The 107,266-nt window shown below is 40.9% G+C and overlaps 4 protein-coding genes, 1 long non-coding RNA gene and 2 pseudogenes across 7 annotated transcripts; 3 read left to right on the top strand and 4 right to left on the bottom strand.

Moving 5' to 3' along the window:
• Window positions 1-3,938: 3,938 nt before the first annotated feature.
• LOC120111498 lies at window positions 3,939-6,208 on the bottom strand (annotated as a pseudogene).
• A 6,613-nt stretch (window positions 6,209-12,821) lies between these two features.
• On the bottom strand, window positions 12,822-26,175 carry LOC120104004 (annotated as a pseudogene).
• Window positions 26,176-34,130: 7,955 nt separating this feature from the next.
• On the top strand, window positions 34,131-39,584 carry LOC120110499 (zinc finger BED domain-containing protein RICESLEEPER 1-like). Its single transcript, XM_039125623.1, has 3 exons — window positions 34,131-34,312; window positions 37,838-37,967; window positions 38,733-39,584. Exons 1-3 carry the CDS (start codon window positions 34,131-34,133, stop codon window positions 39,582-39,584), a joined length of 1,164 nt encoding a protein of 387 aa, XP_038981551.1.
• Window positions 39,585-42,681: 3,097 nt separating this feature from the next.
• On the bottom strand, window positions 42,682-54,870 carry LOC120111497 (V-type proton ATPase catalytic subunit A-like). The gene is made up of 20 exons (XM_039128571.1): window positions 54,568-54,870; window positions 50,935-51,061; window positions 50,735-50,790; window positions 50,591-50,647; window positions 50,171-50,282; window positions 50,021-50,058; window positions 49,786-49,887; window positions 49,609-49,665; window positions 49,450-49,521; window positions 49,244-49,345; window positions 49,088-49,150; window positions 48,876-49,008; window positions 46,760-46,866; window positions 45,829-46,023; window positions 45,651-45,737; window positions 45,195-45,299; window positions 44,411-44,508; window positions 44,212-44,290; window positions 43,726-43,814; window positions 42,682-43,175 (listed from the first exon to the last, which is right to left on the bottom strand). Exons 1-20 carry the CDS (start codon window positions 54,637-54,639, stop codon window positions 43,061-43,063), a joined length of 1,866 nt encoding a protein of 621 aa, XP_038984499.1. The 5' UTR covers window positions 54,640-54,870; the 3' UTR covers window positions 42,682-43,060.
• Window positions 54,871-68,295: 13,425 nt separating this feature from the next.
• LOC103701578 (protein CUP-SHAPED COTYLEDON 2-like) lies at window positions 68,296-71,276 on the top strand. The gene is made up of 3 exons (XM_039128568.1): window positions 68,296-68,908; window positions 69,649-69,926; window positions 70,587-71,276. The coding sequence occupies exons 1-3, from the start codon at window positions 68,740-68,742 to the stop codon at window positions 71,010-71,012; spliced, it is 873 nt and encodes a 290-aa protein (XP_038984496.1). The 5' UTR covers window positions 68,296-68,739; the 3' UTR covers window positions 71,013-71,276.
• Window positions 71,277-72,811: 1,535 nt separating this feature from the next.
• On the bottom strand, window positions 72,812-81,813 carry LOC103701468. Of its 2 annotated transcripts, none has more exons than XM_039128565.1 (15): window positions 81,524-81,813; window positions 80,843-80,970; window positions 80,692-80,763; window positions 80,486-80,599; window positions 79,130-79,198; window positions 78,974-79,030; window positions 77,638-77,691; window positions 77,456-77,518; window positions 77,209-77,271; window positions 76,714-76,878; window positions 76,426-76,581; window positions 75,240-75,320; window positions 75,066-75,127; window positions 74,835-74,961; window positions 72,812-73,266 (listed from the first exon to the last, which is right to left on the bottom strand). In XM_039128565.1, exons 1-14 carry the CDS (start codon window positions 81,681-81,683, stop codon window positions 74,883-74,885), a joined length of 1,323 nt encoding a protein of 440 aa, XP_038984493.1. In that variant the 5' UTR covers window positions 81,684-81,813; the 3' UTR covers window positions 72,812-73,266; window positions 74,835-74,882. The 2 variants fall into 2 exon arrangements, with proteins under 2 accessions (XP_038984493.1, XP_038984488.1); XM_039128560.1 differs by having other exon boundaries at window positions 74,865-74,961.
• A 4,048-nt stretch (window positions 81,814-85,861) lies between these two features.
• Window positions 85,862-95,109, top strand: LOC120111495. Of its 2 annotated transcripts, XR_005512633.1 has the most exons (3): window positions 85,862-86,049; window positions 89,505-89,709; window positions 90,143-95,109. It is a non-coding gene; the product is annotated as an uncharacterized LOC120111495 (long non-coding RNA). The 2 variants fall into 2 exon arrangements; XR_005512632.1 differs by lacking the exon at window positions 85,862-86,049 and having other exon boundaries at window positions 89,112-89,709.
• Window positions 95,110-107,266: the final 12,157 nt, after the last annotated feature.

Here is a 107,266-nt window from a genome sequence, read left to right as displayed (position 1 = left end):
GAAGCATCCTGCCGACCAGGAACTTGCGCTAAAGGCGCTGGGCACGGGGGCGCCCCTGAGGCTCCCCTGGAGACCGAGCCCCCGGAATCCGCGCCGTCTCCCCGACCAGCATCGGGGCGCGGGGCGAGAAGGGCCCGCCTCGGGATGCGCGGGGCGGGAAGGACCCGCCTCGGCTACTGCCGCCGCCGAGGGAGTCGAGGTTGCCGAGACCTTTTGCTTCTTCCTCGGCTCGGTGGGCTCACCCGAGAGCTCGGCTGCCCTCTTCTGGTAGCGGGCGTAGAGGACCTCGCTCTTGGTCACCATCTTGGCGATGTCTGCAAAGACGAACAAAATTAGAATATTAGAACAATTAAGGAAATGAAAGAGGCATTGCTATTATCCTTACCCTGAGGACGTGCCGAGCTCAGCACCACGTTCACCAGAGCGTCCTCACTAATGAGGCCGTTCAGCAAGATCCCGTCCCCAAGGCCGCAGATGGTGTCGAGGGTCTCCTGCTCACGCGGAGAAAGCTGGGGGGGCTTGTTGATGGACTTAAGATGGGTAGGCCCCCACCTGGGGTCAAACCCCCAGGACCGTTCAGAGCCAAGGAAGAAGAACTTCTCCTTCCAGCCATGAATGGACGAAGGGGCACCATGGAAGAGTGGCCGACCCGCCCGAAGGGCGATGTAAAGCCACTCCCCGTCTCCCGGATTCGACTTGAAGACAAAAAGTCGCCGGAAAAGTTAACAGAGGTCGGAATCCCCTGCAGTAAACACAGTGACAGGAAACCCATCACTGTCCTCCAAGCATTCGGAGTGAGTTGCGCCGGGACCAACCGGCATACTGTCAGCAACTCATTCACGAAGCTGTGAAGAGGAAATCGGAGGCCGGCCCAGAGTGACTCCTGGTGCACTCCGATCCGGCCTACCGGAGGATCAGTTATCCGATCCCTTCGCCTGGCGGGTTCCAAACGGAACCCCTGAAGAGGGAAAAACCACTCTTCGGTCATTTCGACCTCCAGGACGCTCATGGTGGATACGACTTCACTGGGGAGAGAACCCATTGTAGGGGAAGAAAAGGATTAAAAAAGCAAAAAGGACAACCTGGGAAGATGCCGGAGAAAAGGGACTTCGGTCTGAGGGAGACTGGAAGAATAGAAAGCTGGAAGCAGAAAACAATAGGAAGAGGACAGAGGGCCAGGGGAGAGTTTAAATAGACCTCCCCAACGGCCCAGATCAGCGAGAAAAATGCTGTATCCTGTTTAGATGACGACGCGTGTCGGTCCAAAAGACAGAACGGCGCATTTAATTAGGGCTAGCGCTTCGGACGCCGAAGCGCCCCATCGGATCGTGCGGCCCCATCATGAGCCCACGACGCGAGGACGCTTCGCAAAAAGCGTCCCAATAATGAGACTTTTCGGGAAGGAAGAGACGCCGCCTATTAAAGACACCTCGAAGCGCTTGATAATTCAAAATGCGCAATGAATTAGGATTTTCGGAATCCGTAATAACCCAACTGGAGCTACTTCCCACGTTCCAGCTGGTAGCCAACTGGAACTCGGAAGTCGGGGGTAGTGTTGGGGGAAAAACCCCAAGTCATACCGTCATGGAGGCGCTCGGCCAACGGGCGCCGGCCAGAAAGGCGCTCGGCCAAAGAGTGCCAACCGAAAAGGCGCTCGACCGAAGAGTGCCGACCAGCAGGGTGCTCGGCTAGAGAGCACCGACCAGAGAGAACGCCAAGAGAGGCGCCCAACCAAAAGGACCAAGTAGGGATGCTCGGCCAGAAAGGCGCTCGACCGAAGAGTGCCGATCAGCAGGGTGCCCGGCTAGAGAACGCCGACCAGAGAAAGCGCTTGCCTAAAGAGCGCCGACCAGGAAACCAACCAAAGAGCGCAAGACGCTCACCCAAAGGGCGCCGAGCAGAAGTACTATGAAGCAACCCCGCCACAGGGCGCCCCATTGGGCGACCAGCTCGGCTCGGCACCCCTGCCGAGCCGATTGCCTTGGACCAAATGTTCAACTTCCGCCTAACCCTCTAAGCCTGAGGGACCTGACAACTCCACTACAACCTGCCGCTATCTCCAAGCCATCAAGGCAAAAGATCTCCGCAGGTATTCGGCACGACCCGCCATTAATGCATGAGACCCCCTCGAGTCTCCGATGCACTCAGTCATTTAATGAACACGGCTCAAGGCGATCTCCGGATCACTGAACCATCAAAGCGTATGGCTCTCCCTGACCGCCGGTTCACTCGGTAATAAATGCACTTACCATCCACGGACCCCAGGCCTACCATGGCCGGCGGTTCAACCACCCCAACAGGTCCGATCGACCGTGACAACGTCCTGGTTCCGGTCTGATTCGGCCTTATTTTCCACCACGCCATTAATGGGCCAAATCGTGCCCAATTATTACAAAACAGGACAAACCTCCTGTCACCTCCCAGGTAACAAAAATTCTCCTATAAAAGGAAACCTGGAGGGGAAAAGGGAGGGAGGACCAAAAAACGGGACCAAAAAGAGGAGGAAAAACCGAAGCTGGAGAGAACCCTCCTAGACCGGGTGGAGAGAAGTAAATAACACAGACAATTGAGCAAACTGATCCTCTGGATCTTATCCAAATATTCTCTCTGTCTTCTCCACATACTCTCTTCCCTGCTCTCTCCACATATTTGCCCCCTCTGACTTAAGCATCGGAGGGCCGGCGCCGGGGAGCCCGGCCACCGGTTTTCTTGCAGGACTTGCACCCCTCCAGGAGGACGCCACCCGCCGGCACGCCATCGACCACCGCTCCTACGGCGGACTTGCGCCCCTGCAGGAGGACGCCACCCGCCGGCACGCCATCGACCACCGCTCCTACGGCGGACTTGCACCCCTCCAGGAGGACGCCACCAGCCGGCGCACGGTCATCCACTGTCCCTGCGGCAGAGCCCCTCCTTCCCTGGCTTCGTGGCGGCCCCCGGGTCCAATTTCCAGCAACAGTGACTTTTCATTTTATTTATCTGCATAAAATTTGTTAAACAACCACGAGTTGTCAAAAGCTTGTCTCCATCTGCTAAATCCAAATTATAGTTGCATTGCCTTTAGATTATTTTTTTGACGTAAATTTATATATACAGGCATAAGTCCATGCAAGCATGCATCCATATCTGACACATACCTGGCTCGGGGCGACGCAAGATGGGTGGAGATAAATCGAGAGGGTTGGGATGGGTTGAGATGGTCAAAGTTGTAAAATATTACTTGCCACCCTTATATGGCTATGTATTTGGCTATATAAATATAAATATTGTGTGTGTGTGTATGTGTGTGTGTGTGTGTGTGATGGACTTTGTTCCTCTTAAAAGTAGATGGTATCTACCCCTTTCAAGTCCAAAGTCAACAATAGGCTAACCAATTAAAAATCTGTACCATTGATCATTATTTATACCATATGAAACATTTATAAACCAGAAATTATATATTTTGGTAATTTTTGATTTATACATCAAATTGCTGCAAAAATGAATGGTTAAAATGATGCGAGAACATATTTTGTTTTGATTTAAATATCAAAATCTATTGATTTTCAATCAATGTTTATATTTTAACAAGTGTGGATTATAGTCTATAAAATGGATTCCCAATTTAAATGCTTTAATGTATATTTTACCACATCAGCATAATGATCTAATTTTATATCCACATGATGCATAGGCTAGAAACAACTAAAATCTATCATTTTATTGCTATGTATTTTTAGAGGTATAGGTCACAATCAATAATATGGGTTTTAATTTGAATACTCCATTATTGATTTTGGACTTGAGATAAATACAAAAGAGCATGATCCATCCATCCATCCTTGTATATATAGAACAAGTGATCAAGCTAGGATGCACATGAGTGCATTTGATCTGAAATACTTCCTAACTAAAATCAATGTTAATCATTCAAAACAAAAATTGGCAACCATTAAACATATTAGTATGATGCATTTGATTCCTCGCAATCACCAGCTGTTAGCTCATGTGGCCTACTTGTCCTGAGGGTTATGCTACATGACATAAGCCATAGGTTAATACGTCTGAAAATATTTGCTGCTTTACATCATCCATGGCATCATAGGACATTTGGATACTTCAGTGGGGAAGGAACGAAAAAATTACAACATAAAGAATGGAAAATATACAACAGGGCAAATGTTCTCTCACTCGAAGAGGACATGCAAATATGGCTTCAGTATCCTTGCCTTAGGAAGACAAAAAGAGAACCTTTGGAACCCTTCCCTAGCCTGATTTTCTCATCCAATGTAGGTTATTTGCAGCTTTACCTCACTCTCACCACCATATTGAAACCCCAGTGAGCCGATCTTTAATTCAGGAGGTTCAAATATGACTTGAATCCACTTATCATCCAATACATTGAGTTTACCTGGAAAACCATCAAGAAGACTGAAAATTAACTAATAACACAATCAAATATACCATTGTCAATAGCAGAAGGCAAGGCATTTTATTTTATTTTTTATCATGGACTTAAGTATAGAACTTGCATTTAATAGAGATCGATTCTTCAACCTTGCGGTGCTTTTGTAGAGTAGAATATACATAAAATATGATCAATCCTATGCATAAGCCAATGCGCATGCAAATCATGATTATGCATCTCAATTTTTTATTGATAGTGTAGAAACAGGGCAAACAATCAAATGATAGTTCAACAATGCGAAGAAAATAAATTTGCATCAACTATGTATGTAACTATTGTTACCTTTCAAGGATACTTCTCCATCAACGAAACGAAGATGGAGAATGACACCTTGTTTCTCACAATATCTGGAGCTTCCACAGCCTGCACCATTTCATTCGTTTTGAAGACAAGGCGTCCGAAAGCACTCCGGTAACCTCCTCCAGGTGATGTTGGCCTTGAGCAGTATGCAACATCCCACTCTGGGCGACAACATAATTACTCAGACAATGACTGAGGAGAGGAGTGAAACATAATGCCATTATCTTTCTATATATACAATAATTGGGTAAACTTCACTTGCAGTCCTCTAAAAGCTGGTTTAGTTGGTCCAGTAATTTCATGAGCACATCTATAAAGTGGAAAAATGAGAGTGTTTTAGTATGAACATATTCTGAAGTTGTCGCAGCATCTGAAATTCACCTAGTTATGATGGAAGAAAGGTGGAGGGTTCAAAAAAATTTCAAGACTATTTAGATCATAATTTAGGGTTATCTCATGAGTCATTCATTTTTTTTTTTATCTGCAATCTGATGCATAAACACTTGCATGCAAGAATAATCTGAAGGCATTTAGTTAACCTTTTACCTCCAAATATAAGAGGGCACTTAACAGGCTCATCTACACAATATTTTTCCAGCTGGAGTGCCACATCTGCTACCTCTTGGTGCCCATCCTTGGTGAGCAAAACTCCTCCATCAGTTCCTTTCACCTGCAGGCGGTAAAGTCATGTCTCCACTCTCCAAATTCAGGTTGAGAAAAAACATAAAGATGAAACTGATGGCAAAAGAGGAATGGAGTAAATAATTCAAGGAGCAATTGGAAGTCAACTCCCAATTCAGATGACCAGGCCTTAGATGTGAAAGAATTGGAAAGATGTGAACAAGCGCTGAAGTAAGAAAATAAATCACTCTTTCCAAGTCAATTTCAAAACCACTTCTTGTCAAATAACTGAGAAGACGGCATCCTTATTCTCCAAAAACAATCAATTCTTTTCATTTCAATCCTCCAATAAATTTGCTGAATAATTTTCTTTGCTCGAGGGATTACACAAAAAATTTTCTTTTAAAAAAAATTCGGATAAGCATATGATTCCTAGCATTTTTTTTCAAAAAAAAAAACATATTCCACTTTGATATCCAATTACTAAAGGAAAAAAATTAATCGATGTCTATATACATTCAAATACTACAATAATTTTTGTTTGTTCCCTTGACTTCATTAAGATAAGAGAGAGCTCGAGAATCCGAACCTTGGAGAGAATCGAAGCCACAAGATCATCGGGTGCCCCAACGACAGGCCGCGAGGCGATCGACGCGCGGATGGTGGAGATCTCGCACCGTCGGGGCCGGAGAGAGATCGACGGCGGATGCGAGGGCTTGACGTGGGAGAGGAAGGCTCGGGGTTTAGCGGAGGAGAAGAGAGGAACCGTCGAAGCCATCGAGTGGTGCGGGAGCGCCTTCTCTTATCTTTTACTTTAAATTTCTCTTTTGTTCGAGTCGTCGTCAAGTTTTGGATTTCAGATTTTGGTCGGACCCGCCGTGCTGCTGTCGGGGATAAGGGAATGGGATTGAGGGTTTCGATTCGTGGGTTCCGATCTGACCTACGTTTTGGAACTCGTACAGAGCCTATTAGATCGATGGATAAGATTCGTTGGAGGTTGGACCGGGCCTGCAGCGAAAAATGGTATCTGTGTATTGAATGCTTTCTAAGTTCCATGGCTTCTTTCGCTCTCTAAGTCTTGGGCTATTGTTTAGGTTGATTGGCTCGTCATGTCCACCGCCATGGACGAAGATCACATGTAATGGCCTAGTGGATCTTGACCTCGACGGCTCAAGATTCACCTGGTGCAATAACAGGCAGGGGTAGGCTAGGGTTTGGGAGCGGATTAATGGAGTTTTCGCTACGGGGGGCTGGCTGCAGAGTTTTCCAGATTATCGGGTGAGCCACCTGCCTCGGATCGCCTCGGACCATTGCCTGATTCTAGTTAGTACCCTTCTATCACCCCTAATTGTTGTCCATTTAGATTTGAAAAGCTTTGGTTGTCATACGCCCAATCTTGGAGGTGGTTCGTGAGGCATGGCGGGTACCAGTTAGGGGGAATGCCATGTACAGAGTATCCCGTAGGTTGGAGATCACCAGGCGTCGCCTATGGCGATGGAACATGGAGGAGGTGGGTAATATTTTCAGGAGGGTGGAGGAGGCTGAGGAGGCTATTTTCAGACTACAGACCTAGGAGGTGCAGAGGGGAGGACTGACTTCAGGGGAGTTGGAGGAGCTTAGAGCTCATCTGTCTACCTTTGATTCTCTTCTTCGCCAGCAAGAAATATTTTGAAGGTAGAAGTCCCGAGTTCAGTGGATCAGGGAGGGAGACAGGAACACCAGGTTTTTCATCAGTCTACTATTATGAGGAGGCAGAGGAATAGAATCAGAGGCATCAAAGGTTCAGACGGCCAGATTACTGAGGATTCGGCAGTTACCAGGAGGTTGCTGGAGTCATTTTTCAGGTCCAGATGGACAGACCAGTTAGATAGGGAGGAGTCGACTATGTTGCCACAGCCTTTTGCTAGAGTCACTGAGGAGGACAATATTGCTCTGATTAGAGTTGTCACTGTGGAGGAGATTAGGGAGGCTTGTGCTCCTTGGGGGAGGATAGGGCACCGGGTCCGGACGGGTTTCCCCCATATTCTTTAAGAGGTATTGGTCAATCATTGGTCTGGATGTGGTGGAGGCGATACAGCAGTTCTTCAGCTCGGCAGTTTTGCAAGCAGATTGGAAAAGGACATTTCTTACACTGATTCCGAAAAGGATAGATGCCACGGAGCCATCCCATCATCAGCCGATTAGCTTGTGTACCACCCTATACAAAGCTACGGCAAAGGTTCTTGTTACTAGGCTGCGTGGCGTTCTACCTAGGCTTATCAGTTCGGAGCATGAGGCTTTTGTGAGAGGGCGAAGCATCACAGATAATATTCTCATTGCCCATGAGTTTATGTATGACCTTCACAGAGCCCTGTGTCGGAGAAGCTTGATGAGTATCAAGCTAGACATGGAGAGGGCCTATGACCGGATGAGGTGGGACTTTCTACATAGTTCATTGTTGAGTTTTGGGTTCCATGAGCAGTGGATTGAGTGGGTCATGGGTGTGTGAGTTCTCCTCTTTTGCCATTTTGGAGAATGGTTCACCCACACAGTTCTTTATGTCGACGATGGGTCTTCGGCAGGGGTGCCCGTTGTCCCTACTGCTCTTTATATTGTGTTGATACACTATCCAGGGCACTACGGTAGGTGGCGGAGCGTTAGGCCTAGAGGTGTATAGTCCGGGGCAGGGTCGTGCCAGATCTCGCACCTATTATTTGCTGATAGTTGTCTACTGCTGGTTCGAGCGATACGGCGAGCGGCAAGAGTGATTCGAGACATTCTGGATGATTATTATTCCGCTTCTGGCCAGTTGGTGAACAGAGACAAGTCTATTGTTTGTTTTAGTCCTAGGATCCAGCTGCGGATCAAGACTTCCATTAAATAGATCCTGGGTGTGGGTGAGCAGTAGGGTACTATAAGATATCTTAGAGTTCCCATCACTGGGAGACAGCTTCGGCGTAGTAGGTTGAGTTGAGCATCAGACGCTGGCTGGAGGGATGGCAGATGGATGCTCTCTCCATGATAGGGCATATCATACTGCTATGGTCGATTCTGAGTTCGATTCCGATGTACTTGTTGACGAATGCTTAGGTGCCGGTATCTCTTCTGAGGGCTCTGGAGCAACAGTTCAGGACTTTTTGTGGGGTAGGCGAGAGGGCAGGCGAGGCATTCATCTGGTGGCTTGGGAGGTTATATGTCAACCGCTCAGGCGGGGGGCTTGGGGTCGTGTCACTGGTGGCGAGGCGGGAGGTTCTAGCGGCGAGGCGCGCTGCCAGGTTTTTGCTGGTGCCCACTCGACCAGGGTGGAGCTCCGAGATGGGCGCCACTGTACCTTCATTTGGCGGGAGATCTGTTCCTCCGCTCACTCAGTGCTTCCAGTGATCAGGTAGATGATTGGTGATGGGCGATCTATTGACATTCTGGAGGATAGGTGGTTGACGGAGCTACCGCTCAGTAGGATACTGACGATGGTTGATTCCACGCGACTGGTCGGGCTCAGGGTGAGTGATCTGATGGCCCACGGTGGGGGCCGATGGGATGAGGCCTTAATTAGAGAGGCTTTTGGGGCACAGTTAGCGGAGAGGATACTTGCCACTCCGATACCCAAGTCAGACTAGACAAACAGGTGTGGGCGGCTACTGGTCGGCCAGGGTGAGGTCCGCTGACATACAGGCAGTGGTGGGGGGGCGAGATGGTCAGGCGATGTGATGGTGGTTGGATCTGGAGGATGCGGATTCACCCTCGACTGGCACTGTTCATTTGGAAGGTGGTCTGGGACTGCCTGCCGACCAGGAGCATGTTGGCCAGGAGGAGTGTCAGGATTTCTCCATTGTGTGTGGATTGTCTGGACTCGGTGGAGACTGTCAGCCATGTGTTATTTGAGTGCCCGCGAGGAGCCTAGGTCTGGAGGATGGCATCATTTCCCCTGTCGGGGATTGGTTTTATAGTGGGGGACTTTCTACGATATGTGAGGTCCGCTATACGATCGCCGAGCTCTATAGGGTGGGGTATAGCAGCAGTATACTTAGCTTATCACATCTGGCTGGACAGGAATGCTAGAGTTTTTGAGAGGCGGAGGGCCCCCTGAGGTCTGTTGTAGAGCTCTCCATCAGGTAGTGGAGGTTATTGAGTCTGGTGAGGTTGATTCATCTGCGATGGCTAGGGACACCTAGGACTTCTGTCTCGCTACTATAGCGCTCAGGTTTGTTCTTGTTTCTTGGGAGCCTCCACTCCATGGCCATCTAAAGGTGAATTTTGATGGGAGCGTGCCCGCCGTCGGTGATTAGGCGGGAGCGGCTTTTGTGATCAGAGACCATGGTGCTAGGCTGGTTGTGGCGAGGGGATGTCGTTCCTCCGACGACTTAGCTTTTGGGGCGGAGCTTAGGGCAACATGGGAGGGCTTTCCTATGCGAGACATGTGTTGCAGGTTGGCTGCATCATTTTGGAGGGCGACTCTGCCCCGTTGATCGCGCATCTTCGGGAGGGGCAGGAGGAGGTGGAGCACCCACTTTTGTGAGATATGTGACGGATGTTACGGAAGTGCCGGGCTATCCAAGTCAGGTATGTCCTTTGAGAGGCGAACCAAGCTGCTGACTAGGTCGCCTCGTTTGCTGCTCACCACTCGGAAGAGTTTCTTTGGACTCAGCAGTTATTTTCTTTTGCTTTGTGTAGACTTTTTGCTTCTGATGTAGCAGATTGTGCTCATGTTAGAGCAGCATGAGCTATCGATGCACCAAAAAAAAAAAAGCATTTCGTATGAATCGTGCCTTTTTTTTTTTTACACATGCGCATCTACACAAGGTCAATATATTTGCCTCTCCCGAGGTTGCTTGTTGAGTCGTATGTGGATCCTCGGCAAGATATGCAAGGAGGTATGATGGCTATTGATACGCCTCCAAATTGGCTATAGCACACCAAAAAGTCTAATTAATTGAAATACGCCATGACGCCAATACGTAATGGATCGGGAGCAGCAACTGGGCAAGCCTAGCACCATACCGCCGAGCTTGTATATCAAGAGCTCCCCACAATTGGTTGCATCCTACCCGGAAAACCCAAGTCATCATTTGTTTGCGAGGCATTCACACACGATGTTCAAGTCATACTCAAGCCAGTCACTTCTGGTTGACCCACATGCTCTAATTATCTGGTGGTAGGTAAGCTCCTCCACCGAACATACACAAAAAGAGGGGACAAAGGAGGTAAGCAAGAAGAACTCCCTCACTGATTTAGGCATTGAAGGGTCCCCACCGGATACGTTCCAATCAGAGGACTTCTTTGCTCTATGATGTTTCAGATCGAAGTGCGGCATTCGACGAGGATTTTGACTGTAGTGATCGAGCATCGCTCGCCTTCTCCAATTCCAACCAGAGCAGCCGACCATCGAGTTCTCTAGCATCATCTCACTTCCCGTCACGGTGCCAAGGGCCAATCAGTTCTCAGCGGCAACAGTTATAAACTATTTTCTACTAAGACTTAAACTCCTTTTAGAGTAAATTACAAAGAAAAATCTCTAAGATCATAGGTAAATGACACCTACATTTTAATAATTTGGAAAACCTATACTTACCGCCCAAAGTTTATTTTTATCCAATACTTTAGCACATAATTTAACAGACGTTAGTCAAACTTTAATCATTTGTTTAGTCAAATGTTAATCATAAAAAAGATCCAAATACCACATTAGAAAAAAAATAAAAATGATGAAAAAACCTTAAATGAACATAACAACCATCTAAAAATATAAGAAAGCATATACATCCTCCTCCCCATCTAAGGATAATTTTGACTTTTCATATGAAATAAGTAGTTTTACTATACCATTAATTTAATGGAGTATAACAGTAGATTTTATAAACTATTAGTGGTAATGTAATTAAACATGAACCTCAAAAAAGATTTAATATTAATTTTTTTTAATTATTACTTAATTTAATAGTTGTACTCTGATATTTTAGATGTTGAAGAGCTATTGCTTGAACTAACAAATACAATTCATCACATTTCGTACCATAAAAATACACCATTTTGAATCTAAAATTGATTATTTGGTTATCTTTTCCTCTTTAATTCATCTCCATCCTCTACCTGAGATTATAGAACATTGTATCCATCTTCCTTTTCTTATTATCCTATCCAACGAAATTTAACTTACAAAATAACCCCATTTTATTTTGATTTTGCAAAAATCAGATGGTTTTGTTTTTATTTTTTATAGGAATTGTCTAGTTTTTAAAAAATTGACACTTCTAAATTTGACTAGTGAGTACATACACCAATATATTTAAGTTAGGTTTAGGGCTAAAGTGACATCTGACGGGTAAAGTATACTCATGAGTTTGGAGCTAAAATCATCTTAAAAAAAAAATGATCTATTTTTCAAAATAACTTTTTTTTTGCAGTAAAACGATCCACAAGGTGCAAGATACCTATAATTTAATTTTAAGTCCTGACTTTCCAAAGATTAGAACGTGAATTCTCGACCATTCTCACCAATCATAACCATCTTCTCCTCTCATTCTTCTTTTAGGACTCTGTTTGGTTCATGAAAAAGCGAAGGGGAAAAAATGTGATCAAAGAAGAAAAATGAAGAAATACCAACAAAATAAAAATAGTTTTTCATAAAAATAAAATTTTTATATTTCTTAAAAAAAATTATATGGGATACAAAAAGTCATTTTCCCCACCGATTAAAAATAGATTTTTTTCAAAAATAGCCTTAACTTTTTTAAATCAAAAGATAAAAAATTTTTCTTTATTAAAGACATAACATATAATTATATAACTTTTTCAGAATAATAAATGCTCAATTAAACATAAGCCACTATGCAATGGTCACTTTCTCATGATCAACCAAACATGCTAAAATTATTTTTTCAGACTTCATATCTCCAAGCATCGGCTTTTCAAAAAAAAAATATTTCAATGAAGAATTTTTTTTTTGCAAGCCAAACAAGTCTTTTTATCTACGTGCGATTTCAGCACATCCACAATCCAGCATCCTTACGCCCTGACGTAGGGCCTATTTAATATTTTTCTGCATTTGATAAATTTGGACCATTCCACAACTTTTCAGATGTTTTATCACAAAAAAAAATGTTGTTGGAAAGGATGCTTGCAAGAAGAAAATGTGGTTTATAAATTTTCTTCGTCTCTACAAAAAAATGGATCATCTTAAAACCATTAAATAGACTAACAAAATGTGCTGTTCAAATGGCAGAATCATTAAGAAATAAGTGAATCAAAAGGAGAGAACTAAACTAAGCAAAGCTAGAAAATATACAAACAGACTACCTGAGAGAGGGCATAGTTGTACCAATTAATAGACAGCCACTTCAGCCCTACACTGAGACAAGGAACTAAATTAACCCCAATTGCACCAACAACCTTCGTCCCATATATCGCAAATCAGAACCAGAATGCATTGGACAGCATGTCGTGGTTTATCAATTACAGGATGCTTATAAATATGGATGACAGGTGAGCAACAAAGGTCAGAAGCAGATCCATTACCAAAGAATGGCTGATAACCATGTGGATGACTCATATGGCCGTATAATTGGAGAATAAATGGATCAGATTATCCAGAGCTTCAGGATAAAATTTCCTGGCAAATAAATAAACATGGTCTTTTCGCCCATTCCACAAACAAGGTCTCCATGTTGCGACTTTCTGCAGGAAAAGAAAAACAGGAAATAAAAGATTATCCACTTGGCATAAAAAGGACACACAAATTGCACCTTATTAATCTTCACACGTTTTTACATGCATATTTTGATCTAGAATCCATTTTGTCCTTTAGTTCCTCTGATGTACCAATAACTGATAGCTCCACTTGGTTGGCAACTCTTTGAGGTAACACAAAAAGAATTGCAGGTTCAAACATGTGGTGAGGAAATTGCGGTAAGATTGATTCAGAAGCTATATTGCGCCAGTGACAGATTTTTCCACTGCATTCAATGGTGAGGTTGCTTGGGTTACTGACCCTCTTCTAAGAGTTTGCAAGAAATGGTATAATATCCATACGCTGGAAATAGTAGGGACACCAAATGCAGTGTCAAATATGAATATGCTTATGTGTAGCAATCCTTCTCAATACAAATATGTTTACTCAAATGTGTGTATAATCGATGTATTTGTGTTTATATATCATCCTCAAATTTATGAGTTCCAACCCTCTTCCCCATCTAGTGGTTTTGGTGCCTGGGTGCAGCTTTTGTTAGCTGGGGTTTTTGCTACCTGTTTTGAAAATTCTTTTGCAGGGTAGGGTGCTGTTTGTTGTTTTAACTTGGGAACCATTTTTTATTCTCTTTCCTAGACTGTTTCTCACATACTGTCAATATTTTTTGGGTTGTAGTCTGAGCTTCCATCCTGCTTCCTTACCTTGCAAATAAGGTGGCTTCACAGCCTTTCACTGAAAATGGAAGACTATATAATGAGCAAGCACTTACAACCAGTTAAAAGATTTAGCATGGACTAAGTCAAAGGGAACAGAGCGAACCCATGGAACAAGATGTCCTAATATAAACTAGATTCATCAATGTACCAAGTCAAGATCATTTATATGTATCACAATTATATTTGATGTGTTTCGGAATATTACCCAGTGTTTCTTATCTATGTTCTAGCATAATCCAACTGTTGAAGGAAGTAATGAATAAAAGATAAATTCAGATTCTCCAGGAGTTGTTTTGTAGTATTTATATTTTGATTTCTAATAAAATCAAAATTCTTTATTGGGAACAATAAAAAAACTTCTCACTAACATCCAGTAAAAATCAAAATACATTATAGCTTGTAATCTCGTCAATAAGAAAGAATTGAATAGGCTTCAAAACATTTTATGGTTTCCCAAAAATTGGGTGATGAGGGGTTTCAAGCAAACAAGAATGACCAACGGAAGAAATCAAGAATTATGAGATAGATGCATGGAAAAAGTATCAAGAATAGAATGTGGAAAGATTAGCTTATAGAAGCTGTAGGAATTGCAACGATTTGAGGACAAAGTGATTGAAAATTGATTCAAGGTGCACAACATGTGCAACAAGGAGGCCCCAGGGGGGAGAGGCCTATGAATCTTTGTCAAAGAGTCTAGAATGCTTAGCAGGAGACTAAAGATTTACTAGATGAAAATTGTGAGAATTTGGGAAAGCATGGAACAAAACAAGAGGTATCCCCTAATAAGAATGATCAGCAAAAAAGGGATTTAGAAGGTCGACAACAATTTATTGGACAAAGGCTTGATGGTCATGATTTAAATCACATCAATACAAGACGATCCACATGTACCTTAAATATGGATGCTGTAAACTAAATTTCAGTTTATCAAAAATCTATCTGTTTTCAATCATGAAAAAGGTGATGATACATTCCTATCCATCTGGGTATGAGGACATAGTTTACCATTCAAGAATGACAAAAGTAAAAAAAAAAAAAGAATGCCCATGTAAAGTTTTGAATGGTAGTGTACACGTGAATGTCCCATCACACATACACATTTTTTGTAAGGGGCTGCCTACTAGGTCAGATGACATGGGCAATTTGCGTGAACCTCACACAAAAAAAAACACAACACTGTTTGGGCTGTACAGTCCATCTATATGGTTTAAGCAACACAGCCCTGTGGATCGAGCATTTTCGCCTGCTATGACCCAACCATTTGGCTGCAGCTTGCCCTGAGAATCCATGTCCAGAATTTTGAAGACAGAATTGGTTGCCTGATGCCAGTCTATAAGCACATACACATGCAGAGGCAACTCTGGACAATAAAACCATTTAAAAACATGAATGTCATCTTCCAAATATTATGCAACTACTTACCTAACTGAACATCTTTCGCAATATCAGTTTCGATACCCATACTAGTACCATGTCGATACAGTGCCAGTACAGGTCGGTTTTGTTATACCAACACTCGGTACAACCCCCGTACTAAGTATGGTTCACCACCGGTACAATATTGTATGCCAATACTGGGTGGTATGGTCTGGTGTGGCGAACTATGATCTACAATTCTTATGCACACCATAAATTATAGAGACCCTTCAGAGCAAGAAAAGAATGACCTTTTGCTGGTTAAAATAAAACTGTAAGAAAAACATATAGGAAACAAAATTTGCTAGCATTACCTTTGCATCACTTGTAACATGATAACTCGCATCAATAGACCTGCAATTGAATCCAAAATTAGAAGAATTAAATTAAAATCCGTGAACCTCAGATTCAAGTTGAACCTGTGATGAAAAAGGGCAACATTTTTCTGGGGAAAAAACACACTGTTATATTCTTCAGAGTTCGTAGTAACATCTCGAGCTCGATACGCTTTTGGGTGCCACTTTCCTTCAGACCAATCTACATGTGTTGCTGACCAATTGGCAATTCCAGAAGGATCAACCATCTAAGAATGCATAATAAGTTCATGTAGTTAGCAGCAATATTAAACTGCTTTCTCCAAAAGGAACTTAGCAAAGCCCACACTGTAAATGGTCTTATGTGCTAACATGGAAAAGGGTTGGCAAGTAATGCTCATCAGCATAGCAATTGCGTCATCCATATTTGGCTGTGAAAAACAAAATAGATGGAATATCAGTATATGTTTCATTAAACTATGATCCACCAAAAAAATTTCTACAGGCAAAGATTTATCTTATATTTAGAAGGGTGAAGAACTACAATCGCATGGTTGTAGATGTCCCGATGGGACCCAAAAGGAACATGACACAAACTTAACAGATTACATAAAAGTATATGCATGCTCCTACAAACAAGTGGTTGCATTACATACAGTCACCCATGTTTTCTGAACCATTTTGCTTTTCACAAGTGGCAGAAATTTAACAAAAGAATGAGAAGAATGGGAAATTACAGCCGAGCTCCAACCAATAATGCTAATCAAGGCAACATGGTGGCTACAAAAGGCACATATCTACTGACATTATCTCTTGGAGGAGAATCTGCAAAAAGACTGGCCTCTCAGAAAAAATCCCAACTAATCCTTGATTTGTGAAGCAATATCTGGTAGGAAGTCATGATTTGCTGCTACTACCATCCTATAAGGTGGCTAAGAAATTGGTAAATTCGGACTAGCTGTTTATTGGGAATGTCATGGGTAACTTGTATCATATAAACATACAGAATAGTTTCAAAACCATGATGAAAGTTTGTCAATAGATCTTGTGTTGCAAAAATAGTACTTGCTTCGAATTAATAAGGCGGCTCTCTAAAGTTTTATTGATAGCAAAAGCCTTCCATATAGATCAAGAGTGCATAAAATAAATTAAAATAAAATTTGTCTCAGATGCTCTTAGAGGAGCTAGACACCTAAGCAGTAGGTTGCATATACTGGAATGAACTTAAAGATCCTAGTCAGAAACTGATCTAAGTGGACCTTTATTATATCTCTAATCTGATAAGCCCAGCTGTCATGTAGTAATACCAGTGCAAACTCAATTTTCTGTTGCTATTGGATGATCTTCTTCTCCTAGGTCCTACCGCATTGGCACTTGGCTAGATATTTGACACAGAGAAAATTGAAGAAGAAAATATTTACCTTGCAATAACGCTTGAATTTCATGTAGTAAAGGCTGTCTGCTAAAATTAACAAAGCATGTTGCCGCTTGACTGAGAACCACTGCAATATGCATAAGACATAATTTTGTCACACCAATAATATAGATAAAAGCTCCTCCATAATTAAAGTGTGATTTCATCAACACAAAAAGCAAGAACGATTCTATCTTCAAAGTTATTGATAGAATAACATAAGCATAAGAAAGATAATATATCATTTTGTATCAAAAGAAATTAATATGAGCATTTTCAGCCGAACAGAGACTCATTCAGTAGGATATGCAAATTGTTAATAGCTACAACGGCATCTTGAGGGCGCATAACTTAATTATAAATGCATTCTCTTTCTCGGTGCATCGTTAGTTTCTGGACAGTATTGTCCCATGTTTTTCTTTCTTCTACTCATTATTTTTCTTGTGCTCTGAGTACACAACTAACTTAAGCATCCAACAATGAAAGTGTTTAATTTTTGGGGCAGCAACCAAGAAAAGTTGATTGTGAAGTAAACAATCAATCACTTGGTCTGCAAACTATCGAGCTGCAATGGTGGGTTTGTAGTCTGGACTGATTCTTTTGCTAAAAATGTCTTATATTGTGTTTATGTTTGATGCTTTAGGTTGTATTATAAGAAACAAGTAGAGGATCCTAGCTACATTTGGCTAAAAAAGAAACACCTCAATCACAGTGTATCAACTAAGAAACAACTGCTCCAGAGCAAATTAACTTTTAGCATATAGAATATGTGTAGAAAACTTCAGCAAGCTTGAATACAACCTCCATCTGCTAGGGAATGAAAAAACTTCTTCTACAACTAAAGACTACAAAATTCCCAAAGATGTCTAAATAGGACAATGTCCATTGATTAAGACAGTAAAGCACAACTGGTAAAAATTTTGTTATATAGAAGTTTTGGCATGCCAAAGCAAAGTGGATCTCAAACTCCCATAACTGATAATATCCTACATACTTGAAGAGAGGAGGCAGAAAGTTGAAAACACAAAGTAGAGATAAAAAACAATGATGTATTGATAACACTAGGGTCGCTAACAGAAACCATGATTAGCAAGCAAACAATGCATTGTTTGACTATTTGTGGCCACCTTATGAATCTTGCTTAGCTAATCATCATGACAACAAATAGCATAAGTCCAATACAAACTTTATTCTGTATGCCAAACATCAATACTGCTGGAGAAACAAAAATAAACTAATTTACCAAAAGTGCCCCTTAGCAAGTAAATTTTAAACATCTAATAAGATGCTCAAGCATCTTGTCCTTATATCACATGAAGGAGGGATCCTTGGTCAAATAGATTTAGCCCATGATTATGCTCATTCCAATGTCTACTTCAATCATTTATGATCGCAGAAAGCACCACTTCTTTAAAATAGAAGGCAGCACTATGTGGCCACCTTTCACTCCTAAATGAAGAAATATGATGCTCCACATGATACACAATCAGCTAATAAGGATTGGATTAGCTTCAGTGAAAGCAGATATGAGATACTCTGAGACATTCCACTTCCCACTTCTACCAATACCAATAACCAAGGCTGCAGTCAGTTACTTCAGATATTACCAATCATCTTGCCCAAGGAAGAATGCTAAGTGCCAAGTGTAAAGGTTTACATCTTCCAATAATAGCAAATTGCCTCTTTATTTATTTATTTATGAGAACACCCAAAATCCAGAACTAAAAACACCACTACCAAAATTGTCCAAAGTCCGAACTTTTGTCTTCTATATGGCCCATGAGGCCAGATTATTCATGTGCTTCGCAAGGGCTAACATAAATGCTAAGTTAGGACTACACAAAAAATGGAACTCAAAGAAAGGATCAGGTGCTAGGTTCCCCTTTTTTTTTGAACATGCTGTCTTAATTACCTCTGGACAAAATTAGACTCATAAGATCTTATCATGCAAGAGTCCACTAACAGAAAGAAGTTCGCTAGTAACTTAACTGAGCAAAAAGCAGAGAGAGAGAGAGAGAGAGAGAGAGAGAGAAGAGTGAAGCATTTTCAAACTGAGAATAGATGTTAGAGCAAGCTCATATATTTGCAAATGTGTCATTATTGTTAAAGGTAGTTGCAAATATTTACATTTCTTTCAAGAAATTCTCTTTTGACAAAAATCTAGCAGTTTGGCTGACTTGGTAGATACAATATTTGAAAAAAGTAGGATACAATATAGCCCAACTTGATGTATTTATACTTATATACATTCACATATAATATATAAACTATATATAAACTTAAGCATGTGTATAGCACATATATGCTAATAAACAGTTGACAAATAATAAAGTTAAGTGGAAAAGGAATGCTCCGCAACACAATTTAGAATGCAGCCTGCCATAAGTCCAACATTATGCTTGAGTTAAGGAGGCAATGGAAACTGATGTAACACAAGGTGCGGCTAGCAAGTACTATGACCAGTTCGACCATGCCAAGCTTCTCAAGAGCCATTGGATTCATAGGCAAAGACTTTGACAAGAAAATATTTGATTTTATTTCTTATAAATTTTCCATTGGAGATAGTGTCAAATTTTGGCAAGGTTTCCATATTTGCAGTGAATAATTGTAGCATGTTTCCTTATTACAAAGTCCTGTTTTGAGTATAATGTTGTATTGGTTTTAATGCCCGGAATAAGGTTAGGGGTCAGGTCCTATATACACTTCTAATACATTGTACGAAGGCAGCCTTTTGACATAAAAATAAAAAATTTCTTGGAAATAACTTCATCAAACGAAGGGTTCTTCAATCCAGTTTGTTTCAATTATGTGTTGAACTTCGAAGTGTAATCACAGTGATCAGATCCTTCTTCACCCTTCTTGCCATGTCAGAAACCACATGCAAAGAGTGGATGGCTTAAGCCGTGGCGAAATTGTCCATGTTAGTTATAATTTCTTTAAGGAAGCAATTGCCAGCATCATTACAATATATTTGGAGAAACATTTTTTATTTCAGGAGTTACTTTTCTAGTCTCACATCATTGCGATTTGCATAATCTTGGTCAACTCAGTAATTGGTATCTCATTCTCCCTTGATATATTCTTAGATACTGCAACATTTATGGCAGATCGTATAAGATGCATAAAAAGGAGCATTTTCATTGATTAAACATAAAAACCTAAACAAAGTTACACTCATTACTGTCAAAAATGGATTGATTAACAGAACTTATGGCCTCATTAATAGGCTTCAACAGGTATAACAGTTGCTGAATTGGAAATACTTGCATAAAATATCGGTGGTTTCTTTTTTTGTTTACATTCCTCTTTTTGGTTAGTTGATTAGGTTCATCACTTTGTTGCATCTTTAAGCCATTTGGGCACACTGATCTTTCATTTTCAATGAATAAAATCTTTATGACCAAATATAAATTAAGTTTACCTGTGCACCCTTTCTAAAGTCCCTTTCTTCAACCTCAGGCAACATATGCTTAGAGTACCTTCCATTTCCATGTGGGCCAGGATCCTGAAAGCTGACAATAGAGACAATTTCGAACAAGAATTGGAGATCGCCATCCTCAATAACCACGTTAAGATTATGCAGCAACAAGAAAAGATTATTTATTGAAGTGGTAAAAACACAGAAGTGCTTGGTAGAGTGGTCATCATGAATTTGTAAGAGAAATCGTCCGAATTTCAGTAAACAAAATTCAAAACATCCCACTGAATGAAATTAAAACAGGTTAAAATGCAAAAGTTTTAATGCTCTTACCAGTCAATAAAGCTGACGTTTGTTCCCATCAGATAATTATACACATAATCAAAATCACGTAGTGGAACACAACTGTCATATAAGAAAAATTAGCATTCAATGTACTGATAAATGCATGAAAAAAAAGAACCACAGCAATGAAAGATTTATTCAATCACCTGTCAGAAAGCAATACAAAACGCTGATTATCAGTGTCCTGGAGTGCATTTGCCAATAGTCTCTTCTCTGCATCAACCATAGAAATCGTCCCCCACACCACCTATATGTACAAGTGCTTATTCCAACACTAGTTTTAAATGAGAATATAAAGCAAAGTTCACAAATTAATTATTAAATAGTTCAATCAATTAATTGATGAAACAACCATTCTAGTTAATATGACAGCTACAACTAGTAGTTGCATTGCATCAATTTATATGACTTCAACATTTAAGTCCCAAATGTTTATGTAGTTCAAGATCTCAAAAAAAGGAAATTAAGGTCCTTCCAGTCTAGCTGTATCGTTGCTCAAAAATATCCAAGTCATGATCTACAATTATTTTCACTGTTAAAAATAGAAGAAAGCAGATTTTTAAAGTTAGAGAAACCTGCTAACAAGACCTGATTAGACCCAAACTTATCCCTCTTTAAGGAAGCCCATAACCAAAGGATCTATCATATTGTTTTACTCTGTTGCAACCATAGACTCTTCTACCTTTGCACTGAAGTGTACTATTGCTAACTTATTTCATAGACTTCTCAGAACCCCGCTGTCTGCTCCTTAATTATTCTCAATTCTGCTGATTGTTGTCCTCTAGGATATTGAACAGTTGGGTTGCTACTTCTTAAATATTTAGGTGGCTTTCCGACCATAAAAGGGTAATCATTGTTAAGGAGAAATCCTAATTCCTAATTTACTCATCATTTCTGTTTTACTGCTAGACAAACTAATGACGCCCACTGGAATTTCACCTAAAGCCTTGCTCCGCTGAAATCAAACCCTCCCTAATTACACTGAATATCCTTAATTAGTTATATGGCCTAATCCACGGTATCATATCTCTTCCAGACAAACAGATATGCTGCTCATTTGCTCATTTGGCAAGCCAACTCTCTGTATCCATCATGCGGCTTCCACAATATATAATATCTCAGGAGGCTCTACCTACACCCTCCTCTTCTTTAATGCCTCCCTGTTAAAGGTTTGGCCTTCACTAATTCTATTGGTGATCCTATTGATTAACATCATATCGCTACATATGCGTCTTCCTAAAAGACTATCATCTACTCAACAAGAAAAAGGTGAAAAATTATCTCTGACTCTTTCTAGTGTCAATGCTCGGTAACATGCAATGGCCCATGCAATCATAACAATCATCTAATTAGGGCACTGTACTCATAACATAACATTTAATTGTGATAATTGAAGTTTTATTCAGATTGCTTGTAGAATATAATGTTTTGCATAGCATACCTATTCTCTTAACGAGTATATTATGATCTATGATAGTTTTTCTGTAACTATTATCCTAGCACTTCATCATTTCCTTCCATCTTGTTTGTCGAACAGCTAGCAGATTTCTTCATGAGGGCCTACCAAGATGAGGCCACCCATATAATATACCAATGCCTCAGCCACAAGCAAATATCGTTAACACCAGCTAATTACTTGAGATCTGTTAGCCAATACAATAGGTAATTTGTTAACATAACCTACCTTATTATATTGACATACATCTTCATAAATTGTTCTAAGATGGATCAACAGTAAAACTAAAAGAGAGTGGGAAAGCAAAGTAGACAGGAAGAGTGAAAATGAAAAGAAGAAACTATGACATTCAGAGGGAACAGATGGCTTTTTATAAGAAGTGAATAAAAGGGTCCTTTTAGAGGAGAAATAATAAGAGAAGCACATAAATAATATTCAATGTTTAGAGAGAACTTGGTATGTATCAAATTGATGCGTCAAGAAGGAATACAAGTACACAAGTGAAATGCCTTCTTAACTTCATGCTTAAAGTTGCACAATGTCATGATATTTATACCTATCAGCTTGGATACCATGATAAAGCACAAAATCTTGGATAACACCAGTAAGTGAAATGTGCAACCTGGAACAGTGCAATTGTATTGCTTGTTTTTTCAATTTTACGGTTTAGGCTGCAAAAAGCATCATAAAATATATGATTACAACACCTATATATAAATAAAGCTTTTTATCTACAGTCTACTAACATGACATACTTGCCCTGACACCTAAAGTTTGCACGCCACACTGCAAAAAGAGTTTTTAGCCATTAATGTAACTTGCTAACTTCTTAGTCAAATGCATTCATACACTGACATAAATAACTGAGCAAGATAGGTCATCTCGGTACTGGGTTCCGTACTGGTGCCACGCTATCATAGTGTCAGTACGGTACGGTACGAGGCCGTTCGACATACCGAGCGTCCATGCGCCTCCGTACTATGTACCGGTGCCAAACCAGTATGGTACGATATGCTCCATACCGTCCAGTTTGGTAAGGTATGGCATACCATGCAACTGATTAACTTTCCATGGTTCATATATGATACAAGCAACAAATGGTATCCATGCTGATCTTTTTTTTTCCTTTCTCATTGGGATACCAATTCCTAGAGACAGAAAGATAATTCTTCCTTCCCCTCACATTCTTTTCCTCATGTTTGCATGTGTACAATGCATGTGTTTAGTTGAAAGAAGCAAGCAGAACATGTGGTGAAAAACTTATACAAGAATATCAGAAAATAGAGGGGTTGGAGTACCTTTTCACTTCGAATGTCTCGACCAATAAATAAGGGACTCGCATGTTCTGGCTTTTCCCTTGATGCATGTATGTAGATGGAGAATCTTCCCTCATTGCCCTGGAAAACAGATAACTTAAATATATAAAAAGCACATATATCCCGTTACAAATTGTATTATTGGAGGATATTCTTTCAGTTCATTTTATTCTGACTACTATAACTGCAATTAGCCACCTACAGAGAAATGACCTGGTCTGGATCAAGACATTGTCTCATGCAGATACTTCCTGTAGTAGGTAGTTTTGGGCATAGAAAACTATTGATCCTGATATATTTTATATATTACTCTCCATATTACCATTTTATGTATCAGATGACAAGATTTTTAGATGAATAACTCCATACCCTTTTCTTCCTTTTGCTAAAAGATCTACCGTGCACGGAGGAGTGAAGCTTTGCTTTGAAATTTTCACCAGTGCATGATCAGATTTTTGTAGGCGATGAGGTACAAGAGAGAGCACTTGAGGCTTTTCCCAAGTTTCCAGAGATAAATGAAAGCTCTAAGATCTTCACTTGAAGAATGGGTTTTGTGTTCAGTCCTACAATGTGCAAATTGGATAAGATCCTAATTCCTTCTACTAGGTTAACCAATTCCAAGCATGAACAAGTCCTTCAAGGCACCTCCTTCAGGGTTCAGACGAAGCACCAAATCTCCAGCATTTGGACATGAGGCTTCATTCATATATGAAGGAAAGAGGTCAACTAACAAAGAGTTCTGGCAATTTTCTTTTCAGAGTTGTGATTCATGATGGTGACATCAGGCCATTTTTTTTAATTAATATCCTTATACAGAAGGTAATCTTCTTAATGTACAGACAACCACTGCATCAACGGACTGTTATATGTTTTTTATGTCTGTTTTGTATGTTTCATACATTCGAACAAGTAGAAGCCATTTCCACTTTATGACAAAATTCTAAGCAACCTGAGGAAATGCCTGTAATAGTTCTGTCCATCCCTCTGAATTGAATATGAAAACACACAAACAAATAATAAATGCAAGCATTATAGCATGGGGAAAAGGGCCTAAACATAAATATAGTCAAATTTAGAGCCTTACCAGGAAGAATTTCTCCCACAGCCTTTCAAAGGGCAAGGATCCTGGTGTCAAGAACATGAAAGCAATTTTGGGATTCTTTGATGGAACCAATGGCATTGAAAGGATGTCTTTAATGACAACACGAGAAACCATCTCATCATCAGTAAGTATCCGAGCAGGCATAGCAGGATACCAGTCCTTAAAAGGAGCGCAAACACTAGAAGCAAAGAAATAGCACTCTGGATAATGCCGAGCTGGATAGATATAGGCCCCTATCAATAAGACGCAAACAAGAGATATTAAAACAATTATCCAGAGAGGCCTTCTTGAGGTGGGTCTGTGGCGCGGGGCCGGCATTTTATATTGATCCCCAATGCATAGCTGCCACGCCTGAGGTATCTTCATTTGTTCTCCTCATGACAACAACCTGAACATCATCATTCCTTCTAATCTCATCAGCTTTAACCATCAGACACCAAAATACAGAACATTATGCAGAATCTACAGAGTAGCACCAATGCAGCGTGTGTTATTGATTAATTATAAATTTACTGCAAAAATGAAAAGAGAACATGTCTCACTGATCAGAGCTCTGGAAAACTGCATTTTTCTATTATGAGGAAGCTAGTAAAAAAGTGAGAAAAAGATAGCAAAACATGAGGGAGAAAAAGCTATCCCATCAAACAAATAGTTAGTGTCCATATAATTCCTCCTCCTACAGGAGGTTGCAACTCCTTATGAAACATAGGTAGCAAGTCTGTTATCTTTAGTCCACTGGAAAAGAGAAAATAACCCCATAAGAAATCATACTAGTCCGTTACAATTCTTTTTCGGAGTTCTTCTCCTCTCTAGATGAATCTTTTTCTATAAGAGGTTCTTGAGAGTCTGCAAAACCCTTGAGAAGTCAACTCCAACCCAAACCGTCGGACCAAAACTCCGAGCCAAGAAATTCCTTTCTATTTCTTTCTAAAGAGTAAAATCCCTTCTGATAAACATTTCCAGCTGCCAAACCTAAAATTTCAAATGCAATGCAAGAAAGGCACCAAGAGATCAAACCAACATTCCACGAACACCCACCCAGCGTAACGTGAAAGAAACCTCTCAAAACCCCCCAAAGCTCCCTCCTTTCCAGCTCCCAACAACCAGATACCAACCCCCAAACAACAAGCCGAGCAAGAACCCCACAAATCCAATCCAAGTTAACTTTCCCGCAAAAAGAACCACAAGAACTGATCTTTACGCTCTCCGGATCGACTTGAAGCGCCAATCACATCAGAATCCAGACTGAATCCGCAGGAAAAAACAAACACAGGAATAAAGAACCAAAAAGAAAAAGCAATGGGCAAGGGCAAAGAGAAGGAGATCGATTACCTTGGAAGCTGCCACAGCGGTGGAGATCATCGGACAAGAAGATCTGGAGTGGAATCGAGAGAAGCTAGCGGGGAGAGCGATCCGTCAACTCTCGAGGCATCCGTTAGGGTAGTAGGAGAGACGAGATCAAATACAGAGAGCGGATTTGAGGGCGGAGATTTCAAAAAATCGGGAAGCCTTTTTTTCTTTTCTTCTCTCTTGTTCTTATGGTTCTCTATGTCGCGGTCTCTCTCCTCCGCTTTTTTCGCACGGCGGAAGCAGTCGTTCGGCTGGCTCGCTCGCTCTCCCTCCAATAAGAAAAATTTTACCCGGAGGAGGCGGCTTAACGTATATATATAATTACCATGCTACGATCCTTATAGCCGTAGGTGGATATATAACGGAAACAAAGGGAATGTGGACCAAGAATCGACGAATAAATTGTACTCCTAGTGGTGCGAGAAAGCGGAAACACAACGTAGCCAACCAAAAAAAAAAGAAGAAAAATATCTTATATTTGGTTAATTTTTTAAAAAAATTAAAATAATATTTTTATATTTTATAAAAAAATATTTATTAAGATAATGGAAAAATTAAATTCTTACCGGCTAAGAAATAGGGTTTTTTTTAAGAAAAATATACTTCTATTTTTAGATAAAATAAATAAAATATTTTTTTAATTAAGAGTATAGTAAGTATTTTATATAAATTTAAAAAAAAAAAAGTAGATGTTTGATAAAATATAAATTATTCTGGAATATGTTATTTTTCATTGTCAATCAAATATGTAAAAATACTTTTTCAGATATCATATGTTCATGCATCAGCTTTTCAAAAAAATATATTTGAGTGATGAAATTTTTCATAAGAACCCAATTTTGGTTTGAGCTTCTTAAAGGACAGTAAATTTGGGTTTTTTTTTCTAGACCGCATTCATCCTCGAATAAAACAAGTGATCTACCTGTCGAGCAACCATCAAAAAATGAGCATAAGAAAAGAAATTTGCATGCGTTAGAGATAAGGAACTACCTACTTGCAATTTTTTTAATAGACAAAAATGTAGTCCATTATGCGCGAAATGAAAAAAGTATTACCTTCTGGAATAATTCCAGATGTCTGAAGAATGTTCATTTTTTAATTCCTAAAACCGAATGCAGCCTTGCATATGATTCTTGGAAAAATTCTTATTTGGAACTTTGTTCGGACTTTATGGAGGGCTTGTAGTTAGGGCTGAAATCGGATCAGATACTAGTATCCATATTGATATTTGTTTTGTTTGGCGAATACAAATATGGATATAGATATTAGTCGGATGTAAAGATTCATATCTATATTTATTTTAAGCGCATGTGGATACAAATCGGATATTGAGAGTATGGATATAAATACAAATATAAATCAGATAATTAAACTTTATGGCCATAAAATCAAAGATATTACTAAATGGATTATAAATCATGTTAATATCATGGTCAATTATTTTTTAAAAAACTTTTTAATTGTTATATAAAATTAAATAGGATTACAAATAAAATTAGATATTCAGATAGCTGTCTGTCCATATTCATATATATTTTTGTTTGACGGATAGGGATACGAATAAGGATATTAGTCGGATACTCAAATTTCCATCTATATCCAGATAGATTCGGATACAAAAGTAGATCCAGACGGATATTATCTGATCCACTTTTATCTCTACTTATGATATAACAGTTACATGAGTTATGCGGGAGGAACTAGGGATCCACATTCCATCATGTGTTTCCATCTTGGCCAATCCAAACCATGGGTCTCCGCATGAGAAATGCTGAAGTTACCCTCTTATTATTTTGGTGGGTAGATGTGGTTAAGGTTGTGGTGTTTATAGTTGTCTCTTTTTATTTCTCGCAGGCACCTGTGTCCTCTTTTGCAAGTCACACGCAGGGATCTTGGCAATGTTCGTCAAGTGTCGAAACTGGAAATAATATTGCTTTTCAAGTTCAAAAGTAGTAGATTAATTTTATCTATAAAATAAATAAAGAAAAAAAATAGAAAAGTGTTATTATTTGCTGCCGAAGAGGCAAGCATAACTGCAGCCTTTAGCTTCAAAAGCAGCTTCTGTCTTCCACCGCATCTCTGGTCCAAAAAATATTTTACACTGCATTGTAGTCAAGATCTGGATTTATTTATCATTTATCGAGATCTAGTAATCATACATTAACAATTACACATATCTTAACATGATTTAATCCAAGTGGATATGGAAGGATGCGAGAGTGCACTTGATTATATAATTTTTAATCATAAATTCAGTCCAAATGGATATCAAGGCATCATCATCTGAGATTGTATTCAAGGTTCCCTGAGTCAATCACCTTGCCTATGTTATCATCCATATTTCTGGCTGCTATTAAATTCATCACCTTGAAATTCTAGAGAGAGATTCAAATCTTCGACTTTGAAATAATGATAGAAGATGGAGCAGAGGAGGGGTGACGGATCTGCCTTTGTAACCATTCTTCTTCATCACAAAGACTGTATTTGATGTGATGCTTCTATTTTTTTATTTCTTGCTAATGTCGGAGGGGTCCCCTAGCTGCAGCTATAGAAATAAGATTGTGTTTGGCCTACAACCAGAATCGAAAATTCGAAATCCAGTTCATAATCTATACAGATTGAAATAGAAATCAGAATGATTACATTCTTCAACGTGTTTGGAATCGAAATCAAAATAGATTTAAATAATAGGTGAGACTCTGGATTGAATTTTGAGAGATCGAGAAATTCTCATTCTTTCTGAAATCGGAATAGAAATAAGACTCTCCAACTAAACTGTTAGAATAGGAGTCACTCAGTTTCATTTCTATTTTAGAGCCTAACTCTCCCAACCAAACATGCCCTAGGTTCCGATAACACCATTATTTGCAAGTTGGAGCAAGTTACAAGATTATCAGGTAGACAGTGAATTGAGGGAGACTGCCAAATTGGCAAGATGGCCAGCCAGCTCGTTCCCTTCTCTGCAAACGTGAGAGGTATGGAAGGACGGGAGGCTAGAAATAATATGACGGAGATCATGCATGCAGGTATGGATGTTCATCAGAACTTCCATGTCATCTCCCAAAACCCACGCAACGACCGTTGTTAAATAACCCTCTTGCAAAATTCGGGGGCTTAAGAAACGGTGGTGGCTGCCGTCATTCCCTCTCGAGCTGCAGTGACATCTACCAAAAAGCCCTCAAATGCTTTTTTTTATTTTTTATTTTAATGTTACGGACAGACTAACTAAGAAGAACAAGAAGAAGAAGAATGACGTGCCCTTTAAATCTTATTGTGTACGTGGTTGCTAAAGATGAGAACGAGTGGTGACCCAAGGAAGCTATCCAAATGGTTAGAGGCTGCTTCTTTTTTCTTTTTCTTTCTCTTTTTCTTTTTGACTCGAGCATATAGCGTTTCAAATTCGATTGTTACAAAAAGGAATTGGCCGGCAGAAAGATGAAAATATTATGAAAAATTTATAAGTTGCACATATAAACCATTCATTCAAAATATTGCTAAAGAAAAGGAAAACTAGAAAAAGAAGCATAAATGCTCCATATACTTTGTCATGTTTGACACAGACAAACTGTTAAGACTTTTCAAAAGCAAAAAAAATGAATAATATATTATGATATGATCCAAGCTGCTATAGCTTAGTCCATTTGTGCACCATTGATCTTGTTTTCATGAACCATACTCAGATGCATAAATGATACCCAAAAACTCAGTAACCCGGTTTGATTATTTTGAAATAATTAAGTATGGATCCAAAATTCCAAATTAAGCTTTTGATAGCTTTCTTGGATCGAATTCGGATTCTATACAGGATCTAATTTCTCAGCACATATTCAAATTCAAAATCCTGATATCCCATACTAAAAATCAAAGGATACATGTGTAATATATGTAAAAATAGAAGTATAAAGAAAATTAGCTACATGATTTGTGTTAATCCATTTTCTCCATATTTGGATTTACAGTTTTTATTTCTTGTGCAACCTTTCTTTAACTCTCACTCATTGATATTTTAGTTCCAAAATCCCAACCAACATTTAGATTTTGATATATTTCAATCAAACTAAACATTAAAAAAATCAATTTTATTCTAAAAGTGATCGAATTTTTTTTTAAAACTAATAATTGACTTTCAATATCATGCTCCTTTCATGCATATTGTAATGTATCCCAAACTATTATGATAAAGAGTCCTTTTGGTTTTGGAAATTATTAGTCCCCCGCTAATTGGTCCATTAAAATCATGTACTAAATTTAACATCTTAAATACTCGAAACTGATTATTAATTGAGTTTGAATGTTAGTTTGGAGCTTGCTTATTTTGATGGATTTGAACTCGATTTCTTTTATCAAGTTTGGATGTAGATACAGCACGGATCTGACCCAAATCTAATTTGTTTACGGTCATATTTATAGCACCTAAATCAAAATCGGAAAGGGAAATAAAAAGACAAAGCACTCAGAAACCAGGAGATCATGGGTTGTTTTATCACGCTTTTTCAAAAAAAAACAACCATGGGGGACCACCAATCATCCCAATTTTCAAATAAAAAATATTAGAATTTTTCTATCCCGACATGGAACCTCTTGTGCATGCTGGATTGTTGGGCAATAGCCACTTTAACAAACGGAAATCTATCCAAGTTTAAGTATAATAAATTGAAAATGAACGAAAATTTTAGGCATTATCTTAGATTATTTTTAAGGTTTTATATTGTAATTCCATTTCAGCAAAAACATATATATTTCAATTGCATGCATGCACTTTCAATTTATCTGGAATTGGGCAGCTAGAAGCCTATAGAAGAACACATATAGTTCGCTCATTTAACTATCTCTACCATGCCAACATCATGCCATATACTGGAACATGACCACTGACTATAAGGTGTTAGTGTTGGCCAAACTGCAAAGAACAGTGATGTTGCGGGGTTTCGCCTAGCCCCCACCACCTGGACAGAGAAAGCGACTGCGTCCCTCCCGAGGTATTGCCCGCTCTGGGAGGTTCGTGGATCGTAGCCTGCGGGGGTCCGCGTAGGTACTGCCCCTTTTTTGACAGGAGCCACCAGCCCTCCCCTCACGATTTTGCCCCAAAGGGCGCCTCGAGAGGAAAGGTTTTAGCCTCCTCATTATAAGGCACAGACCTTTCCGCTATCCGGCGATGTGGGACTAAATTCGAGAACCCATCCCACAACAAGTGAAGTCGCTACAAATAGCTTGGCATGCATAGTGGTCAAGTACACAATAGAACCAGCAGCCCCACACGTATTTTACTTGGGATTCTGGTGAGGACGGCTTCGTACTGCACTTTGATCTGCAAGCCATGCTCCTACCAAGCTTCTCTTGTGCTCTTCTATTGTATGGCCAAATGCTATTGTCTTAGATCTGCACAAAGCCTCACTATCTCTGAGTAGAAGGCTTTGATGAAATTCCACTAGAGTCACATAATCAGACTGTGCCGGACAACTTGAACATGGTGAACATAATCATTAAAACAAGAAATGCCATGGAGGACCTGCTCCTGTTTGGTGCTCTACAAGAAGCTAATCATCCAGCTGATTGGTTAACTATGAGAAGTTTTTTTTCTAAAAGCTGGGAAATTTAATTTTTCAATCCTGAGCCCGATTAAGCACGGCAAGTAACATCTCTTCAATGGTTTTAATGGATTTCTGAACTCAGGTATATACTCCATCTCTTTTCTCTTCTGTTGGAACTGGCAATGTCCAAATCACTGGACTCGCATGTCCAAGCGCAAGCAAGATGCTGGTATCATGCAATAATAAAGTGGCCCACCAGTTTTGGAAAGACTTGGCTGCTGGCAGAATTCTACCGTTTGTTCCAGCTGAAAATTTGTAAAAGCTTGACCAAGTCACAGGTGACAGCACACTTGAAAGAGACGGATATGCGATCCTTTTCTTGCTACTAGTTGGATACCGTAAATATTGAGCTATGGACTAAGGTGATAAAATGCCACCATTACACAATGATTAAAGCTACAAGTCAGCTAACCAGTATTAATAACACCATCACACAATTATTAAAACTACAAATATGTTCTGACACTGCAAAGAAGGCTAAACTCTGGCCTAGATTAAATGAGGACGATGATAGAGATGCCTCGTTCTGGTGGATCCCAAGATAGAGGTGCCACCACTGGACAGGGCTGATAACCTGTGAGATCAAAGCCTGCTAGACTCGGATTCCAAACATCATTAGGCATTTTATTACAAAGCATGTATACTTGGTGTAGAGTAACATGTTAGCATCCAGCTGGTTCTAAAAATTAAAGAGGATGCTGCAACCCAAGCGTTCAACCAAATGGTCATTTCTTCATCGTTGTAAAAGGCCGTTTTTACTTGTTACATAAGCACTAGATACCTAGGGCATGGAATAGAAGAGAGTAAAAGTAGCTTTATCCATTAGTTATTCTACCCTTTTTCCAGAAGGGCAAAATTCTAATATATTAGTACACAACCTTTTACCTTCTAAACCTACTTACTCCACTTAACTCATGAATGAATTACTCTACCGTACAGAGTGAAGTAATTTATCATAGAGTAAAAAAAGCAAATTACCATATTTATTATAAATTAACTTATTCACTTCCAAATAGAGCCAAAAAGTAGAATAAATATTCTAAATATTTACAAGAAGAAAATCCTACTACACGAAGCTCCCACTGTTGTGAGTGTTGTGGTTCAGTTTCTGCCCGAGGGTGATCATGCCGGAGGAGTCGGGGGAGCTACCGGTCGGGATGGAGTGGGGATGCCGCTTCCTGCACACCGGCGGACCTACACAAAGTCTCACCGGTGGAATTCCGGTAAGAGCCCTCCAACGATTAAATTAGAGTGGATCTTAGGTGGTCCAGCTAAAAGTCCTTAGGCGTTACCTGATGAGACTATTTATAGTCCCTGCGGAGGTGCCCAGGTAGCGTGTGGCCACGGCTTGCTTTGGGCACAAGTTTCGAGCTGTTCCTGCGCACGGTATGGCGCTGCAGGCATTAACAGGGTATGGCCCTTGGCAGCAGGGTATGGCCCCTGGTCGTCATGTCGTAGAGTGGCCAGCAAGCAAAGCATGACGCGGTGAGGTTGTAATGTACGGCCACATATGCGGACGTAGGGGCGTGCATGTATACGCGGCCGTAGGCGAGATCAAGCTCGCTTAGAGACCACAGCCTTTACTTGGTGAAGTTAGCTTGATGAGCACTGAGGTCAGGACGATTTGGAGGGCCGCGGCATACGTTCGGTGAGGTCGGCTCGGTGGACTCTGAGGTTGGCCCAGCCTCCGTGGCTTTGAAGTCAGCTCGGTAGGGGGCCCCGAGCTCGGACTGGGGCGTCATTGTGGATACCTACGGTCGATGGGGCCTCTTTGGCTCTTGGTCGATCTTGCAGAGCGCCCCGAACCCGGCTCAAGAGGCGTCATTGTAGATATCTGCGGTCGACGGAGCCTCTTCGGCTCTTGGTCGATCCTGCAGGGCGCCCCAAGCGGAGAGGTCTGGCCGAGGTCGACTCGGCCTTTTGTAAGGTCCGGGGTCGGACTGATGCTCAGCGAGACCGAGGTCTGGCCTGCTCCGTGCTAATATCTATTTGGCTGAAATTAGGTGGTCCCATGTTGTGAGAAGGACGATCCATTTTGCCCTCCATCATTTGCTCCCCAACTTCCAAGGTAGAGTCGCTCTTTGGCTCAGGCGAGGGAAGTAGCTGGACAGTTGGTCGTCCTGTCATAACCAAGTGCTTATGAAGATGTGGGCACTGAGCTGGGTATACTTTGCATAATTGAGGGCTGGTTACTTCAGGCCGACTCCTGCAAGCCGAGCTTGAGTGGATCAGGTTGCCACGTCAATTGAAGCGGGAGCGGCCACAGGAGCTCTTTGAAGTGTTGCGTGCATACTCCTTCTCAAGACGTCGCTGAGTGAAACGCGAGGAGTCAATCATTAATGCTCCATTCTCCAAAGCGGCTCTCATGACCATTTTGGTCTTCAATGCTATGATCCAGAAAGATCCGCTGAGGGAGCTTCTAAATGAGGGTACTCCGGCCGAGGATGGAGCACGCTGTGTACCGGAGGCGGAAGGCCGAGGCTCGAGCAACGGCCGCCGAGCAATAGCGGCCAGAAGGCCGAAGAGCGGGCGACGACTGCCGAACAGCGGCAGCATGTGGCCAAGGAAAGGGCGGCGACTGCCGAGCAGCGGCAGCAGGAGGCCGAGAAGAAGGCAAGGGCAGCCGAAGTTCTGATCAAAGCCGGGCTCGTCCAAATCCGTGACATGGAGGTCGAGCATGCCCGAGCTTATTCGGCTGCTAAGGGCCGTATTTCTGAGCTTGAAGCTGCACTGGGCGGCCAGAGGCACGAAGCCGAGGTTATAAGGCTAAAAGCCGAGCGGCTTGAAAGGCGCATGGAGGAGCAAGTCCGGGAGGCCGTCCAGAACTTTGCCAGTCCGAGGAATATGTGAACGAGCTGGCGGAGGGGGCAATTGACGCTCTGATCCAGGGCTTTAAAAACTATTGGGATCAGGGAGTTGACCTCAGCGGCCTTCGTCCAAATCTGTGGGGTCGCCGAGGAAGCAATTTTGGCGGAGGTGAGTGAGCCAACCGAGGCATGCGAGCTCATCACCGATGCTGCGGATGAAGACGTCGCAAGAGCTACTTCCGAGGTCGGGACTGGAGCCGATCCTGAAGTTGCCGCTGGGACCGAGGCCGCTACTGAAGTCGAGCCCGAGGCTGCCCAAGAACCTAAGCTTTGTCCTTTGTACCCATTTTTCTTCTTTTTTGTGTATTCAATCCGGCCTCAAGGTCGATTTCTTTTGTATTCGGCCTTCAGCCTTTAATCATCAATAGAACATACATCTTTAGCATTCCGTGTTTTTGAAATTTAGCCAAATACTTGGGCTTGCCTTGCTTTGCGCCTTGTGTCGAATCACTGTGCTCGACTAACAGAATCCGAACTTCATAACAGGGGCGCCGACTTAGTTTTTACGCTGTTAGATAACTTTGGCCAAGTTACTATGCCCGACCCTTACCTCCGACTTAGTCATAACCTTGGAAAGTTGGTAAAGAGCTAGCTGCTCCCAAGCTTACCCACTGGGGCACTCTGGGCACCCAAGTCGAGCATCAGGTTTGCTTTGGACCCTCCTATAAAAATCGAGATCAGGGTCTTTTCACTTCTGTACCACAGTGTGCCAGAGGACCTTTTAGACAGGGGGTCATCATAAGCTTTTTTGCCTTGTAGATTTCCATAGGCTTTAACCGGGGCGCTCGATCTATGGTCGGGTCGCCCTCGAATATTTTTCTTGAAGTCGAAGGAGTCTTGTTGACTTGCGGCCGTTATAGCAGGGCGCCCGAGTTTGGGCTTGGGATGTCCTTCCATGCGATCAATGGGGCCTCTTCGGCTCTTAGTACCTACGATCGCGGGAGCTCTTCGGCTCGCGATCAACACAACGCAGGGCACCCCGAACTCAGGTCGGAGGGCATTGTCGAAAAATACTTGGTGCCCTGAGCTCGGGTCGGGGCGCATTGTCGAAGAATACTTGGTGCCCCGAGCTCGGGTCGGGGCGCATTGTCGAAGAATACTTGGTGCCCCGACCCGAGCTCGGGGCATATTGTCGGAGAATAATTGGTGCCCCGAGCTCGGGTCGAGGCGCGTCGTCGTAGATGGGCGCCCAGAACTCGGCCGAGGCGCGTCGCGTAGATGGGCGCCCCGAACTCGATCGGGGCGCATCGTCGTAGATGAGCACCCCAAACTCGGCCGGGGCATGTCGTCGTAGATAGGCACCTCGAACTTGACCTCTTCGGCTCTTAGTTGATTGTGCAGGATGCCCCCACTCAAATCAGGGCGCCTGTGTTGATGGGCCTCTTCGGCTCTTAGTTGATTTTGTAAGACGCCCCCACTCAGATCAGAATGCCTATGTTGATGGGCCTCTTCGACTCTTAATTAAGATCATTGTATGTCGTTGAATGTCGTCGAGATAGCGTCGAATGTCCTCGAAATACTCCTGTGATCGTAGAAGCTCCTTGGCTCGCGATCGACACAACGCAGGGCGCCCCGAACTCAGGTCGGTGTGCGTCGTCATGATATTTGGCGCCTCGAGCTCGGGTCGGGGTGCGTTTGTCGATAATATTTGGTGTCGTTATGTCGTAGTTATGAGCTCGTGCCGTGGAAACAACCAAGTCGTGTCGAATCCATTAAGGCATTTCAGAGACACATTCTTTAAGGCCTAAAGGACAATTTTCATTGATAATATACTTTTAAGATCAGAGTTCTAACCTAAAGGAGCTAAAATCTCATCTAGGAGTGACAGCCTGTGGGCCCTAGGCCGCTAGACCCAAGCTAGTGGGGATGAGGCCTTCGCCACTGCCCCCCGAGGTCAAGAAGTTGCCAGCACGTGGGATACATGGCTATGTTGTTGATGGTGCCCGCGATGGGGCGATTGTTGTTCTGCCCCTCGCGCAGCTCTGGGCTCTGTTCCTCAAGCTCTCACAAGTTGGCATGGGCACGGACAAACTGACCTAACATACCTCGACGGATAAATGCTTCGATCTCATCTCGGAGCTGGTAGCAGTCCTCCGTATCATAGCTAGGGCTGGAAGTGGGCCTCGGGTCGGGCCGCCCGCGGGGCGGGCTATGGGCTAGGCCCAATGCATTTCGGGCTGGGCTCGGGCTGAATGATTAAGCCCATTTCTATTTCGGGCCGGGCTCGGATATTTCATTGGCCCGGCCCAGGCCCGGCCCAGCCCGAATGTGTCTGGCTGTCTGCTAGGGCTGGAAGTGGGCTCGGGCCGCCCGCGGGCCGAGCTATGGGCTAGGCCCAATGCATTTCGGGCCAAGCTCGAGCTGAATGATTAAGCCCATTTCTATTTCGAGTTGGGCTCGGTATTTCATTGGCCCGGCCCGGGCCCGTCCCAGCCCGAATGTGTCTGGCTGTCTGCCGATTGCCGAATGGCCCGAATCACGGCTAAACCCAGTTGCCCGAGGGATTTGCAGAGGCGCAGAGGCAGAGCGGTGGAGGCGACAAGGCGTGGAGCTAGGGTTTCTCCGCTTGTCGGCTAGTCGCCGGTCGCCACTCGCCAGTCGTCGTCCTCGACCGTCCAAGCTCGGCGAAGTGGTGAAGAGGAGTCCCGACCACCCTATCGTCGGCGAAGCTAAGTTTTGAGGTACGATTACGAATGAACTTCTTCCTTTTGGTTGGGATTTGCAGAGGCGCAGAGCGGACGAGCGGTGGAGGCGTGGAGCTAGGATTTCTCCGCTTCTCCTTGTCGGCTCGTCGTCGGTCGCCAATCGTCGTCGTCGACCGTCCAAGCTCCGCGAAGTGGTGAAACCCTAGATCCGAGGGCTCGTCGACCGTCCAAGCTCGTCGACCGTACTCGACCGTCCTCACCCCCATCGCGATTTGAGGGCTTTCACCCCCATCGCAATCTGAGGGCTTCGATCCCTGAAATGCATTTGGTTCTGAACTCTGATCTCTCTGATCTCTGTCTAGAATTTTGGTTCTGGAGTCTGATGGTGGTGTTGTGTACTTGTGTTAGTCTAGCAATTCTTCTCATTATCTTAACAATGATTCTTTGCTATGGTGTTAGAGAATCATCAGTAGTGAACTCTGTTATGACAGTAACAAAGGTAATCCTTTATGAACTAGTATGATTCTCTTCCACCAGTTTGTTAAATGGGTAATATTTTGTCTATCGTGCAGCTTGGCTTCTTGCAATGGTCAAAAGAAGTTCTTCGGTAAATTTTTGTGTGGATTGATGTTCTGTAATAGTCATCTATGTGTAGGCAAAGTAATAGAAAATTGTGTGCAACATAATTAAACTATACAAGCCCTTTTCATAAAGATATTTGAACTTATCCACCAAATGGGTCCCTTTTTCATGAAGAGAGCTTTTCCTCTTTCCTCTCTCACATGAGCAGGCACATAAACACATATTATTTATTTTGTTATAGGTTAAATTTGTGATATTTATTTTGTTATTTGGGCAGGTTATTTTTACTAATGTCTCATTCTAAAATGGGTGAAAATGAGATTATTGAAGATTTAAGGGATGAGGATGATAGAAATGAAGTTACTGCTGAAAATGATTGTGACAATTCTTCTAGAAAAAAATCTTGGGTATGGAATCACTTTATCGAGGAAAAAAATTCTGAAGGGTCAATAGCTAAGTGCAAATATTGTAAAAAAATTTTAAGTGGGAGCACTAAAGGAGGAACGAGTCATCTAAAACGCCATCTTGAAAATGTTTGCAAGAAGTATAAAAAGAATCCGACTAATCAGTTGCTCTTACTACCAAGTTCAAAAAATCCGATAAAGTTTTTCAAATTCAATCAAGAAGAGAGTAGAAAAATTCTTGCAAAATTTATTATATGTGCTGAGCTTCCACTTCGTATTGTTGAGCACACTGTTTTTCTAGATTTTATGAGATCTCTTCAGCCATTATTCAAAATTATAGGTCGTAAGACCGTAAAACATGATTGTATGGCTTTATATCAAGAAGAGAGGAAAAAATTGCATGATGTATTCAAGAACCTAAGTTCTCAGGTTAGTTTCACTACTGATATTTGGACATCAAATCAAAAAATTGGTTACATTTCTTTCACAGCACATTATATTAATTCTGATTTTATTTTACATAAAAAGATTATTAATTTCAAGAAACTCTCATACCCTCACACCAGCTTTGCAATTGAAGATGCTATAAGAAAATGTCTTGTTGAATGGAAATTGGATTGTAAAATATGTTGTATTACTTTGGATAATTGCAGCACAAATGATACTGTAATGAGAAGGCTCTGAGATCACTTTTGTTATGCAACGTTGTTTGGTAGGGAGTATAGTCATATTAGATGTTGTACACATATGTTAAATACTATGGTTCAGGATGGAATGAAAATCATTCATGAAGCTATTGAATGTATAAGAGAAATTGTTAGATATGTCTCTGCATCCCCATCTCGAATGCAAGCATTTAATGAAATTGTACAACATATGAGACTTCCTGCTAGAAAAGGACTCACTTTGGATGTTCTTACAAGGTGGAATTCTACTTATGAAATATTGCATGATGCATTTGGTTATAAAGATGCTCTTATTAGATATGCAACTGAGCATTCATGTGTATGCCCCACCAATGATGAATGGAAAAAGAATTCTATAATTCTTAAATTGTTAGAAGCCTTTCTTGATGCCACTAAAGTATTTTCTGGTTGTAAGTATCCCACATCCAATTTATACCTAAAAGAAGTTTGGGAAAATAGAGCTTTATTGATGGATGAAAGTATCGATACTGATGAAACAGTGAAGCAATTAACAAATGAGATGCTAAAGAAGTTTAACAAATATTGGTCTCGGTGCAATAATTTGTTGGTAATTGCTTCTATTTTGGATTCCAGATCAAAGTTGATATTTGTAGAGTTTTGTTATCAAAAGGCATTTGAGTTGGAGTGCAAGAAAAAGATTGATGATATTCGTGCTTGTCTTTTTAAATTGTATAATGAGTATGTAGATGCAACAAGGGTGCAGCCTTCTATGAGTTCAAGTGAGCGAACATCTAATTTTGGTGGACAAGGTGATATAAGTTCTATTTCTTCCAAAAAGAAATTTGGTATGGATTTTGCTCAATTTAGAAGTCAGAGTTCTTCAAAACGCCCAAAGAGATCCGAGCTAGATAGTTATTTGGATGATGATGTGCTTCCTGATTTGGAGAATAAGGAGTTTGACATCTCAGCTTAGTGGAAGAGCAATGCAGCAGTCTATCCTATACTATCAAGAATGGCTCGAGATGTTCTAGCTATTCCAGTCTCCACTGTTTCATCTGAGTCGGCATTCAGCACTGATGGTAGAGTTGTGGATCAGTATCGAAGCTCTTTGAGCCCATCTACCGTAGAAGACTTAGTTTGTACCCAAAATTGGCTTCGTGAACAATATGATGAAGGTATATAAATCTTTTAAATTTATCTAATATTTTTTATTTGCTTATTGTACTTATAATTTAAACATTTATGATTGATTTGTGTGTTAACAGTTGCAAATTGCTCGAGTTCTATAACGTTGAATGTAGATGACGACACCCTGGAGTGGGCAATGTAGATGAACTTTTCAATTTTTCTCTATCTGATTGTAAGAGATGCTGCCAACTTATCGCCTTTAAAATTTATGTTTGCCATCTTGTACATGATATATTTTTCTAGACATCACTAATTGTTGTTTAGTGTTCCAATCATTATTATCTGCACTTTTATTCCTGAAAACTGTTATCACGATCAGGCTGTGTAGGCCTCTCTCCTCTAGCTGCAAATTACAGGTCAAGCATCACAGGTTAATATTTCTAGCGTGTTTGCATTGATTTTTTTTTTGTTGATATTGACTTTTTTTTAGGCATCTAGCCTGCTATTGTGGTTAACCCTGACTCGTGAATTCATCTAATGGCTTGCTTGAACTTAATGTGCATGTTAGAGAGCACTATTTTTTTAGCAACATTCAAGCTGTGAAAGCTTGGAAATGGTAGCCAATAAAAATTGGTGCGTTGAATCAAACGGGTGTGTGATTTTCCTGTGTGCGAACATGATAAATTTGTTAGCAAGCTTTATTCTGCACCCAAGGTTAAGGCAGTTGCAGTCAGAGAACATAGAGGAATTGAAGTGCTCGGGTCGGGCTCGTGATCGGGCCAGGCCCAATCGGGTTGGCCCAATCGGGCTCGGGCCGAGTTTCTGTAAAACTGTTCGGGCCTAGGCTCGGCCCGAAGCCCGAAAAATAATTCCGGGCCTAGCTTGGGTAGGGATGTGGCCCGGCCCGGCCCGGCTGGAAGCCGTGATCTTTGTGGAAGTGGCAATATTTGGCCGAGCGCTTCCACAACTCGGACGGTTGCATCTCGGTGATGGTCAGAGGTAAGCTTGACCCTCGATTTCCATGAGGATCTCGGCTCGGGTAAAGATAAGGGAAGTGTATTTTCCAAACTTATGGAGAGACCTTGGACGAGCCGAGCTCTTAGGCCGAGGAAAATTTCTCTCAAGCCGGGGAGATCTACTCCTTGATCGGTCGTATTCCCTTTCAGTGAACCATCATGTGCCGCGTGGCAGGGGAGTAATGTTGCGAGTGTTGTCCTGAGGGCTCGCGCCCGCGAAGAGGAAGTGTAGACTAGGCTACCGTCTGCTGCAGGCCTTGAATGGCCGCAACAAGCGTTTGGACTTGTTGGATGAGCAGATTAAACTGCTCTGATTGGACCTGAGGAGTTTGGTCGCCGGTGCAGGTGCTACAAGAGGTGGACTTTGCAACGAGTTGCCGAAAGTTGGTGCCCAGCTCCTCGATGTGTTTGAAGCTCCGTGGCTCCTCAGTCTCATGATCACAACTTAGGCCCTTCCTTTAGCGTCAAATGTTGTGGTTCAAATTCGGCCCGAGGGTGACCACGCCGGAGGAGTCGGAGGAGCCACCGATTGGGATGGAGTGGGGACACTGCTTCCTGTGCGCCGGCAGACCTGCACAAAATCTCACTGGTGGAATTTCGGTGAGAGCCCTCCAATGATTAAGTTAGAGTGAATTTTAGGTGGTCCGGCCAAAAGTCCTTAGGCATTACCTGATGGGGCTATTTATAGTCCCCACGGAGGTGCCCAGGTGGCGTGTGACCACGGCTTGCTTGGGGCACAGGTTTCGAGCTGTTCCTGAGCACGGTATGGCGTTGCTGGCGTTAGCAAGGTATGGCCCTTGGCAGCAAGGTATGGCCCCTGGTCGTCATGTTGTAGAGTGGCCAACAAGCAAAGCATGACGCGGTGAGACTGTAATGTACGACCACGCATGTAAGCGTAAGGGCGCGCATGTGTATGCGGCCGTAGGCAAGATCGGGCTCGCTTGGAGGTCACAGCCTTTACTTGGTGAAGTCAGCTTGATGAGCACTGAGGTCGGACCGATTTGGGGGGCCGCGACATACATTCAATAAGGTCGGCTCGGCAAAATCTGAAGTCGGCATAGCCTCCTCAGCTCTGAAGTTAGCTCGGTAGGGAGCCCCGAGCTCGGGCTGGGGCGTCATTGTGAATACCTGGGGTCGACCGGACCTCTTCGACTTTTGGTCGATCCTGCAAGACGCCCCGAGCCCGGCTCGAGGGACGTCATTGTAGATACCTGCGGTCGACGGGGCCTCTTCGGCTCTTGGTCGATCCTGCAGGACGTTCCGAGCCCGGCTCGAGGGGCGTCATTGTAGATACCTGCGGTCCACAGGACCTCTTCGGCTCTTGGTCGATCCTGCAGAGCGCCCCGAGTGGAGAGATATGGCGGAAGTCGGCTCGGCCTTTTGTAAGGTCCGGAGTCGGACTGGTGCTCAACGGGACCGAGGTCTGGCCTGCTCGGTACTAATATCTATTTCGCTGAAATTGGGTAGTCCGATGTTGTGAGCAGGACGATCCATTTTGCCCCCCATCAGTAAGGTATGGCGAGAAACTATTATACATAGTCTTATCCACATGTGCATAGACTATTTTCATGTTTCGAATCCGTAACATGTAGATCATAATGGAGCAACCTTGCACTTGTGCCAAGGTCATTCCAGATATTCACATGTGCTTATCAAAATTTAGAAAGATCTGAATGCAAGCCTTTTTTTTAAAGATGAAGAAAATAGCATAAAATTTGATAATCTACATGCACTTGCGTACTTGTATATGCGACAAAAATGGGATGGCAACAGATAATCAGTGAATAAGTAGGATATAATAATTCATAATTAGGAACAATATTTGAAATTTAGACATTGTTGTGACTGTTCAGAAACAAGAAATAAGACTGCAAAGATAAGAAATTTAATGGCATTGTATACAGACAGAAGCAGGAGATAATGAGTAAAAACACACTAGCATCACCAGAACCAGGGCTGGTTGGAAGTCTGAGAAATAAGAATCAGTAGCAACCCATCAAAATGGTTGCAATCCAAATAGATGGACTAATTCAGCTATAAAATTATCAATACATCCACCTTTTATTACAAGAGAGCATATAAATGGTGATCTTCTTCATCCATTACTAGCTTGAAGAACAAAAAAGGCAGGTCTATGAAAATATAAAATGTCAAAAGATATGCAAAACTTCGAGGCACAGACTAGCAGCATGGTGTGTATACACATGCTACAAAGAAGGAACCAAACTGCTGCTGAAAATCTTAACAGGTAATGTAGAGACAGACCACCTCATCACTTTCATCTCAGACTCTACATAATAATACATCACCGTGTTTCATCTTCTAGATTACGGAACCCAGCAGTGAGGTCATCATATAATTTCTTGAACTTTGCAACAAGGGCTTCCTCGCCTTCTGCGGGATCTTCAAATTTCTGGGACCTGGTGTAATAAATGAATACATTCATATTAATGTCATTTCTAACATCAAGAAGTATAGCTTTTTGACTAGCCTTAACCAAGATACAACTTTCTGTCACAAACGGCCAACTCAATTTATAATGAACTTCACTGATCTGATATGCATTGCAATTCGTGGATTTGCTTAAGTTTAATGGAAAGCAAACACTGTCCTCCAGGAAGAATAGCAACATTACCCACAGAAAATTTAATATTTTTCTTTTACCAACCAAAAAACCATATAGGATTGCTTTTGTACTGACATGTTTGAAGCAAAGCTTTCCAAGCTTAATGAAGTTGACAATATCTCTCATGAGAGTTGTTACTATTTAAAAATACGATAGTAACGCAGAAATTGGTGTCTGTTGTCCTGCACTACTTTTTCAAGCTACACCAACTTTTTTCACATGTCTATTTACACATGCCCAAAGACCAAAACAAAAGACATTTGACATGGTACTAAGCAAGGGCTAAAAATGTTAGGAGTTAGGATGTGCCATTTTGATAAAAATGCATTGAGCCAGTTACTCACACTAGACGATAGAAAAGATCACCCAAACGATGCTTGACGACACTGTATGTTATCTTCTGGCCTTCAGAACCTGCTCCTCGCTCAACTGCCTGCAAATAAACAGCATAAAGTACGTATGGAGAATCAGAGAATCCATCATGTAAATAAACAGAACAAATAAATTTATGGAGCAATAAAATACATTAGAAGATAAAACACATAGAAGTCAACAAAAGTATAATTCAAAGAACCCCTTAAAGCTGTTTCGTAGATAAATCTTTTCATCAGCATCAGCCAGAATTCGTTTGTTAAAATGAGGTATTATATCAAATTCTTCAACAACACATCAAACATTTGAGAAAGATATTTTGAACAGCTTTATGCAACAATTTGGCAAGCCAAATCCAAGCAAAAGATATCAAGAACCGAAGTTAAAACACTGGTACCAACCAATGAATCATCATTGGATTTTTGTAAGGTAAAATAGTGAATAATTTCAGGATTTACCTGATTTGCCAGACTATTAAAATGAATAATGTTGCGCATCATCCAAACTGATTTATAGAATGGGCAGAATTTATCATACCTGTCACAATTGCCATAAGTGTCTTTTATGAAGAGATTGCACAAAACTACTAATATCGAGGGACAGAAGCAACTGATAAAACAGCAGAGGTAGCTTATTATGATGAATTAGTATACTTACGGTGTAAACGCATTCTGTGCGAGGTAATCCTCCCTCAGAAGCTTTGCTGTCTCTAGGATGATTTTGTCAGTTTCCGCTAATGCATCTTTGCCAACAAGCTGCAGTATTGCCAGTTAATCAGACAAAAGGCAAAACTTGATAGCAATAAAACAAGCGATTGGAGATCTAATCTTCTCATCACTAGCTAGCATAAGACATCCAAAGCATGCCTCTACAGGTCTAGAAGTTTTCATCAAAAGCAATAGCAGATGCTGCATGACAAATAGAACAGATAAAGATAAAGAATCACTGAACAAATGTGATAATAATAATATTCTGCTGCAAATTATAGTCTCAATAGAACTCATGACCATGAGAGACATGTTTTAGAATTGTACGCATAGAGATAACAATTACCATTATCGTCATTTTGGGCTTGTTTCCATGGATAAGTCTTTTACAACTCCTGACAGACTTGACACTTTATATCTCAAATGTGTTAGAGAAACATCAAATATAGGAGTTACAAGGTCATCAATATTGTGGAGAAACTGATTGTGGACAAGTAGATATATTGCCTACAGTGAATGTTAACATTTGCAATACATATCCTTCACAAAAAAAACATATTGCCTACGAAACTACAGTAATAATATATTCCACACACTGAAACCATGAAAGACTGTGTCTTCCTCTTTCAGGTTTCTGCATTATGATTTGCCAGAGAGAACCCAAAATAGGTGATGAGATCAATGTAGTTAAAAATGGCAAGCCATATTAAGATTTGTCAAGCTGGAAAGAATACCTGGACAATTTCATTTAGATCATCCTCTCTCTGCAACACCTCACGGGCTTTTGTTCTGATGTCAATAAAATCTGGATCGAACTTCTCATAGAAAGATTCTAAGGCCTGCAGTACATAACATAATGAAAGAACTGAAATTAAACTTAGCTTAAACAGTATATCACTTGAATGTGTTTGTGAGTGCACTCTGAGAAACTGTGATTAGATCATAACATATAAAACTTGTATGAAGTAAGTGTTGCAGATAAGAGCAATGGAGGGGAAAACAGGAAACTACTGTTGCTTTCTGTGCATTAGTGCCATATTCGTGGAAATCCTTGATATGGTTTGCATTTCTTTCTTTTTCTTTCTTTCTTTTTTTCCATTCTTTTTTGAGGCTCTCTAACAAACAAGAGTGTCATGCTTCCTCGTAATAAATTATGTCTTAGGCATAAGAAATATGGTACAATAGCAAACCTTTGAGTACTTTGAATATGATATAAGCCAATTCACTGATGGAAAATGCTTCCTCTGAGCAAGCTTCTTATCCAGGCCCCAAAAGACCTGTAGAACAAGGTATCAAGGCAATGGACAAATAAAACAGGATCAACAAATAAAGATTATCGTATCTTAAGCTAGTAGTATTTCCTTTCACCTGAACAATACCAAGAGTTGCAGAAGTCACTGGGTCTGAAAAATCACCACCAGGAGGGGAAACAGCACCAACAATTGTGACACTGCCAGTTCGATCTGGACCGCCAAGGCACTTCACTTTACCAGCACGTTCATAGAAGGATGCTAGACGTGCTGCAAGATATGCAGGATAACCACTATCGGCTGGCATTTCAGCCTGTCACAAAACATGGTTACCATTAGTTGCAAAGTTAATAATGCACTATTTTTTTCCTTTAAAGTAGATAAACTCGAAAGACAATACATAGAAGACTTGAGATGGGATATATATTAATTAAACAACTTCCTAAAATAAAATTTCTGATAGTTCAACCTATGGGAAAGTGAATTGCCACATTCCACATTAAACAGCATTGTCCTGTTTAAGTTGGCTACTTAATTATTTCTTCACAATCCTTTTAAAAACCAGATAAGATGGTTTATACATATATGATTAGTTCTCCTGTATATAACAATAGCTATATACATATATATAACTTCAACCATCCACATTTTTCTTGTAATCCAAAATGCTTTTCATAAAGTTGGACAGCTAATATCTGCTTCGTTCCACAAAGATGTGCTCCAGCAGTGTCTTCCAACTTGAAGTACCAAACATGCATTAAGCGCAGGTAGAACTTAAGCAGTAGAGGAACAAGGACATTAAGAAAAGAATCTATATTCTCTATATTCCAGAATTGCTTGCCTTTAGTTCCTCACTACTGTATAATAGCACACATCAAATGAGTGAGAGAGTGTGGAGTCAGCATGCATGCGTGCACAGAGAGAGAACTGTCACAGGATAGGGAAAATCTACACAGAAAGAGAGAGAACACGGAAAGAGAGAGAGAGAGAGAGAGAGAGAGAGAGAGAGAGAAATCTGTCACGAGATAAGAAAATCTAAGGTTAATTACCAGTCGGCCGGATATTTCACGCAATGCTTCTGCCCAACGAGAGGTGGAATCAGCCATCATGCTAACATTGTAGCCCATATCTCTAAAGTATTCAGCAATAGTAATTCCTGAAGACAACCAAGATCATTAAAAATCATTTTTCAGAAAATATAAAACCAAGGAATTAATATATAATATTACAGAATAAATGTTTAACATAAGCTTCTGAATAAAGATAACAAGCAAAACAAATTCATCATGACACAGTGATGTCCTTGTTATCTGAGGAATGAATCTAAGATTTACACATTCATTGATATCGAACAAGGGAATATAGCAAAAGCGCTCCATATATTAAGAAACATCATAAAATATAACATTCTCATGCACACCAAATTCCACTCAAGTTGATCTTTGATCTTTAAAGCCCCTTTTGGCTTCTGGCTAAGAAAAAAATGAAAGTGAGAAGATTAGGGTTGAATGATTGATTATGTTCGCATTGATAAAAATTATGTGCATCCTATGAAGGCTTTATCAATGCTATGAAAGAAACTAAAAAGAGAAAATGGGTGTGTGCCCAGACTGGGAGAATATTGTGTATTCTTCCCTGAGTAAAACCTCTAGTTTGATCTTTTTTCCTGTGCACATTTGCAATATTCAAAGAGATACTAAGACAACAGGTATCCATAAAACTTAAGAGGTGCCAAACAGAAAGCATGCACTCTATAGCATACTTGGTCTGGTATATCAGGATTTACAGTATGGTTCTGTAAATGTTCAACTTTTTAGGTGCATCGTTGCTTTAGCATGAGCCATTGCAAAATGTCCACCACTCTGCATAACCCGTGTTTGCATATAAAAATCAACTATTCAGTAGCATTCATTCCCATGTATGTGAGAATGAGCGAGAGTGAATCGGTGGAGCAGTGACAGAATTACATAATTGGTCTCGCATATCAGGATTTACAGTATGGCTCTGTAAAATGTTCAACTTTTTAGGTGCATCGTTGCTTTAGCATGAGCCATTGCAAAATGACCACCACACTGCATAACCCGTGTTGCACATAAGATTCAACTATTCAGTAGCATTCATTGCCATGTATGTGGGAATGAGCGAGAGTGGATTGGTGGAGCAGAGACAGAATTACATAATTACAGAAAATGAAATGCCAGAGACATCTCAAATCCTTAATTTGGTCAACTAGTGATCATTAAGAATAGCAAAGCAACCAAAATTCAATAGGATATAATCAAGTTAGGAGACATTATATTTTCTAATAATCCTTAGAAAATTTAACTATCAAAAATAGTAATATTCTGTAAGCAGAACATTCGTGCAATAAAATCACCTATGCAAATATCATTGAACATGACTAGAAAGACAAAAAAAACTCATATGTTTATAAAAGTCTAATATTATGCGTAGGGCTGTCAGTTAATTGGGTTCTGACTAGAACCTGATCAGGTTAAGCTGGATAAAGTCAATATTTATCACTCAAATGACCCACTAACAACCCCATTAAGGATGAATGGATAATCTCAATATTTATCAGACTGAACTCAGGATGGTGGTCAAGCAATCTGGTAATGACCTGACCCACCTATCTTACTATATGATATTGATATATCTTAGATAATATAACTATATCAAATATATGAAAATCAAAACCCAATCAATGCTATTTCCATGTCCACTTCTCTCACAACCGACACTATCCTCATCTCCTCCACCCTACTCCTTCCATCAAGGCCAACCACCTTGCTCCCAATCCCAAATCCTAAACATTAATGAGAGTTGGACGGGTTAAGGTAGCTTTCTCTCCAATCCAACAGGCTGTCACATCAGCTCATTTTTGGATCAGACTTGGATCAACCTCAATCCATTAGCAGTCTTTTTTGTTTGGATCAGCCTCAATCTGAACTAAATTCAATCATTAGCAGTCCTAGTTAAGAGCCCACTCCACATAGTTGTTTGTTTCTCCCTAACTGGACAAATAGAAGCGATCTGACTAGAGTATTCAGCTCCAATTTGTTTATGGTTGCCTCGTGCTTTTAATTCCACCAAGCAGATGTTTTATCCTCTCTTGATTGAACATATGAATCATTTGCATTGGGGTGCAGGGATTGGAACTGATACCTGTATAAATAGAAGCCTCTCGAGCAGCCACAGGCATATTGGAAGTATTAGCCACAAGTGTAGTCCGTTTCATGACAGATTCTTCACGTCCATCGGGCAATGTCATTGTCAATTGGGGAAAATCCATAAGCACCTGCATAGCAGTAAACATTAGATATCCAGAAAAACTGAAATGAACAGGACAAGGTAAACTGGAGAGGGGGGATGCAAACCTCAGCCATTTCATTTCCTCTTTCTCCACAACCCACATAAACTACCGTGTCAGAATTGGAGTACTGGACAAGTGGGATGAGGTCACAAAAATAAGTGAAAGGTCATGTTGAGACAGAAAACATAAAACAAGAAATAATCATTCAATCAATGGTTACCTTTGACAGTGCCTGACTGATGACTGTTTTTCCACAACCAAATGCTCCAGGTATAGCACAAGTGCCCCCAAGAACAGAAGGGAAAAGGGCATCAAGTACACGCTGAACACCATTTACACAATTTGGTAAATTTAGAGAAATGATATGCAAGGACAAATGAGGTCACTAATAATAGAAATAATATTAAAACTATAATTCATTTTTACCTGCCCTGTTAACAGAGGTGTATCAGCAGCAAGCTTTGCTGCTACAGGCCTTGGTGTACGCACTGGCCATGTCTGCATAAAAGGACATTAAGTAAAACTGGCAGAAATTCAGCATACCGCTAACAAAAACCAAACTCTGAAAATAAACAAGTGATTAACCTGAAGCATTGTGAATTGCTTTTTGACACCTTGAAACTCAAGCTCAAGAACTGTATCCTGAATAAATCACACAATAATAAAGAAAAAGGAAGCAAAAGATGATGAAAAGTCATATAAGCTTGTTTAACAAAGATTAAAAGCCTTAAAATTCAAAAGCAGGGAAAACTGATTACAGACCTTCAGGCTGTAATGACCAGCAGGGGCAACATAAGTGACCTTGCCCATGGAACCTGGAGGAAGTGCAACATTGTGTTGCATTAAAGTGTTCTCAAAAACAGTCTGCATAGTAAATAATCAATGTTATGCTCTCTATAGAACTGAAATAGAGCTAAGAATTTTTCTGCCATCAATTAAAAGAGTATGCATTACAAACTCAAAAAAAAAAAAAATCATCCAATATTGCACAACTTACAGCATATAGATCTCCACCAGTAAGAAGATCTCCGACACCTGCAACAAGTGCAATAAAATATCAAGATTCTAAACTATACAAATAGCTGCCAAAAGTCTAACAACTGAAACAAGTGTGCTGGAAAACAAAGGCATGACTCAGTCAACTCACCTAATTTCTTAGGCTCAAAATCCCACAATATATCTTTGTCAAGGGCAGGGACAGAAACACCACGAGGAATGTAGACATCACCAGACTTTAAAGCAATAGTTTTTAGAGGGCGCTGTATTAAAGGAGAACAAAGAAATGCACTGTTAGGTAATCATTTACTAACTGCATCACTGCATGATGGTTAAACCATATTAGGCATCTAAAGCATGATGCTTGGAATAGCTGAATCATCCGAAGAACAACAACCTACAAGACAACAAATAGCCAAATAGCTTTTGAGACACAAAAGAAAATGAGTTACATGGCCAAACAGCAGCTGCACCATATGCTTATTAACAAGTAGCAAGCATCACGAATATAAGCTGCTAATTAAATTGAAACATGCCAAATGTACTTAAGTTCTTAAATTCATAGGCTAACCTGAATCCCATCAAAAATATTGCCCAAAATACCAGGCCCAAGCTCCACGGAAAGAGGCTGCAGGAAAAAACATCAAACACATAAAAGGGAGCACACTACAATCAATCAATATTGATTGCACACAAGACACCCCCGCATATATACCTTATGGGTTCGCAAAACAGGGTCATTTACCGTCAAACCAGCAGTTTCTTCATAAACTGAAATACAAGCAACAATGTTTATGTTATAGCAACTCCGAATTTCTCATGCACTATCATGTACTAAATCAAAATAATTCCACAAAAGAGAAACAGAAACACACAGAAATAAGAATATGATTAAAAGTCTATCAAGCTTTGTACCCTGAATGGTAGCTGAATCTCCCTCCAACCGAATAATCTCACCAATAAGGTTATCATGACCAACACGAACCAATTCATACATGGCAGCACCTCCCATTCCATCTGCCACGACAACTGGCCCAGAGACCTGCAAATTTTCATGGAAGAGTCAACCAAATAACACATCAAGGCTCAGTTCCACAATGTCGTCCCATTACAGTCAAGGAAATGCAAATGAGCTTGTGCATCTGTCTGGAAGTCCCACTTCCAAATGTCAAAATAGAAGTATATTCAATAATGGAGATAGGCATGATTGAAAAAAAAAAAGCATTTTGGAACATAAGTAATTGGGATTGTTCGCATGCAATGGAAAAAGAGAAGTAATTCAAAATAGGTCTAAGAGTAAGTTGTTTAGAAACGTTTGCAGCAACCAAAGAGTATAAAGCCTTTTCACCCATAACTGAAAACAAATTCAATTGCTCTGTAAAAATATGTAGGTTGCTACATTTCACAAGCCCATAATGTAGCAACACTTCTAATGTTTTTTTTTCTGGACTTACTGGTGACAGGCAACAGAATAAAGCTTAAAACACTGCTTAGAATTAGGAGAATTGGAAATAAAACTTTCTGTTCATCTCAGAGTCTATTATGAATTTGAAACCACAGATGGGCCATATTGCATGGAATCTTTTACCTACAGTTTTGGAAAACACATGGTCATTGAATAAACAGATTTATCATAGTTTAGTTGAGCACAACGTTTCCTACAACAATTCACAAATTGATGAGGCCAAAAAAATGTGATAAAACTCAGCTAGAAAGAAAATGGTACTTCATAAGAAGCTGACAAAGTACAATCAACCAACAGAAAACATTTGAAAACGTTTGAAGATCAATCCAGCAAGTTGATGCTGACAAAATGTTGAAGTCATTCTGTTTATTTTTTTCCCCTAAACTTGAACATATAGGATGGTACATTTCTTTTATCTATGGCATTCAGAAAAGCAGTCAAGTACACGAATGTAAAAGCATATGATGGAAACATTTCAATAAGCAGAAAGTCTCAACCAAAGTAATATTGAAACAAGACCAATAAAAGACCTGCTAGCAAACATGATATAAAAGTAGTATTCCTGGCTAAACAGAGATAACCAAGAATGCTTTTGCATCTGATATAACCAGGTTCAAATTCAAAACTGAGCTGGTCTCAAGACATTTGTCTGGGAATATGGTTCAAAACTAATATTCCTAAGCACAGTATTAAAGGATCAGCTTTATCTGTACCTCCAATGGATCATTTTGTACTAGTAATGATATTATGAAATACCATTTCTCACAGTCCAGCACACACCAATTCAGATGAAAGAGATATTCCAACCATAAGAAAGAAGATTTTAATTTTCGAAAATCTAGATGAGCAAAGACCAAGTTTTCAATTGAAAATTGACACCTGAGATGTAAAGAACCTGAGCACCTAACCATAACTAGATCGTAGCCCTTGCCCTCACTATGTGAGATCCACTTTGTAGATGCCTCTTTGTCATTCATTCTTTCAAAGGCACTTCATAGTTCATACCCTAGCAAAACTCTTCCCGTTTAGAAAATTTATAACCCAATAACCTTAAGTCACCTTCTCTGTTTCCAGAATTTTAGATAGACACCGTACAGCTCCTCTCAAAGAAATCTCCTAAAAACTTTGATGCACATGCCAAAACAATCTTAGTGAGTTCTTAACTCTTTCATCCCGAAAGGCATGCTCTTATGAAAAGGAAAACTTTGATAAGGTGTACAAACTAGATGGAAGACAAGCATTCAAATAGTCATGGTGGATCATTTGAAACTTGAAAGAAACTATCATGACCACAAATAAAAGACCTCATATCCTTGCTTATCAGGGTGCTTCTTAAAAGATATACTTTCCATAGTCTAAGCCTTACCATCATTCATGAAAACTTCTGTGAAGCTACACGCCAACAAACCAAATTTTTTATTCATTAATTAAACTTTTAAAAAGAAGAAATTCAGTTTTTATTTCATCAAAATATAATGAGAATTGACCTTCATGGTTGAATCTCATGAGGGGGTGAGACCTGGCTTTTCGAAAACCAGATACAAGAATGTGGTGGACAGGTCTCAGACTGGGCAAATAGAAAAATGTTTGAGATGTATTTAATTGTTACTATCAATCATACTAGGTCTTGGGGCATAGCAAAGTGTTCTAGTTCCCAGGGTGCATCATAGTTCATAGAAGTTAATGTTCACAACCATAAGAATGTGCTGGAAGGGTCACAAATCAGGGAAAGAGCAACATGTTTGAAAATGCATTTAAATGTTACAACCAGTCATACTAGGTTTCGGGATGTAGCAAAATGGTTTGATTCATGATACATAGTCCTTGGTCATAGAAGTTAATGTTTGCAATAAGGCCACCAACTGCAGTGGTTAGATACATGTTAATTACAGGCAACTCAAAAGAAAGGAGGGGGTGCAAGTTTAGCTTCTGAAGGAATGATTCAGTAGAAAACAATGGAAGTGCAATAGTCAAACGGTTTGCACTTAGCAGATCTCTTTATCTTGTTATCACACTAAGCATTTGAGCAAGAAATTTCCTTTTCTTTTAACATAATTGAAGGCATATAATTTTTGAAGAAAACCATAATAGCAACAGTCCATATACAATGTCCCTCTTCATACAGAGTATCTTTCAAAAATATATTCGGGCCATTTTTTTTCATCTAATAATTAAAATCAGAGGGACAAAGGGAGAATGTTGCCAGTTAAGGGGAAAACAAAAGTTATATTTATTATGGTGGGATGAAATTTAAACTGCTCCAGGTACATAAATGCAATAACTTATTTGTAAGTTGGTTTGGACATTCAGGGTTAAATATCTAGAAGGCATGTCTTCCTCATACAGACCAGAAATTTTACAATGATTAATTGTCGACTGAGAGAATTATGCCGACAACTGTATGTCTTTTCTCTCAAGAAACATAAAGTGGCTCTATACTTCACAAACAAACCATATGACGAAAAATCTCTCTTGACATGAAGGCTAAGTGGAAAACATAAAAAAATGCCGCAAAAACAAAAATAGAATATTTAGCGAAAAAATTCCACATCTTGCTCTCAGGTAAATAGTCAAATTAACACAGCATTTGCATGAGTCAGATGACGTCGGAGGAAGGAAGGGAGGGAAAAAACTGCAAAAATCCAACATAAATCATGATACAAATGCGTCACTACCGGGAACTTGGCAGACATTCCGACACTTCTAACAGCTTGATTACCAGATAATTTTGATCCGTCGAAATCAAGTCCAGAAAATGATCTTGAAAAGTCCATTACATTCAAAACCCACTTAGAGATGAAACGATGCGAAACGTCCAACAAATCTATTACCTCTTTACAAATTTTTTCTTTTAAAAAAAAAAGAATGAGAGAAAGAAAGAAATCTCACAAAAAAAAAAAAAAATCGCCCATAAAAAGCTGATCCACATAAAATCTGGACATCTTTGTAATTTCTAATCGCATATTAAAAAGAAAAGCCCTGAATACATCTCAAGATTTGAAAGCTCAAATCAATGAAATCATATACTCCATCAAATCTGATCCTCGTAAACAGAAGAATAAATAAGAGTCCAGAAACGATACCTTGCGGACATATCCATACTCGGTTTCCTTCTCCGAATCCTCGAAGGTCGTCATCCGATCGCCGTAGGCCATCTCGGCGGGTCGAGATCAAGAATCAAGAAAGAAGAACCGATCGGAAATCCAAATTCCACGATCCGAGGGAAGACTTCCTCGGAGATCAAGGGCGATCGCAGCGAAAAGAGAGCAAAATTTAGGGTTTTTTTTGAGAGAAGGCGAGATCTGGAAGCCCAGGGCCAGAGAGGATGAGAACGAGCACCCCGTGGGGATATACCAGGAATTGAGGCCTCAGAGAGCGATCTCCTGCACGCTAAAAAATAATGCGAGGTCGATCTCATTTCTTTAATTAAATTTACCATGTTGCCATGATTGATTGACTGTTAGATCGGCTGTCTCTCCTCGAACAGCATTACAGCAATCTGCCGCCGTTCGATGAGATAGCAGGTCAGAGATTTGGCGGGACCTCGGACGAAGATGTGGGCCCACAGAACCGACTTTGGGATGTCGCTTGAGTTCCTGCCACGTCGAGAAAAAGAGAGCGCTGTCCGCTGACTTGCTGTGAGCCAATGTCCTTCGCCCACGTTTAAATCGTGTCTCATCGAAAGGGACTCGAGGAAGAATTAGAGGGAAATGGTGCAGCTCACGGGCTGCGGAGAGATACACCTTGGGCTTGGCTTGTGGAGAGATGCGCCTTGGGCTTGGCTTGGGAACCGGTTGGGCCTGGAACATTCGTTCTCTACAAAATTGGGTATGTTAAGGATCGCCGGAGTTGGCCCTGAAACATTCGTTCTCTAGAAAATTGAGCGTATCAAGAATCGCTAGATCCAAGACAGCTTAGTCTTATCGCTTTAAAAAGTTGTATTGTCAAAATACTGATTTTTTTTCATAAATCCGATTTATTACATAAATTTAGTGTAAGTATATCCATAAAAATTTAAAAATAAAATATTTAAAGATTAAAAAAAAAAAATCTAGTATATATTGGGATACGGTGATCTAGTATATATTGGGACATCCAGTTTGAAGCACTATTAGCTTATCTATAGGTATGTATCATCTCATAAGAAAATAAAAGTTCATGTGACTAACGAGAGAACAACTTGTTCTTCTTTCTATCTGCTTTCGACATCGTCTATCCTCCTTTTTTTAGCATAGCTCCACTCTAATAATGTTAAAGAGCTCCTTTGGCCCGTCACAACTCGCAACTCTAACTTTCCTTCGACGTCCTATCTTTCTTCTCTTCTCATCAAATCCCGATGACCTAAATTTTCATAAATTGGATGTTCTTTGCCTCACAAACTTGGCTCATTGCTGTAGTCTTCGAAGAGGTGCCTAAAATTAGATTGTCATTAGTAAGACAAGTGCGTGCTAGCAATACAATAAATGTGTATCAACGAATAGTTAGGTATGCATTAGAGGAGACTTAAGTGTGTATTATGTTGACAAATATTATGTATTAGCTAAATAACAATTTAGACTTATATTGCCGTTTCATTCTGATCTCTTTTCGCATCCATTATTGCCTTTGCCCAGCCCCTAGGGCCTCTTTCCCCTCCTTGCCTACTTCCCCCAGCTCCTTCCCTCTTTCTATCTCTCTCTATGTGGGCCCCCTTCCTCGATTAGGTCTCTCCTCCTCTCTCATTCTCTCTCTCTCTGTAAGTGCACCTCCTCGATTAGTTCTTCTCCCTCTCTGCTAGCTCTCCAGGACCATGCCCTCCTCTCCTTTCTCTTTCTCTCTCTTCAGTGCAGATATCTCCCTCTAGTTACGTTGAAGGAAAAAACTGAGAAGTGGTAGCAAAGGTAAGGTGATGGTGGCAGGGAATGGTGGTGGAGATAATAATGAGTGTTGGGGAGATGGAACAACTGAAGGATGGTATGAAAAATAATGTAAAGTTGGTGCAGCTAGCAAAGAATACTGCAAAGAGGGTAGATGGGTAGAATACAACTAGATTCATTTGAGTTTTGAATTTTGAACTAATATGTGGCTCGTTGGATAAGATCATTGTGTTGTTTAGGTTTGTTCAGCATTGTTGGACTTTTCCCTTTCCTCCTCCTTTGTTTTGTTTTTCTTTTGCTTCTTGAGTAAAACAATTGAAGGATGCCTAGAAGGATCACTAGAATTAACTGAAACAAAAAAAAGAAAGTACACACACACACACACACACACACACACACAAAAACAAAAAAAATGACTACCTTAGTTTGTGATATTCATCAATACACCATAAGGCGTGTCTTAACAAAATAATAGATGCATCAACAGACGGTTGGGCATATATCAGCATACGGAGAGTTTGTATTGTAGATGGTAGTATTTTGGTGCTCCAGTCGAGTTCTAGAGAGAAGATGGGAGAAAGATGTGAGAGAAGAACAGACGAGACGAGGGGAGGAGACTGGTGTCTTTGCATGCACGACGATCTTGATAGGGTTCCTTCCCATAGGCTTTTTATTCACTAAGAGGCCTATTACAAGAGTACATTATGTACGGTCTATGATACTGTATAGGAATTCTCATGCAGAAGTACGTGTTTTCGGTTATATTTGTGGTTGTTTCTCTGTTGATACAATGGGGCTTAACTAGCACTCACGGAATGGGTGGCCCTGGTTCACAAGCGTCACATGCCCGACTAAATGATGATGACCATTTTCTCTCCTTAGTAACGGAATCGTTTGATGGATGCCAATCATTGATCAACTTTGCCGTGTCCATATTCATCATTTCATATCCGAGGTTTTAGGGTAATCAGCTCTTTCTAGGTCAAGCCTGAGATTGAATCTAGGCTTGCACTCCGAGCGCAAGCTCTAGACTGTAGACCAAGCCTCGACAGAGTTAGGATTGACCATCCGGCCTCGAAAATTAGGGTTTTTGTTCAATGACGGGGGCTTGTGCTAAGGAATGCATGATGATCATCGATGCGAAATGGCTGGATTATGGTGCTCGAGATTGAGTGGTTTTGGATTTAGTATTTGTTTCGCGAACATAGTTTAGTTACGTTCGCATTGGAAGCAAATCAATTAAATCCCAAACAGTCTTTTGTTTGATATTGGTCTCAAGAGAGATTCCTTCATGCAATCATGGCTATTTATGTATTGATTGTATGATGAAAAACACATGCCTGCATGCTCTCTCTCCCTCTCCCTGTTTTTACCTCTCTCTTTTTCTGGGTAAATCAGTTAAATTATTAGAAACACAATCAGAGGCCCATGTCAATTGCAGGCTAAAATCTTTTCGGCCATAGCAATGGCTGGAAAGAAAGTGCCTTTTCTATCAATCAAGTACCCTACTTTTTCTCAAATTCAAAAAAGAGGAGGGGGATAGTCTCAGTTCTCGGCATTGAGAACCATTCACTGAGAATAGAGAAACTCTGGGGAAGTTAACGGCTAGTTACGCCATACCTCAGAGGTGCTTAACGGCTAGTTACGCCGGCGTTTTCCTCCGGCGGTCGTCACCGGTCCAGTCTGACAACCCGGAGGGGGGGGGGGGAGGCTATCGTCCTCATTCATCCTTGCAGGCGGGTCCAGCGGGCCTTCGCCCTCGGCCCTCCTCGCAGGCGGATCCCGGCTCTCGCCTCTGTGCTTCTTTTCCAGATAACTCCCTTTCTTTCTCGCAGGTGGATTTCGGACGCCCGTCATGGATCGGAAGGGGAAGGGGAAGGCGCCGGCGGGGACGGAAGCGGGAGGCATGGCGAGAGGCTCAGGTAAGCCCAAAACATTCGGTGGAGTATCCGATGGCGGTCGTGGGGAGCACTCCGGTGCCTGGTCGAGGCCGGGGCCGTGGGTGACTCAGTGGCCCATGGCCGCGGAGATTGAGCGGCTGAGCCGCCGCTTCCCGGAGGTCGTGACGCTCCGGGAGGAACCCATTGCGGCGGCTCGCGTGGAGTGGGATGGGAGGGCTGTCGTGGTACGCAGCCTGGGACGCCGAGTTCCGGCCGAGTGGGTAGCCAAGGATGTGGCTACCCGAGCCAAGCTCCAGGATGTGGTGGCCGTCCCTCTTGCGGACGGCTACCTGGCTCTACGATTCCGATCATCGGCGGACCGAGAGCGTGCCCTTAATCTGGGACCCTGGGTAGTGGGGGGGCAGCTCCTTGCTATGACTCCCTGGGTCCCTGATTTTGAGCCAGGGGAGGAGACGGTGTCGCCGGTGGAGGTGTGGCTTCGTCTTCCCCGCTTGCCACCGGAATATTGGACACCGGCGACCATCCTAGATATAGCAAGTAGGGCTGACCGACCGATCGCCGTGGACGCTGTCACCGAGCAGCGACGGGCGATGGCGTTCGCCCGGGTGAAGGTTGCAGTCGATGCATCCGAGCCCCTCAAACCTGGAATCCGGATCCAGGGGAAGACGAAGGTGCGGTGGCAGCCCTTCGTCTTCGAAAATATACCTCTCCTCTGCCCCCGGTGCGGGCGAATGGGCCATCTGGAGGCGGCCTGCCGGTTCCCGATGGCTCCTGGGTGGGTGGAGGATCCGCCACCAGTGGCGGTGGACCCTGGTGGCGGGTCGGTTTCGGCGCCCCCCGGTGTAGGGGAGGAGAACCCAGGGCTGGTGTTTGGCCCCTGGATGGTGGCGACGCGGCGGAGGCCTCCGCCGCGGGAGTCACGACCACCACGGCCGAAGGAGACTCCGCCAGTGCCTGGATCGGGCCCGTCCCGGCCGCCCTCTCCGGTAGCTAGACCGGAGATGTCTGTGCCTGACCCGCAGCCTGAGTCGCCCGCCGCTCGACCACCATCGCCAGTTGTCCTACCGGTGTCCCCTGTGGACACCGAAGGCTGGCAAAAGCCGACGAAAGTCGCCAGGCGACGATCGCCGGCGGGTGGAGGGGAGAGCTCGCACCGGGATCCCTCGATCCCGCTTTGGGTCGACTCGGTCGATGACCTCGACGAGGTCGACCGAGTGGCTGACTCGGCCCTGATCGTCTCTCGGCCCAGCGAGCCGAGTCGGGGCTGCGCCAAGCGGGCCAGGGCCCCGGCGGGCCCTGGTCCGCCAAGGGGCCCAGGCAAGCAGGCCCAGTCGATTAGGCTGGGCCGCCGAGCCCGGGCCTTCAGAGCCCGGCGCGGGGCCCACGGCGCGTCCCGCGCCGATGGCGCGCCCCGCGCCGATGGCGCGCCCCGCGCCGTTGGCGGGTCGCGCGCGGGTAGCAGGCCGCGTCCGCGGGCTTCGCGACGGGCGGGGGTTGTGCGGGCCCAGCTAGGTGCACGGACGGCGACTGGCCATACCACTCTCTCGCGGGCTCTCCGTGGGCTACGCGGGATTGGCCGGCCTGGGCAACGGCCCTTGCTGCAGGGACGGGGCCCGCTAGCTCAATTAGGGGGGGATCCTAGTGGACCATCAGCGGGGGGCCTACAAGCCCAGTCAGCTGAGTATTTGGGGATTGGGGCTGCGCAGGACTCTCAGGATTTGCAGGTCCAGGATGATCCGGCCTTAGATCTCGGGGAGCCAGCTGGCCCTTTCCAGTATAGGTCTCCAGGTCGAGGACCTGTCCCAGTGCAGGGGACCCACCTGCTTGTTGGTCAGACCCCTCCTGGGCGGGACCCTTGGGATTCACTTGAGGGCTCTGGGAGAGGGCCTGATGGTGTCTACCGGTTTGGTACTCTGACCCAAGCTTTGGGCGAGCAGCACGTGGCTAGCCCAGGGATGCCACTGGAGGCAGGTCTGGTAGAGCCCCTAATGCCACGTGATGAGGCGACAGGGGTGCCGCTCGGAGAGGCGCCACATGAGGGTCTCCCGGATGCAGATGCCAGTGGTGACTGCTCCACGGGTTTAGCTACGGCAGAGGGGGACCACCCAGCTGTCGTGCGACTCATCAGGGCGGCAGTCATGTGCGAGGTATCTGGTGAGGTCGAGCAGCTGGGGGATTTAGGCCGCCAGCCTGAGCTAGCTCCCGAGGCCCAGGGGGGATGTACTTGAGGCCGACCGAGCAGTTGTTGATCCATGAGGATTCTAGCCTGGAATTGTAGGGGGCGGCCAAGCCGGCCTTCATGTCCTCCTTTAAACGGCTAGTACAGCTCCACTGTCCTGAGATTTGTTTTCTCTACGAGACACGTTTGTCTGGTGATGGGCTTGGTTGACTGAGGCGACGCCTGGGGAGGGACTGGGAGACCTATGCAGTCGAGTCCCAGGGGCTGTCTGGTGGCCTTTTGATCCTGTGGAGGCGGGGGGTGGCGAGGATTGATGTCTTCCACAACTGTTCTCAACAGGTAGTGATGGTAGTATCGGAACCTGAGGCGGACCCTTGGGTGCTGTGCGGTGTGTATGCGAGCACGGATTACAGGGTCAGGAGAACCCTTTGGCATGAGATTACCAACTTGCTTGCCCAAGGTATCCCAACGGTGGCAGTTGGTGATTTTAATTGTATCCAAAGTGCGGATGAAAAGAGGGGAGGTGCGTCTTTCACTGATAGGATTGATAGAAGGGAGTTTCGCGACTTTGTACAGCTAAATGGCTTGGTGGACTTAGGCTTTTCGGGGCCACGGTTCACCTGGTGCAACAATCAACCTGGCGGTGCTAGGGTGTGGGAGCGGCTAGATAGGGCCTTTGCTTCCCCAGACTGGATCCTTCGCTTCCCCACCTGCCGAGTTAGCCACTTACCCCGGATTGCATCAGATCATTGCCCCTTGTTGATTTCGACCTCATCGGTATCGGGTCACCATAGTCCTTTTCGCTTCGAGAAGATTTGGCTTTCGTACCCCCAGTCCTGGGACATCGTTCGCGATGCGTGGCGTGTTCCGGTGCAGGGGGACGCGATGCGGCGAGTCTCACGCAAACTCGAGTTGACCAAACGGCGGCTCCGCCGTTGGAATCGCGAGGTAGTGGGCGATATTTTTCGGAGATTGGAGGGGGTGGAGGAGGAGATTACGACACTACAGAAGAGAGAAGACCTACGGGGTGCACTCCCGGAGGAGGACATGTCTCATCTTTGGGGGCTTCTTGCGACGCACCACTCACTGCTACGGCAGCATGAGATTTTCTGGCGACAGAAATCTCGGGTCCAATGAGTTAACGAGGGTGATCGCAACACCAGGTTCTTTCATCGGACGACTGTTATTCGGCGTCAGCGGAGTATGATCCACTCACTGCGTGATGGGTCTGGCCGCCGAGTGGAGGGTGAGCCTGCCGTTGGACAGGTTCTACTCGACTTTTTCCGCGCCAGATGGACTGAGGATGAAGGCCCTGGTGCTGATGACCACTTTCCGCGGGTTGATGTAGGTATTGCTGATGATGAGAATACGACCCTGGTTCGGCCGGTGTTGGCGGAGGAGGTGCAGGAGGCAGTCTGGGCGCTGGCAGCGGACAAAGCTCCAGGACCAGATGGTTTCCCCCCTTTCTTCTTCCGTAGATATTGGGGTATCATTCGGAGAGCTGTGATCGAGGCTGTTCAGTGTTTCTTCACTCAGGCAGCCATGCCTGAGGATTGGAAGGCTACTTTCATTACGCTCATCCCGAAGCGCCAAGAGGCAGTAGAGCCGGGTCACTTTAGACCCATCAGTCTGTGCACAACCTTGTACAAGGTTGTGGCGAGGATCATGGTGGGCAGGATAAAGCCCCTACTGCCGGACATCATCAGCCAAGAGCAGGGGGCATTCATTGCGGGAAGGAACATTTCCCACAATGTCATGCTAGCTCAGGAGATGATGTGGGATCTCCAGCGAGCATCAAAGCGTGGCAGTTTGATGGCTGTCAAGCTGGATATGGAGAGGGCTTATGACAGGATCAGATGGAGCTTTCTCCGGAGGGCACTGGAGGCTTATGGCTTCCACAGGCGATGGATTGGATGGATCCTAGGGTGTGTCCAGGGGCCAAAGTTTTCTATTTTGGTCAACGGCACACCTTCGGTGTTTTTTGAGTTTACTATGGGGCTGCGGCAGGGATGTCCCTTATCCCCTTACTTATTCATCATTTGTTCTGATATATTGTCCCGTGCCCTCCAGAGGGCGTGTGCAAGCCGGGAGCTGGAGTCCTATGTTCCAGCACCGGGGGCAAGACCTGTCTCTCACCTACTTTTTGCTGACGATTGTCTTCTCTTGTCTAGGGCGCGGGTTTCGGAGGCACGTGTACTTCGCAGAGTGTTGGCAGATTACTGTGCGGCATCCGGACAGAGAATCAACTTCACGAAGTCTGCCATCCAGTTCAGCCCTAGCACAGAGAGCAGAGTCAAACAGGAGATCAGGAGTATCTTGCAGATGCCCGAGCAGGAGGGGACTCTGGTTTACCTGGGAGTTTCCATCACAGGCCGGAGGCTACGAGTGGCGGAGTGCTCGGAGTTGGTGCAGCGGGTCGAGAGTAGGCTGGAGGGATGGAGGGCATCATCTCTATCCATGATGGGGAGGCTGACACTTGTCAGATCGGTGCTTGGGTCCATGCCGGTATATCTCATGGCCAACACTGTGGTCCCTAAGACGACTCTGTTGAAGATTGAACGTCTTCTCCGGAGCTTCCTCTGGGGGTCCCGTGGTGGGGGTCGTGGGGTACATTTGGTGGCCTGGGAGCGGGTATGCCGGCCCACCAGTGAGGGTGGTCTGGGAGTTCAGTCCCTTCTGGAGCGGCGTGAGACACTCATTGCACGGCATGCAGCTCGTTTTTTGTTGGAGCCATATGGGCTTTGGAGTCGGGTGATGGCAGCCAGATATGGCCGAGGGAGCTCCGAGGTGGCACGGCGTGGTCGCCGCATCTCTTTCATGTGGCGTGAGATTGGGAGGTACCTGCCGACCGTGTTAGCTCATACCAGGTGGCTGATGGGCGATGGCCGGACCATTGTTGTGACTGATGACCCGTGGGTAGATACCATTCCCTTGAGATATTGGCCGACGACGGTGGATTTCGAGGCAGCAGTGGGGCTCCGGGTGTGCGACCTCTTAGCACCAGGGAGGGCAGAGTGGGACGTGGACAGACTCCATCAGTTGTTCGGGGCACATCTAGCCGAGAGGATCCTTTCTCTGCCAGTACCAGGTTGCAAGGGCCCAGATGTCAGGGTTTGGAGCACTTCATGCAGGGCCAGTGTGAGGCTGGGTGATCTGGCCCGGGTGATCCAGTGCGAGCATGAGAGTGGATGGGACGGTGCCTGGATTTGGAGGTCTAGGCTCCATCCGAGAGCAGCACTTTTTCTATGGAAGGTGATGTGGGACCGCCTTCCGACGAGAGCTGTGCTGAGCCGACGTGGTCTGGGGATCCCTGCGGAGTGTGGGGCCTGCGGTGCGGATGAGTCAGTTGATCATGTACTATTTAGATGCTTTTGGGCGAGGCAGACATGGCAGTGGACGGGTATCCCAGAGGAGGTTTGGCGGGAGAGGAGACTGTTTCTACAGATGATACGTCAGTGGCTGGCTAGTCCCCGGACATGTCAGGAGGCTATCCGAGCGACTTGCACCGCCCACCAGATCTGGCTGGCAAGGAACGCTCGCACTTTTGGCGAGCGTAGGATGTCGCCGAGGTTTGTTGCGGAGTCCGCTCGAGTACTGGCGATAGAGTCCAGACCTACCAGCCCTTCAGATACGACCTTGATAGCTCGGGACACCTGGGGTTCCTTCTCTACTCAGGCAGCTCCTCGGACGGTGTTCTTCACCTGGGAGCCCCCACCCCCGAGTTTCCTCAAGGTCAATTTTGATGGTTCAGTACTAGACAGTGGTACACGAGGCGGTGCCGGCTTCGTCATACAAGACCCTCACTCTAGGGTAGTGGCAGCGGGCGGTTGCCGGCTATTCGACACATCAGTGCCAGCGGCGGAGTTGCGAGCTGCCTGGGCCGGCCTTTGCCATGCGCGGCGGGTACTACGGGCTAGCTCGATCATCTTGGAGGGCGACTCATCCACTGTCATTGGGTGGATTCGGCGGGAGAGCACTGACCATCCTCTGATCCGGGATATTAGGATGATGGTGAGGGATGTTGTGGCCTTTGAGGCCAAGCATGTATTCAGGGAGGCCAACGGGGCGGCTGACTGGGTAGCTGCATATGCAGCACACCATTCGGGATACGCCCTGTGGGCAGGAGAGCGGGAGTTGCCATTGGCACTACGCGAGATTTTGTATTTTGATGTTCTTGGGTGTATTCGGACACGCGTTGTCTGAAGAACCCGTTTTAAGCAAAAAAAAAAAATAAAAAAAATAAAAAAAGAGGAGGGGGGGGGGGGTCGGTCAATCAAGTAATGGAAAAAAAAATACCCTACTTTTTCATATGCGTGCGTTGGGTGGGTTGGGTTGGGGTGGGGTGGGGTCTTGAAATTTTTGGAGTCACATTGCCTTGCTATTGGGACGTAAAGTGGCCAAGCTGCAGACCACATTGAAAATTATTTAGGTTGGATCTCAATACTTAACCTATTAAGGGCTCATGATTTGATTATTATAATTATTTTTAATTTGTAGAGCTACAAATTGCATCTAATTGCACCATACATGATATGCTCAATTATAATAGCATACCCAACTCCTAAATTACATTCTGATCACATTATAAACTATGCATATCGTTTTGCTTGCTTATAGAAATATTTAAAACAGCCCAAGGCACAATTTCACAAAAGAACCAAACATCACTTCTTTATTTAGGAGGCTAGCTAGTTTAGATAAAGCTTTAACTTGCCGTTAGATTGTAGATTGTTAGATCAAGATATCTTTTCAAATCATTTTTATGGCCAACATTTAAGCATACATGCGCAAATATTAGTCCCAAGTATCCTCTTCCTTCTATGCCTTTTACCTGTATAGCTGTTACTTTTTCCAGTCACATGTCCTTCATTTTTATCCAAAAGATATTGCTTGTTCTCTCATTTTGTCACTCAATGATCAATAGGTCTTTAATTACTACATGCGCAATCAATAATTTAGGAATCTAGAGCATATGGATATTCTCAAGCATTATTTATACATTAAAATTTAAAGCCACATTTATATGTGCTAATTGAGACTTTCTTCAGCAATTCTGAGTTACTATTCCAATATTTTATATGTGCTAGTAACATATAAAACATATGCCTTGAACTTGAAGAATAGTTATAGTAATAATAATAAACCTTACTATTCCAATATTTTATATGTGCTAGTAACATATAAAACATATGCCTTGAACTTGAAGAATAGTTATAGTAATAATAATAACCACCCCCCCCCCCCCCCCCCCCCCCCCCTCCTCTTTCTTTTCCATTATTTGCTCTTATACTAGGACAAACAAAGCAACACTAAAAATGAATATCTTTACTTACGTCAATCGATTTTCGCTAAACAATACCCAGAATAATGTACTCCTATTTTCCATGCTTTTTCCATGGTGTTTCTTTTCTCTTTTTTTTTTTTTTTTGAGAAAACATGTTTTAGAAGCCGAGCAAAGTTATAATTAAAGTAATTATGGATGCAAAATTTATCAAGTATGTTGATGATCACAAATAACTTATTGTTATGTGATTTCTAGGAGAGAAAAGGGGCCAGGAGAGCCATCTTTAGCAAACAAATTTCAAATTCAAGTGAATGATTTTTTTATTGTGCTATTTGCTATCTTAAAATGATATGTGAATCCAATTAAAAAAGAAAGAAAGAAAGAAAAACACTCCTCGATGCATCGATAAATCAATGAACGTAACTTCATAAAATGATCATCTGGACATCCCAAACCCTCCTAGATTAATGGAATGAATAGCTACTAATTTATGGTTGAAGAAGTTTGCATGCTGAGTCACTAAGATATAAAACACATCATTTTGTTTAATAAAAAACAGATGCCTCTCAACCATCAACCATCAACCATCAACCATCAATATCTGAACTAAATAATAATATTGCCCATGATAATGCACTGTTCAGTGTCACAGTCTATACAAGCATTACACATCTATGAGAATAATACTATTCATGATAACGTAGCAGCGGCAGCGGCGGCACCAAAATTTCCAAGGGAAGACCCCCAAAAGAAGCGGGGACACGACAACGGATAGGGTGGCAGGAGACTGGCTCCAGAGGAGAAGGGAAAGCGATATTTGGCCTCTTCTTTTTATAACACTTGCCTGACTTCAACCACCATTATTTCACCAGTGGAACTTGAAATTATTGAAAAAAGGGGGTGTATACATCAACGAATCCAGTTATTTTTTCCCGATGGTTCGCTTGTGGGGGAACCAACCGCCCGATTACCCGGTCCAGCGGACCGACTGTTTCCCGGTCATAGCGGAAGGAGAGTAAGGGAAGGGCCCAGCTGACGTGTCGAACAGGAACTGGCGGGATTCGGTTGTCTGTTGGGAGGCCGGTGGGCCCTGACACACGTGGCTTGTTTCCCGACCGCACGTTGGGTTTGGTCGGAATCCAAGGGATCCCACCAGCGCCTCCACATGGCACCCCGCCTATTGACTTGACATTAGCGGCTTGTGTTCCTAATGTGCCCCTAAGAGAAAAATTTGATGTTGAAGAGTTTTTTTCCCAGATTTTTAAAACCACCTCCTTTATTATGGAGGGAGACTCGGCTACTATTATTGGGTGAATCCTAAAGGATCCGAGGGTGTCGGAATACGACCATCCCCTACTCTGAGATATTTGGGTCATGGGCAGAGATGGAGAGACCTTTCTAGCCAAGCATGTCTATATGGAGACTAATGGAGCCGCGGATTGGATGGCTTCTTACGTGGTTAGTCATTCAGGCAGCACTCTATAAACACAGGGTAGAGAGCTACTCAGTAACTCAGGGCTCTCCGCGATATTTTATTTTCAAACTTTATTGGATATGTTCGTACTCGTATACTGTGAGGCATCCACCTAAATGCAAAAAAAAAAAAAAACATCTTTGTTTTATCTACGTTCCTTAAAAGAAAATATGGGGCGGGGTGTTAGAGGATGGTCCTCTATTTTTTCTTCAACATATATTTTCTATATGTCATCTCTTCAAAATCTAGCCATAAAAAAATATCAATTAGAGAATACATTTAACCTATAGATAAATCTAGAATAACATAAAAACTTTATAAGGTAACATTAAAAGAAATTTCTTAGGATGCAATTTTTTTTTTTTTTTTTTTTTGAGAGAGAAAGGAGACTAATGGATGTAATCCCTATTAGTTGCCAAAGTTTTATTCAAAATAAAAGAAGAAAGAAATGTACATTTAGCATAAGTTACAATATAGAAGAGAAGTAGATAATGCTGGAATATACGGGATTATAAGAGAAACTGAAACTGCTGCTTCTACGAGATTCCAAAAGAAAAACATTTTTTCATGGGTTGAAGACAAAAGAGAGACTCATAAGAAAAGAATCTGAGTGCAATCAGAATGCAGCAAGTAAAAATATCCTATGGATGATCAGAAGGCTGCAGGATTCTCTCCATAATAGTTTCTAGTAGAGATAAAGATTGAAGGTAACGTTTAAAATTCCCAAAAGTGATGAGAATGAAGCAGCTTTCCAATCATGAAGCTAGAAGACTTCTCCATTCGGTTATGTATGAAAAGATAGAAATAAAACAACAACAATCTTGGATATTTACTTAATTTCTGAAGAAAAAAAGAGGGGCAGGAGCCTCAAAAGTGCAAGGCAGAGTAACTAGTATCAGTCAGACTAGTTAGATCTGCACCAATGTACCAATATTTATTTAAAAAACAGGGATAAATAAGTAAATATCAATAGCAAGAGGAGACAGCGAGTAGCTATCCTCATTTTCTGGGGCATCTTCAGCTGTAGAGGCGATCATCTTTTGAGTGATAAGTAGATATATATATATATATATATATAGTGGCTAAGAGCTGCAAATTAAGTAGAGGTTCACAGCCTCAAACCACCGTTGTCATGCAAAGAAGCCAACCTTGCTCCACTTTCCACCAGAAAATCAGAACTTGAGAGTGTTAAAATACCTGGTTTTTAGCATTCAGCGACTCCTCTATTCTTCTTCTTTTCTTTCTTTTAATTGATTCCACTAAGGTAAAGCCTAGGCCAACTAGGATGATATCTCAGCCTCCTTTTTAAATGATAATTCCGAGTCTGATCTGATCAGATGGTCATTGACAATAAACCCTAGTGAGCAGTTAATGTCCATCTTGGGCTCCATGGTTTTGAGTAATAGAAGGAAAAGTTGCATGGAATAGAGCTAGGAGTACTCTGCGTTTATCAACATCCTTACATAAAGTTAGCTAGAAATTAAGGCAGAATATTTGCGCCAGAAGAAATTGTGAAGTGTTTTTTGTTTTTGTTTGTTTTTGTCTATTGGAAAGAAGGGACATGGAAGAAGAAGATAAGGAGCAGGTCTTGCCTCCTGGCTTCAGATTTCATCCCACTGATGAAGAGCTTGTCAGTTATTATTTGACCCACAAGATCTACAAATCCAATTTCACAGCAAGAGCTATTGCAGTCGTTGACCTTAATAAGTGCGAGCCGTGGGATCTTGCAGGTATGTGAGATATCAATTCATGGTTCCAGTCTGAAGCTTATATTACTACTCTCTGCTTCAATTTGAGATCAAACAGCTTCATGAGAACTTTAAATTTAGTTGTATTATAGAATATTCATGTCATTGAAATATGAGAAAGAGCGTGATCGCATTGAAGTTTGTTTGAGTAAGAATTTCGAAGCTTGGTTTTTGGATGCCTTGTTTTGTGTAGGACTAAACAGAGTAAGTTTTGTTTTATTTCTTGTTTGGTAACACTACTATCTCTGCTTCAATTTGAGATCAACTAGCTTCATGACAGACACTTAATTGAGTTGTACATAGATTATTCATGTCATAGAACTTTGAGAAAAAAGCTCTATCCCATAGAAGTTTTGTTTAAATAAGAATTTGAAAGCTTGCTGTTTTGATGTCTTGTTTTGAGAGAAAAGCTCATGATGCCTTGTTTTGATGGATTCAAAGAGATTTTTCCTCACCAACCGTTAATACAGTTGATTGGCACAGAACCACAGAGAGAGAGAGAGAGAGATTTCTCTCATGTCAAATTTAGTGCAAGAATACGAGGATTGATGTCCAAATTCCCATGAGATCTAGTTTTTTTTTCAAACTTGACCTCTTTAGGAAACAAACATTTCAAGATAGATTTCTTTAGGGAAATCTTATGCTAAATAGTCCAACAAACATTCGGTTTTCTCCACAAGCTACACATATGATGATAATAATGCTCATGATTGTATGAGTAGGGAAAGCAAAGATGGGAGAGAAAGAGTGGTACTTCTTCAGCCTAAAGGACCGCAAGTATCCAACTGGACTTCGGACAAACCGTGCAACAAGTGCAGGTTACTGGAAAATTACAGGGAAAGACCAGGAGATCTTTAATAGACATACTTCAGAGCTAATCGGAATGAAGAAGACATTGGTCTTCTACAAAGGCAGAGCTCCAAGAGGGGAGAAAACTAGCTGGGTCATGCATGAGTACTGTCTACAGTCCAAAACCAAAACCACGTTTGAAGCCCAAAAGGTAATCGTCTTTTCCCTTTTTTTTCCTTCTTTTTTTTAACAAGAATTTAATCTAATCAGTTTGCTTTGCAAACACTTAGGTGTATGCCACTCATTGAATGCACATTGTGGCCGTTTTTTTACTTACGTTTAGATTTATTAGGTTTCAAATTCTGCAGTCTTTTGGAGCTAAACATCGATGAAGTCAGAAGATAGATAAGAACCTGAACCTGAACTTGCTTTTTTCCTTTTTCTCCTTCTCTTTGAGTTGTTGATAGCATTTCTATGCCTGCAAAAGCCATAATTCAGACAGAGAACTGAAGAATCTTCCTTTAGTTTATGTCAGCTTCCACCATGCCAAAACTCGATCAGTATTGACTTCACTTCACCTCAGAGTTATTTATCAATGAATTAACATCCATGAATCCATCAAAAGCTCTAAACTTAGACTCAATTATATACAGTGATCTGTATCCAAACATATGGCTGACAAACTAATGAAATAATGAAATCAGCAACCACTTTGATGATACGACTATCTGGACATGAAAACACTGGGGAAGATTTTGCGCCGGCAGGAACGCCGTATTTTTTCTTTCCAATTTCGATTCCAAACAAAAAAAATTAATATTGGCTATTCATCGACCACATGTTTCTCTACAAGACTTCTTAAACTCCACAGGAGTGGGTGGTCTGCCGAGTATTCAAGAAGAGCTGCAGAGAGAAGAGATGCCTCCCCAGCCAGCCTCAGCCTGATCATCAAAAGCTTCAAAAGAGTTCTGCCTTCATGCCATCAGTGACGCAGGCCAAGACGTACCAAGTGGCTGGCAGCAGAAAGGGCTATACAGAGCTGACAAGGCCATCTAAGGCAATTCTAGGCCTGAGCCCACCGAGCCAGCCACAGTTTGGTTCAGCTGGGAGCTTCACGCTGTCATCAGGTCTTGGATTACTCCATCCCACGGTGGCTGCCATGGAGGCATGGACCAACTGTATCCTCTCAAGTGCTGATATGGAGGTATGGCTGCCTCATGTGGATTCTAATGTGGAGCTTGAGAACTATTGGCCCCCTTGTTTGAGTGGAAAAGAGACTCATGAGAGCCTAATATAAGCTTCTTGTGCCAAAAGAGTTGAGCTTTCCTTCAGCAAAGAAACCTGTTGTGTTCTCAGATATGATATGATAATACGGGTTAAACTTAAAAAGAAGAAAAGATGATACTTGGGTTCATTTTGGAACTCCTTATTGGAAGTGCAGCACAGGGGATCTGATACCTAAAATTGTGGTGTAATATTTTGAGTTATCATTGCTTTTTTTCTCTGTTTACCGGAGATTAAACAATGCATTTAATAAGATGGATTTCGATCTTCCTACTAAGCTTTCGTCGATTACAGAGAACACTCTGTTGCTTAAATAATTTGATTAGTCAAGAATCAAACACCATTCCACAAACTATGACATCAGGCCATAAGCCAACTGACAGAAGATCAAAAATATGATTTCAAGCACTGGTACAGCCAGCACCGTCAAATGCAAAAAAAATTCATCGCAGCTACATTGCTACATTGTTTCCATACGTTCCTGTGCTGACTCAAATGCTGCAGATTTAGCTAATGCTGCATCTAACGATGCAAATTTTCACTCAATTAACAACGCCTGGCACCAAGTTTGGCAATATCGCCCTCTACTGAATACACCTTAGTTTAACATGGTAGCCAAGTATCTAAATCGATGTCCTAACATGGTATAGGAATGGAATCCGAAGTTAACACCTCTGTTACAAACTAATTGCAAATTAACTAAAATTTACTTGTAAACAAATACAATTCAGCGAACAAGAAAATAGTAGAAACATAAAAATTGTCAGTATCATTCATAGGCAAACGTTTTCTCGCTAAACCAAAGTAAACATAGCACAAACCTACGGCCTAAAGGGCAAACCATTGCCTCTGTCCGAGTCCTCTTGCATAAATTGGCTTAAGTTCAATTTAAAATAGCATTAGTCTTTTACAATGTCATGATAGCTATATAAAGACAAGATCGAGTTCTCACAAAAAAAAAAAAACAATGCAGAGAATTTTTCTCATTTTCCATAATAGAAAAAAAGAAATCCACAGAGAAAAATGAATCCTAAAATGAGAAATACAACCCCTCAACCCCATAAAATATTAGCAAACCGTGCCACAGGATAGTCAGACTTCTAGCAAGGCGATTGCCAAGACTAATGTTTTATGTTAAAAAGAAATGACGAGCTTCGACTTGTCCCGGCAACTTGCCTGCCGAGACTGGCTCATATTTGACAAAAAGCCTGGTAACCGCGGTCCCAACAAATCCCGGAACAAGTTCACATATGACACAAACTTGTTATGGCGAGTTCCAACCAGTCCGGGCATACAAAGACGTGAGCTAACAGCTGCAAGCAAGCCGATAAAAAAAACTAATATATGTTTTAAAACAAGGCTGATGAGAAACCATATAAACTTTTTTTCTTCCAAAAAAATTTGAACATTTTTTAGGTGAAGAAACAGGTAGTAGGGGTGGCCGCTTATGTGGCTAATTATTCTAGAAGTACCTTGTAGGAGAGTTGCTCCAAACGCTCCGTGACATTTTGTTTTTTAACTTTATTGAATGTATTCGTACATGTAAAATATGAGTAGCCTGCTTAAGTTAAAAAAAAAAAAAAGAAAAGAAAGAAACTCGCGGTACCATCAGATATTACATGACAACAGCACGTTCCAAAACCTTGCTTCAGAAAATTATAGCTACTGGTCCCACGACGTTGCCTGCCAAGACTAGTTCATTTTTCGATGAAAAAGTTGGTAGGTAGTCAATCTTTCATCTAATTACGGCATGTGGTCTGCCGACACTAGGTGATAATTAGCAAAAACTTAATCACAAGTTACACAGCACACTGCCTCCCAAGACCAGAAGATTTATATCTGAAGATCAGCAAAAACTTAGTCACAAGTTACACAGCACACCCCCTCCCAATACTAGAAGATTTTTATCTGAGATCGCTATGGCGCCCTTGGTATTTGGTCTGAGTTTGTGGCAGTAAACATTAGTATTTAGAAAAGTATTCGTTCAGTCCCCATTTTTTCCTAAATCAGTGATATATCTACACACATTCGCAATAGATATTGACATAGATCTAGCAAACAAATATATCACCAAACGAAAATAATTTAAAATGACACACAATCCACGATCCCAGGAAACGCTTATGAGCATAGGAGCTGCACATTTCAAACATGTAGGTCAAGAAGAAAACGTAAATTTTTTTCCGTACACGACTGTTAAAGCATCTTTCAGTGGGGTGTCTCCGAACCCCAGAATTCATGGCCTATCACCCATAACTGGACCAGACCTGCATGGAAATAAAATATAAGTATTAAATGTGTTCAAAGAAAAGAAACACTGTAACAGTTTAACAGATCGAATTAAGAGACTATCAGATGGTAGACAATCAAGCATCTTCTGAAGCACGAAAAACAATTATCCATGTTCTTGGCTCATAACTTCTACGCATAAGCTGAATTTTCCAAATAAGTTAAATTTTGAGTTGACAGAGGAGATTTTTAAGATTTGTCGTATAACATACATACATACATATCAAAAGGAGGACAGGAGCTCTCTCATGGATTATTACCACCATCCCGAAAAATCCAGAATGTAATAAATATGAGCTGGGCATCATTAACTTCTATGTTTATGTTATTGATATGGAGAATTTAGGGTTTTTTTATGAAATGGTCTTATTAGGTACCCTTATCTCAATGCACATATTATTCCCATTTGCCTTTGTTTGCTATTTGATATTATTTTAGCTCTATGGTAGAAGACGGTCAATGATATTTCTTACTTAAGAAAAGAGCAAAACGCCTTGATTCAATGTTAGCCAGTATGAAGCCTCTGCAGGATCTGCTTCCAACTTGCTGATGACATCACTCTTATGTCAGGGTAGCTAGGAGCGGCTCTCGCATGCTCAACTAAGTCTGTGTGGGTGGAGGCGGAAGAAGCTCTCAAAATCAACATAAGTCAACATAGGCGAATGTAAAAAAGGATGCTTACGACCAAGGTTTGCCATGCCAGTTGGCATCCTACCATATCAGACGTACCATATCATATCGGTACCGAACTGGTATGTAGCGTACCATATCAATAATTGGTACGCCGAGCTGTACCGTACCAAACCGCATATCTACACTATAATAGGATGGTACCGATATAAGATGCGGTACTGAGACGGTGAGCTTTGCTTATGACGATAATGTAAGAATCTTTTTTCCCCCGAAAGTTGGGGGGGGGGGGGGGGGGGGGTAAGATGATGCAAATATCATAAACATTGCAAAAACTCCATTTGCAACTTTGTCATGTTCTGGTGAGATTATTTGCTTAGAGCAAGGCAATCTGAGGAACTCCTGCTGTAAAGATTGGGGAGGCTGGGAGCTTCAAATCCTGGTGCATCTTGCTCCATGCAATCATCTCACAAATCATTTCCTTTTTTAGGTCACATACGGCCTTAATGAATGAAGTTCTCCTTTTTATGGTTTTGGATGCAATATACCCATTCAAATATGAAATATAGATGAATCTGAAAGATCAAATAAATTTTGATTGAAAATAATAAAGAGCATAACAAAAGAAAATCTCCTCATTACCAGGAAATTATCTGCAGGATCAAAAGGAGGAAAGAGAAGCATCAAAATCATCAAGCTTAAGTAAAAGCAACGCATATACAGCAAGACCAAAATTGCAAGCTTTATCTTCTAAAAATACTGTTTCAAATTCAAACAGAAACACTAACTAGATAAAACTTGGTTAGCCTACAACGTCCGTAGGTTTAATCAAGAAGTCAATTTTGAAGAGATAGCAATAATGACCCTGTTTCGATCTACAAATGATGCAAACAACTTAAGGGACTATGAATTGTACCTTTGAGTGTAAAATAGTGCAGAAGCTCACCTATATCTTTGATTCACTCTATTTGCCAGCATGCCTCCTTTTATGTTTATGAGATGCATGACGGGAACTGGCATTCCGTGTGGTCCTCGTCTTTTTGCTACAAAATTCAGAAGTTTTAAATGAGAAAAAAGTGAAAAAGATGAACGGACTCAGAACAGATTGGGATGGGCCTCTAAAGAAAAATAGTTCAAAAATACTAACCAGAATATGGATGAAAAGATTCTGTAAATGCAGAAAACAGGTAAAACCAACAAAGCAGAGGCCTGCAATAATAAAATTGAACAAGTCTTACAGATGCATTCTTTTGGTCAAACTCTCATATTAAAAAAAAAAAAAAAAAAAGGTTACTGCAGATAAAAATGGAGCACTTCATACCATGAACCACACCAGCTCTTTAGTTGCAAGAGGTTTTGTGAGTTTATGCTTCACTAATTTCTCATGGACAGCAGCTTGAACCTACAGGATGGGGAAAAAATCCTCTGATACATGCTAGGTGTTCTAGATTCACCAAAACAAAGACTACTTTAACTTCAGAGAAAAGGGAATATTGCAATTTATATTAGAAATTATGACCATACACACACACACGCACAGGGAGAGAGAGAAATTGCATATGTATACCACTCTGAAGCTAATTTATTATGTCTTTATCTCATAACTAATCTAGGATACCCATATGGATAATCTAAAATTATTCTACAAATATAGATGCAATAAAAAGACAAGCAATATCTGTAAGGTTTCCAAATCCCGGTAAAAAATAATTGTCTTATACATTGTTTTGCATATACTGAAAGCACTGATCTACCGATGATGAACAATACAATTAGAAGTTTTTAAAGTGAAGTTATAGCAGAAGTAGGTTTGCATACTGAATGCCATCAACTGCCTTCCCTTGAAGGGGTTGATAACATTATAGATTATTTACATTACGATATTTACATGAAATTCAGAGCTATGCCTCATCATAAGCACTAGTTTACACAAATAGCTATGCCTTTTCACTGAATAACATATACAAGTGCATAAAACAATAACCTCCTCAAGTCCTATAAGATGTTCTTTGTGATCCACTCAGCTTTAAAACTTCTTTTCATTCTTTATCTGATATTTTACAATGCATTTGGAGCGCACACAGTAAAAGATCAGAGAAACATTCTGCAGGCCAATTCAACATCCTTGTTATCGATGTATACATATCTGCAAATCTAAAACATCATAAAAATATTTCACTATCATATCTTTGACCTACTTTGCATGTTCTGTACTATAACATGTAACAAACCTACACTACATTGACTTAGGCACGTGGGGGCATTTTAAGGAAATCACACTTCCGCAAGACAGTATCTCAATAGAAGTCAAAAAAGGCGGTTCAAATTCAAAATTAAATATATGCAAGGTATGATCGTTATAATCCAAGATGTTAACTTGCTTATTCAGGCGAAAACTAATAGCCATGTAGTGCGCCCCACAAAGTCTCAAAATACAAGAAATATTTCAACCAATTAAAAACAAATAATGTAGGCTTAGAGTAAAGCAACAACTGAAAAAGGAATACCTGATGATGACACGCAGTCGTTGATTCCACCGACTTTCCATAAGCATGGGCTACATATTTTGTGTAAGGTTTCAAAACAAGACGCACGTTCTCAACATGAGGCTTGCTGACAGCAGCGACTTGGTTAACATATGGTTTAGAAAATTTCTTAGCTTCCTGGCAAAAATTTAGCAGTCTATATGAGAAACCAAGTCGCAATAATCATGATAGACATTTCACATAAGCTGTAAGTTACAACCTTAAAGAAGACATATAGTTGCCAGTTCATAAATTCATCATGAAAGATACCTGGAAATAAGGATCGGCAAGTTCTTTTACTTTCACAACATGAGGTGTAACAGTATTTGTGCACACCCAATAAGCCTCGATAGCTTTAGTAGAGACCATTTGCACATGGGGCCTAATATAAGTTATCAAGGTCACCCATTGTTCCTTGACAGCAGGGATCCATTTCTTCACAGAACAAAAATAAAATGAGCAAAGAAACTTCAATAAACTTATAATATCTACAAAGTGAGACATGTTTTTTAAAAAATAAAGTCATCTACAAACTAGCAGGAATATATGATAGAATAGGTACAGGTTCAGATAAATAACAATAAATGTCTTCCATTATATACCACTGCAACAGTAGCACAGAAGATGATTAATTCCAGCAAAAACATAAGAAATGAAGCTCCACAATGAATATGATATTCCAATCAAAGAATTTATAGTACACAAACATATATTAAAATCTGATAGGAATATCATATTCATAAGGTATATTTAGCAACTACTTACTGTTTTAGCAGTTTCCAGGTGGGGTTCTACCCATTTCTGTGCCTGGGTTGATTTCTCTGATGCCTGAAAAAATTTTCGGATCCAAGAAGCGGTCACCTCATGCAAACATTAGACATCTATAAAATATTATGTTCAAATAATGTACATAAAAACACTGATGTAGTCAAAAAAACAAGACTTGCAGACCCAATTTTATTACAATTTCTCCATTAAGTCATGTGATTTTGGATAGGACAAGCATGGGCACCTTCTGTAGGAAAACATCCAAAGCAGGTTTCCCATGCATATTCCAGTGACTCACTGCAAGATCCTACAAGTCACAAATAAAACCAACTAAGAGCTAAGCTGAGGATATATATATATATATATATATATATATATATATATATATATGCATAGGCTTGTTCAATATGAGCTGCACAAGTTAACCTGACAACGAGCAATATGGTTTGCCAGCCAAGGTGGTAGCCATGCCCCATGAACCTGAACAAAAACATAGAATATTAACCTCACTCTTGAGTAAGCTTTTACTACTTGTGAAAGCACAATGAATAGAAAGCAATAATTCCCACGTAAGCCAGTAAGGCAACCCAAATATATGCAACTAAAGGCAGAATTTGAGGGTTCTAAGAGGTCAGACAAGAATGCATGTTGCTACCCTAAAAAGTCTAGCTCTGATTAAAAGAATCCATCACCAGCTTCAGTATGTTAACAAAAGGATTCTAAAACTCATGTCCTTTAACTCTTCCTTAAGTTGAAATTTTCAGAATCTGAGACTTTTTAAGTGTAAATATCTGGGTGTAAAACCAAAGGGAGGTTAATATAGGTTTAGTCAGGAGAATGTTCAGAAAATTATTTTAATAATACTTAAATTAGAAATGTCAAATTCTTGGGATGTATGGGTCTTCTTTTTTGGAAGGGGAAAGACAAAATAATTGGATTCATGAAGTTTAGCATGTTTCTATCATAAATTCAGAACACCTTTTCTGTTCTCCACATAATTTGAAGTTTTTAAATATTTGGAATGTGACAAATTTTTAGGAAGGTACTTAAAGATGTAATAAACACAGTCACACCTAGAAACTTACGTTCATAAATTTTTAACTAGTTTCTTCATGAACGAAGCAAATCCCAATCATTCTGATGTTATAATACATTCAAACAATAAATGAGGCCAACCGTGTTGTAGATAAAAAAACATAGTTTAGCGTGACTTTGTTAAATGAGTTTATGTAGGTTTTGAAGCAAGTTTTAGGGGTTTTTTCTTTTGTTAATTTAGGATGACTTATAGGACGACCATGGAACACCATATAATGAGGAAATACTTGACTTAAGAATTAGGGAACAGGTAAACACTCGCTATTGTGTTCAGACAAACAGAATTTCAGATAAAGGTTCTGCTCAAGCTGACAGAAGATATGGAACAAAATAATTTTAAGGAAGCTTTAAGGGCAATTTCATGTATCTGTAATTTCATATGAACTTCTAATTTCACAATTACTCCACAGATAGAACCAGAACCTTTTATTCATATTCCCTCTGATACTGGGAACTGCTCAGACGATAGTTAAGTTTCCAGTTGAACATTCAATAAAATTCTTTAGTTGCTTTCTGGAAATAAGGTGATCAAGTATCCTTGATAATTAATGAACATTCGCTGTTGATCAGTTCGAGATTAGGTCCATCGTTACTTGTTGGAAGTCTAATTACTGAATGCTACAGAAAGTACTAAAAGAAACTAAAGCATTATGATTCATATTCTCACCTCCCTCAACTTGTCTGATTTTGATCTTGCTTCTAATTGCGTCTTTGCCAATTGCTCCTGTAAAATAGGAGAAAAGGGTTATTTTACCGTGAGAACAAACATCATGTGTTTATTCTGGGAGGTACCATATGGTGACCCTGGAAAGTACAAACAAACCTGTGCCACTTGAAGAGCTTGTTCAGATTTCTGAAGTCTGAGTCTCTGTTCATCATTTATCCTTTCAAGCTAGAGAGGAGAGAAGAGAGAGAGAGGGAGGGGGGGGGAGAGGTGGAGATTCAGTGGCATCATAAGTACAGAAAATTCTGGAGGCAAAATCAACATTATTTATGCCCTATTTAACCAAATCTTACTGCTCAAAAGTAAAGCTTTTGACAATAAAGAAAGCAAGCATCTTATACCTTCATTTTATGAGGCACTTGTTTATCTAGCATATTTCAGAGAACAAATCTTGCAAACAGATGATATAGTTATCTGTCTATTTTCATGTGACTTCTCTAACTAGTGCTCTTTATACCTCTGTAAGACCTATCGAATGGCAAAGTCTTCTTAGTTGGTTATGGTCTGGCAGTATAAAATGAGGAATCAGCAGAGTCCAGGACCTTCCATATCATTTTCTAGGATCAACCACAATGAAATTAAATAAAATCCATCTTCTGGCTTGTGGGAGTAGAAGCACCTATTATTTTACATATCCAATGGTGATAATATAGATAAATAATTTGCAGAGGAAAAAAATTGTTGTTCAAGTCCATGATCGGATAGTTGGTCTGCTTTGCAAGGTGGTCTAATGAAATATCGAGGCCATCAAGAACAACACTATCTGAAGTCCTGAGAGACAGACATCTTATTGTCGACTTAGCTTTGAACATTGTCCTATTATTTTACTCAGACCTTCGAGGAAAATGTTTTCTGATGTACTATAAGATTGTTCCTTACTTATCCATCTACCTGAAACATAATGAGTTTACAATGACCCAGATGGCCAATAACTTTTTCAGCTAGCGACTCCACAAGCTCCAGCAACTATGCATCAAATAAGAACATAGGACCAAAATCTCTAGAATGCTCAAATGAGCTTCAGCACTGGAAGCAGTGCACATGGAAAATAAACCAGATTGTACAATGCATAGTTCACACCTACCTCTAGCTCTGGTTCTCAGGAACTCGAGAATGGTATCCTTCTTAACAACTCTAGGGGCATGTTACATGTATATAAATAATACTTCCTGTTATATGTACATGTCTGAAACATTGATTGCTTAATGGTGGATACAACTGTCACACAACTAAGAGAAATGTGACATCAGGATAACAAATTGAACACGTAATTGTAAAGCTTACATGAGATAGGCTGGCAAAATTGATACCACATATACAAGGAGGTTGGGTGATCATGAAAGGTAGACAAGAGAACAAATAGTTCCATAATACACTCATGGCACTGGACAGGAAATAGCAAGCTGAGATGTTTGGAACACGCAATACTGCCATCAAACAGAAAAAAGAACTTACGTTTTCCAATTTCAGACTGAGTTCTTGAACTTTCTTCTCTGCTTCGCCAGCCCGGGCCACAAAAGCATCTCCTTTTCCAGTCTGGGCCTCTATTTCATTTTTAAGCTTCTCAATCTATGCATCAAATTCAGATTATGATTCTATCAATGCTATCGGAGTAGTCAAATACCTATTCTTCTAAGAAAAAGAAGACATTCTTTTCTGACCTGTTTCTCAAGTTCATCAGCACGTGCACCAGCCCTTCCCACCAATTCCTGGGCGTCTACAACTCCTTTTTTCTACACAATAACAAAATAAAGATGCTGACTTCAAAGAATGCAGACAAAAATATTAAGAAGTATCACATCATTGCCTTACCTGAAGCAATTCTATCTCACTCTGCAGCGAAGCCATGGTCGCCAACTTCTCCTCGACAATCTTTTCCAGTTGTGCAATTCTCTCTTCTTTTCTCTTCACTTCATCAGTTCTATCCGATAAACTTGATTCTTCATTAAAAAGGAATAGAAAGAATAATTTAACAAAAATATTGAAAACTAGTATACCAATCACTCCAAAATTCAAAAAAAAAAAAAAGACCTTTTGTCATATAAACGTAAAACTAGCTAGATAATTTCAAGATCAGTTAACAGAACAGATTGATATGTATGTGTATTTCTCAAAAAAGATAACAATATGCCAACCTGCAGAGGAAAAAAAAAAGATAAAATCTCCGCAAGAAACCACGAAAAAGGAAGAATATAAGAAGAAGAAGGAGAAAGAAGAGTCGGCAATCCGCGGATATTAAAACAAAAAAGTTTCTACCTTTTTGGATAAAAATATCAAGAAATGATTATTTACTCCTTTAAAGTCCAAAAAGAACGCGAAGAACGTGTTAAGAACTTAAGCATTGGACAAACTAAATCGCAAACGCTAGTCGAGCGAATGAGACCCCTGATCTCCACGAAATCTCTCGTCCACGGATGCAAAACAAAGAACAAACAGCCACGAAAAACCCTAGCTTTCAAAAGGATTCAGCGAAGTGATCGAATCCAGGCTGACCTAGACCGGCGACCTTGGATTTAAGCTGCTCGATCTCCGGCTTCAGCGGAGAATCCCAAGCCTCGGCCACCGTCCCGTCCTCGACCTCCGCGTCGCTCCGGATTCCAACTACCAAGATCGAGAGAACGATCGAAACCATCCAAATCTTCGAAGCCGCCATCGATATCAGATTAAAACCCAAAAGAAAAAAGAAGGAAAAAAAAATTCCCCCCTTTTTTTTTGTTCTTTGTTTTCGTCTCTACGTTCCTTTCTTCTCGTCGCTCGCCGTGGGGAAGAGAGCGGGAGAAGGGAAGGGCCATAAACGAGTTATGACGAATTAATAGAGTCCGTCTCCACTTCATTAACCGACACGTGCCGGTCGTCATCTGGCGGGCTGACACGTGGTGTCGAGCGAGGAGGGAATGGATACGTGGGTGGGGACGACGATGGCGGCATCAGCGGTTGTCTTGTAGCCGTTCGTTTGGTAGACTCTCGAGAACGACGGCCGATAGCTGCCGTTCGCTAGCCGCTGGCTAGAAGTGGAGAACGGTGGCTCTGGGAAATCGTGTGGACGGTCGTGATCGGATGCCGGACGCGACATTTAAAGTTGGTAGCGGTTTCAATACTCGAGTATATATAGATGGATTCTATTTTTTTACAAGAACTCTTTATCTCCATAAAAACAGAAATATTTTTACTAATTTTGGCTGCGACTTGCAAGGACATGCAACTATTAAATTTTCCTTTTGCTATATTCTTATCCCAATCCTACTCAATTGCCATGATTCAAGCCAAAGTCAATGTGGTTGCTAAGTTCTAGCATCCAAGGGGCTAACATAATAACTATTTCAAGGTCTAGCTTGGTCTAGCTTAAGCCTTCTAATAACTAATGCTTAGGCTAACATAATAACTAATGTTTAAGGGCTAAAATAGCTTAAGCTTTCTAGCATCCAAGGGAATAACATAACAACTAATGCTTGAATAATGACACTTATTATTTCAAGGCCGTTCATAAGGGCTCAAATTTAGCATTAGTTCCTATTTCACCCCAAGTCAGTGTCATCAACCGTGGTCTATGTAATATAACAAATTCATGCCCATAGTAACTATAACTCAAAAGAATGTGATACAAGCAGTGACCAACAATTTATGCACAAACCAATTTCAGATGCTTGCTTGGGATTTTATGTTATTTGCGTGCAAAGGATGACTCCTAAACCAAAGCAGGATGCAATAGTTGGTTTGCCCGTATTCTTTTTTTTTCCGAGGGGGGGGGGGGTGCACCAGCAGCTCACACTAATCTCACGTGAGAGCTGCCTAGAGAGTTAAGAGACAAAATACTCCACAGAGATAGAGACATATACAAAACAGGTGCCAAGTCCTTCTTCTGGCAATATTTGAAAATGGAGTTGGTTGTGTCCATTGTTGCAGTAATCCTGGCTAAAGTCGATGAAGCAGCTTGCACGGGGCTGCTGTTTCTTTACTAGTTCTTTGACCGTGCAAGCGTTGCCGTTTACTAAACGGCCATCGAATGGTAGAATAATATTTTAAAACATTAACCTACTAATTATGCCTTTGTCGAAGTCTAAACACATTTGGCTTTACACCCTGCTGTTTGGAGAACGCATCCAGTGGGGTGTGGAAGCTTTTGAATGTACAATGAAGGAATTGTCAAAAGCAAGAATTTTTCGGCAGCGGGTCGAATCAGCCATTTGCTTCTCTCACGCTTGGGATTCTTTAAAATATATGCGTTAATCTTGTTTTTTTTTTCTTAAATGAAAAAAAGAAAGGAAGGAAGAAAGAAGCTTATATGTTAGTATGGTGCAGACCTATTTGACTTATAATATCCCTGCTGAGCCAAGATAAATTTTAGGTCGTGGCTATAGTTAATTAATAGAATATATATATATATATATATATATATATATATATATATATATATATATATATATATATTGATATAACGGTTGCTCACACAACTAGTACAGCCAGTAGAGATAGAACATCTTTAGGTTACAGCTGTGGCACTGCAATTCATGGAATTCAATAGATTGCCATCTTGGCCTCTTGTTAATTTATGTACGTATTGCAACATGCTGTCTTTACAAGTAATCAAGCGTTAAACATAGTCCAATAAGTATTGGGTCCTTGGAGCTTCAGCATTGGTAGAATGATGGTGCAAATTAATTGCAAGAGTTCACGTCCCTAGAGTAGCCTCCTCATAGATATGTGCACCTTGATGGGTTTAAATTAATCCAAGACCAATTTAGACACAAATTTTCCCAATAGACCAGTTCCATCTCATGCACAAAAAGTCTATGAAAGATCACATGTTTGGCTGTCCCTTGTAGAAATGTTCAAATGGAAGCTTTAATAGTCATTTACGAGGCGACAAATTTGTTGGAAATTCTAATTTCCTATTAAAAAAAAAGGAAAGGACCAGGATAAATCTCTAGTTCTCTACCGTGCCCAGCAAAGGAACCAAATTAAGATCAAGTTGTAGGGACATTAAGCTGTGTAAGCCTAGTTCTACAATACTTTGGTATGGATATACTTAATTTTTAGGGACTTTGGTTGTATCAACAATTTATCTTTTTTTTTTTTATGACGAGGGAGGTAAAGTCACTCGGCGTTTATTAGAAAAGTGGAGTTTACAAAAACTATTTATAAAGAATTTACAAGAAAAAAAAAAGCATAAAAAAGCAATAAAATTCTTTTAAAAAAAATAGTGATATGTAAGTAGACCTGTTAAACTATTCCACAATTCATCGAGACAAGCCAAATCTGCTTAGAGGCCAACCTGCAAGGTGAAGAAACTACTGTAAACTGGCTCCAAGGAGATCGGCAACAGCTGATTGGCTCTCCAAAAGCATGGAGTTGAAAGCACCAAGACTTGTTCTTGGGAGCTCGAGTTCAACCTTGCATGGACTGTTTAAGTGCCGCCAATCATTTACACTGGTTCCAGAGAACTATGAATTTATACTGATTATTGACTAGGATCCTGCGCTTTAAATCAAATGAAAAGGTCGAACGTAGGCAGGTAATTGATGTTTAATTACAAGATGATCGACAATTAATAAAATATTTTGATGAATAAAATATACAAATCATGTCGTTCATGAATCAATTTGTTTATATGCAGTCGTCGTCTCCGATGTGCTTTGAAAGTTGGCATATATTTACGGCATGTTGCATGGATGCTGTTGAAGGTTTTGGATCAAAAACAATATGATGCTTATCCTACACTTGAGGGCTTAGGGCTCTCAGGCAAGGGTTCTCAACTTTTGCACTCATGGCTTAAGAATCTCGAGTTACAAATTCCAATAGCCAAGCCCAGTAAATGTGATGCATGGATAAAGTAGTTTGCCATAATGCAAGCATAAGTATTGAGTCAACCACAATGTAGCTGGAGAGAAATTATTTCCTACCCTACATGCAGAGCGTTGTCACGCACCCTATCAATCATAACTACTTATTTCTATAGGCCCATTCATTAAGCATACATCTTGATGCATTCTTGCAGAAATGAGCGGCTATGATTGGCGGCGCCCTCCGCCACGTGGCTACGCAAACTTCAATTTTGCAATTTATAATAAAAAAAACATGTATCCAATATCAACATTTAATAGGGGGTTATATGTGATGATGCACGTGTAAAATTTGACCCACTTCCGGCAGTTTTTTACCGAGACTAGTTTGTTATTCAAGTTCAAGTTGAAGAAATTTAACACCTTCGAGTTTTCTTAAGGTCAATTTGGATGGCTCGATCTCGGATGGAGGTAGAAGGGGATGGGCTGGATTTTTCACCAGGGCCCGAGCTCTAGTGCGGTAGCAGCGGGGGGCTGTCAGATTTTCGATACCTCGATTCTTGGAGTAGAGCAGCAGGCGGCCTGGATGGACATGTATTACGCGCGGCAGGTGCTTTAGATAAGTTCAGTCTTACTGGAGGATGATTCGGCCATGGCGATCAGCTCGGTCTGAAAAGGCCCGAGCAGCGACAAAGGAGTTCATCCTCTGCTCCGCGATATTTGGATGATAGTGAGAGAGGGCGTTACATTTTAGGCTATGCATGTATATCGTGAAGCTAACAAGGCAGCCGATTGGATGGCGGCATATATAATGAGCTACTCAAGAGGCACTCTATGGACTGAAGAAGGAGAGATGCCCGGAGCACTTCGGGACCTTTTATTTTTCGATTTTATTAGGTGAATTCGTATCCGTAATGTATGAAATGCTCGTCTTAGTGTAAAAAAAAAATAATAATATATATATATAAAAAAAAAAAGCAGCTTAGGCAGCGCTATTACGTAAAACCCCCTAGCATTTAGGCATTTAAGAAGAGAACCTCAATAACGCGCTCGTGCGCGGCGACGCCGGCGAGACCCCGAAAACTTTCGCCCCTCCTCTCTCTCCCTCTCTCCCCGCCAACAATTGTTTTTTCCCTTTATTCGAGATATTTCCATCCCTAGGTTTATCCGATCGCACGGAGACGAGGAAAGAAGGATCTCGAGGATTTGCCGAGGGATTTCGATCATGTATCGGTTAAGGTTTGGGAAGTTCTTCCTCATCTCTTTCCTGTTGGTTGAAGATATTTTGTATCTGTTGTAGATCTTCGACATTAGCTTGCTGAGGGAGAGGAAAACTAGAAATGTAGATCATATCAGTCGCATTATGTGTGGGATTGATTAAAGAAGCACGAAAGTTTTCTTTTTTTTCCCCAAAAAAAACGGAGTGAGGAATCTACTGGAGAAACTTGTTTAGAAGAATCATAATTGGGAGCTATCAGGTCTGGCATCATCGAAGTCCAAAAACTGCAATGAGATATTACGACTAAATAAACTATATTAGTTGAGATTTGACTAGATGGATATTTGAGATAAAAGTGTACAAAATTGCACCAACTATTACATAGAAAAGTAGGGGAATTTTCAAAGGATCGATCACGTACGTGTGGAAGTAAAACATTAAGAAAAGCATGAAGTTTGTCTTGATCAGGCTATGTATTACCCGTTGCATTACATCACCGTCATCTTTTCTGTGTTTTAGATCTGTTACTTTAACACATTCTAAACTCGGTATTGATTGTCCACTCATGAGGCCAAGCAGAATGGCAGATGCACCTGTGTGGAAACTCACAAGTAGTGGAAACTATTCAGTAAATTCCTTCTGCAAATTTCTAAACCATGAATTGGGTATCCTTTAGCCTTATTGTACACCTGTTTGGATGGCAGCAGCTACTACTGAGAAGGCTAAAATATTACTCTAGCTTGCTCTCGAAAATAGACTATATATGGGAGAGGTACTTGCGAAGAAGGGTTGGGGAGTTAGTTCTGGATGTCCCTTGTGTGCTGCAAATGTTGAGTCTGTAAAACGCCTTTTTATAAAGTGTCCATTCATAAGAACCTTTTGGTCAGTCTTGAAGACACACCTCAAGTTCTCTAGGCTGCCGACTAATCTTCAGGACCATTAGACTTCATGGTGCTGTAGAAAAATTAAATCTCCTTTGAGAAGAGCCTGGGATCAGCTTGTCATGGCAATGCGTCGGCTAGTTTGTTTGGAACGAAATTCTAGAATCTTCTTTGATAAAAAATATCTTCACCTTCTACAGGGTAATCTTTGTGATGGCAAAGCAAAAGAGAGCCACGATCAGCTTATGAGTACCCTTGCTCCCTTGTTCTCTCGGATTTTGTAACTTTTGTTACTTTTCTCTTGTACAGATTTATTTTCTACTGAATAAAATTTGAGGGGAAGTATTTCACTTCCTCCCTTCTCCCTTCAAAAAAAAAAAAAAAAAAGATTGTCCGCTCATAAATCATGAGTTTGTTTGTTTGTCTTTGGCTTCATATCTCTAATATCTCAAAATTGTCTGGTTGTAACGAATGTCGAATCAACTAGCATGAAGCACATGCAAATGCACATGTTTGATTTTAGTTTTTGAATGGCAAGATTACATATATGAAAGCATGGGACTAATCTTTTAGTGGTTATATACTAAGAGGGTTTTTAATAAGGTTGATACACATCGACTATGGCTTTCTTTATAGTGCTCGAGAGAATTGGAAATGAAGCAAGTGCCTCATATTAAAGGGAAATGCATTTGTCAAACAAAGAAGGAACCATGCAAGAACTTAAATTCAACATAATAAAATTTTGTTGCAAGAACAACTGAGAACTGTAAAAATTCCTTGAATAAAAATTAAACGACAAGAAACTTGCCATGATCTGCAAAATTATATTTACAATTCCATATATATTAAAGATTCCCTGGAAGCGGGGAACAACACTTCCTGCACAATTGTTTTTTCATGTTATCCTTATGTTTTGGCCTTTAACATTCATTATGAGCAATGATGCCTTCTATTGCAAAATGGAGTATGGAGTCACAATTTACCCTTGTGTTTTTGTTGAACCTTCATACAATTTCTAAAGCTTTTGTTTCCATAGCTATACCTTCACCTACAGCTCCTAAGTTACTTCTAAAAGTCCATGAACCATCAGTTCTTCTCTTGAGGTTTCAATGGAGTAACGCAACTGCAAAATGTGTTATTAAGTATATATTCATCAATAGTACAATACAAGTCTTCCAATTATCTATTTATTCAGGTAGTGATTAAATAGGTGTGCAAGTACTCAGCAAGTGGCCTCACAAAATCAAGAGGTACATGCTTGTATCCATGGTTCACTGTACCATCCTAAACCGCTTGGTTTGGGGCAACCAAGCTATACCAAAAGTGGATCAATACGGTTCCGCCCCTCAATTCAAAACACTGGCAAGGGACAGGGAGAGGGAGAGGAAGAAAGAGAGGACGAGAGAGGGCGAGAGGGAGGGAGGAAGAGGGAGGGGGAAGAGAGAGGCCGAGAGTGAGAAAGGAAGAGGGCTTTCGAGCTCCCTCTCCTTCGGCGCTATGTAACAGGGGCAGAGCTCCTATTTTGAAAAGAAATAGGGGCTCTATCCCCTTGACCTTTTCGTTTCAAAATGCCCTTTTTTTGAAACGAAATAGGGGCTCTATCCCCTTAATCTTTTCATTTCGAAACAAGGGCTCTGCCCCTATTATATAGCACCAGAGAAGAGGGGGCTCGAATGCCCTCTCCCTCTCTTGGCCTCTCTCTCTCTCCCACCCTCCCTCTCCCTCCATCTGTCTCTCTCTCCTTTCCACGCTTTTGTTATGGCATGGCAGGAGGAGAGGAGGCGTGAAAGGCCCCTCCCTCCCTCTCTTTTCTTCTCCCTATCCCCTTCTCTCTCTAGCTTCCCTTTGTCGATATGCCACAAGTCGGCATAGCACCGTACTGAACCATACTGTATTGTTGGGCAACCGGTACAAGTCCCGGTACCGGTTCCACCGACCTTGTTTGTATCAGATAAATAACTTTGTTTATTAAGTACTTATATTGTTAAATTTGAATTGTTTTATCTATAATCAAAATCATTTGCATACCTTGATGTATTGCGATTCAGCAAGATTGCTCCAGTCTGGATATCAATGAATGAAGGCTATTTTAAAAAAATATGCTACTATATTTTGACATCTCTATAAAATTATAAGATAGTTATCCAATGCCGCCCCCTTACCCCCACCCCCCCCCCCCCCCCCCCCCCCCCCCCCTTTCACTCTCTACGTGTGTACACAAGCACATGTGGGCATTCTGCAGAAGTGCAACAAAATGAATTTCTTGCTTGCAAATGAAGAGGCCTTACACTTCATATTTCTAGCACCAACATGCACTTAAGAAACCACATTATTTAGGAATCCATGCTAACATGGTTGCGGATAGCTGCGATCTGCCCCTTCCACGAGCCTTGCATGAGAAGACGAGGGCAAAATGTAGCCAAGGACAACCTGCCGACAGTCTGCAGTAGAGGAATTTTCTCTTAAGTTGATGCCGGCAGATCATCCTTGGCTGCACTCCACTCTCTGCTTCTTCATGTAAGGCCTGGTGACAACTCTTGAATGTCATGATACTTCCATATTTCAAAAGACTAAAGAGGAGGATGAACTTGCAGGACCCATCTTCTCCATCTTGTGCTCTTCCTACTTCATATCGCTGATATGGTGTTCATATATATAGGCTGGTCTGCTTGACAAAGTGCTTGTCGTATTCTCTGTTTGATTCATTTGGTTGTGTGGAAAAGTGATGGAAATCTTGGGATGCCTGTTACACCTTCGCGACAAAATTTTCAAAAGTGATTTGTTACTTCTAGTGCAAAGGTAATTCCCTCTCTTTATATCATCAAACTTTTTCCTCATTTAGGAAGATCTACAGCATTTGAAAGTAATTGTCTAGGCCACTAAAATGTGTTGGGCTACCCTTACATGACTCCATTGCCACTAAAACATTAATTAGATAGCATTGGGAATAAAATCTTGACTATACAATGAGATATGCAAGTGCCCATGCTTAGCCACAAGGAATTTGAGTTTTGTCAAAGGAATTTATGCTGAGAATAGTGGGGTTATTATTCCTTCTGTTTTACTTTCTGACAATTGCATGAGGTGCTCTCCTCATGTATTGTCAGGACTCTTGGACTTTTTCAATGTTGGTTCTGGTGAATGTGTGTTTACACTTCATTCTTCTATGAATTCTGTGTATGGCATTTCAAGCAACATTGCATTTTTAATGATTTGCTTGGTAATGGTGCAGATGCTGTCCATGTTTGGCCTAGGACAAGACTGGCTCATAGTTGGCACAATATTCCTGGTAGTCTTGTTGGAGTTGATATTCTGTTTAAGCCTGAGAATAAAGTTTCCAACAGTCCATCTGGATAGTGGCACTTATATGGTGCCAATGCTTAGGCTCTTCTGGCTGGGTTAGTATGAGGCCTGCTTTTCTGTATTCATTGAAAAGCAGTCTGAAGGCCTAAATAATTTTGCTGCTGAGACATCTCAAACCAGGTCCAATGATGCATTAAAATGTTACACACACACACACACACACATTAGAAACAGTGGTTATTCACCACCACTCAGGTTTGAACTGAGGCCCTCAATTGGAGAGGTAGGTGCCAACCAGCTGAGCTACCACTACCAGCTGCTGGTCCATTTACATGTTATATACTGCCATTGTATTAACCACATCTACTTGTTATCCCTTGAGCCATCACTAGCACATTTGCTTTGAATGAGTTTGTTGTATTCATTAATATATTACATGTTATGGGACTACACATGTTGATATTGCTCAGTAGTGGTTGATGCTTATCTAAACGTCTGGCCATGTAGACCAATAAGACTGCAGTGTTTCTCCGGCTTTTTGAATGGTTCTGCTGTCATAAAGGTTCAAGCGACCCTTTAATGCTAGGGAAGGTTGTTCTAGTGGATACTTTTTTGTAGAGCCAGATGCTTATCAGGAAGTAGAGTATATAGTACTTTTTGTTATTTTCTTTATTATAAAAAGACAGGCCATTCCCAATGATTGTGTAGGTACCACAAGTTAATGAATTCTGATCTATCTTATGGAGGACTAGGATTTAATTGGTATACTGTTTTGGGACCATGACAATTGCTTGAGAACCAATTTCATGGTTTTTATTCTACAATGTAAAAACTCAAATGGCAGGAATGAGGAATTGTTTTAAGATTTAATTTGCCTACACTATTGTTGGTAGTGAGCTGAGAATAGGGCGCTGAGCTGACACAAATTTGATTGGTCAACCAAAGGATTGTGGAGATTGAGGTGTAGTCAGAGAAAGCCAACAACATAGGGTGAACTTCAGATATTGAAAGTAATGATATCTTGGTAGAATGGGATAAAGGAGGATGCATGATTTTGGGCCAAGTAAGAAGTTTTTGGAGCAGAAATTGAGACATTGAAAGATGCAAGGGAGATTTAAAATTATTATTAGCGGTTCACTTCAGACCACCATTCTGGCAAACAAGACAGACTTTCTCTCTAGGTGATGTTACAGGGTTCAGGTGCCAGGTTGTGCTGACTTCAGATCATTTATCTAATGGAATTGGGGCTATACTAGCAATCTCCAAAGGAATTGATATTTCACTTCTGGTTGATATGGCTATGTGTTCATTTTGGATCTTAGTGCTCAAGTGGAACTACATGCATATTTCCATTAAATTCAGGCATTGCTTGATGTGTCTGTGTTGGATGGTTGGCAAGTATACGCCCATGACAAATCAAGTTGTTTGTTGGTAACTACAAGAAGCCTGAGTATACAATAATTGGTAATTAAATATAATTTACAACCAAATTAAACTATAAGTACTGCTGATCTACACCCACACTTGCCTCTTGGTAGGTCAACCTTGGTACTTCAACCGACTAGCATGATTAATAAAATCTTAAGAGGTTAATAATTATTGCATTGGACCTAGAAGGAAATTAAGCTCTAGCTGGTGAATGATTGGCAAAATTTTTGCAATTTGAGTTTCATAATAATTGTAAGTAAAAGAATGGCAGATGTCATGGCAAGAGGGAAGTTGGAGAATCTTTCTCTAGAAATGAAAGAATGCAAATGTTTTCTAAGGATGCCATAGATCTGTTGGAAGCCAAGAGTATGTCTATAGGTAAGCCAAAGACGGTAGAATCATTTGGGACACAGAGCATAGAATATTATACATGTGGAAAAGTTAGTCCGCCATGTTGCTTGTTATAAGCTGAATAATGCTATGGAGAATATCTCAACCTTTAATTCTTTTGTTTATGAAAAATGCAACATTAGAAATTCTAAGAAACTTCTAGCGCAATTGGAGGTGCCTTTTCTTTTGAGAACGTGAACATTTATCGCTAAATTGTGCTATGCATATGTAATATTCTCTCTTGGAGGAAAGCTTTGACTGTGCTTTATCTTGGAGTTTTGACTTAGATAGCTGCATTTTTTACATGTGACAACAACTGATTTTAGTGCTGTGAAAACTCTTGAGGCTGTAGATATGATTAATCCACTGTTATGTCAATGGAACACTGAAATTGGTGTCATGATCAGAATCAAGTAAAAATTTTGAAATCGTGGTTCCTTGGTTCAGTGAATGTTGACCAAACAGGCATCCACAGAATAACTGTTCATTGCATTTTTGCTGATCCATGCAACTTTGTCATCTGAAGGCACTCTTTTAGCAAAGTGTGGTTGGTTATTCTCTTTTAATCTGTAACTCGATATAGTTTTCAATATTGTTATGTCAAGGGAAAACTTTGACATTTTTTGCTGATCCAGGGGCAAAATCATTCACCCCAAATTTGTACTATTCTGAAAAAAAAAAGAGAATAAATCCAGCAATATGTTGCAAAACCAATAATTAAGTGGATTTTCCATTGAAAAATCACTATTTTCATTATAGATTTGTAACTTTACCATATTATTGTTCTGTCATGGAATAGTAACTTTTAGGTTGTTCATCTCTTTAATATGTTTCAGAATTCTTATCGTCATTTCTATAATATTATTTCAAGAATATGCTGAATAAAATAAAAAAGTATGAAAACTGTAAATCTCATGGTACATTCTTTTTCTGCTAAATAGATTAGCTGAGATTTGTTGCTATTTGTAGCACTACATACTTAGGTGAAATGTAGGCAGAGAGATATTTAACATTTCCCTGTGATTTCCCTTGTTATGGTGCACATGTGGAACTCTCAGCCACGATATTAAACATAATTACCACAAGTCTTGAGCAAAGTAGAATGTCTATAAAAATCTTAAAGCAAATTTATGTCAATTCAGAGCAATTATAATAGAGTTGGAGAAGGTTGTAAGGTACATCTTTGTTGGATTAACTACTGCTGGCGAAAGAATGGGTAGAGCGTAGGTAAGCCTGACGGCATATATTTCTTCATGTTGAGTTATCTTTACTTAGTCATCATCGTACTCACTGAATGCAAACATTGTACAAGAAAGGGATCCCTGATTCAAATATAGTTGGTATTTGAGGAGGCAATATTCAGTCCTGGACTTTAGGTATTGTTTCAAATCTTAAGGTTTATTTTTTTTAAACTGTAATCATGGTCATTCTAATTGGCATTATTGACTTCACCAGCTTCTCCATGAGCTGATAGGTAATTTAGTTCTTTGAATGAATTCTAAAGCTTGCTGGTTGGCATCTTTTTGTCCGAGGCCTGGGGTGAAGAAATTCAGGAAGGAATAGCTCAAGAACTCATGTCTCTACTGGAGGGAGTTGCACAAATCAAATTACTGCTGTCATGTTACATGCGTTGAGATTTTGACATCGAATAAACTACTCGTTTTTGAACTATGAAATTTATTACGTATCAAGAGGTGAAAGTGTTGGACCTAAGGAAGGGCAAGCGATAGCGCTAGCAGTATCTTGCATTCATTAGAGTTCTTCAACTCATATGCATTGTATGCATGTGTTGTTTGAGTTGGCATTACTCATTTAACTTTTGAAAAATCCTTAGCAATCCTTTCAGTATTTATGCGTACCTCATATTCCAACAATGGGTAAACACATGATCATCCTGCCACATAAATAATTTTGAGTGCTAAGAGAGCTATTGCTGCTTATAATCCATTTTACAGTATGTTTTATGTGTACTCAATCCAACTCATAATCAGATTTTTCTACTCTGCTTGATATGCACTTAATAGTATGAAGTGTGTCTAAGACAAAGTATGACTGGCTTGGTTCTTGATAAATTTGTATATGATGGTAAATACGGCCATCCAGTTTTGAAGTTGATTTCGTCATTAGGCCGCTCATTATGTTCTTATCTGTTGTTGCATCATCTCGAAGCACAGGTTTACACTTTGTATTGTAAAAATTTTCATAGTGCTCTTCGTTGACATTATACTGGTCGCTCAAGAATGCATCTTTCACTAGTACTGCACGATCCATGAACAAAAGAAACAAGAAAAAACTATGAAAGGTTGCATACGAAGGTTAGAAAACAAAAGAAAAGAAAAAACTAGACACCATGAATATCTTACTGTTTCAGAAGCCTAAATTTTTCAGGTCATACCTCTTGGCGCCGCCGAAGTTCTTCAGGGGGCATTGCTTGAGTCATGCAAGGGCCTTGTGTGAGAAGAAGAGAGCAGAAGGTAGCCAAGGACAGACTCGCCGGCAACTTAGGAGTGAGGTAGAGTCTCCTCTTCTTAAGGCTAATGCCGGCAAGTCATCCTTGGCTGCATTCCACTCTCTGCCTCTTCACGTAAGGCCTTGGATGAGAAAAAGATGAGACTCCGGCCTCTCTTTCACCATCTGATCTGTTGATGGAGATGGTATATATGGGCAGAGATGGGTGTTTCAAATGGTGACTCGGAAGCTGGCAATGGAGAGCCAGTGGAATGGTATGTAGATATTCTCTTAACCCATTCCCTGGTGGAACTTTTCTCACAGGCAGTGTATGATTTTGTGGTGCCAGCTTGACTCTTTCCTTTTTAGGATGGAAGTGCAGAGGCTAAAAACAGTAAGTGGGCCACGTCTTGTAAGGGATGCGGGCCCACTCGCATTGGGTGGTTTGCTTTCTAAATTGTTTGTTGGGCTGCTGATGGGAAGAGAATCTTTGTTGGAGGAAAGTTGGAGATGAGAGATATGGAGTGGGGATCATGCCTGGCTCATGATCTTTGGCTGGGACCGACATGGAGATTTTGACTTTCGACTTAGTCGGAGGCATCCATAATTGGAAAGGTTGGTTTTTGGCTCCTTTTTCCTGCTCTTTTCTGGCCAGTTCGTGCACGAGGTGGTTTCTCCATGATCTCGTGGGTGAGCTTTTGGTGATTCTAGACGAATATGTCTAAAGATTGCATGATGTCGAAGCGGAGAAATTTAGAGTTTTAACTTAGGAAAAAATTTAATTTTAAAAAATAAATATACCAGTTTTATTTTTTAAATTTTACATTTTGAAAATTTGAAAAATTTTATTCTTTTTCATCTTACGCTACAACTTTTCTGAAAAGAACGTTGGTTCTAATTTTCGTACGGATGCGATGTTTCTGAAACATTGTATCATCAAAAATGCCGCACCGTATTGGTAATCAGACAAAGTCTATAAATAGGTCGAGCCTTCCATAGATCAAGTTTGAGAATAAGTCGAAGGCGTTGCGCCCTCAATGCCTTTAATCATTGGCTTTGTTCGATAGAACTCTCTCACGAGCTTGAGCTATCCTAAGAGAAATTTCGGAGGTAACCAGCTACGAGATGATTTGATTAGTCTTTCGTACTTGTTATAGGAGGATCGAGCTGAGTTAGATTGTTGTACCTTGGGGATGAAATCGTCGTAAATCTGCACATAGGGGATGAAAAACGTTCTTAGGATAGTCTATACCACATGCTTTAATCCAATCAAGTTTTTTTTTCAATTTTCTGATTTTTTTAGTAGATTATTTTTTATAATACTTTTATAAAATAAAGATATGGCAAAACACTTTTCCAACAAATGCTGCCATTAATAATTCTAAGTTTGCATGCAATCATCAATGACCGCTTCAAACAATGATTGCATGGTAATAATGCTAATCGTATCACATTTCTTTATGACAATTGAATCATCTTAGATGAAGAAATATTGTGGAGTGGGGCGTAGTTTGGATTGGCATGATCTCATAAAAGTTTCGAGAGATTCGGAACCATACTTTAGACCATGGTCGGAGGTTATTCTTATTCCTGCCTTCTGTGGACTTGCTTTTAAGGGGGCATTTTCCGTGCTGGATTGTGATTAAGGAGCCAGCGACGTTATATGAAGGAATGATTCTGGTCTTTTTTTTTATCTGGTGAGGGAATGGGATTCTGTCAACTGATTGCTGGGATCACTTAATCACAATTTTAGTTTCACGTCCATTTTGACTTCCATCGATTTGATTGTTAAATGCTGTTTATGGACATTTGTTGAAATATTGTGATCCATGTTGTTTAGGCCTCTGCTGATTTTTGGAGCTTTAGGCCTTCATTATGCATTCATTGCCTGTGACACCAATCTAAGATGAAAGAAAATTAATTTGTCGAGCGTATAATCTCATCAACTGATTAAATATTTGGTAATGGATTTTATGCTTGTAAATTTTTGTTTTGAGAGAGAGAGAGAGAGAGAGGTGGGGGAATGTTAAAATATTGGCAAAAGAAGAGAAAAACAAAAGAACAAAAGAGAGAAAAATAATTTTATTCGTCTGTTCCATCATATTCGATATATCTCAAGGGTTATATATTTTTATATATGGACTTCGTACAAGAAAAATAATATAGCCTGATATACAATCACACTAATAATGGAAAATAATACTGATTGATACAAGTTATCATGTGATCCCTAAAATCACTCTAGCAAGATTGTACTAATAATATAGGTAGATACAGAATTACGCTAATAAAAAAAATATTATAGACGATGCAGATTGTTACGTGATCTTTAAAATTATACTCATAAAGAATATGATTATATGCTTGGGTAGGGAGCTGAATGGATTCCTCTGCTAGATAACCTGCTCTGTTTGAAGAGACACTGATATTAAAATTTTTTGTTGTTAGAACGATCTAACATGTTTCTGCAATTCAAATGCTCAAAAATTGACTCAGGAAGATTTGATGGCATGTTGCTTCTTTTGGACCACTCTAATGGCAGATTCTATCATTGAAAGAATCTATGCAATATTCTTTTGAACCACTCTAATGGCAGATTCTATGCAATATTCTGAAAATCAGCTATAAATTGCAATTCGGAGCTCGGAATTGGATTCCATAAAATGTATTGAAATTAGATATAGATAAAATACGCTTTAGAACTATGAAATTAGAACCATCCCTCAAGTAGGCTGTTTCGGTCTGGGCTTTTGCACAGTATTCAGCACTTTGAGCATAATTTGAATTCTGTAAGTTGTGTTGGATTCATAAATGGATGCTATTTGCAGCAAGTATAATGTTCACCATATCGAGACTCATAAAAAAGGTAAAGAATTTTAAAAATTCAAATAATTTTCGAGACTCAAGCACGCATGGATCTCCTCCTTCTCAGCACCTTTGATACCATCGATCACAAAAAATCTTCATGAGGACAGCCATGATCAGAGGCTCTCTTGCTATCAAAAAGTGTTAAAATCACCAATTGTTCCAAAAGATTAGGGGCTCGTTTGATTCGCGGAAAGTATTTTCCCTCCTAGGAATATGATTCCTGAGAAGCAGATTCCTAGGAAGAAAATGCCTAGAAAAGTACTTTTGGAATGTTTGGTTGACCATGGAAAAGTGACAAATTTTTAAAGTGCTTATGTTTGGTTGACCATTCATTTTCCTGGAAAAGTTATGTATAATTCTTATTATACCCTTAATAAAAATTAGGTCTTTAATGCCTCTTTAATGCTTCTTTAATGCTGAATGGCCTTTTTGGGAAAAAATAAAGATGAAGTGATTCTCGCCTCATGGGAAAGATTTTTCCATGAAATATTGGAATCATATTTTCATAGAAATTCAACTTTTCCATCTCTCTCCTTTGAGAACTCCAAGCAAACAAGAGATATCTCATTATTTTTCCGTTGACCACACTTTCCACCCCCCCCCCCCCCCCCCCCCCCCCCCCCCTTTTTTTCCCGCGAACCAAACGAGCCCTAAGCTTTTAGGATAAGTGATGATTTTAACATGGTATCAGAGCAGAGGTCCTGAGTTCGAAACTCCATTATTAAAAATTTCATATGTTGGGCTCATCCATTAAAAAAAAAGTCCGGCCTACATGTGAGGGGAAGTTTAAAAAAATATAAAATATATACATAAATCTATCTCATCCTATTAGCTTAAGCTTTTAGGATAAGTAGTGATTTCAACATCGTATCAGAGCAGAGCTGGAAGTGGATATTAAAATAATGGTGACAAGACTAGGATTCTTAAGAGATGAATTTGCCATAATATGATCATGTAATCTGAATGCGATAACTGCTCATGCACAATTGAGGGCAAGTGTTTGATGAAATTAATGTTGGAGACACTTGAAAAATATCCTGGAGATGTGTCGCAAAGACGTGGCCAAAGTTAACTTCCTTGTTTCATAGGAATTCTAGCTGAGTTGAGAAGCCAAACTTCATGAGCCTAAAACTCAACCTATTTTAATGCGAACCTGAATCCTAAAATTTTAGAACTAATGATCAGCTAAACAGAAATCATAATAAAAGTAGGACTTGGATTAATATCAACATATTCGGCGGTAAAGTACAATAAAAAAAACTTATTGTAATAATATTTCAGAAAAAGATTTTGAAGCTTCTTTTTCGCATCTTGATTGCTGGAACTTCAAAATAGTTGTGGCATTCATGGAGATTGATGGATATTGGAACATTGTCAAGGTAGCAGCAGCTCGATCTAGTGAAAGGCTTTGAGAAGTTCTTGAGAAAGGTTCATAAAAGGAAGTTGTCAATAGAAGAGGAGGGACAAGCCAAGAGAGTGCATGTGGAGAGGACATGAAGCATGGAATTGAGGCTGTGATGCTTTTTATAGTGCTGCCTGGAAGAGAAGAAGGTACGTAGCAAATGAAACAAGAAGGAAAATGAGAAGAAGCAAGGAAGCAAATGAGACACGGAAGATGAGAAGAAGAAGGATACAGTTCCAAAGGCTCTATTTTAGACCCATCTTTTATTTATTTATTTTGGTGGTCGACCCTTCGTTTATTTACTTTCCTGTGGAAAAACTTGCAAGTCTATCTCGGGAAAATCCGAGTTTGACCAGTTGAATCGAATTCCTCGGTTCGTGAGCGCTAAACGTCTGTTGCGATCGCACTGCATAGTGTTCTGAAAACGCTTCCCAAGCTTTCACGGTCGCTGGAATACAATGAACCAGGCCCAATTTATATTATCCAGCATTCACGGTAGTCACGATGGGGGGCAAGCAGAGTTTTGGTGTGCTCCTCGAAATGTTGACTTCGTTCCACGGATGATGGCTAGCCTTGACACTCGAGGGGGTTACCCTTATATAGGAGTATGAACAAGAAAGAAACAAGAAGTGTGAAATGAAGGAGAGGGTTACTCTTATATAGGGGTATGAATAATTCTGATTAAAGTGACAGTTCGACTACCCGATCTAATTCATCTACATGTCAGCTCCGGATACGACGTGAACGATTCATCCGGATCACCACATTAATACTGTCTCGAGAAAATTCTAGAATAATGACGTCTCAGGACAGGTTGATATGATGACGCTTTGAGAAAATCAATTAACTCATTAAAAATCCTTTGTAGATGCCGTATCCTCGATCAAGATGACAAGACAACACTTCTATCATCCGAACTAATATTTAGTTCGGCCTCAAAAGTAGGAGGCAAGTGATGGGAGAAATATGAGACATCTCGATCTTGCCCTAAAACGACCTCTTTAACCTCAGTATTAACCAAGGTGAACAATCTCAGTAAAAACTAAGCTGCTACTCTGTTCATACTAATAAAGACTAACAGTTATAACGATACTATAGTCAATGCACGATCGGCGTAATTATTGTCGCACACTACTCATACGGGACGGTTACCATATTGTTAACGTGCAGTCAACTGTTACTTTGTAGTTAAGGCACGTCGTGCTAAATTAGATAACAAATCAATATTCTACCCTATACAAAGGAGTGGCCCAGGGATCCTCAGGTAAGCTCATTTTGAAGACTATCTTATACAAATTTTTTCTATTCTATATTGTTGCTCTACTATTCTGACTTAAGAATTGAAAGATTCTCTGTCGAAAACTTTCCGGTAAGTAGACTTTTTGCAGGTTAGTCTCAAAGGCAATCAGATATTTTTCACTTCGGTCTCATTCAACCTCATTCAGCTCGATTCTTGCTAACCTCAAGGCAAGCCGAGCACCATCCCGACCTCGATTTAAAATTTAACGGAAACAGTTAGGTAGGATGTAGGCATCAACACACACACACACAAAAAAAAAAAAAACCAGTAATACACGATTCACCAAGGGTGTGAGATCTCACACCCTTAGTGGTGAAATCAAAAACAGTAATACACGGTTCCGCCCATCTGCCAGTCTACAGCTACACGAGTACCTAATACCTTTAGTGGTGAAATCAAAAGCCTTGAGCACGATTCACAAATAGCGTGAGGTATGAGCAGCTTATTTGGTGTGGTTTGGACCACGGAAAAGTGACTGAATGCGTTGGCCTAGCGGAGCAGGAGAGATTTTATGGGTCAAGCAGCCCACTGTCCCCAGCTTCCAGAAAATTGTTCTCTTAGGGCTCGTTTGGTTCGCGGAAAGTATTTTTTCTCTTGGAAATACGATTCCTCGAAAGTAGATTACTAAGAAGATGATGCATGAAAAGGTACTTTTAGTATGTTTGGTTAACAATGGGAAAGTGAGAGATTTACAGAGTACTTATGTTTGGTTGATCATCCATTTTTCTGAAAAAATTATATGTAATTTCTATTATACCTTTAATAAAAATTAGGTATTTAATGCTGAATGGCCTTTTTGGAAAAAAATAAAGATGGAGTGATTTCCACCTCATGGGAAAGACTTTTCCATGAAATATGGGAATTATATTCCTATGAGAATACAACTTTCTCATATATCTTTTTTGAAAACTCCAACCAAACAAGAATCATCTCATTACTTTTCCGTTGACCACACTTTCCCTCCCTTCTTTTCCCGCGAACCAAACGAGCTCTTATATCCATTAATACAAGATAGAATATTACAAGAGATATGAGACATTGTCCACAAATTACAATACGGTCTTTATTCATCCACACGTCAATATTTTTCATTCCCCTGTTCGGGACAAGTTAGTTTATTCATCACGGATTGTGCTCGGATGGTCCGGATTGTTGCCAGGACTGCAAGTTGATCGGTTCGGGTTGGAGCATGCTTGACCCAACCTAATCTGGCTCCGCATTCGGATCTTGATGTCTGGTCGAACTCAACCCAATAAAAGTCTGACCGGATCTATAATTTCTTTTAGATCCACTGGATCATTCGGATCAGATCAGGGCATATATGATCCGATCTCAACCCAAGAATACTATTGGCTATGGAATATTTCTCTCACTCTATCAAGATGAATGGATAACAAGTCCATATGCCACGATGGCAGTGTGCAAAGCACAGGTCTCGTGAACAAAAGAGAATAGCTTCGTGACGCCCTTTGGATGGATTGCCCTAAGCAAGCGCTTGCCTGGTTTGTTTTGGTGTAGTTCCACCGTATTCAATGAGAGCTAATATTATAATTAATTAAGATTGTAATAAGGGTGTCAATTTAAAATCCTTTCTATTTCCAAGTCCAATTAGAGAGCCCCATGATTGTTGGTGTATCACAAAATAGCTCATTTATTCATGGATCCTGTCCCACATCACTAGAGTTTTTTGTTTTTTTTTTTTTTTTGGAGGGGCAACCGCTTTTGGTCCAAAGGACCCGAGAGCAAGCCGGATGAAGGAAGAAATGAAAGTGAATGAAAAAGGCTTGGAGGCAGATTTCCAAGAAGCGGTAGTTCTCGCATCCTTGTGCTCAAAGCGGGGTGGGCGAGTTCGGTTCGAGCGTTTATCAATCGGGTGGAACTAGAGGAATCAGAAAACGAAATATCACCACAAGGTGTAGGAGTAGATGTGCTAGAATCTTGAATTGCAAAACTTTGATCGTTGGCCACAAAGAATGCCACCCAATCTACCTCACTATTTACCTCAAAATATAAAGCACCCACAAACTGAATGGTACAGCTTGCGATCAGACTAATAATGATCCAAAACTACTTTTCCAACCCTCAAGGCAAAAGTGGCATAGACAAAACCTTCCCATACTCCTTTCAATTCAGCCAAAGTTGTGGAGGTATCAAACCGATAAGAACCACTTGCGGTTATCAATGCAAAGTTCGGTCTTTTAATGATGAAACCTTACACTCCACCGGCACCATTGTTCACCATATTGCCATTGAAGTTAATCTCAAGGAAACAAGGAAATGAAAGCATCCAAGCAAACCGAATCACTCTAAAAGATGTTAAAGCTGCAAGATAGGGTCCCAAATTTCCTCTACTATGAAAAATCTCTCGGGCATCTGAGCACAAGCGAACCCATCTGCCTGTGTAGTTGCTTTTACGAGGATCATCTTACGTCGATGAGTTAATCCCAACATCCAAGATTGCTGTTCCTTTACAGCACAGGGTCCATGCAATCACAAGCAATCACATGGCAAGCGGACAGCCATGATTGCATAAATACCATCCCAAAGTTCAATATATATATATATATATATATATATATATATATATATATATATGTCTACTCTAAACATATAGAAAAGAAATAGCGGTAAGTAATTTAATATGTCTATCAAAATAAAAGAAGCTCTGCAAATATAAATATAAATATAAAATCTAAGGCAATTACATTGTCATCTAGAGTTCTTGGCAGTAGAGTTTTCGGAAGTAGAACTTTTTGAAATAGAGCTTTCTAAAGTAAAGCTTCTATAAAAAAATTATTTAATATTAGATAACTATATTTCTAAAGTGCTGTGCAATTTTAATATGTGTTTGGCAAATAAACTGAAATTTTTTTACTATATAATATATATTAATATATAAATATATAATATAGTATAACATTTTTATAATATAATATAATATTATTATAATATAGTAATATAATATTTATTGTTATAGCTGAATCAACCATTTCCAAAAGCGTTCTCGCGTGAGTAAAGGTGAGGAAATCATAAAGGATGTGAAGTGCCGTTTGCCGAAGTCGCGTTTGTGAACACTTTGAGTTTCGTGCACGTGATTAAAATAGTAGAATTTTTTGCCCTCTCAAGGCGTCGCGACTCGAATTTTTGTGCGCAAAGGCAGTCCACTGCTGAAGCAAACAAACGCATGCACGGGTCGACTGCATTCCTTAACGCAGCACATGCGAAATTTCGACATTTGTAAAAGATCTCACTCACTTTCCAATGCACCTCTCGAGTCCCTAAATTTTGTGACACAGACTTAGTAAATTCTCCGAGGACACGTTTTGTTTGTGAAAAGTATTTTTTCACCTTAAAATATAATTTTTTTTAAAAAAAATTTATAAAGAGAAACTAACTTTTTTATATTTCTCATGAAAAAAAAATTTATAAAATATAAAAATCATATTTTTATGAAGTACAATTTTTTCTTCTCATTACTTTTCTGTTGATCATACTTTTCTTCCTTCTTTTTTCGCAAACCAAACGAGCCCTGAAGTCTTTTTGCGTAGTGCATTGGAGCTTATGGTGGTGACTTGGAGGCTATGGATGACTTGGATTACAGTCAAAAAAAAAATAAATAAATAAACACAGCCTGGCACTTCCCCCTCCAAGAAATTGTTAGTCTCTTTTGGTACAACCATGAAATTGTTGTTTGCAACCGACTGGCAGCCAAGATTTTATTTCATAATTTTTTTGAGTGCTTAGCAAAATGATGTATAAATATTGATCAATGCGAACTAATGTTTAATTTCAGCATATCAATCAATATAATGTCAAGATATTGGTGAAAATATTTTAATCAATATCTCACAATCTGAAAGAAAATTTTATCAAGATTAATATTTGTTGCTGCCAAATTTGGAACCGAGGTTGGGAGGCTGCTTGGGTGGCTCGGAGGTTGGTAAGTATCGAAGAGCGTTGAGGTCGGCTGTGGCTGAAGTGAACAGACGTTGAATTCTGCCAAGGCCCAACTTGCAAGAGGTCTGCTTGCCAAAAGATTTCCAGCAGAAGACCCTTTATGGTTAAGTCAGAATAGTAAAGCAACAGTGTAAAAGGGAGAAATTTTGTAGAGAGAGTCTCCAAAAGAAAAATAAGCTTACTTGAGCATCTCTAGGCCACCCTTTTATATAGGATAAAATACAACCCATTACTTGATTTGGCGTGTCGTGCCTTAGCTGTACGTTAACAATTTGCACCATTTTAATAACGTGGAAACCATCCTGCGAGAGCAGTACGCAGTGGCAATTACGCCGCACATTGATTATAGTATCACTATAACTGCTGGTCTTTATTAGCATGAGCAGAGTGGCATCTTGGTCTTCACCAAAGTTGTTCACCTCATGCCAACATCTCAGCGAAGTGTATAGGAAAGTGCTTCTCCAAAGAAAAGAGAAAACAAGATGAGCTTAGACTGCCCTTCATTTCTGACATCGCGACCAACTGTCTACGTCACGAACTTCTAATTTCGCCGCATTGAAGCAGTTAATGTAATCTCTAAGGGACTCTCTTTTCCTCTGTTTAACATTGAGCAATGAATCGAAACCACGATGTTGTCTTCGGCCGGTGATGAAGTAGGCCATAAAAAGGCGTCAAGCTGCTCGAAAGAGTGAATCGGTTTGGGGTGAAGCCTCGAGGAACCAGAACCAGGCTGCTTTGCGAAGAATGGCGGAAAAAGCTCTTCAAATGATCATGAGAGCCTTAAAGCTCTCCAAATGATCCAAAGGATCCGAGATGCCATCGTATAGCTCCAGCTGAGACATTTAGAACCGAGGTGGGATTGGTTCCTCTATGATCTGTTGGGAAAAGGGGGTTTCTGTGTCGAGGTTGAGGTCATTATTCGACCTCAAAGTCTGCCCCTTAAGCGCCTGACTAACAGCCCATCTCTTTGATTTTTCTATTAAGGTTTGTTTTCCGTTAGGGTAGAGGCTCCCTATGACGAGGAGATGAAAGACCCGGAGCGAAATCCTTGTCAAAATGGAGACTTGGAGTACGCTTCCCACCCTGATCAGGACTCCTCCATCGGGTATGCCGACTCTGGTGAGATCGCTATGGGACTTTGGCATTGAGAATGGTGGTTAACTTGATGCATATGAAGCGTTAGTTGTTAGGGAGTGGTGACTAGGCCGAACAGGTTCTGGTCGGATTGATTTCGGCCGTGGGGATGTTTGCTGTAGGGCCCTGTACTGCTGCAGTCAAGACCTACACCTGTTGTACTAGTAAATTAAACCACTCAATGTTCATAGGTGCAGCGGGTTGTACGAGCGAGGCATGTTCCGGACTCTAAGGCATGCGATGGTTCGCAACTCTTTCATGACCTCATATTGATGGTTCTCTCTTTATTTGGTGTATAGTACCAATCTCTAGCGCCAATCTGTTGCTGCCAAATTCAGAATTGCGGTTGGGAGGCTGCTCGGCTAGTTTAGAGATCGGTAAGTAGAAGAGCGTTGAGGTCGGCTGTGGTTGAAGTTAACAGACATTGAATACCGACAAGGCCCAACCTATAGGAGGTCCGCTTGTCATAAGGTTTCCAACGAGGGACCTTTCAATATTTAAGTTAGAAGAGTAGAGCAACATTGTGAAAGGAGAAATTTTGTAGAGGTGTCCGAAAGAAAAAATGAGCTTACTTGAGGATCACCGAGCCATCCTTTTATATAGTATAGAATACAAATCCGTTATCTGATTTCGTTTGTGGTGTCTTAATTGTATAGTAACGATTGGCACCACGTTAACAACATGATAACCGTCCCATGAGAGTAGTACGCTGCGGTAATTACGCCAATCGCGTATGAACTACAATATCAGTATTTATTAGCACGGACAGAGCTTGATCTTCACCGAATTTGTTCACTTCGGTTAATACCGAGGTCAATAGAGTAGATCTAAGCCTAGACCAAATGTCTTTTTTCTTGTGCCGATATTATAAATATAATTAGCTTCACAGCTAAGGTTATAGCAAGTATTTTTGTTATCTTAATTTCGGCATACCAAGTGCGATCCAAAACTCTTTTATTTCAATATTTTTAAGCCTCATTTCATGACTGTCTAGATAAATTTGATATTTATCGAAGAAAGATCAACACTTCCGCATTTACTCTTAAAACTGCTGATGGATTTAATTTTACAAATCATTTTAAGAAACTAGATATTCAGAGACGAGCAGACAGCCGATAATATAAATTAATAAAAAATCCGTTTAAAGTACAATTTTATAATTTTAGTATTTAATATTTATTTTTATGTAATATAAAATTTCAAAATTATTTTCTTAGTTGGAACTGCAGCTGAAAAGGTTCATCCAATAACAACTTCCAACAACTTTAACAATTAGCATCATCAAATGTTTTTATTCGAATTATCAAAAATCAATCGAACCGTTAACTTACAGGGAAATTTGAACCATTTTTTTTTCAAAAAAAAAAAAAGAGGAGCAGCACCCACGCCATGGTGATAGTTTGGAGGAATGGCGAAGCAGGGGCAAGAGAGGAAGATAAGGAGAGAAGGAGGGGATGGAAGTGAGATTTTGAAGTCGTATGTGGGTTCTGACAATATTCCCCTTGAGACAAGACAGTACATGTCGCGCGATTTCCCAGGCGTTTGGGTTTTGAACCCCCCAACTTCATACGACACATCAATTTTCCGAAGACAGAAACGAGCAAGCAAGCAAACAAAAGTAATGAGTTTTTATTAATTTTAGTAACTTGATAATTTGCTCTTGGATTGCTTTGTCCGACAATCTAAAATGGAATAATTTCGTAGGCTCATGCCATCCTCGTTCATCAACTGCTCCTCCTCCTCCTCGGAGTAGTCGCCCCCTTTTACTCACCTTGTTCTTCTCTAACCCTAACCCTAATCCTAAATCTGCCGACCATTCAACTGGATTTCTAGGGTTTTTCGGCTCCGTGCCGGAGAGACTGGATCAGGTACCGGAACTTCCGGGGCTTGCTTTTTTTTTCGCTTCTTTTTTGGCATTATTTTTGTTATTTTTTGCTTGAAGGAGTGTCGGTGGAGTCTTGGTGGGATCTTGGAGGATATTATGAGGTTTTCGTGAGCTGCATTTGGGATTTTTCTGATCTTTGGGTTGGATTTCTAGGGTTTGGAGGCGATTTGTCTTTCCTTAGAAGGTGGCATTTTGTTTGGTCGCATGGGCTTCGTTTGGTTGTATTTGTGGTGGTAAAGAG

The sequence above is a fragment of the Phoenix dactylifera genome, chromosome 1 (genome assembly GCF_009389715.1).
Source record: "Phoenix dactylifera cultivar Barhee BC4 chromosome 1, palm_55x_up_171113_PBpolish2nd_filt_p, whole genome shotgun sequence".
In the NCBI taxonomy this organism is placed as follows: Eukaryota; Viridiplantae; Streptophyta; class Magnoliopsida; order Arecales; family Arecaceae; genus Phoenix; species Phoenix dactylifera.
The sequence above is the reverse complement of the archived record's forward strand: the minus strand, read 5'-3'. Positions and strand labels throughout refer to the sequence as shown.

Excerpts from the sequence above, each read along its gene's own strand:
- LOC120111497 (XM_039128571.1), bottom strand. The coding sequence starts at position 54,639 with ATGGCCTACGGCGATCGGATGACGACCTTCGAGGATTCGGAGAAGGAA. Across the intron at positions 46,024-46,759 it reads GTGAAATATCCGGCCGACTG|GCTGAAATGCCAGCCGATAG; the intron begins GTAATTAACCTT and ends GTTTTGTGACAG. Across the intron at positions 45,738-45,828 it reads CAACTCTTGGTATTGTTCAG|GTCTTTTGGGGCCTGGATAA; the intron begins GTGAAAGGAAAT and ends CTTGTTCTACAG.
- LOC120110499 (XM_039125623.1), top strand. The coding sequence starts at position 34,131 with ATGGAGGTCGAGCATGCCCGAGCTTATTCGGCTGCTAAGGGCCGTATT. Across the intron at positions 34,313-37,837 it reads TTTGCCAGTCCGAGGAATAT|GTTATTTTTACTAATGTCTC; the intron begins GTGAACGAGCTG and ends TTATTTGGGCAG. Across the intron at positions 37,968-38,732 it reads CTTCTAGAAAAAAATCTTGG|GATGGAATGAAAATCATTCA; the intron begins GTATGGAATCAC and ends ACTATGGTTCAG.
- LOC103701578 (XM_039128568.1), top strand. The coding sequence starts at position 68,740 with ATGGAAGAAGAAGATAAGGAGCAGGTCTTGCCTCCTGGCTTCAGATTT. Across the intron at positions 68,909-69,648 it reads CGAGCCGTGGGATCTTGCAG|GGAAAGCAAAGATGGGAGAG; the intron begins GTATGTGAGATA and ends TTGTATGAGTAG. Across the intron at positions 69,927-70,586 it reads CCACGTTTGAAGCCCAAAAG|GAGTGGGTGGTCTGCCGAGT; the intron begins GTAATCGTCTTT and ends TAAACTCCACAG.
- LOC103701468 (XM_039128565.1), bottom strand. The coding sequence starts at position 81,683 with ATGGCGGCTTCGAAGATTTGGATGGTTTCGATCGTTCTCTCGATCTTG. Across the intron at positions 80,764-80,842 it reads GTGAGATAGAATTGCTTCAG|AAAAAAGGAGTTGTAGACGC; the intron begins GTAAGGCAATGA and ends GTTATTGTGTAG. Across the intron at positions 75,128-75,239 it reads AAGAGCTGGTGTGGTTCATG|GCCTCTGCTTTGTTGGTTTT; the intron begins GTATGAAGTGCT and ends TTATTATTGCAG.